Below are 144,179 nucleotides of genomic sequence, written 5' to 3'. Positions count from 1 at the left end.
TCAAAAGTAAATACCAGGAGTTTCATTCTCTTTATGTTCATTTTCAGAAATCTAGTGGAGATGCTGACAGCACAGTGCATGCATGAATCTGCAGTCCAGGTCAAGGGCATGATGGTGATGTTTATAGAACTTACTTAATACCATGCAGTGAATGTGATCACCAAGAAAGTGAGTGTAAGTGGAGAAAAGAAGACCAAGAACTCAAGCCTGCAGCCTTCCAACATTTCAAGCTCAGAACCATGAAACTGAATCAGGAAACATAACTGAAAAACAAGAAATGATGAAGTCAAGAAATGATGATGTCCTGGGTGCCAAGAAAAGAGTATCATTCCAGGAGAGAGCAGTCATGCAGGTTAAAGGTACTGAATAAACAAACAAAAGCGGGGACGCTGAGAACTGACGAGCACATCACAAAGTGGGGTTCATCAGTGACTTCCTTCCCAAGGGGAATCTAGGTGGAATGGTGGGAAGAATGCCTAGCCTGCAAGGTTCCAAATAAGCCAGGAAGGGCAGAGTCATTAGGATTATATGATATAGAGAACACAAAACTTTTTACTGCAGAGAACAGACAACAGACTTTTAGAGCAAGTCTATCTAGAGGTTTTTGTGGTTTTTATTTTTAAGACAATAAATAATAGTTTACAGGCTTCCAAAAGAAATGGGAAAAAAATGATACAGCAAAGAAGAAACTTTATGGAAGCAATATTGTCAGATAAGAGAGGTGGAAATCTATTTCAGAAGAGGAGGAATTCTTTAGTATTCGTTAGCAATAGAAGAGATGGAAAATATACAGATAATATCCTAGTAGCTGGGTTTATATGATGGTATGAGATTCTGGATACTTCAGTTTGGTATGTTTATTTTATTCTATTTTTTTCTATTTTATATTTCTGAAATAGGAAGCTAGGCATTCACTTAGAGTGGGAAACAAAGTTGATCGATATTTAGATAGTGAGAAAAAGTTATGAAGTGATTGTAGAGGAGAGGGATATTGAATGTGTTCAGAGAGGTACACCTGTGGCTGATGGCCATGGATTCGCGGTGGCCTCTCAACACAGATGCATGTTTTTTCTCCAGCCATTTTCTCATGCACAGGTGCAGATGTGAAGAGAGGACACAGCAGAATTAACAAGAATGTTTTTTACAAAGCAAGTGTGTTGAAACCAAAGAGTGACAAGAGAGCTGGGGACCCATTCAGGGGAGGGGTTCCCAGGCTTTGGTGTAGAATTTCAGCAGGGCAGGGAGGGACAGAAGAACATGAGTAGGAAGGGAGGAAGATCACAGAAGTGTACAATACAGAGAGTGGGGTTCCCAGGAGACTGAGGGTTGCTGTTGCACGGGGATGTTAGAGGAGAATGAGATAAGAAGGACACACCTATCAAAGAACAGGATGACAACACAAGATTGTGGACAGGCTGCGAGTTATTAATAAGGACGAAGTCTGTGATAATGAATTCAGAGGTGAATGGTTAGAGAAGACTTAGGATTGAGATCTTTGAGAAGTGAAGCTTTTAATACTCACAAACCAAGACATTGCTAAGAAGTGTGTGTGTGTGTGTGTGTGTGTGTGTGTGTGCATACCTATCACTCTTCAATGATGATTGAACAGGCAGCAACATGGTTGAATATGACAATTATAATGTTGATTAAAAGAAAAATCAAGATGTGACGGGGGTATGCAGTACAAAAAAAAAAAAAAAAAAAAAAGGCAGAAGTAAGGAAGGCTTTGATTGATAGGAGAAGAAAGGTGAAGCCCAGGAGCTATGATCCCAAGGTAATGAGGGGTACCTGTAACCAGGAAGGAGGCTCAGGACGGGGCCCTGGTACACAAGAGTTGGCTTTGCAGCTATTACAATGTACAAGTTGTGCACATTTCCATGTGCATTATATTTCACAAGCAAAAAGTTGTAGCTAGAATACAAGCTCATCTAATATGTGAGACAGGGCTTCACACTCATTCAACACCTGATTGATTTAATTAAAGAGAAATTGATAATGATGAGTGGTTCAGTGCAGAGGCAAAGCAGATAGTGAAATAAAAACTGCAATTTCAGAATCCTAGATTTGAAGGGGAACTTTATACTTCCTAGAGAGATTCAATTCTCTCTGCCTAATTATGAATCCCCGTTACAATATCTTCTTCCGGAAATCACACAACATAGATGGGAAAGTGGCAAACTAATTTGGTAAGTCAAGCTTCATGTAGGAACAGAGCTAATATTTAGAGGATATTCTTTCTTATGTTTTATTAATTACTTTAATTTTCACACTAATATGAATTCTTGCTATGATACAGAAAAAATGAACTCTTAAGTAAATAATGAAATGAAATTTTACTTAGACAATTATTTATTCTCCTGCTTCAAACTTTGACAAGAAGTCAAGTTAAAAGTATGGAGTGTTGCATTGCAAAACACTGAAATCAGATGGTGAATTTCTATTTTGAGACAAATTAAATTGATATAATGGTCTAAAACAATGCAATGGATTGAAGTTTATGTCCACCACAAATTTGTAGTTTTCAACCCTGATTGGAGGTGATCAGAGCATGAGGTGTGATCCTGAGTACGATTGGTGTCCTCACAGGAAGAGAAAGGAAAGCTATGACCTTCATGTGAGCACAGCAAGAAAGTGGTCATCAGCAAACTAGAAGGAGAGCCCTCACCTTGGACTTGGAATCAAAGCCTTCAAGAACTGTAAGGAATAGATGTTTGCTATTTAAGTCCTCCAGTTGATCTGCAGGAGACCAAGACTCACCAAGTGGCACAATGTTCAAAGTATACACAGCTGATAGCAAGGTTGGAGTCCACTCTGACTATGCAGAATGAATCTGAAATTGCATCATCCCCAATTAATTACCACTATAATTTTGAACCCAATTTTTTGAAGGCTTTAGTTGGAAAACGGTCATTCCCCAGCCCTGTCAGCTGCGGAATTGCTCCTGCTGACTCGTTTTCCACATTTGCAACATCAAATAGAGGTGCGATTTCAACTGGCACATTGATTGATGTTGGGAGCCTTTTGGTACACAGCTGAATATAATTCAGGAAGAAGATTTTTAGAGGCACTCTGTTCTAGAAGGCATTCAGTCCTAAGCTTTTGTTATTTGAACAATTATGAAAAGTACTTTACTGAAAATGACCCAAAGCAATAACTCATAATTTATTTCACAAACTCTAAACAATAAAGTAATTCTTAAAGCAAATATATATTGAGGATTGATTGTGAGGATTTAAAATTTTTCTTTTTATTCTACCATTGTCTTCTTTATACTTTTAATAAATGATACTTTTTTTATTCTTACTTTGTATTCCTTGAGACTAATTTATATCATGGATAGTATAGGTAATTTTGTTATTTTTCCTTAATGAGAAAATTTGATGCATAGCAGTTGGTATATTTTAAATTCACTCTCCTAAAATGTGAAAAAATGTATCAAGTAAGATTTTTTTTAAAGACTCATACCTTAATAATTGAAACTCAGCACATTGTGAAAGGTTAGTTAATTTTCTGCTGTGAATTCCAATGCACTAAATATTTCTGAGAGATTACATTATAATTAAACCAAATATTAATTTTCAACTTTTTGTTATAATTTTAATTTAAATATATTATGTAACCTTTGTAAGGGAGCAAGTTAAAATGATCTAACTGAAGGAATAAACCACATGGACTATTTCTTAATATTTGGATTATTTTAATTTACTTTCCTTCTCAACTATGTAAAAGCTCTTTAAATTGCATTTATGTACAATTAGCAGCTTTCATACACATTATTTAGGGTTTTCATTTAGCAATGATAAATACATATTCCTACTTCTAGTGTAAGACCGTTGCATCTAAAGCACATAGAAGATCTAACCCAGAGGTTACACACGCACTAGACAGTCTATATTCAGATACTAACGAGGAGTCAGAATGCCTTGCCTTATCCCGTAACACTTTAGACCCGTGGAAACCTGGAGGCTCACAGGCTTACTCATGGTCACATCACAGATGCAAGAAATGACCAACTGGACACTCTCAAAATAACCAAGGGAGAATCTATCTTGATAATATCTTGAGACTGACACTAAACACAGATGCTTCCATACTTTCAAATATTCAAAAAATAGATATACTCCAATGAGAAAATTTTTCTTAAAACTTACATAGGATGTAGACTTTGCTTTTAATAAAAAATAAAGGAAATCTTACATCAAAAAAAATGGTAAAATGACCTATGCCTACCTTCAAACTTCTACCAAGAATAGACTGCCTTTCAAATTAATTGAAAGATTCAATTTATATAGACTTTATTTATGATGGTCATTTGTAATGATTTTATTTTTCATAGAATCAGTTCTTGCCAATCTATCATGTGTAGGTATAGCATTAGTCTCCAGAATGCAGATCATCAAAACTCAGTCCCTCCCTTCAAGAAAATTTCAGGATGGCAAAGAAATCTTGTTGTTGTTTTGAGACAGTAAACCATAACCTGAGTGCTTTATTAGTTCTATAAACATTTTATTTAGAGTTGACTATTGAGTGTATCTAGTTTATGTACGTGCACATAAGGCTAACATTTATGCAATTCCCCGGAGGTCCATCAAACCTCCCTGCCATTTCAGTGACCTTTGACAGGGCTGTTTTGAAAGACTGATTTCTGTGTCTACCAGTTGTTAAACATTTTAATAGAATCCCAGCACATGTGTGTATACGCACCTGCAAAAATGTGAATTGTTTTCTGGATTGTGTTTGAAATAAAGTATTTTGTTTGCATCAATAAATACAACAATTTGGTATAAAAAGAGAACATTTTTACTCTTGATTTTTAATGCATTGTGTAAAATGATTTAAAATTGGTGCATCTCATTCCATGGTTCTTTGGAAGCAAAATGTCATAAGAAGGAAGAAAAAATGGAATGAGGAAGACATATAGCATATTTTACATCTTTTAATCTACCCTCACATTGTGTTTTTTGTTTTCTTTCCTTTCTTTTTTGTTCTGTTCTATTACCTGGTTCAGATAGAATGTAAAACTACCTGAGGACCTCTATATTAAAGAAATTCTCTAAACTCATTGGTACAATGAGTTTGTACACGCACAAAAGAATGAGTAAGCCAGAGGCACAAAGAGCAAGACACAGATACATACTCAGTGATCTCGGATTTCAAGAACTGTTTCTCTTTTGAAACCCTATTGTTTCATGTTTTAATTTCAGGTAGAAAAAAATCCATTCTTTCCTGCATGTATTGGTTTCCTAAGTCCGCCATAATGAAGGACCATAAATGGGTGTGTTAGAATAGTAGAAATGTAACCTCTCTCAGTTTAAAGTCCACAAGTCTGAAATCACAGTGTCAACAGGGTAAACTCCTACTTGTGGACTCCAAGAGAGAATCTGTTCTACTTGGCTTCCAGATTTTGGTGATTCCTCAGCAATGCTTGGCCTTTCATGACTTGTACATGGATTACTCCAACTTCTGAGGCTGTCTTTATATGAACTTCCTCTCTGTACTCTTGTGTCTCTTTTGCTTTTACAAGGGATATCAGTCGCACTGAACTAGAGACCCATTCTACTCCAGAACGACCTCATCTTAACTTAGGAATAACTGCAATGACACATTTCCAAATAAAGTCATATTTCCAGATACTGGGGGTTAGGAAGTCAACATATATGGTGGGGGGAGGCATAATTCAACTAATTACATCACTACAATGCCACCACATCACACATCATTTTAAAATGTGTGTTATTGGAGGCAAGTATCCATTGAAACTCAAATAATCTAATCAAGACCAATACCTAGCTGGCCAAGCAGACACAATCAGCATCACCCCTGATCAGCTGTGAAGTTGGGTGTCACAAATGTTCTATAGGATTACCCCCACCAAAACATAAGCTATGTGGAATGATTTTCACCCATTCAAAAACAAAGCCATACTTCATGGACAAACCAAAGTCACCTTGTTTTGTTTTCACTATGTTTCCACTTCAGAATTTATAAGATTAATTCTTTGTTTGAGTACAGCTGATAAGAACATGATAAATAGCCTGAAGTACTTCAATAACCTGGCATAATCCTCATGTTACGCACAAGGAATTATGAATGAATCATTTTGCAATACCACTTAACATGTGAAAACAATGATATTGAAGAATCAATTTCTCTTTGTTCAAGGAGGAGGTAGTAAAGCTGGGTGCACTATTCGTCAGGTAAATTAATCGTTGAGCTCATTCAGAATCCAGCTGTGGAGCAGCTTGGAAACCCTTTGTTAAAGGTAGATATTAAATGTCAGAGGAAAATTGTTTTAGTTAGCCAATTGTTCATCATATGTATCTCCAGGGAAAGTAGTCTTTTTTTTTTTTTTCTTTTTCTTTTTTCTTCCTATTGGGCTCTATGTTTTCTTGTCAAAATTTACTGAGGTAATCATCCAAAAAATTTTGAAAGGAAACTCATGTACTAGAATTAATGTTAATACTTTTGTCTAGTAATTTCCTTTCCAGAAAAAAAAAATGATCATCTAGGAAATTAATATCTCTGAAGACAAGAATGGCTAGTGGTACTTCCAAAAGTTAACTATATCATTTTGCTAGTATTTCAGCTTCCATTACTGATGTCCTCCTCTTTTCTTTATAGCCTCAGATCAAATTGCTTAGACAAAAAAAAAAAAAAAAAAAATTGCACTAGTCTTGAGTATCTTCATGCCCTACAGATTGAATGTTCAGGCTAGACTAGAGATTGCTGGCCTTGGGTCAGGTGACTCCTCAGTGCCAAACCATCTTGTTACATATAAATATGAGCCACAGCAGAACTATGGAGGCACTTTGATGAGCACATTTAGGGAAGGAAGAGTCAGACTTCTTGTTGCTTCTTCAATACCTAAGTGTCTGGGGTAGAATATGGATTCTTGCTTACTGCATTCATGCCAAGAGAACATGCTAAGTGTTCTAGAATTGTTACATGTTACCATTCATGGATGTCAGTGAGGGCGAGAGGCCTATTCAAGGAAGGACTTCGATTTCCCATGTACCTGTTGTAGATGGACACAATACCTTCATTTTATTTATTTATATTTATGAGGTGCTGAGGATTAAACCTAGTGCCTCACACATGCTTGGCAAGTTTTCTACCACTGAGCTACAACCCCAACCTTCCCATGTACATGTGAAAAACCCCTTAATGGAATCCTCCTAGCATGCCCTTTTCTTTTGAACTATAATAAGAAAGAACTTTTTTTTATTCCTCAATAAATTTAGGAGGAAGAGTAGAATAATAAAAATGTATTTGTATACACAAAAAGGCAATAAATACACTGTATTATTAGATACACAAGTAGTCTAATTATAACAGCAGAGCACTACACTATAATTGGAGAAAAAAGTCACACAGAGCTGGAGAGCTATATAAGGAGATGCTAGTACATGCAGGGAAATGAGTGATCATTTTTGTCTTCTTTGTCATGGTTGAATCAAGGAGAATGAAGTCATGCCTCTCAGATTCTCTCCTGTCAGAGGAGACATAAGCTCAGTGGTGTATTGAAATCAGGTTTGAAGGAAAGGGAGGGAGAGGCATCCTGGGCCTGGAGGGTACAAAGTGAAGGGCACCTGCTGGGAAACAGTGACTCAGACTCCCTGGGGAGCTAGTCAAGTGAAGAGTGAGTGAGAACCAGGGAGAGTCCTTTCCTGGAGGGAGGGATTAAGAAACAAAACAACACTGCAAAGAACTCCAGAGATTACACAGGGGCCACTCCTCTGGGTCCTGAGCAATTCTAATGATGAATGAAACCTATTGCTCTGAGACCCAAACTCCCTGAAATCTAAGGGGAAAAAAGCAGGCTTGCTTCCCAGGTGGTCTGAAATAATCCTGCAGGACCCAAAGGCAAGGATCCTGGCCCCACAGGTGCTCCCAAGCTGATGGAGAGGGGGGACAAAGGGAAACTTTTATTAGGTGTCCTAGGTTCCTTTTCCTTTCTCTTTTTCTGTTCTTAGCATGGCAACCACCTTTTACCACAGGCGAGCTCTCCTCCTGATACTTTCTAAGTGGCCAGCATCTAGGAAGAGTCTGTCTGAAGGTGCAACTAAGCACTGTATTCTACATTCATGATGAAAGAACTCAAGTCCCGTGGTGGCATAAATAAAAGCATAGGATTGTCTGATTTTGAAAGTTCTGACCCAGTCAATTTTAAACAAGATTTTTAGCTTGCAAGTTAAAAGTGTAAGGAATCCAGCCTCCCCACCACCTGTCAATCTGCGCTCCGCCTGCCTCTCATGTTATAGGAATTTCCGGCCTCCCCATCACCTGTCAGTCTGCGTTCTTCCCACCTCTTAGATTACAGGAATTTCAGGCTTATGCTGCCGTAATTTTCCTACCTCCCACGTTAAGTTCTAACATGTCATTGGTCCATCAGTCAGTCTGTAAGAATTCTCCTGCGCGATTGGTTCCTCCCTGCCTACTGAAATTCCAATATCTGAGAGAAACCATGCGCCATGTTCTCTCTTTTTTTTCTTTCTTTTTCTCCTGGAGCAGACGTAAATCGTCCGCATAAAATAAAGTTCCTTGTGTGAGACCTTGTGTCTGCTGAGCATTTTTCTGGGAGCTATCCACGTGCCACAACTGCCCCAACAAAAAGGGCATGCAAAGTGGTTAAAGGTGTCATTTAGAGATTACTAAAGTGGTTGAAAAATTACCTAAAAATAACTGAAGGAAGAGATTCCTACCTGTGAAAGTATGAGACCAGAATATGTGAGATCAAATATGTACAATCACTGAGTTAAAAGACAATTGATTAGAAGCACATGCTGGAAAATTGCCTGCCCTCCTTGTATTTGCCTCAGATCAGGGCACATATACAGAGACAGAGGTATGGCGGCTCTGTCCCCTTCTACTATGGTCAGCAAAGAATAATCCCTAAAGATGACCTTGGACCATGAGCTTGGACGTGGTGCCCAAAGCATCTACACTCACACGGCATTGATCTGCCTCCCTAAGGGGCTTCTAGAGATTCAGTCCTTCTCCCTGTCTTGTCACTTTTCTAAAAATTTGCCATTCTTTCTTGAAGATACTGTATAGGTTGGATTCAAAGCCAACTCTTTGAGAACTCATTCTTTGGTGTCGCCTCTGTATGTGTGAGAGATACATGTGAACAAACTTTGACTCATTTTTCTTACTGATCTGTCTTTTGTTCCAGGGGTAATTCTCAACTAAGTACTTATGAGGCTTATTCTTCCCTTACGTGGAGAACATTAGAAATTAAAACTACAGTTGTATTTTCAATTTGATTCCAAGGATTTGGCAGCTGAAAGGGGAGGGGGTGCACACTAAAGTAGGAGTTTGGGGGAGAGAAAGAGTTTATTCTATTATGTATTTTCTAACAAGATAAAGGACCATAATTATTTTCAGAGACTTGTTTTATCCTGGACTTAAACCTAAAGAGATTGTTACATGGACTCTAGAAAATTATCACAGTGCTATAATGGTTAAAGGTGGTAGAGATGGAGTAGATTGGGCCTAAGTTCTGCTCAACGACTCTCTCTCTATAGAACACATTATATATATATATATATACCCTTAATACCAAAAAAGGCCACATAATTAACGTATGACATTAACATCTCAAAGCCCTTCTTTCTTTGTAGTCATAAATACAGCGCCTATGCAACAATAATGTTTATTAATAGGTAACACTTGAATAGTTAGCTGACCATGTATAGTGGAACCTTGGTAACAAGTTCATGTAAGAAAAAGACTGAAGTCTTGTGACAAAATTATTAAAGACCTTAAATAACCTCATTTTTTTTTATCTTATTAATGGCGAGATAATTGTTTGACACTCAGCTGCTCACATCAAAGAAATAGGAATTGTTTGGATGTTTTCTAAGAAGTTGACACATACTACCAAGGAGGCTTGCAAGAAAAAAAAAAAACAAAGAAAATAGAATGTCAGTACTAAAGGCTGACAATTTTGCGTTTTGCAATGAGCAAAATCTTGACTAGAAAGAGAAGATTAGAACAGGAAGCATTATCTAGATTTTCAGGAAATTTATGTTTATTTTGAGCCTGTACTTTGAGAAGCCAAACATATTTTGCTACCCATGGGGACATTTCTGCATACTGATTCAATATACCCAAGACTTAAGAAATGTTTAGACCCCTGAGAATACACTAGTACTTTGTGTGAATGCACATTTAGAAACACAACTTTATAGAGACACTTGCTAGTTTTTATAATTCAGTTTGGTGATGAATGCTGCTTTCTTGTGGACAGCCTTATACTGGTTAATGTACTATTTTGGTCAACATCACTTTCCCTACTGTGCAATACAAGGAACCCTAGAATTCCCTAATAATGTTGCAATTGAGCTAAACTCTGACAGTGGCCCAATGCTTAATGGCTGATCGGCTGAAAGAAGCAAGAATGTCCATGCTGGGGTGTGTTGGTTATGGGTCACTACTAGATTACAGTAATTGCAAACACTTATTCCCTTGGTGCAACAGGGTCACAGGGAGAGCTCTTGAAACTATTTATGTTACTGTAGGAATTCTCCATTCTGAACATTTCCAAGATTTATATAAATGGTCATTAGGAAAAATTGACTTCATGGGAGAAAAGTACATTCTGTACTTAGAAGTGTTTTTGCATGGTCTCCAAGAGGATTTGGGGGAATGGAGAATGAGTTCAGGGAGAGTCTCACTCTTTGAAAAATCTCAATACATAAGGCTTCCATTAAATACGTAAAAACAAAAGTCTGAATTGTGATTTATATTTCAGAGTTGTACACATCCATACACTGCACTGAGACTTCTATTCCCCAAATATTGAAGGACCGCATATTGAGGAACACACACATTTCACAGTAAAATTCTTGCCTAATCTGGAATTTTAACAAAAGGATTCTTTCTACCCACATTCCTTTTCATGATGACTTTATAGTTTTCTTTTGTTTCTGTTTATATTCTTCCAGGAAGTTTTAATAATATTTAAATAGAAATAGACTAAAAATCCATTCTGTAGTCTAAAGCCCATATTAAAGCATAAAGTTAATGTACTTATGAGTTCAGTTCAATTAAATTAATAGTCTCATACAGTTGACCAATGAAATTCTATTTTCTGTTCACACTTCTTAGAAGTACCTCAGTGGACATGTCCTTAACAGCATGTAGATTTTCATTGAAAATTTGAGTAATATTTTTTTTAAGTTTTTAGTAATTAAACCCCCTTAGATAGCACTTTACAGAAGTCTTGTTCTTTATACTGAATTCTAAATCTAACTTAAATTATTTGGTGTATGCATGAGTTTTAATGAGTTTAATAATGTTAAAATACTACTTAATAATTACTTGCTTCCCTAGAAACTAATAAGAAAGCAGATTGTAGATTTGCAGTAAAAAAACTAAAGGCTTTAAGTAGAATTGTTGGTGCTCTGACTCCCCAGTTGTCTTCATGAAACTCTGCACTCAGTGTGTACTGACGAATGTCTACCACCCCGCTCACCTTCCTGGCCCTAAAATTCAACCTCATCCCTTAGGACTGGATGCCTTCTTCTTTAGTCACCGAACCCCTTAAGAAATGTTATTTCCAGGTGCCATGGATGGTTGTGTCAACTCTTTACATTGTGCAGGTCTAGAGTAGGGAAAGGCCAGGCAGAGAGTGCCCAGGGTAAAGAGGAACTGGGCAAGGAGGGACCAGACATGAATTTCAAATGTACAAGGAGTAGGATTTTCAAAAAGGCAACTCCAGGTGCTTGCTATGCTGTGTCCAGGGCCTCTAGGAGCTCATGGCCAGAAAGGCCCACGCTTTGGGGTTCAAGGCGCTATAATTGCCACCTCTGCCAGGGTCTTCTTCTTCTTCCTCCTTCTCCTCCTTGTTCACGTCCTTGTTGTCATCCTCCTCCTCCTCCTCTGTCTCCTCTACCACTTCTTCCTCCTTTTTCTTTTAGGAGTGCTGGACATTGAACCCAGGGCATCCTGCATGCTCAGCAAGCACCTGTAGTTGCCTTTTTGAAAATCCTACTCCTTGTACATTTGAAATTCACGAGGTTATTTAAGGTCTTTAATAATTTTGTCACAAGACTTCAGTCTTTTTCTTACATAAACTTGTTACCAAGGTTCCACTATACATGGTCAGCTTACTATTCAAATGTCTCCAAATTTAAATATATATTAATGTAAACCTTCTCTACTATATTTTCACCACTAATTTATTGTGAGACCTTTACTTTGAATACCTATTAATAAACATTATTGTTGCATAGGTGCTGTATTTGTGACTACAAAGAAAGAAGGGCTTTGAGATGTTAATGTCATACGTTAATTATGTGGCCTTTTTTGGTAATTAGGAAATCTGGTCCCTCCTTGTCCAGTTCCTCTTTGCTCCGGGCACTCTCTCCCTGGCTTTTCCCTGCTCTGGACCTGCACAATGTAAAGAGTTAACACAACCATCCATGGCACCTGGAAATAACATTTCTTAAGGTGTTGCGGTGACTTAAGGAAGAAGACATCCAGTCCTAAGGGATGAGGTTGAATTTTAGGGCCAGGAGGGCGAGTGGGTTGGTAGACTTTTGGTCAGTACACACTGAGTGCAGAGTTTCATGAAGACATCTGGGAAGTCAGAGCACCCAGCCAGGCCAAAGTCAGACAGCTGGAATTCCAGAACAAGGGGACAGAGCATCGTCTTCAGGAAAAGGCAGGGATACTCATGCTTTTAAATAAGGGAATAACAGTAAAAAATTCACATCTTACAAAGAACACATTTCTTGCTGAAATAATCCATCTAACAGGGCAGTACAACCAAAGAGGGTAAAATGTTTGATCAGGGAGAACCAACCTGAAGCTGTTGGAGAAATCCAGGAAATCTATGATGAGAAACTTAACTACAGCAGCAGCAAGGAAGCACCTTAAAAGGGTAGAGAAAATTGTGATCTGATTTGAGAGAAATGTTGATATTAAATATGGGAAGGAAGGGTTGAGGGTAACCAGATATGGGGAGTCTGGGTGTCCTTCCTGAGGGAGGGAGACCAGGTCTGAGCATGGTGATAAAGTGGACTGTGCCCAGGAGGGTAGTCTCTGGTGTATATCCACTGACATGCCAGGTATATGTGGACACCCCACAGAGTCAAGGACATGAGCTGACGGAATCAGAAGACAGTCAGGGTAGACCCTAAGATAAAATGACAGGGAGAAGCACCAACTTCAAAGGAGAGAGAGAGGGGGGAGAAAAACGTGAGCGAAAGGAGAAAGTCTCGGAGGGGAAGTCCAAAGTGGAGCCAAAAGCAACAGCTAATCAGGCCGAGAAGCATTCCCTCCACTGCATGTTCCCTGGGTATTTCAGGTATGAGAGCCACCAAGAGGATCCAGGCTGATGCTGACCCCAGGAACCCACAGCAAAATGTGAAAGACTAGAGGCCAGCAGAATATAATGTCCCAGATGGGCCACTTTGACATAAGGATTATTTTGGACTAAAGAAAATTGGGAAGAAACAGATACAAGAAAAGATCTCTGCCCTCCTCATTTGGCTTGGGCAAGGCATATATTTGTGAAGGTTTCCTCTGCCTTTCTCTACCAGGAAGAACAGAAGTTGATCACCTGAGATAACTCTGAACCCTCAGTACTGTGGACAAGAGGAATCTATGGAACACAGCTTACTATCACACTTGTGTACCATCAGCACTTCCAGAACTTGCATACCATAGACACTCCAAGTTCCTTTCCTTTATCTTGTCACTTCACTAAAACTTTGTTGTTCTTTCGCTAAGATGCCATCTAAGTGCAAGCTCTAACCACAACCACCCCCTCTTGGCGTTATCATTTCTGAATTCTGTGTATATGAACAATGTGTGTGTTAACAAACTTCTGTTTGTTTTTCTCTTGTTAATATATTTTCAGTGTAATTTGCAGGACCCCAGCTGGAGAAGATAGGAGACTAGAATGAGAATGTTTTCTTCCTCCTCTATAATATCCACAGGTGTGAGCTCGTGGGGTGAAAGTCACAGCAGAGCAGAGTGCAGGGTCTCTGGTCAGCTGGATGGAGCAGTGGGATGATGGACAGGAGGCAGCTGCTCAGAGAATCCTTCTGGATCCTGAAGGATGCTAGTATTGGATGAGTTAATGAAATATTGGTGAGGAGAGGAAGTGTCTAGTCAGAAATAGCATGTGCAATATTACCATTACTGTTGTTTTTGAAATGTTTGCTGAATTGTCTCATTAAAAGTCATGGTTTTCAAGTAGGAAAACAGAATCAGAATCCACAATACAAGTTTCAATGGGTCAAACCATAAAATGTGTTATTGTTCTAATTTATACTACTGTTGCTTAATATTTTGCATGTCACTGTTGTAATCAAAAGAGGAAAATTATCAGCAGCACACTTACAAGAACTTCCAAGCAGCATTTATTGGAGGAAATTCATGGAGTTGGGTATGGCTATACTTAAGGGGCACATGTAAGGCAAAAGCTTCCAGGTTTGGAGTACTGGGGACTCCAGTGGAATGATGAGTAAGAACCAGCTTCTCCCCTGAAATTCTCACAAACTGCTATCCCAGCACTGGTCCATGTGGAACCACGGTTTCCTCCCCTGAATCTCAGTGTGCATCAGTTGGGGGACCCTGGTCCCTTGTCTGAGATGACCAGGGTCCAGGGTCCAAGACTTGAAATTTCAGCAGCATGAGTAGTAGATCAGTGGCTTCCAGTGGCACCCATTATTTCAGAACTCTGTGAAGATAGATTGATCACCTAAACCACCAGGTATAAGAGATTTCCAGGACACCCTTCAAGAGACCAATCTAATCATTTCAGGGTGGCACCTCACTCCCTCAAGCCTTTGATTTCTCTTTAATGCTCATTCCAAATCAACAAAGTAGAATTGACTTTCCTTTCAATTTTGTAAGTGATAATGTTGAAGAATAAAAATATTGAAAGGGGTCCTGGAGGTCCCAGCACTAGTTACAGTGGAACCAGCGTCCAAGGCAGAATCACTTAGCACCACTACCTAGAAATCTAGGTGGGAGCAGAATCATGAAGGACACGGAGTTTCATCCTGAAAGTGAAGGAGAGCCACCAATGGTTTTAAGTCATGGAAGATCTGCTTTGGGTTTTAGGACTATCACTCTGGTTGGAGTCTGGAGGAAACTTGGGGAGACGAGTTACTTGGTTATTGGAGTAATCTAGGGAAAAGGTTGAAGCAGATGAGAGGAATTGGTGAGGGTGAACCTTTGTGGACAGAAAAATAAGTATAGAGCCAGGAAATCCAGGATCTCAGAGCATCCAGCAAGTCAAAGAAGAGTACTTGGCTGTAAATGTGTAGACTTGGTATGTAAAAGAATCACTTATAAAAACACTCCAGCATCACAGTAACTATGATTGATTGCTAATCACCAACCCCAAATCCTGTCCTTTATTTGCATTTTAAGCCTTCCTGCCTGCAACCCTCATTTCCTCACTGCGCCTAATAATGCTCCTGCCATTGAGAACTACTTAGAGGAAATGCTTTTACAAGTCCAAGCTCCTCATTAGTGTTTAAACACCATGGACATTTATGGCTTTGACCATTCTTTGGTCATGAACATTATCACATTACATTGAAATGCTTTATAGCCTTGGTACAAAGACACTACAGACTGAAAATCCAAATTACAATTATTGTCATTATTGTTATTATTAAAGTATTTGCAGAATTGTATCATTAAGAGACAATTTATAAGAAGTTTACTGTCTTGCATTTCTCTTTGCTGGTCTTTTCACTTCTTTTGATTTTTTCTTATAATCTTTTATAAGATTGTTCTCCTTAATGAAAAAATAACCTATTAAAAGCATACTTATAGAATTGAAAGACATTTTTTTTTCAGCAATCTCATTTTAACAAGCTTATTTCTTATAACAATTGAACAAGAACACGTAGCTGATTTTATATCTGTCTACCTAACCATCTAAATCACACGTGGGATTACGGAGGGTGAAGACTCCCACACCTGCCATCTACAAGCTGGAGACCCTCTGAGTCTAAACTCCTGTAAATCAGGAGAATTGATGGTGCACCATCCAGTTCACACCAATGTCAGCACTGCCACTGGGCAGAGGAGGTCTGCCCTCCTCTGGTTTGTTCCATTCAGGTTGTCCCTGGATTGTGTGACACCCACCTGCAACAAGGTAGGCTGAGCATATTGATTCAAATGCTGATCTCATCTGGAAACATCCTCACAGAACCACCCAGAATAAAATGTTTACCCAAATATCAGCACCCCAAGATGTGTTAAGTCAACACATAAAATTAACCTTCGAAACTTTGTAGAAAGATTATCCAGGCAGCCAAACACAAGTATGTAACACTGTTAAGTGAATTCTTTTCTCCATCATTAATTTACCAGAAAGCATGCTTTTCTCATTAGAAATGATTATTTTTTAATATGAATATCCTATGAAAAGGAAACATGTCTTTACTAGTAAACCTTCTGGAAGAAACTTATTGCCGGTTTCATAGCACCCCAGACTACTGTTAAATACCCAAACATTCGGGTTTTTTTTTTTAGTTAACAAAACACATTTTCAATAAGCGCCAAATGAAAGACAAAACTGATAAAATGACATTTCATGCCTGTAATTTTCCATAATAATTATCACATATAATTTCTTCTACTTCTCAAGTTGAAGTTTAATAGATATTAATATAGATAACAAGAATGGAAGTCATTTTTAATAGCAATCATGCATGATGAACATGTTACTTTACTGAGTAATTAAGTGTTAACATTTGATGAAATAGTTTTGGCATATATAAATATATTTATGTATAAATCAAAGCAAGAGAATAATGATAGATATTTCTGATCTGGTGTGACTGAAAAATCTAGATTAAAAATTAATAGCCTTTCTATTTTAAAATAACACAAATTTTTCTGTCATCTTTTTTCAAAAAAATTTGCCAATAAAGACTTTTTTTCCTCTAGCATTTCCAATTTTATTCATCTTACTAATTAGCTTTAGTCATTCAAGTGACTGTGCTATTCCCATAGTTACTCATTCATAAAACTACCCTTTGTAAATGCCAATAAACATTTCTACTTTCCCATCAGAATATTTCCTAAAATAGATCTCACATCTTACAAGGACAGAAAGCCACAAGCATATATAGGTTGAAATAATTCCATTGTGTCCCAGGGACATTTCCATTTACATTATTGGATACATGGATCCAGCCAGTGAATAAGTGAGAGAAGAACACAAGCTCTTTTGCTGAATCACACAGATACATTTTCTTTCAAAATATCTCAAGACAAAGTATTCTGCAAACAAAAGCAAAAGGATATATAATGATCCAACATCCTGCTCATTTTTGCTAGGTTACAATATATATAAAATAATTCAAAAAATTATTCTGTGGAAAAAAAAAAAACAAGAAAATAGAATGTGCTGATTATTCATCTGAGATCAAATGATAAGCAGTTGGAGAGAGTTTTAGTGCTAAAATACATCAGTCAAGAACCATATAAAACACAGAATAATTTAAGAGAGTTGTTATGAAGGACATTAAATTTCCAAGGTTTGTCCCCTGCGACCAGAGAAAGTTAGGACAAATGGCAAGTGATATCATTTTATTTCCTGGTTACTGCCAATTGAAACCCTGGTGGGTGAGGATGTGGTCACAGGAACATGCACTCTGGGCTGGTGACACTAAATTCCTTGCAGAGTGATTTGGCTGTATCCAATAAAATTGAAGCAGACATACAGTTTTAACAAGTAATCTTCGTAGGTATTTAAGCAAAGCCTTGAGCTTAAATTAAAAAAAAAAAAAAAAAAAAAAAAGAAAGAGTAAATGAAATGTTAAAAGAGAAAAGAAAAAAGAAACATTCTTGAAAAAAGGCTTAGAAGAAATAAAAAAAAAAACCTCTAATACCTCTAAAATATGATAAAATGTTGCCTTCTCAAAATAAGAAGCAAATACAAGAAAAGATAAAAGGCACAATCAGATAGCAAGCAAAGAACTTTTTGATGTAAAATACAAGAGCGGAACTTTTTTTTGGATTATAGAACCTTGAAGGGTTAGACAATGCCCAGGAAGAAATTGCCCACAATCCAGAAAGCAGAACAAAGGACATGGGGGTTTAAACCAAGGGAGAGAGGGATGGGGTTTGGGGAAGGAGGGAGGCAGCATCTGGAGGGTGATGGAGAGAAGCCCCTGGCTGGCTGCCTCCTCCCAGGTGTGGGTCTCCATCCCACCACGGATTACAGGGCAGAGGGTGCAGGAGGTCTCCCGTCTGCACCACTCGGATGGCCCTCCTATTGTCGAGCTCTCTACTTCTCTTTAGGAGCATTTAATTCTTCCCTAAATACTACACAGTAAATAGCACCAGGTCATCGAATACAGTGATTTTTAAAGACCTTAATGGAGTGTAAAGATTGAAAAGATAACCTTGGAATGGTGACTTTGGCGATCTCATGCATAAAACTGTCAACTGTCTCCTTGCTTTTCAAGGATTTAATTGGCAGCTGCGGCCACAAACCAAGCCGCTACTCCAGGGCGCTGCTTGAGCTGCAGGCGGACCCTGCTCCTCCCTTTGTTTTCTTCCAGGACCCAGGCTGGAGGAACCACCGCTCTCCCGCGGGCGTGGGGCTCCTGTGGATGGTGGCAGATCAGTCCCAGTTTGCATGTGCCAGCTTTGTAAACTGTAGGAATCACTGCCCGCAAACCAGAGAGTCCCAAGCACAGGCTCTAAAGATGTCTGTCTGTGCAAAAAGACCTTCTACTCCAATCTCTAATGGGAACCCCTTTAAATAAGCGAAATAGAAGAACAGAAGAACTACCATAGTCGTGCAACAAAACGCTAGAAAGCTGTTAAATTGTTTGCTCTTGCAATAGAAAAGATTCCCTAAAATTTTGTGCTTTACTGAAGGAATGGGATATACAGTGTGGTACACTGAAATGTAAAAAAAAAAAAAAAAAAAAAAAAAAAAAAAAGGCAAAATAACTCCCAGGAAATTTATGAGTAGGTATCTATAAAGGCAGCATCAAATATGAATGGGGCAACTGAGAATAAATTCAGGGTATTGCTTATTTCTAAGGGAGAAGTAAAATGTATTTCAGGGCTCTACACAGTATTTTCTTTTAAAAGCCTGAAATATATGTGTCAACATGTGGAGATTTGAGAAGGCTAGCAGTTTGTTACACTGTTTCCCATACCTTTTTAATTTTTCACAATAAATGCTGAAAATTCCAACATCATGTAAACTGTAAAATGACCACGTTCCTGGTACCATCGGTGTGCTTCCCAAGGTGGGTATCCTCAGACTGTCGGAGGTAGGGCTAATTGCCTTCTTCTTCTCTTGGCAGAAAACATTTTTTTAATCGAATGGGAAATCTGACTTCAGCAAAATTGGACAGTAAAATATGATTCCTCCTCAAAACTCACTATGTCATCTTGTAGCACAGTGGCAAGCCATGACTCCTGCACATTCATACACATTCTTGCTGACTTCCCAGGCAGAACTGCTTGCCCGCTCCCCATCATCGGCCTTTGTAACTCCCATGCTTCCCTGGGCATCCTCAAGGCTCAGGAAGACGTAGATACACACCCAGTAGCCTGGCTCACACCACAGCTCCAGGCTCACTCCCTGTGCAGCTACGTTCTCTTACTGTGACAGTCATTGGCAGTGTGCACACAGGTCCTTGCTGACCAATGGCCCTAGATCCAAACTAGGTCTAAACTCCAGGAATTCAGCAAACACACAACAAAGTGTGCTCAGGCGAAATAAAAAACATCATTCACTCTCTTTTTTCTACCCATTTCTTAAGTATTTCTAACAGTTTTTTTTAAAATTACTGAAATAGGGAAAGATTAAGTACTTTTACCAAAGCTAGGGTGGCCTACTTTAAAATTTCTCCAAACCTCAGGAAAAGAAATACAGAGTATTCACTTGATTCACTTGTGTGGAATAATTTCAGATCCATCACTGATTAATTTGTGTGTGTATATGTGTGTGTACATATGTATATGTATATATATGTACATATATGTGTGTATGTGTGTATGTATGTGTATGTGTGTGTGTGTATGTGTGTGTATATATATATATATATATATATATATATATATACACACACACAATCTCATTGCAAAGAAAACTGTATACTACATACTCACTTAAACCAGGCATCATTAGCAACTGTGGTTATAAACTTAAATCTGGGTTTGTGGTTTGGAGATTTTGTTGACTGAAAGTGAACTATTAAGTAAGCAGATGTCTCAAAAGAATTTGTAGGTGTTTATCTTGACCATCAATATCACATCATTTCTGGCTTGCTGTGTTTGGCAATCAGAGGAAAGTTTCTGCCTCAGGTAGACACAAGGTGAAGACTATGTGAAGTTTGTTCCCTCCCTCCCTCCCTCCTTCCATCCCTCCTTCCCTCCCTTTCTTTCTTCCTGAGGATTGAGCTCAGGGCCTCATTCTTGCTAGGCACACTACCACTGAGCACTACCCGCCCCCACCAAGTGTATGGTATTTCTGATGTAGTGAAATCTGAGATTTGATGATACCACTCTAAATCTTGGGCCATCTTTGATCTGATCTTTGACTGAATTACTTTCTTGTCTTTTTATCCTTGGGAGCAAGCTTAATGCTAAAGACTTATGATCCTTACAACATTTGTGTGTAAGATTTTCATGCTATAAAATGATATGGGTTATTTTAAAGCAAAGGCATATAAAATAATTTATCCTTCATAAAATTTTCTGTATCCATTTGTTCAAGCATAAATTAGAATCTTATTCAAGTGTGGAAGTGGGATTTTTCTACACTGCTGTGCCATGGAAGAAGTGTTCATTACGCGTTTCCTGAATGTCCTTCGAATCCATCTCCTCAAGCCGTGAACTGCATCTGCTGCAGAAGTCCCCCCCAGCTCCTCACCTCACTTCTCCAAGTGGACTGTTATTCCTGAATCACTCTGTTTTTCCTCTTGCCTTTCTGGTTTATAGTCTTTTTCAATGCCCATGGCCTTGGCAAGGCTTGTGACAAAGGTAGGTAGGAAGAAATAAATGATGCTGAGACCTCTGGTGGGGATCAGGTAGAGTAGCAGACTCTGTCAGGTCAACTTCCCAGGTTCCATTGTGATGGACAGTATCTCATTGTCACATTGAGAACTCGATTTGCCATCCTAGCCTGAGTGCTGGGGATGCTCTTTACCAGTTTCCGTCTCAGCCTGGACTTGGATACATGGGACAATCTGCCTGTCTTAACTGGGTTTCCCTACCTTTGGAATTGTTCTGAAATTCCTCATGCAATAAGTAATCTTAGATCCTCCCACAGCATGAAAACTAGAATCTACATCTTTAAGCTTCCTTTAAGTTTCTTTAAGTCTTGCACATACAGTTTGATCATTTCAATAAAGTGGGATAGAATATTTCTGTCTTTTCTAATAAAGGCTTTTCCATAGGAAACCCTATTGGGACTTTTGATCCTGAGTGTTTAGCCTTCCATGTATTTTCTCAACATTTCACTTTATCATTTTGTTTCAGTTAGATTTTTCTTTTCTTTTCGAGTAAGATATTTAACCATTTAAAATCCAAGCTGGTTGATATGACAACTTTCTCCACAAATGAAATTTTACTGGAACATTTGCATTTATTTTCTTTATAGGTAACACCACCTATAATCCATTTTGTCAATACTAAGACTTTTTTTAACCCTTATACCATTTTGACAATACTAAAACTCTTTTTAACCCTTACACATTCCAGGAAGATCTGGGAAGATCTTACTCTCCCATACTTATCTTTCTCAAACTCCTCTTCATTGCAGGAGCACAGGGAACAGGACACAAATCATCATCCCCAGAACTGCCGTCATAAACAGTGTGTAAAAGGAGACACTCAGCACATATGGAGACCTGGAAGGGAAGCAGGCCAAGTGCTCCGATTCATGCACAGCTCTTGCATTTTGCTTATAGAGGACTTCCTGTTCTTTAAGATCATTAACCCTCATATGCTTCATGGAGAGATTTGCTGAGAGGGAGCCACACGTCACAGGGGCTAAGTCAAGAACAGCTCTGCTTTTTTTTTTTTCCCCTGAGGCTTGGGATTGAGTGGTTTCAGAGGTCTCTATAAAGCGCACACACACATCTCAGCAAAGAGCCCTGCCTGTGGGAAACACCTGGAAGCTTCTCCCAGGTCCTCTGCCCCCTGCCCCACCCAGGACACAGGAAAAGATGCAGCAGAAGTACCAGGCTTCACAGTCTGCCCCAGAGACATGACAGCATATCCTAGGAAGAAGAAAAGGTGTTCATTTTAATGCAGTGCCCATAGTTCAACTAAATAGACGACAGAACCCGCTAATCAGAAAAAGACAAAAAAGCAAAGCTCCCTTTGTTTAAAACTGGGCAACAATTCCAGAAACTAATCAGTAAGCTCTGTCTACTCAAGACACAAATTTGTCATCAACCTCATCGTCGTCTTCAGCACACAATTAGTCGGTGGCCACATCTGCAGGATGCTGCGCCAAACTCTCTAGAAAGGGAGTTACTCTGTTCCTGCAGGACGTGGGCTTTGAATACAGATGCACAGACGACGTTTGGGTTGCACAATACGGGTGCACATACACGCAAACGCACGCACGCCTTCTGGACTCACACTCACCAAATGCATACTCACACACACACACACACACACACATGCAGACATAAACATATTTGTACAGGCACACACAGGTGCACACAGTGCTGTAGTTCAGATCCAGAATGGCCCTCCAAGGGTCATATGTGTTCAAGGCTTGGTCTCCAACTTAATGTCCTCATGCTCTAGAGGTCCCTAGAAGAAAGTCTTCCAGTTACCAGGGCATGCCTTTCAAGGCGATTATGGAACCGGAGTCTCTTCCTCTTTCTCTCTTTTGAGTCCTTGCTATGAGATGAGTGTCCTGCCCTGTGTGCTCCCTACCATGATGGTCTGCCTCCTCACAGACCCAAAGGTAATGGGGCCAGTCGAACGTGCAAACGACCTTTAAAACTGTGAGCTGAAATAAAACTTTTTGTCTTTATAAATTGATTATTAAGGAACTTTTATAGTAATGGAAAGATAACTAACATGTAAGCTAATTGTTACACATATAATTTGAAACTAACCGAGTACCCTCAGTCCTACCGCATATGTAAGTCCTACTGCATTTGTTGCATGCCCCAATAATGTGTATCCTTTATAAATTAAGGTTTCCAGTGTGAAAGGCAGAGAATGCAGATGCAAACATCCTGTTTTCCCTCATAGAGGAGCAAATCTTACATAAGATCTTTCTATTATGTGATTTATGCTGGTTGAATGTAAATAATTTCTCTCTGATGTGTCTGTTGAGGACAAATTTTCCTCTATTTCTATATTAGGTTTTGTTAAGCGGGATCATGCATAATGTCTATTTTACTGTTAATCTCTAGAATGCAACATTCTGATGTTCCTCCAGATGAATCTAAAACTTGCTGATAAACTCATAAAATCTATTGTTAGGTTTCCTCTACTAGGGGAATTTGTGGGAAACCTGAGTCTTACAGTTCCACCACAAAAGCATTCAACAATACACATAGATGTATACCCTTTTATTCTGTCAAGTGCTAAGAGAAAATACTTGGGTGGTTTAATTAAGATTTGAGTAATGCCCCTGGAGTAAACAGAATCTTAGAGTTTCTTCTCTTTTGACCTCTGCTGCAGCCTCAGGACATTTGCATCTACTATTGTCTTTGTCTGAAACACAGTTCTGAAAGGTACTTGTAGGGATTGCTCCTTCATTAGACCTAAACCTCTGCCACAAAAACATATTGTTTCCACTGCCACAGCCTCCCTATGACAGGCTTGGTCACCCCAACATGTCTTCTACCTCACGGACATTTAGGAAATCTGTTTCCCTCAGCCAAGTTAACTATAGACTAAATGGAAGCAAGAAGACATGTCTGCCTTGATCACTTCTTTATCCCCAACACCCAGACTTGTGTCTAGTTCATAGAAAGTACTTAACAAATGTTCATTGAGTTCACGAATCATGGAGATCACTGCTTCTCCAACAAACGAGATCTAAAAAATGGAATGTGACTTCCATTCTTCCACATATTCTATCACAAATCTTTGCCAAACAGTGAGAAGTCATGAGGAATTTGCTCCATTCCCTTTTTCTCCCTGAGAAATTTAGGCAGCAGACATTCTGGTGCCTAACCACCAGGAGAAATACCCTCCTCATAGATCCCTCCCCCTGCAAGCATCTGAGTGCTTCCAGTCTATGTGAAGTTGCCTGTGCTTCCTCCACCTCCACCTGGGAAGGATAAATCTTGTCTTTGAGTTGGAACAGAACCACCTGCTTAATAATGCATGATCCTTTCATAATGGCTATCTCTGAGCACCATGAAAAGGCTTTCAGGCCTGACTTACATCTGGCCAGTGGACACTACATCTGGCACATTCTTCCCTTATGAATCTGTGCTGCTGCTGCCCAGCACCAAGCCAGGAGCCGGGGCAGCAGAGACAGGTTGAGAAGCTGGGAGTCAGCGAAGCAATGACCTCTCCCGTCAGTGGAGACAGACACAGGCGGGGAAGGCACGTGCTCTTCCTCACATCAGATTCATTCTCATTTATCCTGCAGTGGAGCCTGCCAGGGGGTGGGACACTGGAGGCATGGAGGCCATGCAGCAGGGGGGCCAGGTAAAACATGGGGGAGGAAACCCTTATTCGGTTAAGACAGCAAAGTTTTAAATGGTAATAAGTGTCATAAAATAATACAGCAAGGCACTGTAAAACACGAAGCTCAGGCTGGAGGCTCAGTCCCCTCCTAAGGAAATCATCCCCTGATTCTCTGGGGTTCCCTGGGCTTGGGAGACAAAGGCCAAGCTCCTGAACAGGCCATCTTTGTAGTGAGGAGGAAAGAGGAGGCCCTTTTCTTACCTCAGATTCCCAGAGCTGCACTCTGAGAAGAGGATTCATGTGCAAATTATTTATTAAAGAATTGTTTCCAGGAGAGGCCAATCTGCCTGTGGGGAAAGGAACAGAGCTGGCGAAGGCGCTGTGCAAGGCGAGGATTCAGGAGAGTCCCAGGATAGCTTATTTTCTAGGGTAGTCTGGATGTGGCCTGGCCCCATAGTTTGTTTCATGAAGGGAAAGAAATTGAACTTTCAAACATCTGCCTGGCACGCGGGGGTTGCTCTCCACCTCAGGGGTTTCTGGCTGCAGACTGGAGCCAAGGACAGTATCCTGAGCCAGGCTGTACCTCTGGCCAGCAGAAGCAAATCCCCCATCTGCTGGTCAGGGCTGCAGAGCCTGTCAAGAGATCAGAGATGGTCTGGACAAAGCACTGGCAGTGGTGGAAAGAGTGGCCAGCAGAGACAGCGAGAGGTCCCCCAGGCAGAAGAAAGGAGAGGTGCGCATGCCCCAAGGCGGCGGCAAGCTGGTGTCCTTCAGGGTTGGGGCTTAGTTGGATGGAGGTCATGCCACAGGAGCTGCAGAGCAGTCATGGCTGGGAGTTTAGATTTGGGTCTGCTGTGGTTCAGGTATAGGTGGCGTCCCTGTTGTCAGCATTGGTTCCGTGGGTGGCACCCCTGGGAGGTGCTATGTTAGATACGTCAAACTTTCTGTAAATTGGTGACTTTGGGTACTTAAAGTGATGTGAGACTGACTGAAACAGGTTCTGAGAATGACATTGGACATTTGGAGGGCTCGAATTTTTAAGTCATCTTATCTACTAAGGGGAAAATGGCTTTCAACATTGGAAATACCATACACAGCATACATTCACCGAGTAGAGTATGAAATATTTCAAACCTTTCATGCATTCTGGATTTAAAGAAAATCAAGACTTGGAATTATATGACAATTGAGGTACTTTTTATTATGTATTTTAAAGCCAGCTCTGCACTACCTTGTTTCCTTAAAGATTACACTAAGGGGTTGATTTTCTTAAAGTATTGTAGTAAAAGTATCGAAGTATAAAGCTTCTATCTATCTGTCTATCTATCAGTCTATACAAGTTAACTCCCACAAATATACAGGTTATCTTATTCTGATAATTACTTTTGGAATCCTACCTTATACCAAACTAGATTTATATGTCAAATTACAGGAGATGAATAGGACAACCTTTTTCTCTTGAATGCTAAACATCTTAGACATTCTGTGTCGAAAAATACATGAATGACCTTTTATGAATGTTTTGATTTAATATCTCCTGCAATACAAATGTCCAAGGGATTACATAATCTGAATCTTGGACCTCAAATGACATATTTTCTAAAAATTTGTAGAAAAGATCTCACTAAAGCTCTTTAAAAGATTAGGCTAAATTGCATTATTAAAGTGGGCCAAATTCCATTAGAGCTTAATATGTGGAAATAATTATGTAATTATGTACTATCTGTGTTCCCAAAAAATAAATGTGTGTTTGCAATATTTTTTTCATGGAAGTGTGGATACTCTTGGCTTAACGGCTGCTCTTTCTTGTCTGCCACATACCAGATCATTTTGACATAAAACTCTGTCTTTCCAGATCTGCTGCTACCATTATTTGAGAAAGGTCAGAAGGCGTTTCCATGACAATTACTCTACAATGGCCATCTGTGAAAGACTGGAAGTCACTACTGCTTTGTGACATATCTCCATTAAAAATAATATGTCGCATCAAATATGTAGAGCAAAATAATATTTAATTGATTTAACTAGTACCAACTTACTTACAAACATTATTTTAAAAATGACTGAAACTAAAACTTTCTCATGCTATTTGTCTTTCTCAACAGGTTTTATAATTAATATTCAGTTTCTCTATTTAAAACACATTTATGTATTTTAAAGCCAGCTCTGCACTACCTTGTTTCCTTAAAGATTACACTAAGGGGTGGATTTTCTTAAAGTATTGTAGTAAAAACACATCACTTCCTCTCTCACAATTTTCAATAGGTTAATCAGAACTATATGTTAACATACTTATGTCTTTCACTCTAGCAAAAATAAAGATACTAAAGACAAAAAGAAAATAATACTAGTGGTTGTTTTAAAAGCAACAGTCCTTTATTTCCTCTTGTGCATGTAAAGCTGTATCTTGATTTTGTTGATGTCAACCTTGTTCTGAACTTGAATCATTCCTGTTGTATATGAAAATAAAATACATGCAAATAAAAATTTAAATATCACTGAAACGGCTCTCTTCACTTAGACGCTGCTAGATTGTTCTTTCTCCATATAAACAAAACTAGACATGGGGATCACAGACCAAAAATGAAGATGTAGGTAGCTCAGTCCTACATTCCCCTTATAGCAACCATTCCAATCCTTTTCACTAATTTTACCAGTAAGTTTTAAAAAAAAAAAATCTTTTTAAGGATACAGTGATTTAAAATTTCTATTTTTATTTCCTTAATTACCTTTTTTCTTAGATTTTACATGTTAAAAATCTAGATTTGTCAAAAAATCTTTAACTGAATCTTTTCAGAAAGCATACTTGTTACTGAAAAATTAATCAGCAAAAATCAGTGAGCTAATTTTAATGATGATTACTATTTTAATGGGGGAATATTTTTAGCCCTATCTGGAATGCAAAAATGCTTTCTGACTTGGTGCGATTCAAAGTGAGTACAAACTGCGTTATGCCATATCCAACAAGCACGGCACATTATCTTAATTCAAATTAGAAAGATATTTATGGAATAGACTAAACGCTGCTGCAGTACAGGTAATGAATAAATGATACAGGAGGCCAAATTCTGGTAAGTGGGTAATGAGACTGTCCCTGCAGTGGCTGCAGCCAGTCACTGTCCTGCTGAGAACTGCAATGATTTTGCTCTAGCCCATTTTTCTTATTTTATGAAGAAAAAAATATATCTGTCAATTTAGGTTAGGGCTGTAAACTACTGTATTATACCTGGTGGGGTATGTTTATGACTCTCGTTAATCAAAGACGAGCGCCGTCCGTCCACTATTTAGTCAGAGCAGAGAATGGAATTTTCCATAGAACACCACGTTATGAATTGCTATGACTCATAATATGTTCCCATAAATAAGCCCTCTATGAAAAGTGTATTGTAATAGTCTCTGTGTGGAATATCCTTCCCAATAGTTTTTGACCTCGGTATCTGTTCTCTGAACTACATTTTCTGTCGTTTGTTTTCAGAGTTGAAGCATTAGATGAAACCATCATATTTATTGCTGCACATTTGTCCACTGTCGGGAAAATATATTGCGAGACAGCATCCCGCCATGACGGTGAGGGGCACAGAGAACTCAGGAATGGAGTGTCAAGGTCTACTCAGAGTTTTGACTAAACAGGCAACGTGTAGCTCACTTGTTTCTGGAGCGCCCTTGTAAGTAAAATTATTTGCACTGAAGTATTTTCAAAGGAAATTACCACTTTTGGGAGTAACCTCATGGAATTGGAGAATAATAATGGCAATAATAATATTAATGATGATGATGATAATAATAATAATAAAATCAACAGCAATCACATAGCTGTGCTTTCTCTGCACCCAGATACCTGAGAGCAGTGACAGGTCCTTCTCTCCTTGGCAACGACTGGAGATCAAGGATGATGACTCTGACATGGAGGACATCTCTGTCCTATTTCTCCCCACAACTCTGTGGAGAAGTTAACATTTAGCGATTTTGACTTCAGTGGGCCACTGGCCTGAAACTGAAATATTTCATCTTGGCGACTAGCATCCATCCCACAGCAAAGAGATGTATCCCTTATGGGCCAAAGTGCCATCTGCCCAGAGATGGACCCGGAAAAGGTCTCTGTGGATCCCAGCCTTCCCTTCTGTGGCCAAATCGGGATGGAATTAAATTGGAAATAATGATTGTCCTTTCTCGGACAGACATTTTTGTTAGCCGTGTCTCCTCCTGAAAACATTTCTTTAACCTTTTATAGTATATGAAATAGCCACCTTATTAGATAAAGGCTCGATTCCATTTTCAGACTATGATTTTAAGTCTTTCAAAACATCTCACTGTTTGCAGAAAATCTCTGTCACTGCTTTGAAGGGCTTCTTTTGCACGTGCCATGAGCATCGCTGCTGTACTTACTGGATGTCATATACTACACAGGAGAGTACTCAAATCTACCTGCCTGGACCTACCTTCCCTCGCCTGAGAGATAAAAATCACTTTTATACACAATAAAAGGGAGATTTTATTTTTCCTAAACACATATCTACTAGGAAGCGGTAATATATATCAGGATGAGACTTTGGTTTGAAATAAGGGGGTAGATTTCAGTCCTAATGGAAATAGACAAAGGTATAAAGATATTTTCTTCCCTTCTCACCTCCTGTATAAAGACATATTGCTTTTCCAGCACAACAGGAAGAAATTAATATAAGATAAAGAGAGGTTCTAAGACAATACTTACTGAGCTCTCATGTATTTGGTCTTTTCTTTGGGCACAGGTGTGCTGATCATAAATGCTTATATATAATTTAAAAAATCTTAGCTTAGAAAAGTCTACTGCTAAAAGTACAGATAGCCAGCCCCTCATCAGCCACCCTACAGTCTGACAACAATCGGAATTTGCTACATTTAATACCCGTTGTTCCATTTTCTTGTTCTCTCTTGAGATTTTCACTTGAGGAGTTCATAGTTTGTCCAAGTCCACCTGTGACTCTAAAGATCATCACCAAAGGTCATTTGCTGTGGTTCTGTCTGAAACTGGTCATGAAATCAGCTCATCAGAGTGGAGCCTGTCACCATCCCAGCTCCACAGCCAATCGACCCAGCAGGATCCAACCCAGACCTCCCCATTATGAAGACTCCTAGTCCTTTTCTTTTTTTGTTCTGTTTTTTTTTTTTTTTTTCTTTTTTTTTGAGCCCCCTGTATTCCCTCGTCTCTTCACCTGTGTCAATTTCATGCTCCTACATCTCCTTCCATCTTTACAGTTCATTGGTGAACTCCCATCTTCTGCTCACTTCCCCCAGAAGCCAGCCTTGAGACAGGATTTGGGTACAAGGATCTGGGAAAGAAAATCTTCCAGGAGAAACCCAGGGAAGAGGGAGTGAGGAGCTTGCCCTTCACCCAGCCTGGGAGACCTGGACTTTGTTCCTTCAGGAGACAGGTGGGGGGTTTTGTGCTCTGTACCTAGTGAGTCCTGGGAAGAGCAAGGTGGAGGAGAATGTGGCCTTCCAGGCTTTTCTAGAGTTTTCTTAGCCACAGAACGCAGAGAGGTGAGAAATGTGCAAATTGTTGGCAGAAAAGACTGAACAGGATGGGTGGGGCACACAGGGAGCTGCCTCTCTGCAGTTACAGTTCTTAGAGCAATGAATTCATTCACTTTCTGCTCCTTCGTTATTTAAGTACAGGCTGTCATGATGCTGTATTCCCCACTGTGTAGCAAGGGTGTGATAGACTTTTCTGGAGTCCCTCTTATTCATCGAATGTTGTCCATCCGTGGTACTTGAGTTTACAGCACTCGTCAGATGAAGATTTTCCTCCAGGAAAGTGAATTGAAACAACAAGTAAAAATGAGGGAAGAAGACATTCCCAGGTACATTAGTCCAGCCTTCATCTCATGGTAGACCAATGGTGTAAATTAAAGATTAGGTTGTGTCTTGTCTTTATACAAAAAGCAAAAAAGATAAACAAAAAAAAAAAAGAAAGAAAAAAAGGAAAGAAAAGAAAAAAGGAAATGGTCAGAAATAACAAGTCATGGGTTTTGTAACTGGGCACTCAGGATAACCTCAAGAACTCTTAATTAGGGGGGACAAGAAAATGCATAAGAACTTAACATGCATTGAGACTACTCTTCTAGGTGTGTCAGCGTGTAGAAGACCTTGCTCTGCTGGCACAACTGTTGTTGTGGTTGAATTATGCCCTTTATGTGGAGCAAATTGCAGCCTAAGTGAAAGTACTTTTCTGAAGTCATATAACCTGCAAAGAGCAAAGCTGAATTTCAAATTTGAGGTTTTTCTCCTTCTAAAAAGTAAGCATGACTTTCTAATTCATGCTATTTACATCATAAATAGCAAAGACAAGAGGAACACAGAAAAATTTAGTGAGACAAAAATATTACTTGGAACCAAGTCTTTGAAAATCTGTTGCTAAATTAAATTTGCTAAAAACTTAACCAGAGACCTAGGATCATTCTTATATCTGTCAAATATTTAAGTCACGTCAGAATACATTTGAGCTACGTGGATTTACTATAAAATATTGCAAACATCGTATTATAACTACACAGTTATAAGTTGTGTACACTTTAATTCAGGAATTTATACATTTATTTAACAAAGAATTATTAAGCATCAATGATGTTTACTGGCAACTGGGGACAGAAAGATGATTAAGCAGAATCTCTACCATAAAAAGAGCTTCTTATGTAGTGATTGGAGTCAAATGAGTTCAATAAAATGCTCTAGGACTAGACAGAAGATGCATTTGTGCCACGGACCATAAACAATAGTGGCCAGTTCCACATGGAACCCAGGAAAGGCTGCAAAAAAAAAGGCCTATGTTTAATCAAAGTATTTAAAATTAACAGATACATAGTAGCCCTAGAGATAAAAAGTGGGTGTCTAGGGGTCGGGGACAGAGGTAAATCAACCAGATCCAAGCACCTGAATCAGCGTGGTTTGAATCTAAACATAACTGGAAACTCATGTGCCCTAGGATAATTGTGATGCTCAGTCACAAAAATAACAGGTCAATTAAATATATAATTTAAACGATTTAACTGTTCGTCAAACATTTGAGAAAATGTAAAATGTTAAGGAGATCTATTTCCTTTTTTGTGGTGTTTATTAAACATTTTCTTGATGCAAAAGTGCCAACAGAAAAGGGAAAATAATCTGGGAACATCTTGATGAATTGTCACAGAGGGAACACTCTTGCCTAGCTATCACCAGGTCAATGGGAGGGCTAGAGTAGCACCTGCAGAATCCTCTCCCCAACCCTGGAGGCTAGGACTTGTGTCACTGCACGGCTGGATCATCCTCCCCACACTGTGGCTACCTCAGCTCTACTCTGCAGCCTTTATCACCCTCTCTTGATGCACTTCTGATTACTTAGAAGAGCCTGGGTCTCTGTTTTCTTTAGTTTATGCACTTAAAATGCTCCGTATTCACTGAAGTAGAGACTGAAAGCTATTCAAACGAAATTCAGGGCTGGCCTCCCTTTTCAGGTCACAAAGACTCAATAAATCTCCCTGCCTTCACCTGTAAGGTGGAGATGGTCATGTGACCGAGTTCCTACTATGGTAATATGAGCTCATGTGATATGTGTCACTTGACCACAGCTTTACAGAATTGGGCTTTGGACCAAGTTTACTGAATTGAGGTTGTCTGTTAATGCTTCTTAATCAATGTCACCAAGAATAGGTAGATGACAGGCAGAGCCATAAGGAACAAAAAGGCATCCCTTCCCCCATAGGGAAGGAAACTCCCTGAAAACCAGGATGCCAACTCAAACCTTTCCAATGAGGATGAAACTTTCCTGTATTAAGTGATTGTAATGATGATGTTTATTTGTTACAGCAGCTAGCATTCATCACATACTAGCCAGCAGTTGGATTAACAAGTAGGAAGTGTTCATCCTGTCAGATAGGAAATGCCTTACTCTGAGGAATCTTAATTTGCTTGCATCACTGAAATATAGACTACTGCAGGGTGAGAAGATTAAGGATCCGGTCTCTGTGACATAGAAGACATTAAGTTACTTATAGAAACCTCATATGCCTTCTTTGTCATTGTAAAGTCTTTAACTTATTTTGGGGGCAAGTATGACAATTAATGCTTATGTAGGAAAAAAAAAAACATGATAATATTTTTGTTTCCAAGAGAAAACCATACATGCAACCTAGACTAAAAGATGGAAGGAATGAAACTGACCTCAAGTCTCTTATAAATTCAGGTCAAGTGTAGTGTTAGTGGGAGCTAAACCAAACAGCAGAAGAGGGGGAAAGGATGTGGGTGAGTGGGTAAGAGAGAAATTGTGGCAATAGAATTAACAAGATCTGTTGCAATTGCAAAGAAAATGGAAGGCAAGCCTATGGAGACAGCAAAAAGCCACCCCATTAGTGGAAGATATTAATAGGTGAGAATGGACAGGGAGGGGGAAGTGTTTGGGGCTCGAGGCACCTTCCCTCCAGTTTCTGTAAATCTAAAGCTAATCTAATAAATAAAAAAAGAAAATAAAGCTTGCATGTTATCAATAGCATATAAACTCAAGTTGTGGTCATAAATTTATAGCCTCACTTATGTTTTTATTTATAGAGACCTACTTTTGATTTTGTGCTCATCGGTTGCTGTAGGAGAGATGGGATGGGGTGAGGGATGTGTGATGTAACTTAGTGGTGTCATCCCTTATAATACCTTAACACACTATCGCTGTTTTTAAGCCCTACAAGTTGAGTCAAAAAACAAACAAACCGAAAAACCTCACTACAAGTTGAGTTTTTTAAATGTTCTTTTTTTACAGTTCTGAGACAAAGGAAAAGAAAATCTGAATGACTTCACCATGATCTCCTTCCAAGTGTGAGGAGAAGCTGGCAGTGAAATAATTCTTGGGTTCCAGAACATTTCTTGCACTGGGTTGGGGTGAGGCCTGGGGCCAAGCAGAACTCAGTGATTAGAATTTATGCATGTCCCACTCAACTGCAAGACACCAGGAAGACCAGCCAAGGGGAGACACAGTCAGGAGACCTATAAAGACAAAGGCCTGATGTTTTCCTTCTCTGGGGGGGATTTACGTCGGCAGTAACACCTCCCAACCATACCACTGGAGTGAGCCACTCCAGACCACAGCCTGGATCCAATTTCAGACAAATATTTCCCCTCTGTAATCGCTACTGCTGACCCTGGCGCTGGGGAGATGGAAAACAGAAACATGAATGGCGGCCAAAAAGACACACATGGAGGAGCGGCTCTCCTTGGTATTTTATTCCCCAAACACGTGTGACTCTCAACTGTTCACAGGTGGGTGAGGTACCTTGGGCAACAGCAAACCCAAGAAGTGACATTAATGGCTCAGAGAGGACCCACCCTTTCTCTGAACTGGGATCACATGTTTCTTTCCTTAGGTGGGATGTCGCTCACGTTGGGGAAGTTCTTTACCTCAGGAAACTGGCCCCAAACCAAACAGAAAGCAGGTTATCAAAAGATTCTTCTTGGTAAAGGTTCAGAAAACTTGGCATATAGAACAGGGTTCCTCAGCCTCCATCTTGTTGGTTACTTTGGGCCCAACAGTTCTTTGACCGGGGGCTGTGCCGTGCATTGTAGAATACTTACCATTCCTAGAGCCCTTTATCCACCAGGCACCAGGAACATTCCCTGTGTTGGGACAAACAAATATATCTGCAGGTTTTGCCATATATGCCCTAGTGAGGATTGAGGGGGACACAAAAGCGACCTTCTGTTGATAATAGTTTCTATAGGAGATATTCTTAATGATATGGAGATTTACTTTGTAACCGGACATTTCCTACTTCCTTTTTCATTTTTTAATTAGCTGCTGCCATGCAGAGACCAAAGACATAAACAATTGGATTCTTAATTCTGTGATTTCTCCCTCCATTTGCAACGTAAATGAGGGCTGACGTTCATCCATTCAGCACAGAGCTGTTGAAGCTGTGTTTTACCACGTGTTTTCCCTGAAGGAGCCTCCCATGTTCCTAAATCCAACCCCTGGGGGGCTTGTGCTAACATAAGCTCCACCGATGTGAGGAAAATTGCAGCAGAATAGTTCAAATAAAAAGGCCAAACTGCATGATTCATATTGGAAGAGAATTTCAAAAAGTGAGCCCTATTTTATAAATTCACATTTTTATTTTTATCCAGGACTCTGATGGTTCCACTAGAGATAAATGATTCTTTCTCGGAGGGAAATAAGAAGCAGTTTAATCTTGGCCTTCTATTGCTTGAAACTATTCCACCTCTGTGAACTCGTTTCATATTTTAAGCTACTAAGAAAGGACTAAAGAATTTAACAAATTCCCATGTGACCACGTATCACTGATAGAAGAACTTGTAATTTAAAAAATTTTCCCCTTTCTGAACAGACATCCAGTATCATCTACCATAAGATATATTTCAGTGTTGTTCTGTCTCAGTGTTGTCCAAAAATATTCATATTTAAGTATTAGTTTTTCTAAAACACTTTTGTTGAGAACAGTTTTTTTTCTCGATATTATGCTAAGTACCAGGAATAGTTCTTTCAACATGAGGGATGCTGGAGTCCAGGTAAGGCTGACAGTGTTGTGGAAGGTAGTTGCAGTTAAGTGGTGACAGACATGTCACAGTGCAAGGATCAGCATGGAAAACACAGGTACTTCCATGAGAAGGGAAGGTGTCTGGGCTTGGAGCAGACAATCCTCCTTGGGGAAGCAGCATCCAAGCCAATGCACAAGGAGATACAGCAAGATAAAGCTGGGGAAGAGTGTCCTAAGCAGAGGCATGCGACTTTCTGTAGAGGTGTCATTGTGAAGCTTAGCTATTCTATGCGTTCACATATAATGCCAGCTTGGATTCTGGGTTGAAGACCCCAGGAGATTAGCCTCCCTAGAAAAGACACAGAAGGTGGAGATGCTTCAAGCCAGCATAACAATAAGATCCCTGTGTCTTCTGACTCAGGAGCTGCACAGAAGAAGAGAGACTGTGACCTTTGTGCACCATTCTGGGGAGTGTAAAATGGAGCAGCCACTGGAAAACAGACATTTTCTCAAAATGTAAAAAATAGAACCAATGAAAGATGAAGCAATGCCTCTTCTGAGAACATAACCTGAAAATTTGATAGAAGAAAATGAAGGAGTTGTGTCCTCTCCCATGTTTATAACAGCATCATTTACAGTGACTAAAAGGTAGAAGCTGACTCAGGTACCTGTTTGTTCATTCAACATAGATGGCAACTCCTGTTATTTCTTTTTTGTTTGCTTTATTTTGTTTTTGGTAATAACTATCCCAATGAGTGCGAGACTGCATCTCAATGAAGTTTAGAATGGAATAGGGGAGTCAGGTAACAATTTTCATTTTAGAAAAATCTTCAGACTGCAACCTGGAGAAGTTCTTAAAGAACTATGAAAATGGACACAAAGACAATAGATAATAGCTGTCTCAAGGCAAGAGAAAATGACAGGCTGGGCCAGGGTTTGGTAGTGGAGATTAAAATGACCCAAGGTAAACATCATGAGGAGATTTTGAGTGTGCAGTGGGATATGGGTTTTGCCATCCGAGAGGAACTATAGGAACTATTTTGATCCATTAGAGAGAACTAATGTTCTGCTGACAATGCAAATGGTGTGAGTGAACAGGAGGAGGACCTAGGATGAGAAGGGAGAAGACCTGGATTCCATGACTCCAATATGGAATCCATCAATGTTGCAAGGTAAGGCTGAAAAGGAGGTTAAGAAGTCTAGATCAATGATGTCAAAAGAAAACTGGACCAAGTGATCCACTGCAACCAAGGAAAGCCAAGACCTCACAAAGTGAGGACTAATCTAGAGTAATAAATGCCCTTGAGTGGTCAAATGTGATGCATAAAAATAGTCATAGGCTTTGTGATCAGGGGTGTCATTGGTACCCATAGACCAGGATATATCATTTCAGTTAAGTGGGAGGAAATCAGGATAAAGTGACTTAAGAGATGAGAAGATGGTAAGAAAATGGAAACAAAATATAGAGCCTATGTTTTTGAGAAACTTGCTTGGGACAGGGGAAAGATGAGTCAGTAAGTCTGGAGGGGATTTGTTTATCTGTGTTTTTTTCAAATTGCATAATAGAGGTGTATTTTGAAAATACAAACAAGTATGTTTTCCTGTCTAAGAAGGTAAGATGTGAGGGAAGATCTGGATAGAAAAATAGAAGAACTGGAGAGTGAGTCATTTTGGACAAAGAGATACAAACAGAAGGAGGCAATATTGAGATGCAGATTTTCTAACCCTCTTTCAGAAGAGACAGTGTTTTGAGGGGAAGGAGTAAAGGAAACAGACTTTCACCTGGCTGTCACTTTACACCAAGAAGATCACAGGATGCCTGCTCACCCTCTTCCAGTGCTGATGTTACAACGGAGTACCTGCAGAGCTTGTGAGGTGGGGAGACCCAGTCTTTCCTGAGACATTCTTGACTCTTCTGCAATATGACAGCAGTGTGGCTCTTGCCCAGAGAGTGAGAGAGAGCTGAAGAGCAAGCAAAGGAGCTGACCGCTAGTAGGTGTTTTGCAAAATGACTGAAATTCACAAGGAGAGCAGCAAGGCTGAGGACTGATCTAGATTCCAGGGAGTACATGCTGACCATGAGGGCCAAGATATGACTAAGAGAGTCCAGGGAGACCGTCAAGTCATGAGAATAGACCAACTTCTCCAGCGTCAGAACCAGAATCCAATGTGACTAGGGCATCCTACAAGAAAGACAATAATCATTCGCATGAATACCCAAGGCAAGAGAGCTATGACCACTGTTCAAGTCTCACTTCCTCCTCACCCAAGATCCCACAAAAAAGAGGAGCGATTTGCTTGGTGAATAAAACCATGTGAAAATTTAAAGAAACTTTAAAATTTATCATCAGTCTCAACTTTCCAGATTAGGTCTTGGGGGGGAGTTGGGATCCATTTTAAATTAATAAATTTTAAATTAATAAGTTGGTTTGTGATTTTTGCATTTCTGAATGTGATATGCTTCACTTTTGTCCCCTAGTACAATGGGTCAGACAAGCACTTTTAATTAGTGAGGATGACCCGAGTAAAGGGAAACTGATGAACATCAGGAGAAAGATGCCAACTACGGGAAAGTGTCAATGTCCCGTTCCAGACCCTCCTCCCCCTAAGGGTCTTCTAAACAACCTGAGACTTTCTGACTGGGATCTGTTTTCATCTCAGCTTCAGTGCTGTTAAAGTACTCCTGGCATGATCTGCTCCTGCAGAAGATATTCTGCTTTCTGTCTCCATGGCTTAGAAAGTTTCTGTCAAGTAAATGTTGGCAACATCCCACTGCAAGAGTCACATCTTCTTAGAAGCAGATTTTCAACCACCCTCCTTCATCAAAATGCTGGCAGTGGGCAGCGATCCTAATTCCACCATGTTTACTTGTGAATCATGAGTAAGCAACTCTGCCCTCTTACCCCACCTATGCTGCTGATCTATGACATTGTACAGGTCATAATCTTTTGGGTGTTCAGTCTCCAAGACCAGCACGAGATCAAACCCAGAGAATTCCAAGCTATTTTTCCTCAGCTTCTCCCTATACTAGATTTCTTTTTGTTCTGTGCCCTCGGGAAGAAGCCCTTACTCCTTCATCTTCAAATCCCATCATTTCTGTGCTCTGCCAACCACAGGCCGGTAAAGAACTACACCTGTGTGATTCTTCCCATCCTGATGTGTGCCTCATCACAGTGAACACCCCTGAAATCAGAACAGGAGTGGACGAAGGTACTCAAGCTTTGCATGTGACTATACGCTCTTGTTCATTATAGTCAGTGGAGACATTGACACAGCAAGCCCATCACCCATGCATGCCACATGTATGTTCTTTTAGGAACACTACCCTGTTGACAATGATGATGATGTGATAAAAACATATTCTGAAAATTCCTTGCACTGGGTACGGTGCATTCCTATGATCCCAGTGGTCAGGAGACTGAGGGAGGAAGATTGTGAGTTCAAAGTCAGCCTCGGCAACTTAGCCATGTCCTAAGCAACTTAGTGAGACCCTGCCTCTAAATAAAATATAAAAGGGGTTGGGGATGTGACTCAGTGGTTAAGTGCCTCTGGATTAAGTACCCAGTACCAAAACAACAACAACAACAAAGAAAAATGGAAAAAGAAACACGAAAATCCCTCATGGAAAAGAAACTGAAGTTTAATAACCGTGTAATGTTTTCAAATAATACCTCTAGATGACTTAAAAATATCCTTTAAGTAGTACTGCTGAAGCAATTAGAACACCTTAGGAGAAAATCCTCAGAAATTCAATCAACATCCTATATCGCTAGATCCTAAAAATAAATATGGAGAAAAACAAGAATCCACTTTGCATTGCAGTCAGGAAATGTGAAATGCACAGAAGGGACCAAAGTTGCAAAGGAAAATTGATAGCATGGGGAGTTCACATTGTAGTTCTTTAAGTTCTCATCTGAGACGAATTATACTTTCCAGAATTCTCTTTCCTATGTTTCTGGTGATGTTGGGCCACAAGTGATTTCAAGCAGGGAAACAAACAGCATCCATTTAAAAAAATACATCTCACATATGTTGTCAGACCCTGATGCTATTGATGTTGAGGCAGCAACTCTGTCAGTTTCTTTGGTTTTTGGACCAGATGCTGCAGAGCACCCTCATAAGCAAGGACCAGAGTGACGATATCTGAAGTGGGCTGAGCCTGTCTTTAAGAACCTCAGCTCATGCTTTGATTCTAGTTTGCCCTTGTTCTCCTCTACTCAGTACTCATTTTATTTACCAACTGCCTGTTCTGTGATGAACAGCATCAGACATAAAAGCCACAGGTTTGTAGAGATGGCTCAGTCAGCAACTATAACTGCTTAAGATCAAATGCCCAAACACCTGTTCATAGAGTTGTTGTGTTTCTCTGATTCAATCTGACTAACAGAATTACATACTGAGAGGGCCCATTCTAGACCAACAGAATCACTTAATTCTGAACTGCTTGAATTATTTCTGGGTTTTCTGGATTATTTTCCTGATCCAATTAAATTTAAAAACTAACAATGTTGTTCCCAGTGGTAAAAGGACTAGTAGTCCCCAGCATGTAGCGATAAAACCATTGCTCAAATTAAACTCAGTTAACTACTGGGGAGGCTGAGGGCAGGAGGATCACTTGAGCCAGAAGTTCAAAGCCAGAAGGGAAACATACCAAGACCCCATCTCAAAAACAAAAAACAAAAAACAAAAAAAAAAACAAAGAAACAAATTTATCACATTTAGATACTTGTTCCTCATACTTATTAGAGTTCTGGGTGGCTAACATATTTATTGATTTGACCATTTTAATGAAAGAAGTGTAATGGGTTTGTTTGCTTAATTCTAACTGTACTGGAAAACTTGGGAATGAAAATAATGAGCTCAGAGTTTAGATTCTTAGATCAAGGTCTATATAAAAAGCCTAAGCTAGACACAGTGACATACACCTTTCATCCCAGTTACTTAGGAGGCTCAGGCAAGAGGATGTAAATTCAAGGCCAGCCTCAGCAATTTAGTGAGACCCTACCTCAAAATAAAAAAAATAAATAAATAAATAAATAAATAGAAAGAGCTAGGGATGAACTACATCCCTAGTAGTTCAATGGTAAAACACACCTGGGTTCAATTACCAGCACTATCAAGGAAGGAAGGAAGGAAGGAAGGCAGAAAGAAAGGCAGGCAGGCAGGACTAAAATCTTATATGTTGGCACTGAAAGAAATTCTATCTCCTAGAGCTAGAGTATCAAGATTTCTGAAACAATTGATACCCATATTTGTTTGGGATGGTAATATTATAGTTGACATTGAAACCTACAACTTAATAAGATATCTTTCATTAAAATTAGGACATTTACTGGGAAGGAGTGGAATCTGGAAAGAATGGGATCCTGACATGGGGGATGAAGAGAGATGGGCCAATTCTGATGAATTTTAGGAACCAGAGTCCTTAAAGCTGACAACCTCTTCAGCTACTTTGCCAGTAGAAGTGGCCATCATTCCTGCCCAGGGAGGTTGGTCTCCCTTCCTACTGTGAACCAGATGGGATGGTACTTGCTGACAAGCCCTGTTAATAGCTGCTAAAGTCTACTCCCATTATTCTCCTTCCATCCAGACCTATAATTAGACTCAAGTCCCAAACTTGTGATGGAGAGGAGTACACACCCAAAGAGTTTTGCAAGATTTGTCAAGTAACATTGACAAAAGTTGGAGGGCTGGGGGGATGAGAATGGCAATATATCTCAAGGGCAAGGGATTAAGATTGAAAGAAAAGAAAGTTGGATCATGCTCAATGTGTGGAGTGGAGTTCACTGATTCACTGTTTTAGCTTGAGGGCTAGGAATGGCTCTAACATTTGTTTGGTTGGTTGCCTGAGTCATGGACCCAGAATGAAGTTGAATCATCAGCACATTCTTGGTACATAGAGAAAGGCTCTCACGAGCTTAGGGAGGTTGATAGGTAAGGGTGGATTGGATGCAGCAGAACAGTTCACCCACCTGGACATGTCCTTCACCTGAGCCTTGGGCTTCACTTCCAGCTTTGTACTTTGTTATGATCCACTAAATTACTAACCAGTCTGAGAGTCCATCATGAGCTAAGCGTGGTCTTACCACCAAGACATACTGTTTAGTTTTCTGATCACTGTCTTATGACAATTAGGAAGACGAACAGGAGTGACCGCATTCCTAATTTTCTGAGTTGAGAAAGGTGAAGTTCATTTGATTATGTATTTTTTGAATGGATGAAATTATCAATTATGTCTATATAACTATCCCTTTAGATAGTTGAACAATTAAAATAATAATAGATCAACAGTAAATTATTTAGTGATAAGCAATGCATTTAACAGTGTCTAAAGGTGAATGTTAAGCAAAAACAGCTCAAGTTACAAACTTGAAATATAAACTTATGAAGGATGTGTCTGGTATAAAAATCCATCAAAGTAGAGTATACAGGGTAAGTGAGATGTGTGGGAAATGACTTCTACTGAAGGACAGAGTTTTTTTTTTTTTTTTTTTTTTTTTTTTTGAGAAAAGATAGTTCAATTTCCTCTCTTCAAGCTGTCTTTTTTAAACAACACAACATAGCACACTTTCTGACACAGCTCCACATGACTCAGAGGCCCTTCTCAGAAGAAGACCAGACCACATTCACGGGGACTGAATCACCTCTAACCTCCGGACTTGGTGAGGATTACTAATCAGGACATGTTTTCATTCCTAAGATAGTATGGGAAAGTTCTGATCTGGACAGTTAACCTAACATTCAGTCCATTATTCCACTGTTCCCCCTGTAAATGAGTTTGTGTTTCTTTTCTCATTGCCTTACCCAGGATGAAAGATGGCCCATGTAAAATTACATGTCTTCCAGAGTAAATAAAAGCTTCCTATTTCTAGAAAATAAACAACAGTTCCTGAAATGCTTTTTTAAAAAAGGAAGAGCAAAGTCACTCATAATATTATGTAAGTTTCGCTCACATTAGGGATTACAGCTCTGAGGAATAGGATATCCTGTAAGTTAATTAGGCCAGGAAAACATTTCCTCTTCCAAGACAAGGCAAAACGTTTTGGTAAAAGTCAAACAAAATTCAGCATTTCTCTTCTGGTTAAAAATTGAGAAATGAAAGTATATACTGCAAGCACTTATACTGATCTCTACTGCTCTGCACATCATGAGATTGCGATACTTAAGTTTTCATGATCTTGTATGAAACTTTAAAAACATCTGTTCTTTAAAAATAACTCTGAAGTAGTAGGAGGACAATAAAACATGAGCTCACAGGATCGAACTGTTTCTTTTTCTGCTCTACAGTAGCTGACCATTTATTTACTTGAAAACTACGGAGGGACGATGTTTATCGCAAATGTGAACAAGACAGGCTTGTGCATACGGACTTCTCTTTTAGGTCTTGAGAACTTTTTAAGTGTGATCGCTGTGAATAACAGCAAATATGGACCTGTCATGATTGTCCTGAACTCCAAAGGACAGGTTTCTATAACTCACCAAGTGTTTCCTTAGTGACAGGGACCAGATGAGAAGGAATTGGGATCACTTCTTGTGAGTGTTGTTTTTCCCTCAATTGTGCGCTGAGCAACATACCAATTTTTAAGAAAAGACCTCAGTGAGAGCCACATCTCCCCCTTGGAATGTGGCTAATCAGCCCAAGAACAGCCATCATGTTGGTGGCTGTGTTGATGTTCTGTCTCTGCCTCCTTTGTCTTCAGTCCCAACCACACTAAAAATCAGCAAGGCTTTTAATCTATAATCTCTAACCCCCTGGCAAACACAGATGTATTAAATCATAGAGTAGGGGAAAACAATTCTTGCTTGCAATAGTGTTCTTCTGGGTGTGTCCATGTGTAAGCCCAGAAGGATACAACCTGGGAGGAAGTGACCAAATGTTTTGTTCATATTCCTGTTGACAAGGCGAATGCTGCAGGTGTAACCCTGAAATCGTCACTGCAGTGACCTTCAGTGGACAAAGAAAATGGTGCATATTATTGTATGCATCTTTGCCTCAGCTCCTCTGAAAGTCTCTATTTGGGGGGCAGTTTCAATACTTCCTTTCACTCAGATTTTTAAAATAATCCATCATGGCAAAAATTAATAGTAATAATAATAATAATAGCAATTTTATTCAGTATTCATTCCATTTTAATGCCAGTTAAATTTATAGCTTTGCAATGAATTACCCTTTAGGGTTAAGTTGAAATATATATATTTTTTTTCAGTTTAGGCAAAAGACACCGTCTGCAGTATCCTTGAAGAGCTAATTTCCCCAACTTTCCAGTCTCACTTTGTGGTGTTTTTTGAAAGGGGGGTACAATATCTGACCATCCTGGAGAATTGATTTCCTTTCTCTTCTCATCCAGCAGTTCCCCCCAAACTCCTGCTGCCTCTAATTTATGCAAGTAATCAGTGGGCACTGTAGCTCTTTTTCCCAGGATGCAAATTTTTTTTTTCACAATTTTAACTTAGAGGGGAAAAAAAGTGAACAAAACCCAAAAATAGCTCAATCCCAAGCATGGCAAATATGTAAATAAATAAATAAATAAATGAATGCACAAAGGCCCCCTGTGGTTGTTCAGCTGAGATGTTAGAGAACAGCCTTGAATAGCAAATGTCTGGCTGTTGACCTGGGGAGTCAGGAGAGACGGGAATAAACCCGTGGGGCCACATCTGGGAGGGCCAGTGTGTGAATGGAGCTTAGCTGGCCTCCCACACAACAGGAATTCCACCAAAAGTATGCGCTCTGTATGGGAGGACGGAAAAAAAATGTGTTTAGAATATCGCTAAGGAAACCCAGATACATTATCTCAGCCAGAAGACAGCAGAGTTAGTGACAGTCTCCAAATGACTAACACAGAGAACACGCTGTAATGAGGGTGTTGAAGCAGGAAAATCGAAACACCCAAGTTGGTGGTTGGAGGGGTGGGTGGGTTGGAAATATTTAGTAAAAAGAGCAAGGTTCCTTCCTTTACATACCACCAGGAAAGATTTCCACTGTTTTGCTTTTCTCGTGTCCGTGGGGTTTCACAGGCAAAGAAGGATCAAAATAAAACGCTTGAGTCTTTCGACTTCAAGTTTCTGACTGTCAAAAATTTATCTTACAAATATCAAGGTGGTTGTTCCTGCTTTGACACTGGGTTAGCAGTTTGTTTCTGCATCGAGTACACAATTTTAAGAGTTATGGTTTGACCCCAGAAACATGTTTGACCTTAGAATTTTTAGAGTATGTTTGGCTGTCCAAACTTCTACTCCAAGAAGACATATGATGTGTGTGTGTGTGTGTGTGCGCGCGCATGCATGCACATGCAGAACCTTGAATTTTATTCAGCATTAGTTCCATTTTAATGCCAGTTATATTTTTAGCTTTGCAATGAATTACCCTTTAAAGATAAGTTGAAATATATTTATTTTTGTTAGGTTTAGGCAAAAGACACCTTCTGCAGTGTCCTTGAAGAGCTCTCCACCACTATAAAGCAGTAACGGGGAAGTCCTGACTGAAGCCTAATGCCTCTTCACTCTTCCTCATCACAGCTTCCCTCTGGATGAGGCTGACCTCTGTCCATGCATGTTCCTTTGTTCCTCCCTCATGGCTCCTGTGTGCTGACTCTGCTGATGCTCTTTCTTGGTCATTCATGTTAAACATTCAGACTTTTAAAATGGCAAGATACTAATCATTTTCCAAATGTCCATACTGAAGAGCCTATCATTTGCTTTCTAATCTAGTGGCAATATGGTTTGAAAGTTGAAGCAAGGGTTCCCACTGTTAAAGAAGGATTTTACCCGTGGTGAATGAGGAGTATGTTAGAAGTTGTGGTGAATTGGTCTCTTGTCTCATGAAGCAACAATAAAAGTCAGGGGGCTTTTCACATACACATGTACGGATCTTTGTAAATTTCACTCATTTATTGGATTGGTTTCTTTTTGCTTTTTTGTCTGACTCTTTGTAAGAGATGTGTTCTAGGAAAGCAATATAAAACTCCTGAGACTCAAAAATAAGTATGGAACAAAAAGCTCTAAACCTTCAACAGTAGAAATATTTGACTGTTTGTACTAAGACACCTGGAAGTGAGTTTAAATGATGGGATGCATTAGCTATGGATTGGATGCAAAAGAAACCCGTGTCCAAAAGTTTGTAAACATATATATCAATTAATTCAAACCATTTGATATGAAGGCTAAAGAAAAAAAATAGTAACTTTAGAAAAATGAACATTGAAGATAATAATAATTACACAGTGTAATTTTCCAAGTTGTAAGTTCCTACTAAAAAAAAGTGAAATTCACAAAAAAAGAAAAAAGAAAACCCTTTTAAGTCTTAACCAAAGAAATTAGATTCATTAACTCATTCATTTTAAAACCATTTATTAACTATCTACATTGTAACTTCTGCTATACTAATTGACAGAAAAACACAAATTCACATTGTTTAGTGAAAGTAACTGAAATAGATAATTTTGACACTTTGACTAAAGATCGAAATCCAAGCCAGTTAGAAGACAAATTCCAGAAAATATAAAAACATGACCAATTTTGTTTTTAGTCATAATCCATGTTGAAATATAAAGATAATAGCTACAAAATCTGAAGAAAGATTCTTATTGTATATTACTAGATAAATAAGAAGTCTGATTTGATCTGGAGAAAATCTGAATAGTATAATCACTTGTTAACTGGCCTTTGGATATTCAATAATTATTGTTTGAATACATTTGAAATTAGTTTCAAACACACTTCAATTTAAACATGAGGTAAATTTGATCACTTTATTACCAGTAACTATTTTATAAGATTGCATGATTAAGATAAATTATCTATTTGTACTAAATCATTTGATGTAGTAAATCATAACTTGTGTATTTCTATCATCCTGCAAAATTAATTTTATATTCTTATAGCATTTGTACCATAACACTAAAAATTGCCACTGATTAAAACCATACTTTCTATGAAAATAAAAGGTATGGATTCTTAACGACCCAAACAAAATTGTTATAATATAAGCTCCCATTGGTTTTTAGTCATAAATTGATTCTACTATTCTACTTAATACAAAATGAGCCTTCAAGATAAATTAATATTTCAGACAACTCTGAGAATTAAGTAGGTTTTATTTGCACAACCCTCCTATCTTCCACCTTTATTTTGGAGACTTTAAGTCTATTTAATTTTATATCTGGGATATGGTAATTTTTTTGATTGGTATATATTCTAATTATAAGGTGAAAAGAATGATCATTAACATAATTTGCAAGTTAATTTTACATTTATGACATTAAACTGTATGAACGACTTTAACCAATACAAAAATGTGCATCGGAATTTACATTAGCAATAAGGATGTTTTTCTATTTACTTGCAGAGCTGTGAGTTTCTACTCTGAGGATTCATTTTTCTAGTCAGCTTGTGTGAGGATAAAAAGAAAATGCATACATGCTTTTTTATAGAAGGACAAGAACATAGAGTACTTTGGGGGAGGAAGCTTGAGAATGATGAAAACTTGAGATGTATTTTATATATTGGAAGAACATAAAATTGGGGGAGGGGCAGGGAACTAAGGGGAGGTAAGGGGAGTGCAGAAAGTATTAAAGTATGTTAATGCATTGTGACTATGTCACAATGACCAGTTATTCTGGGTAATTAATATGCACCAATTAAAATGTCTTGTTTGGGCATATTGCCATTTTAAAAATGTTATCCTTTCTACACTCCATTTGTAAGCTCATTCAGTTTTCCAACTGAACTTGAAAATAAATAAAGTGAAATTAATTTTTGAAGAATGGATAAAATGCAGATTCAACTCATGCTTTTCTACATCAAACCCTGTGATACCTTCTTTACTATAAAATAATTTTGAAAACAGCTTGAGGTCTGGGATTATAGCTCAGTCATAGAGTGCTTGCCTAGCATGTATGAGGCACTGAGTTCCATCCTCAGCACTCCACATAAAAATAAATAAATAAAGGTATCGTGTCCATCTACAATTAAAAATTCAAAAAAGAACAACAACTTGATACTATTTCCACCTTAAGAAACACATTGGAAAATATGTGTAACCTTAATTCTCATTTAATATGCATTACATTTGGACTTCCAATTGAAAAACTAGGCAACACCTCCAAGAATTATATCAAATTGATTCTGCAGCCATGATGGTGCAGGCAATGGGCAGACAGGGCACACAGGTGGAAGGGGGCTGACAGTAACCTTATCATCAAATTAGCCTTCCAGCTGCCAATAACTCTTCTCCACTGTCTTCTTCAGGGTGGGTAGTTAGGAAAAGCCAAGCAGCATGATCAGAATGCCTATGCAGTTGTTTGCCTCACTTCATTTCTGGACAAATCTCTAAGACTCACTGGAGTATATATTTTTCATTTGAATGATGGTATTAATAGAAAATAAAGCATACCTCATATAAAGAGATGCATGGATGTAAGATTAATAATTAAATCATGTATAGAATATGTTTACCTCTACTGAGTAGCAAGATGGTTAAGTCAGCAGAAATGAAACCAAAATATAAAATTGCTCCCAGCCCCAGGTTTGGAACTCTGATCCATCTCCATCAAATTACCCCACCCTCACCCCAAATATCTCAGTCAGCTATGACACTATATTCAGTATGTTCATTGACAGAATGGGTCTGAGGTGGCCCGGTCCAAGCCCTGAACACTCATCACCCCTCCTATGGCCAGGGTGCAGCACACATTTGGTATGTGACCATTCACAGGAGGATTGTGCTGCTTTGAGAGATGAGGAAGACCAGAGTCAGAATCACACAGACTGTGCAGGGCTGTTTCAGAGTTTCACAGGTTAATTGTGTTCAAATGACATTCAGGAAGGGAAAGGGACTCTAAATTCTGAGAATGTGATAATAACTCTAGTGCATGCTCAGAATGGACCCTGAGTATGGATTGTATCTCAGGTTTGTAAATTCAGCCCCATGACTGATAAGGGGCATATGTTCACCCCACTATAGCACATGAATTATGGCTTATATGCTTGGTGTCCCCCAAAAGACAATTGTGAGGAAATGCAGGAAGGCTTAGAGGTGAAATGATTGGGTTTTAGGAGATTAAACCTAATCAGTGCAGTAATCTCCTGATTGGAATTAACTTGGTGATAACTGTAGGTAGGTAGGGTGTGGCTGGAGGAGGTGGGTCCTTGGGGGCTTGCTAAGCAGAGTTCTTTTCCTGCTTCCTGGTGTGAAGTCTTGAGCCTCTTTCCTCCACCACAGTCTTCTACCATGATGCTCTGCCTCACCTTGGAACCCTGAGGAATGGAGCTAGCTATCTATGGACTGAGACTTCTGAAACTGTGAACCTCAAATACATTTTTCCTACTCTTATAGTTCTGGTCAGGAGTTTTTGTAGCAGCAACAACAAAGCTGACTAAAGTACTGAGCAAGACTCTGATCTGCATCACTATCATCAACCTTGTCAACAGACAGTGCTAAGCAGGAACGGCCTCCCTTATGTATATCAAAGTGAGGTTTACATACCACATAAAACCAGGAGTACTTCTCTGTGCTCTGGTAAGGAAGGGGTGCCAATGAGTCTACAAGCAGCAAAAGCAATCCCAAAAGTTAAAAGAAAAAAACACTGAGTGATATGTTCCTAAATTTTTAACATTGTTACAACCCATTTTATAAAAATAACCATCTTTCAATCTCCAATTCCAAACAATAACTCTGTATTCTCCAGACAATGTCAGAATAAGTTCCAGATGGAAAACAGTATTTCTGTCACTGAAGAGTCACTATAGTTGTAAATTTTGTCTCAGTTTTTTTATAGTTCAGAAAATGGGGGGCTTACTTGCACTTGCTCAACATTATAGCTCCCTAGATTAAATATTGGTTAAAATTGATAGTACATTTATTTCACTATTGGTTGCCTTGACTGCTTTTGCCTTGAATAGCGTATGACTTTTACACTCAATGTTAAAAACAAAAAGCCTATAAACACCCACACACATAGCATTAATGCAAACATAAACTGCCCACCACCCAAAAACCATGCCTTTCCTGCAAACGATAATTGCATCCATCTATCTGATTTATATTCTCCCAACTAATTTACATTCAGATACATGTGCATGCATTTATATTTATGTGTTACAAACATGGGATAATAACACAAAAAAACTGAAATCTCTTTCTTGTTCTCTTCATAATATAAGCCTAGCAATGCTGATGCAATATAGAGAGAGCCAATCCAAATTTCAGTGGCTATATACTATTCCCGTGTTCAGCTGTAATTCAATTTATTCGATTAATTACCTATAGTTGAATTTTAGATGGTACATTATAAATATTAAATTAAAGCTTCAAAAGATGCTGATACCTATTTATGTTTTATGGATCCGAGGTCACCAAGCAAATCTATACTTTTTGCTAAGTTTTTATGTTTGTGTTTCTCCATCAGTTCAAATTTGCACATACTTTTATCTTGCAATGTATTTGAAATTGAGATGCCTCTTATAATTTATAGCAACTGGTGAATTGTGCTCTCTCACATTAAACCATCAGTAAACAGCCTGATTTGCCAACACCAGGCCTCCTAGAAAGACATAATATACATATGCTTACAGAAGACTAAGGTTCTGGGCCTTGTTTTACCTTGATGGTCTTTGGCGATCTGTCAACTTCCTAGGGGACTAGATATATACAAGCCTATTTTACAATAAAGAATATTAATTTCCTTGGCAGTAAGCTATGATATAGATGGAAGAAAATAAGGAAAATTTATAGGCTATAAAACTAAAGATAATCCAGAGGCAATAGTGGGTAAATTGGAATTGCATTCTGCTTTTTAGTGGAAAAAGTAACTAATTTCCATGTTGTTTTGCTTGTTTTGTTGTTTTCAATGGATTTAGCACAATTCTCTCATAGGCAGTTTCTCCCCTGCAAACCATTGTTGACCTATTTCTTCTTGGAGTTTTGGGGGTTTGATTGGCATCTTAAGGCAAACACAATTGTTCAAGCGAATATTGAGTTTGTGAGGTGCTCTGAGATAATATTTATGAAACTGCAGGGCCGGGTCCAAATGGTACATCAAGACCAAGGTGGTATGTTATGGAACTAACTACTTTTAAAATTAAAAAAGATACAGTAACAAATAGTTTGCATTTGCAAAGAGTAACATTGAATCTTAATTGCTGAAATTACATTCAGCTACCTTCCTTGAGAGGTACTCCAGCACAGTATTAAAAGATGTGGTATTTTTGGGGGGTGTGGGTACCGGGGATTGAACTCAGGGGTACTTGGACACTGAGTCACATTCCCAGCCCTATTTTTTTATTTTTCTAGAGACAGGGTCTCACTGAGTTGTTTAGGGCCTGCCTCCCTAAGTTGCTGAGGCTGGCTTTGAACCGGTGATCCTCCAGCATCAGTGTCCCCAGCCTTTGAGATGAAGGATTCTTTTTAAGGAGGGTCATATGCAAAAATCTCTCTAGACTATTGCCTTCTGCTGATCAGACTCACATTTCAGTTCTGGCTTTTCCTCAGCTGTCTTGCTGCCACTGGTCTATGCTGAGCAAGGTGATGGGGGCTGGTCTCCCTCTCTCCCTTTCTGTGGGCTGGAATGATTCTGGGTTCAGGGTGACATAAGAAGGATGGCCTGTGTATCTCTTGTGAGTGCCTCCTTTTCCTATGTCTTTCAAAATAGTCCTTTTGCTCCCTTTTCAGAGTAAGTTGAGCGAAAATTGGAGTATTCCAAAATGGCTGGTAATAAAAAGAAAATCTTTTCTCCACACCTCTAAATCCCTTTCCTCCCATTTCCACCGCACTTACCACAGAGGGACTTACACCTTCGTGGATAAGACTCCTGGCAGACTAGTGAGATGAGGTGGGGGGTCTGAAAAATGCAAAAATCAGAAAATATCACTTTCTATTACATGGGACCTAGGGTTTGTGACTTTTGGATTTATCTGCACCTCTGCTGGAATTCATGAAAATCAAGCATAAGAGCAACAGACTATTAAATGAATCAGGGGTCAAATATGTGAAGACAGGAAGGAGCAGATTAAAAAAAGAGATGTGTTCTAAGGGCACAGCTTCCTTTCTGGCTTATTTTGAACGTGACTGCTATCTGTGCTGATGTCGACTTTCATTCTGTCTGATGCAAAGCGTCCTCAATTTCGGGATAACAAAGTGACATTGAGAGAAGATTTGTTGAGATTTCCTAAACTCACACTACAAAAAAAAATTTGTACTGAACACTTAATTTAGACACACTTTCTTATAACTGGCATGATTTTGTTGATGTATGACAAACATCCAACATCCACTGTCTCTTTCTTCTAAAAAAATGAGACAAACACAGGTGTGGTTAGGTAAAATGTCTTTACTTTCATTCAGCCTCGTTCTTGGAATAATGTGTTTCTATGCCATTTAAGGATAGAAATTTCCAGTCTAAAAAAGCACGTTTACATGGGACATTCTGGCATTAACTTCATAGTATCATGTTTTATTTGCAATGGTTTAAAATTTGGACTCACACAAAACATGCCCGTCTCCTCAGCCTGATCTACTTCAGTTAATTCAGCTTAGGAACATAAGATGCCTCTTCTCCTTCAATGAGCTTCTGAGGCATTATATTTATGCTATTTTCCTCAGACATTTTTATCTGGTCATTCCTTTCTATGTAGATAATATATTGACATAGATAGAAATCAAACAATAAAAGTTCATGACTTTTGCGTAACGTGAATGAGAATGAATTCAGGTAAGTTCAGTTCAGCCTTTGCAGTGAAGGATTGCATACAAATCCTGCAGTTCAAGACTTTTGGAAAATTTTTGAAGACAAACCTCAGAAGGCCTGTACACACTATAATTGACTCTTTTGATACTTCTAGAAAATTAGATAACTGATAATTTTTTGTTGTATAAAAGGTATACCTTAAAACATTCTGATGAAAATTTGCAAATAGAGAAAAATTTTCTTTATGGGTTTACCCTCTATCTAATCTTTTTTAACAAACATTTTCAGTTGTAGATGAACACAATACCTTTATTTATTTATGTAGTGCTGAGGATCATGCATGCGAAGCAAACACTCTGCCACTGAGTCACAACCCCAGCCCCACCTTCTATCATCTTTAATGTGATTCTTGAAATTCGGTGCATCCCAGGAGGGTGTATCAGTCTATCTGAAATTTTGACCAATTTTTAGCACATAGAAAGAAGCTGGGGCATGTTGGCATATGCAGAGCAGGGGATTACAACATGGAAACTGGAGAAGGAGACAGAAGTAGTCACCCAAGTGTCTTCCAGTTTAGTTGGAAGAAGGTGCAGAAACATGTCAAACTTTGAGGGAGAAATCAAACTTAAAATTCTACCCCTAATGAAAATACCATTCAAGTGTGAGAAGAAAATCTGAAAACATTTTCAGAAATGCAAGGGTCAGAAAATGGAGCTCTTACATTCTGCCTTTGTGAGAGTCATTAAGAAATAAATAACTAATGGAACCAAGAATGAATGATATTTTGATTTAATTAACATTAAAACCAACAAGGCTGTGCATTGAGAAGACCCCAGGTTGCTGCAGATCAAGTTGCCAAGGGACAGAGAGGAAGAGCTTGTAGAAGGAAACAGATTCTCTACAGCAAAGAGTATAACTAAGAAACTAGATCTCATGATCATGATGACAAAACGGACATCCACCTTGTCTGTATATGTTTCATTCATTTTTTAGTTGCATTACCTTTGGAATGGTTAGTTTTTAGTAACTTGGGATTCATCTTCTCTATGGCCCAATTCTATTTTTTTTTTTTTAATTTTAGAGACCATGAAATGTTCACGAGCACATAACTGATGGCCATTGTTTTAATGTTTAGAAAATATGATAAAGAATAGAAGAAAATTTTAATTGTAGACAAATGCAAATGCTAAAACATATTAAAGAGGAGGCATTTACATGGCAGACAGAAGTGAGAGTGGGCAGTGGGTGGGAGAGAAGTGGCGGGAGGGATGGGGCCATGATTAGCTCCTACCTATGGGAACCAAGATACACTAGCTCCACTCATGAGTTGGGGATGGGTGTCAGAGTGCATCAGTTCATAAGGCAACCCTAACCAGCTGGTTTGGAGATTCCTCTCAGAAAACTTGGATTGGAACCACCATTTGACCCAGCAATCCCACTCCTTGGTTTATACCCAAAGGACTTAAAATTAGCTTACTACAGTGATGTAGTCACATCAATGTTTATAGCAGCTCAGCTCACAATAGCTTAACTAGGAGAAGGAGGATGAACCAACCTTCAATGGATGAGTGGATAAAGAAAATGTGATATATACACACAATGAAATATTACTTAGCCTTAAAGAAGAATGAAATTATGGCATTTGCCAGTAAATGGATGGAACTGGAGACTATCTGACTAAGTGAATTAAACCAGTCCCAAAGGCCATTCACATATCTCTGATATGTGGATGCTAATTTACAATAAGTGGGGGGGGGGCACTAGGGAAGGATAGAGTTACTTTGTATTAGGTAGAAGGGAGTGAAGGGAGGGGAGATATGTAGGAGTAGGAAGAAGAGTAGAATGAATCTGATATGATTACCTTATGTACATATATGACTATATAACTGGTGTGATTCTACATTATGTACCACCAGAAAAATAAGAAATTATACTCAACTTATGTATGATGTGTCAAAGTGCATTCTACTGTCATGTTAAACTAATTAGAAGAAATTAAAAAGAGAAAACAGGGCTGGCAGGAATCTGAAATCAGGACAAGGCGAGGGGAGCAGAGGAGTATAGTTTAGGTCTGTTCCTTATGCATGGAGAGGAGGCAATATTTACTGTTTGAAGTTAATAAACAGGAAAAAAATGATGTCAAGATACTGATATTTCAACATACACTTCTTAAAAAATCAAAGGTGCATTTAAAGGCCCACGTGGGAGAGGTTCTGGTTTTTATTGGCCAGATAAACAGGCCAGTCTTCTACCTTTTGAGCAAACACCTGAGGTGATGCCAAGGCAGGGGACATGATTTTCAAATAGCTTTCAAGAGAGACATCCTTCCAATGACTTGAAGAAGCTCCTAAAAGAAGTCCTTTTACTGTACTGTCTCAAAGAAAACTCGAATGTTCTAGCACTAAGTGTAATAATAGACAGCCCTCAGGTAAATTTCCTGAAAGATTATTTTCTTTTCATTTACGTCTCTGTAGATTTTCATTCAGAGGCATATAATTCCGAAGGGTAATCATCATTTTTAGATTCTGAATCTTCCCCATTTCCATTCTCTAGAGAGTGCACTTACGTGCAATTTCATGCGAAAGCTTATTTTAATATCATCACATTTCGAATGGTTTCTTTGTTCTAAAGTTCAAAAATTACTTTGGAGTCCTCGTGTAATTCTCCTTTGAGGACCACTAGGCATGGCAGGCATGCCCTTTCTTGAGTTCCTGTCCAGTTGTGCTTCAGGGCACCCACACCCACCTTTTCCCGCTTGTCTGTGACCACCTCTGCCCTGCGCCCTTCACCATCTTTGCCATCCACTCTTTATTGTCACCAGCTAAATTTTATCCTCACGCACATCTTCAATATAATCCACTAATAACTTCATCATGGGATCTCCAGCCCATAGCTGAGCTCTGCGTTCATGTCTCCTACCTTGATCATCTTCACTTGATATCTCAAGGGCTTTTGGAATGCAGTTTATACAAAATCACATGCATCCTCTCTTCCACAGAGACATCCTGAACTGCAGTCCCTACAAGGTACACGTTCCATCCTGTTGCCCAAATCACAGAAGCTGGAGTCCTTATTAATATTACCCTTATTTTTCTTCACTGGTCACCTGATACTTGCTGCGCATCCCTCAGACCTTGTCACTTCTCTTGGTCATTCTCCCCAGGCACAGTCCAAGCTACCAGATGGCTCACTGGACCACGGCAATCACCCATGAGTGGTCTCTGCACATCTAAACTGAGTAACCTCTCAGTCTGTTTCTCATTAGTGTTTTTAAAGTAAATGTTTCAAAACCCAGTTCTGGGCAATTTCTTCCACTCTGCTTTTCTTCACTACTTTCCAGGATGCGCTTCATTAAAGACCACAGCCGTAACTAGTGCCTCTCAGTCACATGATCTGGCTTTGGTGGTGTCTCTGGGATTATATCCTTCCATTTCCTCCTGCATCCTCTGCATTGCAGTCGCCTCAAGCATGATGTGCTTTGTCCCATCTCATGACTTCTGTGTGGGAAAAGCTCAGGTTGGTCTCACTTCATTTCATTCTTTCATTCTCTTTCCCTCATTCTGCAGATCTTAATTCAAATGTCACATATTCAAGAAAGCAGAGTGGTGTGTGTCCCTATCACCACATCTAGTCATTTTTCTTTATTTCAATAATCAGATTTCCAATTATATATGAATTTGGTTGGTTGTTTTAGATCAATCCTCTCTTAAATGCATGGTAACATTTACTTCACTAAAATTTTACCTCCCTGAGAGTAGGGCTAATATAATTTATTCATCATTAGATACCTGGCAAAGAGCACAGCAAATTGTAACATATGATCATATATTAATTTGACAAGTGCATTTTACAAATTCTATCATCAGCACTTAATATCCAGTGTTATCCTTATGTTAGAGATGAACAAACTAAGTCTTGGCAGTATTTAGTAGTTGGCCAGATTCATTGATATATGTTTATTGTTTGGCAACAAAGAGCTTTCAAAGTAGCCCATTTTATCTCTGATTGTTCAATATTTTTACTTTATATTATGCCAGAAGATGTTTGCCTTTCTTTAAAGGTAAAGACCATGGACTGACATTAATCACAAGGTGTACTTGATGGCAGGTTCAAAGTTATCTTCTCTATCTTCGGTGTCCCCATTCTTTACAGCCATCTTGTATGGAATGTTCTGAGTCACCGCTCAACCTTGCTACTGGGCACTGTGAATTCCAGAGGAAAGTAGAAATGGGAAAAACACACCATTTCCTAGTCCAATGGCCAGAGCTTTTCTTTGATACCTCTAAGCTTTAATGCCTTCCATTTGATAAGCATGACCTACCACATAGACCAGAGGTGGGAACCACATGCATTGACAGACACAATATTCCTGGCACTTAGGAAATATTTAGCATATTCCCTCCCTTGGCGTGACCTGTGCGCTGCCATCACCACTTGAGAAGTTTACCACAGGAAACAGCGAGTCTGTATTTATGTATCAAGCATTAATACTAAGAAATATCATAATGAGAAAAATAAAAGAACTATATAAATATTAATATCAAAAAATCCCAGCAATGCACTAATTGCAACTTTTAGCATTTCCTCATTGAGAGTTACTTTTTAAAAAAGTTTAAAATAAACAAATATAAGCTACCCCAAAATACTAAAATTAGTTAAACATTGGTCTTTTGTACATTTAAAAATAGTTGTTTCTGAGTAAGGATCCCTCAGGTTTTCTTCAGTGGACAGACCAAAATTTTTTTTTAAATTAGTATATGAAATACTTCCTTAAAATATTGTACCTAAAATTAGTTTTTTCTCTTTAAATAGTATTACAATATTTTCTCTCAATTCTATTTTCAATGTTGAGCAATTGTCTTATGTATAACAAAAAAAAAAGAAAAGTGAAAGTACATTTAAATTTAACATGGCTTAATATCATGCTTATATTGTGTGCTAAGAATGTATGAGAGTACATGAAAATTCACTATCATTTTAAATCCAATATCATTTTCTAGAGAGTATATACCTAACTTCAGTGAGCTTGAATCATTGTTCATGATTTCACATCCAAACGTGGATTCCATTTTTGGGTTAAATGTTTTGAAGTCTCTATTGTGCAATTATGTGTGTTTTCTGGTTTTGAGGCTCTAATGACTCTCTTTCTTTCTTTCTTGCACATGTGCACACACACACACACACACATATGCTGTTTTAGATGGTTCTGGACTGTCATCTCAGAATTTAATATTTAAGCACTCACCAACATGCATCATGACTCTGAAGGCCGTTCATTGCAGAACATGCAGATTCACTGAGAATCGGGTTTTCCATGACGTTTTAGGAAAGTCCTTCGCAGAAATTGTTCTGTGCCTGTTTCATCATCCTTTAGAACTAGTTAAGTGTTGAGAATCCATCTCTCTGGTACTGTCATCTATCCACATTGGTATTGATACTTTTTTAATGCTCACTGACACAATACAATTCTCCACACCCTACCAAGAACTTATTTTATCTGTATGGGCTTTGGTAATCCCTGTCACTTTTCTTTCCCTCAAGAAGGCAGTCATTTACACTTGTTATTTTTGTATGGGCTTTTGGAAAGTGAGTGTCTACAGAAATAAAGGCAGAAGGTTTAAGAGTTGTCTTTGAAAGCACATGCTTGACTTGAAGATGGACAGGATTTCTAATTTACTAGCAATGCTGCCATACTGCATAAGTCTCCCTGGGTTGATCCGAAGCCTTGGATCTATTGTTAGCTTCTAGCCCGATGACTCCAAATGAAGGGTTAAATGCGTTCTGTTTATCATTATTATTATTCAGAGTGTTTTTATGCCTGATTAGCGATGGTGCCTGGTAGTATTTTGACGTGACATGCTGTCAGGAAAGGGAAAAACAGATGCTCCGGAGCTGTGTTACAGGTTCGCTGAGGCAATTTGGAAGAATAAGGACTGTCAAAAGCAATCAAACCAACACCTAGGTCTCTATTAACTGGGTGTGAAGACGTTTTGGCAGATTGGAAGTGGAAAGTTCTAGTGACACTGCTCTCGCAGGTGACAATAGTGAGAATTCAGCTGTCATAAATACTAACTGTCCCAGTCATAAAGTGGGTTAGAACTGTTTACTCAATTAGAAAGATTCCAAGATTCACATTCTAATGAGGTGGCATTGATTCAGGCAGAAATTGGAGCCCCCTCCGCTCGGCAACTCGTGAAGGAACTGCTCGGGAAGTCAGAGGAAACAGAAGACTGAAGAGACTCTTCCAAAGTATGATTAACTTTTAACATCACTGTATATAAAGCTTTTCCGTAAAACACTTTTTTTTTCCCTCTTCATTTCTCTGGCGGAACATTCCCACATGATAAGATGTGACGATTATGGGACCACAGTTGGAGCACAGCTCTCTTGGACTGATGTAAAACCATCCCCAAGGTTAAGAGGGTGGCAGGCTGCAAAACAACCCAGCATTTAAGAACAAACAGTACCAGGCCACGGGTTGTAACCTCGTCAGATGCACTCAAATGCTAGGAATGTGGCGACAATGATGTCCATTTGTTTGAATCAAGAGAAAAGAATTTATTGAGCTCTCTGAAAGAGATGCTGCCCTGCTTGTATCCTAACCTTTGCTCCCAACTCCTCTAATTCACTGGGCAGCCTGAGCTGGGAGCGCGTCATGTGCCCATGAGTTTATGGCTACAGACAACTGAGTTTCCAACATGATATTAAACTTATACGGCTGTTTTTGTCCAACAGGGAACAATAATACCATCATTTTGAAGAGCATTATACCTTAAAACAATCTTTAAAACATTCCTTCAAGAAATAAAATTATATTTCATACTTGCTAATGCAATTCCAGCACCTAATTTGTGTCCTCATAAATATAAGCTGTGCTGTGCCCAGGGTTGTCTATTTGCAATAATTCACGTGCTATTTATGTTTTATAGTAGATATGGCTCTTTGTGTAAAATTTAAATGCTTTATTTTTAGCTAAGAGACATAAAACCTTTTATTGATATTTACCTCTACCCCTCCTTCAAAAATATATCCTTTTCTACTGCTGCTCTGTTTCACATAGGAGTGAACGATTTTGTCAGCCATAGGAAACTGGAAAATCGATTGATAAAGTACTTGAAAAGGGCAAGCAGTCCCAGGTCCTGTTATTTGTTTGCATCCATTTAATGGATGGACTCTTGCTTGAGGCAGAGAAGCACACCCTGGTGCCCCCTTCACTTTAGGAAGAGGAGCACCGCTACTATCTGGTGCTCTTGGCAAAGTTGCACTTGTCTTGGACAATTGAGTTTGGGGCGTCCAGAATCTGGTGCCCAGGCCTTCAGGATTCTTCAAGTCCATTTATCTTCTCACCTGGATACAGCATTCTCAGTCTCTTTTGCCAGACCTGGAGACCCCTTCTCCTGCTGGACAGAGCCCCTGAGGTCCAGCATGTCCAGCATCTGCAGGTGTGACTCTCCTGCCCCTTCCAAGTATAATGCCAATCCCATCCAAGGGACAGGCAGATGCCTCCCTTCCTTAGGGAAGCCAGTCTAAGTCTGCCCATGTAAAAGTCAAACAATTGCTAATATCGGACTGGATATTTTTGTTAGCTTTGAGTGTATCTTTTTAAAAAGGAAAAGAGAAGATGGGATGGAGAAGGAAACTAATATCCACCACACACTCTGTCAGGGAATGCTAAAAGTTCCTGTTACATATTTTATGCATATAAGCAATAAGAGAAAAGGCAAACTCAAATTGTTTTTCCCTTCTATTCAGGTTACATGTGCATCTCTTTTTATAATAAAAATCTTGCTTTCAGAAGCACAGTGTTTTAATAAAACAGCATTTAGACCTACATTCCAATGTTTTCCCCTTTTTATTTCTTTTGGTAACATTTTTTAAAAAATGCTAATGGCTTCTAGTTTCCTGAACTTCAAGTTATTTTTCATCTGTTTCTCCTAACAATTTGAATAAAGTTGAAGGAGCGGACTATTTAAAACAAACTCTTTCTGTTCACTGAAATATATATTTTTTTAGTAAAAATGATGCTATCTTTACCAAAATTTTGTTTTATTTTGAATACACAAAGCATTCAGTGAAACTCTTCTTTAAATGTCTTTTACAAACTCTTTGATCATGATTATTAAAGGATTGCAGCTATTGTATACTTTCAGCAATTTGTAATGTGGGTATGGCACAAACTCTATAGGTTGACCTTAGTCTTGGGAAACAGACAGAATAATTGAATTGTAGGAACAAAGAATAGAAGCTTTCTTGTTAAAAAGAAAAAAAAAATACAGGAGAAATTGTGACGCACAGTCTCGTTCTTAATGAATCAACACGTTCCCATCTGAAAGCCAAACTCATCCCATTAGGGGATCTTCTGCAGTCACAGTCCTTGCTAGGAGGGAAGCAGAGTTTACACAGCAGACATGTGATTAAAAGCAAGACTCGTCTGTATGGGAGAGATTTTTAATTCAAAAGAATGACAAAAAATTATTCATTTGGAAATATTGCCAGGCATAGTGGCACATACCGGTAACCCCAGAAACCAGGGAGGCTGAAGCAGAAGGATCACAGATTCGAGGCCAGTCTCAGGAACTTAGTGAGGCCCTAAGCAGCTTAGTGAGGTCTTGTTTCAAAATAAAACATAAAAAGAACTGGGGATATAGTTCGGTGATAAAGTAGCCTGGGTTCAATCCCCACTACAAACAAAAACAAAAACACAAGAAGGACAGTCAGTCAAGCTGGATGCAGTGGGACCTACTTATAATCCCAGTGACTCAGGAGGCTGAGGCAGGAGGATGGCAAGCTCAAAGCTAGCCTCAGCAATTTAGTGAGACCCTAAGCAACTCAGGGGGACCCTGTCTCTAATAAAATACGAAAAGGGGCTAGAGACGTGGCTCAGTGGCTAAGTGCCAAGTGCCCCTGGTTTCAATTTTTAGTATCAAAAAAAAAAAAAAAAAAAAGAAACACAAAAAGATAAGCATTCAGTGCCCTTGTATAACTGGAGAACATCATCATGAGTCAAAGGGAAGCTTCTCGGGTAATGTAATAGGGGCAGTTTCTCAAATGCAACACGACAGCAGCTAATTGTGTAATTAGTCTCTGTTCGTTATACATCTGTGATATAATCAGATTTAGGGATTATATGAAACTATGGAAGGGCAGGTTTTCTCACATCAAATTGATGAGAAAAATTATTGCTTTAAGAGACCTTAGGACATATTAATAAATGGGTACAGTCTGTAAAGAATATTAACAAAACCTGTGTACCCTAGATTCTAAATCTCCAATGTGCTTTAGATTACTCATGCCTCCAGGACACAGAAACAGAAACTACTGGATTGTAGCCTGGCCAGGCCAGATTTGTAGCTACAAGACTTAAAAATACAAGGCAATATGAAAGGCAGTGCTTAATTAAATGTGTCTTCAGATAAGTCCCCATTTAGGTTCATTTTAATTGTGTCCATGTAATGTCTGTGCATCTTAAAACATGTCTCAGTGGGGTTGACTTAATCTCAAACTAAGGAAATTCTGATAAGCCTGCTGATATTGCATCATGGGAACAAACACATCTAGTAATTGCTGAATAACTTATTAGACTTGTTTTTTGCCAGAAGAGTGAACTTCCATGGATAACATATAATTTAGGTTAGAAACTAGTTTTCTGGGGCACTTTGTTGATCCTTAAAATAGCAAACATGGTAACCACACTGTTAAGGTTTAGATGTGAAATGTCCCCGAAAAACTCATGTGTGAGACCATGCAAGAAAGTTTATAGCTAAACCGACGGAGTTATGAGAGTCTTAACTTAATCAGACATAGATCCACTTGAAAGGATTCAGTGGGTGGTATCTGTAGGCTGGTAGGATGTGACTGGAGGACTTGGGTCACTGGGGACCTGATTTGGGGTTTATATTTTGTCCCTGGAGGGCGGAGCTGTCTCTCTGCTTCCAGTTGCCAGGAGCTGAGCTGCTTTCCTCTTCCACAGCCTTTTACCATGATGTTCTGCCTCATCTGGGGCCCACAGCAATGGAGCTGGCCAACCATGGACTCGGAGACCTCTAAAACCACGAGTGCAAAATAAACGTTTCTAAGAAACGTTTTCTCTCTAAAATTATTCTCCTCCGGTCTTTTTGATCACAGCTGTGAAAAAGCTGACTAAAACACATGTGTAAAGCAAATACTACTTGCCAGTCCTGCCCACAGCCTGATAGTTACGATTAGTCTTCACAGAATGATGATACTAACACCCATGCTGGTCACACCCTAGCATCAAGTCACAGATGTAGCCAATACTTCTTGACTCACAGGTTTGAACACAGGGAGGTTTGAATTCCGTTTATGAGTGAAACTGCACTGGCCACTTCAGCCTCCCACCAATTTCTAAGAAAACCAGTTCCACTGACCCAGTGAGCAACTGGAGGAACCCAAAGTGAACTGAAAAACTTAAGCAAATCGTCTGTGAGTGTGAATTTATTTTAAATATTTTCGCGTGACATTTTCCTTGGAGCTACTGAGAAATACATCTACATTCACATGTATGAACTAGATTCTTGAGGATCCTGCTGTTTTTCTCTACTTCCTTTACCTGAGGGAAATGTTAGGGAGAAGTGTGAATGGCAAACAGGTAGGGGGAGAAAGTTGACAGCTGTTTAGGGAGATTTTAAGAAGTTTTTCTGGTCCCTGTGAATCCTTTCTCACTTTGGAAGGCAAGCTGATTTGCCTTTCATGCATGTTCTGGTTTGGGTATTAGAACAGGTGTTTTCAATGACCCCCAGATGGTGTTTCATAAATGTGGCCTTTGAGGAAGAGAGTCTGCAACTCTGCTCTTCTCTCTTAGGAGAAAGCCTTGAATTTCCCTGGGGGATGATTGGTTGTGCCCAGGATGTGTCCTGGAGGAGGGTTCATGAGGATGCATCCAGGCTGCAAACCTGGCTGTTAACCTCTGACTTGCAAAGTATTCTTGGAAGCTCATGAAATCCAGTTCGAAGACACCACTACAAGTTCAAAATTTCTCTCATTTAAATTTTCTTTAGGGTACAAAAAAAAAAGAATACCAGCCAGGCCCCATGAATTCATTAATTCATTCACTTTAATTTACAGTATTTGATAAAAGCTCTCATATTTTTTTTGAAAATGTGAAACAGATTTGAGGCAGTCCCATATAACTACAATTTATTAAGTGGCCAGGGTTCTCAGTATCCCATTCCTGTGGTAAATAGTAATTCATATGACATTATTGCTTGGGATGAAAAGATAGGATGCCTTTTTTGCATCTGCTTTTTAAGCAACTAAACTTGATTCTTCCAACTTTTAATCCATGTTTAAGCATAACAATAAAAAAAATTGTCACAAGTTTAAGTACACACTGACCAATATTATTAAATGCGTTAGCATAAAATAGTGTTTATAAGGTAGCATTTGGAGTGTTACCAGTTACTTAGAATTAATCGATTTTGTTTTGTTTCCTTAGGAGTCCAGTTGTGCTTTATCTGATCAATCTAATAATAATTAATAAACAAATTTTAATTAAATTGTAATATTTATAATTTATTGATTATAAATTATTTATTTATTATTTATTTATTTTTTGCAGTGCTGGGGATCACACCTAGTCTCATGTGTGCCTGGTGAGCACTGTACCACTGAGATATACCTCCAGCAATTCTACCTATGTTGTTAATTAAGAATGTAATAAACCAGGCATGGTGGCGCACACCTATAATGCCAATCACTCGGGAGGCTGAGGATGGTGAGTTCAAAGCCAACCTTGGCAAAAGTGATGCTGTAAGCAACTCAGTGAGACCCTGTTTCTAAATACAAAAAAGGACTGGGGATGTGGCTCAGTATTTGAGTGCTCCTGAATTCAATCCCTGGTATTTTAAGGGAAAAAAATGCTCAGCTTGGGACCCCCAGCGATTCTAGCCACAGCTGTGCACTCCCGCTGAACTGCCACCCACTCGCTCGTCTCAGTTGCGGCTCGCCAATAGCTCCCAGAAAAATGCACCAGGGACACAGGCCTCATGCAAGAGACTTTATTATGCGGACGACTAACACAGCCGCTCCAGGGTGAAAAGAAAGGAAAAAAGGGAAGATGGCGTGTGGGCTTCTCCCAGATATTGGAATCTCCCTGGCTGGAGGAACCAGCAGCTGAGGAGAATACTTGCAAGCTGACTGATGAACCAATAGCCAGCTAGCATGTTAGGAGGTAACGTGGGAAGCAGGAAAATGGCGGCAGTGTAAGCCGGAAATTCCTGTAACGTAAGAGGCGGGCAGAGCGCAGATTGACAGGTGGTTGGGAGGCGGGGTATTGGCTTTATATTACAGGTATAACCCCCAAAATAAGAATATAATAATATATTAGCAAAAAACTGAAATAATTAAGATAATTTAAAGTCACTACATTTTATTATTAGAGAACTACTATTTTTCTCCAGGAAATATTGAGTACGGAGGGGAAGAACTGATAAAGAACCTGAACACAGTGAGAAAGAGTTGGATGATGTTTGAAAAGAGCAAGAGGAAAGAATTACTTCATGCTTCAAAAATAATTTAACTAGAAAAGAATGTCTTGCACTAATTAGAATTAAACTAGTTAGAATCTTATTTCTTTGGCTCGTTAACTATTTAAGATTCTATCTATCGTGTTATTTTGAGCTCCTTACTCAAATTTAACTCTACCCACATCCATCCCATATTGCTTCCTCACTTTAAATATTTTCTTTAGAGACCAGCTGAATAAGTCTGGAATATCATGGAGGTTCCCTCAGCCAAGAGTAAGGGCAGGAGAGTAAATTAGCTAGATAGGCTATGACAATTAAAACAAATGAAATTGAATTATTTAGATTTTGGTTTCTTCTGTTATGTTTTTTAAGTACTTCAACTACTGATATCACTGTTCTTTCCTTAATGAAGTCGACTGCCTAGTTTTCTCAATATTCTTGGTAACTGATTTTGACTCTTCTTAATGCCGCCCTGTGTTATTACACAGGAAGTCTCTATACTTCAGTCGTAAAGGAATTTCTGAGTAGGACAGTAAGAAACTCACTTATCTAATCAGATTTCTTAGCTCAGGAAGTTGATTACCCAGAACCACTGCCCACTGTCTTTTGCAACCAAAGATGTATATGTGCATTTATTTGTATATTTGACTCCTGTCTATTTTTCTTCTTACCCTATAAAACCCATGAGAGCAGGGAATTTGCTGCCCTATTCACTTACATATCCTGAGTGTAGAACAATGTCTGGCACAGAATAGATTCTCAATAAATATTTATGAACTGAATCATTGAATGGAAGTAAATTTGGGTGGAGGAAGGCAAGAACACAGAGAGAAATGGATGGATGGATGGATGGATGGGTGGATGGATGGATGAATGGATAGATGGATGGATACATAGATGTATAATGGATAAGGGACATGGAAAATCAATAAGGATAATGGATAATGGGTAGATAAATGGGAGGGTAAACAATGAATGGGTGAGTGGGTGATTGGGTGGATAGGAGAGTAGATGCTTGGGACATCCAATAATACTCTCTCTGGACCTCGGTTTGATAGATTCAATAAGTTGTCTTTGCAGACTCTATTTTGAAGAAAGATCCACTTAGTAGGAGAAAAAATAGAAGTAAATCTTCTAAAACTGAATTCTGTTTAATCTAGGAAGAATGATATATCTGTATATTGATCCTAAAGTGATCTTAAATGATCTAAAGTATTTCAATGAAACATTTCATATTAATTTTTGATATAATAAAAAGAAATTGTAATCTATATAACAACACTGATAGACTTTTGAACTAAAGTTGCCCAAGGTGATTGCCATTATCTCTTCCGATCATCTAAAATTAATATTCAGGCTACCACCCTATCATGCAGGTCTCAAGGCTGTACTTGTAAAACCTTAATGATTTTACTTTCCACATGTCTTCCTGGAAGTCATTCCAACTTGGTACAGCTCTTCGTAATGCTGACTTGAAAATCACTGTCTAATCAAGTTAGTGCTTGCCTCGACTTGGTAACATAATTACAAATGCTCTTACAGATGCCTTTGGACAACTGTATTCTAAAAATAACTATGTCCAGAGCCACTGCAAAATAGATTGACTTTTGCCTTTGGATTGTGATTAAGATGTATTTAGTTACAGGAATTGATGATGTTTCTCTAGAATAAACTATTGCACATTGGGAAAAAATAAGAGAAAAAGTGAAAAAGAAAATAAATGAAAAAGCAAGTTTTGAGATGACACAAAGTGCATCTACATACTTTGTGAAAATCTTAGCTGCTTCATGATTATCTGAAAATCGTGCATTAAAATCCTGTATAATAATTGTCTTTTAATCTATTTGTCACTATGATTCTTTAAATTTTTGCTTGATATGTATAATTATATGGATACAATTTCATGAGTTTGATACCTACCTGTTGAATGAGACCTTTTATCAATGAGAAAATAATTTTTTAACATTTTTTAACCACAACATATACTCTTGTTGATATAATGTCTTCTTTAATTGATATTTTCCCAATATATATTTTTAGTTTCAAATTTCTGTGTCAGAAGATTTTAAACATTGTTACTAAAATGGTATATAAATTTTATTAGAGTTCTTGAGACAGAGATAGTTAGTTTTATTATAGGCAGTTGGATCATGATATTATGGAGGCTGGTGGTGAGTCTTGTATGTAGGGTGGACTAGAAAACCCTTCAAGAGAAAGCATTCCAGTTCAAAGGGGAACTCTGTCCTATCTGGGAATGGTTGTTCTTTTTGCTCTATCCAAGTCCTCAACTAATTGAATGAGGCTCACCAACTTCTAAGAAGGCAATCTGCTGTACTCAACTGGTTAAAATTTTAATCTCGTCCAAAAAATTCTCTCACAGATAATGTTTCCCTTTGATTATGTCCCTTTGACAGGGTCTAGAGTTCATCTCAAAAATAGTTTATAATATTTATTATTATCCAAATATTTTCATTGAAACATAAATGAAACACTGAGTTCTTTTCTGTTATTTAAATGGCCTGTATACGATGTAAACACCATACCCATAAACCATGGATGGTTGCCACATTTATGGAAGTGTTGATAGATTTTTTTTTTATTATTTGTTTTAAATTTTGAGGTGGGCTGACTCCATAATTTAGTTTTTATTTATAAACATATACTGGATTTTGAGCAGAATTAAGAAATCTAATGTATTTTAAGTTTCTTCTGACTCATTTTCTGGTAAAGTCTAACAGATGAGGTTCAGGTGTCAGTCAAAACCATATGTGGATGTGTGTCAGATGATCATGCATTTAAAAATACAGGACATAATTGGTAAATTAATTATTTTATCCATCAGGAATCTGATCACTAGTCTTAGACATTGAAACAAATAACCAGGAATTATAACTTTACACTCTATTAAAAATATGAGAAAAGTCTGTGGAGTTAAAACCAGCCTCAACTCAACCCACTTATTTTCTTTATGCTGTGGCTCTGTTGTTATTTGTCTTTCCATCAACTCTTCAGGGCCAAGTAGAGACCTTGATTCTCTGAAGTTTCTCTTTTAATTTTATGACATGTGCCAAATATCATACATGTCTCTCAGACATGCTTGAGCTTTGTATATAGAAAATCTCCACCATTTCTATAATGATACTTCCAGTTGCTAAAAACTCATCTTAGAGATTGGGACTCTCTAATCACACAAAGCACTCAGTCATGACAGCACCTTTCTGTTCTGCAGTTTGGTGAACCATGTACTTGCCTTAGTTCTGTTCTCTGTAGGCTAGCAAATTATTAAGGAGTTAGTAAAAGTTTTGGCCATCATAGTAAATCTTAAATACAGACATATGCTTAACAGAAAGCAGACCATCAGTTAGTATGTCATGGTTTTTGCTCAGGCATTAGTTCTCTGAAAAATAATTATCGAGCACCAACTACATAACAGACACTATTCTGGACACTGAGAATAGATGAGTCAATACATTATACAAGCTTCTTGCTCTTCTGAAATATTAGATTATTTTTAGCATCAAGTCTACTATAATTCTATATCTTGGGCATGGAGCTACCATCTTGGTGTTTTTATAAGTGCCTTCTTTTTCCCAAAAAGTAATATAACTATTAGAAGAAAGTGGGTCAGAATAAAGTGAATATTTTTAACTCATTTCAAGCACAGATTAAGTGTGTTTTCTTCAAGTGCATATTAGATCAATTGATATCTGATCCATAAATGAATGCATAAAATGTTCTCAATACTTTCTGGAATCTGAATAAAAACAAAGACATAGCTGCATAAAAAAGGCAGACAGTCTCAATATTTTAGAATAAATGAATAATATCTGCTTGACAAAGGCTCATTTGTAAAAATAGAACAAACATTATTTTCTAGGAGAAGGAAAACCTTTGTAAGGATTGTTGATAAAATTTCATTCCTTTTGAGTTTTCCAACCTTGCCCTACCCTTTTGAAGTACATTTTAAACTTACAATTGAATTTCAATTTTACAGATAAGTAATACTTTGCAAATATATTTGCTTCAATGAGCTTATATTTGCTAACTAAGAAAAAAAAGCCTGTTTTGAACTAGCTTTTTTTAAAACTTCCTTTTAATTTGGATTTCCCATAGAATATTCTTCATGGGGGAAGCCATGGATCCAACTCATGGATCACCAGAGTTTAAATGAGTTTCTTCATTAATTATGATAGATTTATGTTTATCCTTCTTCCTCATCTATTTCTAAAATGATGGGGTCTGACAAAAGGAGTGTGTGATGAAGAAGTAGCATTGATTGTCAGCCCAGAATACTACCAAATACCATGTTAGACCTTCATTAAAAGTTTTTAATCTTATTAATCGGTCCAGAGTTGTTTTACTGATGTGTTTAGAAAATAACTACAATTTTCAGATGGAGAAACAGTGTTTGAAACCAAATATGTCTGGATACTTTCATGGACAGGGAGCAGAGATGAAGCATAGTTATTAATACAATGCATACACAGTACCTGTGTCTCTGTATCTGTGTGTGTGTGTGGGTAGCTGGGGATAGGACCCAGGGCCTCGTGCATGCTAGCCAGGTGTGTTACCACTGAGTGACTTCCTAGGACTATACAGTGCATTTACTGATCAGGCTTAAATGTGCCTGTTTTCTACAGCCCAGAACTATGCAGTCCTTTTAGCTTTAGCTTTATAACTTCCTCACTTGGAAATAATACACGCGCTTTTTGCTTCAGTTTGCTTTTGAGTAAGATTTTTAGACTTGACCATCAACCCACACCTGAGTTTTAACACATTTTAGTATCAGTTTGATATCTCTGTAAGAATGTCCCACTTTCACTTCCTATACCTTCAAACCCTGCAAAGCATTTTCTCAATCAAGCCAGAGACCCTTTCTAGTGCCAAATTTTATTTCAGTAGCTTTCAAAGAAGTTTTCTTCCTTCCCTCTTTACTCCTTCACTCCTTCCTTCCTTTCTTCCTTCCTCCCTCCATTCCTTCCCTCCTTTCTTTCTCTGTTTACTTTCTATATTTGTTAGGAGTATTCAGAGAAATAGAAGTGATATAATAAACATAGAGGAAGAGATTTAATATGAGCAGTTGGAGGTCGAGGAGTTTTGTGATCTCTCATCTGCCATTTGCAAACTGGAGGTCCACTAAAGCCAGTGGTATAATTCCAGTCCAAGTGCAGGATAAGACTGGTGTAGACACTGCTTGCCAACATTCAGGAATGTAGTCTTCTACTGAGTCTTTCACTTAAATGCTAACCTCATCCCAGAACACCCTTACAGAGATACCTAGAAGTAATATTTTCCTGAGTAATCCATGGTTCCCAGAATTTGACATAGAGAATGAGCCATCAGTGGGCTGTGCCTAATCCTATATCATTTTAGCTCAACCAATTGTTTTGTGTTGTCTTTTGCAATGGCTAGAATGCGTACTCCTTAATGTCAGAGACTTATTTCTCTTTTTGTTTTCAAGACCAAACATAGTGCAAGATACACAATGGTCACTCAATAATTGTTTCTTTAACTTATGACCAGGTAAAGGAAAAAATAAGCAAAATATTCAGTCAACTTTGTTAGCCCTTCCATTTATTGTATATGTTATACACACATCTATACATATATAATTTTTTTTTTTTTGCTTTATTTTTTGCTGTTCTTTGCCCATACTGTTCTAAAACAACTCCTCTTTGGATGATTAGAAATCACATAATTTTATGTCTTTGCTTTGCCAAAATCAACACTTTGCATTCCCTTCTGGAATTTCCTATCTATATTTTATTACCAATGGTGCCAACTTGTGTCTAGAGACCTCACAGCAATAGAAGATCTAGAGCTGTTTGCTTTATTAAAATGTATGTTTGTAAATGGGCAATCTATTACCCTTATACTCACCAGTAACTTGCTTCTGTTGAGGCATTTAACAGGGAGGAGAGGAGGAAGAGCGAAAGCAGCTTCTGTCAGGAAGGAAGGACCTTTTCACTTTTAATTTCTTCCTGGAAAGCTCACAGCTTATCTCAGCTCCTCCTTTCTTTAGGAATCCTAGAAAACTGCCTTTCTGAAGGAGAGACAGGGATAGAGTTCAATTTTAATCCTTACAGCAAGCAAGTATGTGAGTTTATTATTTTCATTGTATTTACAAAAACGAAACAAAACAAAATAAAACAAAACAAAACCCAAAAAACTATATCAGGAGAATTGCCTTAGAATGCAGGTATATACAGTTCCAAAAGACCTCTCTCTATAAACCATAAATTGAAAACACATTAAAGATAATCATACATAATAATTGAGGCATACTTAGCACTTAGGTGGATTAATTTACCTTTAAAGATCTTTACAAATATTAACTAATTTATTCCTAAACTATTGGTCCTGTGATCAAACATCAATCAACTGCACTGTGTTTCAGGGCAGAGAGGATCAATATAAGAACAAATACTCCCATAGAGAGAGAAAGGGAGGGGAAATAGGGTTTTGGAGAACAATTTAAAACAGAAACTTGTAATAAAGGTAGATTTGAAGGCTTAAAGATATTAACTAATGGGTGTGGTTCCTTTGTGGTTCACAAGATTAAAATAAACAAAGTTGGTTTCTTGGTATCTGATAAAATTCAGTTTTAGTCTCTGTACAAAATGCAAAGCTCATTTCAATAGTAACCAAATAGATGATGCCCTTCAGCTTGAAGTTGTACCTTGCATGGAAGAACAATTATTGCTTTGACTCCTCATTGCCAAAGAGCAGATGAGGTCTCTCATTTAAAAGCCTCAGTTTGCCCTACAAATCACGGTAAGAACTACCTTGAGACCAACAGCTCAGTTTGTGGATCCTGGCAGCCCAGAATGTACAGGTGCAGGATTTTTGCTCAGTGAAATGGATTTTATAGGGATAAAAGAGAAAAACGAGACCAGTCAAAGACCAAGTCTCTCTTCGTCCTGTTTCATCTTATCCCTGGTGCTGATGGCTTTTCAGGGACTCTCAGGTATCTTGGGGCCTTTTTGCTAAAGAGCACCCATCAGAAGAAAACTCAGGTCCCCTCTGCAGGCAAGATATATCAAGCACATGTAAATTCTTACATCCTCCCAAGATAGTGAGGACCTGATATTTACCCTGGATTCTAGGACGGAGTTCCAAGCATAGCCAGCACCAGCCTCTGTTAGTCTGTCCATGTGAATCCTAGCATCAGGCTCCCAGATGGCTGCCTTGAATTCACAGATGCAGACAGGGTGAAGCCAGAGAGAGGATGCAGCTCAAGGCCTCAAGCGCACAAACATCAGGCAAATCAGATTCTTAAAAACCAGAGGTTAACAAGGAAGCAATCATTTCTCTCTTGACCCAGAGGACAATGCAAATACATCACTTAGTAGCAGAGCTCCTATCAATCACAATCACATAGATTCTCAGGTCAAGGTTTAGAAAATAATGACATAAGGAAACCAGTAATGATGTAGCACAATTGAAAGGGACCCATCTCTGCAGACCAAGGTGTGTTAGAGTCAATGAGATGGCTTTGACCTACAAAAAGATACTATCTTAGAGAAAGTCACACTGGCAACTTCTAAGAGACATTTTTAATTGCCTATAAAATGAACCCAAGTATTGTACATGAAAACCATTTATGATGATAATGTGGTATTGTGTACCAAGAAAAAATTACAGTAGCCTGAGTATCAGAAAGAAACACACGCAAGTAAGCCTGGATAATCTCTTGAAGACATTGTTCAAAAAATGTTTGAGTAAAAAAAGATTAATCATAAATTTACTGTCAGTTCGCCACAGAATATTGGCAAATTGCCTGTCCTTATGAAAGTCTTAACAAATCAAACAGAACCACCTCTGCTGAATTCAGTCATTCCCACATTCACAAGAGAAGGGGAAAAGTCTAGGAAATTGTGATTCTTAATGCAACTTCTATTTTGAAGTTTGGAGAAGTCAGGCATTGCATTTTAAAAATATTTTAATATCATTCATGTTTGGAAGAAAATTATTTCGTTTGTAGAAAATATATTACTCCATAATTAAGAATGGAAATATGCCTTGTGCCTATTTGGTTCTTTTTTTTTCCTATGTATTTATTTACTTATTTTTTACTTATTTATTTTATTTTATTATTTATTTATTTTTTTTGCAGTGCTGGGGATTGAACCCAAGGCTTTGTGCTTGCAAGGGAAGAACTCTACCGACTGAGCTATCTCCCCAGCTCTTATTTACTTTTTTTTTGGTCAAAATACAAAGCCATAGAAAGATTCACTTAGGGCGAAAAGACATATGGGATTTTTATTTTATTTTTATTTTTTGGCAAGTATTGACCCTCTTATGGATGTGAAACAAGTCAAAATGTATATTTAAAGATCAGGAGATCAGGCAAAACAGTTAATGAAGGGCAACACTGTCTCTTCCTTTTATCTGTCCTTTTTCCCCTTTCTCTGTCAGTCCATCATCCATCAGCCAGAAAAAAAGTATTTGGAGTGACCTTAACCTATGCCAGCCACTGGGCAGCACACAGCCGTGCAGGGCAGAGGTCCTGCCTCTTGTGTGCCCCAGTTAGACTGAGGAGGGAGAAGTGGCAAAAGCTGCCTCAAATCCCTGGTGCAGAGTGGATTGGTTTCACAGGGTTTCCATGACACTTTCTCCTGGAATAGCTCTTCTGTATTGTGTTCTTGGCCATCAAGATGCGGGTTCTTGACTCTGTCTAGGGTTAAGCCAGCTCACCCATGTATTTGCATACCTAAAGTGGGATTCATTAAAGAATGTATGTTAATGAATATCATTAGCACTCAATTTTACATTCTAATTGATGCTATTCAGGGGCCTCCCAGTCAGCAGAGGACACAGACAGACACTGTTTATATCTTATTTGAGAGCAAAGAACATTAGATTATTAAAATCCAACCATCCTTTCTGTTACTTTAGGGGGCAATATTAGAATAACCATGTTTAACAAAATCATTACTTGAGGATGTGAAATTAGATCTATTTTGTATCTGGAGTAATATTCAATATTTTAGTATTTTTATTATTAAATACACTTTTATGATAATGCCTTAAAATATACTTGTTCACATGTATATGAAGTTCCCATTTCGATGAGTCACTGCAATTAGATCACTAATTGGGATAAGATGGTTGCTCATTGGAAAGAGATTGTATATTAGAATGCATCAATTTCCCCTTATGTGCTTGCAAGAAGTATATGATCAACTTTGCTCTCTGAGCTCTACTCTGTATGAGCAATGAAGACATTCATGAATATGGTGAATTCTATTGAGTAATTCAATTGCGCATAATCAGATAAGAAATGATTAAGAAGAAAGGCAGGGAAAATAGGGAAATGACCAGGGCAAATATGTGATGTTGATGCATGGGGTGGGCAGGATAAAAGCCAAAATGGAAATGAACTAAGGGATGCTGGAAGGTTAGGCTATCATTTTAGTTCAGGATCACTTCCATGAGACCTGTTCATAGATTGTCAAAGCACTGGGTCAAACTCAGAAAACTAGACTCACAGCCCAAACCAAAATAGCAGATATGCATGAGTCTCCCATGTAGGTGTCTGCCTCTTGATTTGAGAATTACAAATGAGTGAAACAGTTCACACAAGAGAAAGATTTTATGTCCCCTTGTAGCTCACGAGGAATTTGTACCCTGTGCAGCATATACTCACACTCAGATCTGAAGTCAGATGCTTTCTTTCATGCACAGAGGTCTGACTTCCTCTTAGGCTGAGCTCTGGGACTGTCTTGCATCCCTCAAAACAACTCTTATCATTTGACCCTGGCATCTAATAGAGACTGAGTGGATAGCTCTTAAGCAAGGTGTAAAACTAGACTCTTTCTTTTCAGGAAGAATAGAAATTTATGCAAGCATTAGGTTTTCCTAGTTTATTTACAAAAAAAAAAAAAAAAAAAAAAAAAGCTTGCTTCCTCCACAAAACTTCATGTCAATTCCAAAGAGTAGTTCAGAATAAGATGCCATTCAAATATGCTAATAAGTATGGAAAGCTTAAAAAGAGGGAAAAATGGAAATCATGCCCAAGATTTGCAGCTTCAACTTCTTTAACCTGTGGACCAACTGTGAATACTGTATGATATTTAGAACAATATTTTAAAAAACAAAAAATAACTTAGAAAGGATTAGCATATTTTTTGTTCTTCTTTGGAACTACAGATAGGGCAGGAGAATTTTGCTGAGTGTTACTAACATAAATTGTTAAACACAGGAAAAAGCTTTTCATGCACTGACTTTAAAAATAAATCTCTAGGTTTTGTATTGTTTTATTTCTTTTTTTGTGATTACCTTAAGATGGCATAGATGAATTAATAAAACATTCTGTAAATTTGTTTATCTGGTAATTATGTCTGAGTCCCAGCCCTAGAATATGAGATTGGCCTTCAGCCTTGTGTTTTAAGACATTGTAGAAAGGAACAAATAGAGAAGGAAGGGAGGGAGAAAGGAAGTCATAAAATTAATACTTAGACAATGTTCAATTATGTAAGAAAGCCCATGTCCTACACAAACCCAGAATAAAATCCTATACTTAATGATTTTAAAGGAGTTACTATAGAGTATGTAAAGAAAATTTAAAATCTATTAAATGAGACCAATGTTTCATTAAACTCTAAAAGTCTTCAAATAGTCTCAACTTATTTTCTCTAACTTTGATCTCAAAAGGTTAGAAATTTACCCAGAATAAACCTCCCCTCTCTTTGCCCATTCCCTATCATTGTAATGGCAGCACAGTGAGGAGTCAGAAGACAGTAGGATCTAGTGTATGCTTTCTGCCCTCTTACAAGGACTGACACTAAGACATCGCCACTGAATTATCTGTGTGAGCCTGAGTAAGCTGCATTACCTCTCTGCGCCTCGGTTTCAAAGTCTGCAAACTGGGAGCGATCTTAGAACCTACTTCATAATGTTTGTTTGGGGTTGAATTGTCCTGCAAACATTCATATGTTGGATTCCTCAGAATGAGCTAAACTGAGATCACTTGAGTGGGTCCTAATCCAACTTGATTGGCTAACAGACATAGAGAGAGGGAATTTGGGTACATGCGGAGAAGACATCATGTGAAAATGAAGACTGAGTTCTCCGTGATGCTTTGACAAGTCAGGGAACACCAGGATGGCGGGAAGGCCACCAGAAGCAGGGGTGAGGTCTAGAGAGTCTTCCTGAAAGCCTTAGAAGGAGTCAAGCTGCTGACCTCTTGATCCTGGACTTCCAGCCTCCAGAATTGTGACATGATCAGTTTCTGCTGTCTGTTGTACAGTTTATGGTATTTTGTTACAGCAGTCCCAGCAAACTAATACAAGGTGATTGTGGGATTTATGCCCTGATAAATATAAAAACAAAACAAAACAAAAACCTTAGAGTCATGCTAGGTTAGTACTATGCCTTGGATTATTTTAATTTTTAATGATGCACATTCAGTGTCTATTCCCTCCCAATAATGTACTTACCTGAGGCTAAGTGACTTTTTGGTACCTGTTTATCAATGTGTTTGAGTGCTGGTTTGACATAACTGACCGGGGGACTAAGGGGAGGAAGTTACAGAGTTGTCTGGGGAGTGATGGTCCTAGTTGGCCTGGATCCCACTTTTCTGAGCATCCCTGATCCTGAGGCTTTTCCCAACCATGTGGTACGCAGGAAGGCACCACGCAGACCCTTCTCTGACACACAAATGTGAATGTTTGCACACAATGAGTATGCACACTACTGTATACAAAGCTGGACTGATGTATGCTCTCCCTTGGTGAGGAAATAATATCAAATGGGGTAGAAAAAAAAAAAAAAAAACATACAACAGAAAATTCTCTGCCCTCATTACACAAGGGCCATGAAATTCTAGGGTTAAAGTAGATAATATGGCCCAGTGATTTTTTAACATCAACTACATAGCTTGAATATGGAAGCTCATTTCTAAACTTACCCAAGAACAGAGAGTGCTTTAGAAAGACTATTCAGTTCACTGAGTCCCAGGGGCCCATCACCCCCCCGCTTAGTCATTGAATATTCTATGGCTTCCTGTCTCCATTAACAGTACAGAGCTATCATTAATGGGTGCAGGCCATTATCTCTGAGCTACTTCCTGCTACTCCACTGTATATCTCTGACATGCCAAACACTTGTCTCCAAGTCCTCGGCCTTATTGTTTTGTCTTTGGGATTTTCTTTCCTCACTTCTCCTGTGTTTCAACATGCAGATGAGCTAACTCTGCCCCACACAGCTGACACATGGCAAATGTCTTCCTTATGAGTGAGCAGAAGCTAAGTGTCAGCTAGAGCAAAGGGGAATTCTGCCCAGCAAGGAATTCCCTTCTCCCTCCTACCCACAAACAAATGTGAGAATGACCTTTGTAAAAAAGGGTTGGGACAGAACGCTATTCTTCCTGCATGGTCTTTTACAGAGCTTGGGCAAAGTGTTTAATTACCCTGACTCTACAATCCCTTATTTAAAGTTTCCTCTAGTAGCTTTCTTTTAAAACATTCTTCTTTAGATAAAATGCAGTATGATCATTTCTCAGGTGGTTTAGTTTAGATATTCTAATAATCTGATGCCTTCCACAACATTTCAACTCAACAAAGGACAGCATGTTGGACTGTTTACATGTGTTACTTGAAATATGAAGTTATTGTGATGAATCTCTATTGGAAGGCTGATACATTTGTATGTCTTAAAGAGGAAGCCTCCATGTACATTTTCTATTATTGATATCAATATTAAATAAGTGGTATAGATAGATGTAGATATGTATCTATGTGTCTATACTATATCTATGTGTTTTTTTAATACTTTCAGGACACTATAAATAGTGTCTAATGGATGCAAAAATTTGTCTTTTTTATTTTAAACACAGGAGGACATTTCAATGACAACCAAATGAAATTCGGGTCCCTTAGATCAAGGTGAGTTCTCAGTTGCTCAAATGTTCCTCAGGTCAATCATGTTTTGGGTTCTCATGGTATGCCACATTTTATGAACATATAGAGGAAATAAAGTGACCTTGCCTTTCTAGAGTTTGGAAAATGTAGAAAAGATAGCACCAAATAATAATGATTCAATAAATATTTATCAAATGATTTTAAAACACGGGCCACTGGAGATTTTTCAGGTTATTCATATATAATGTATAAAGAAATTTATATGATAAGAGTAGGTACTCTAAGAAACACATGTGTGCAGATTGGTCAATAACTTCATGAATTTGACCTAAGATGTAGTTTAATTAATAGTATATTCTATTCATACTTGGTCTCCTAGAGAAATAAAATTTAGTCTGTAGACTTAAGTGAATATTTCATATGTAATAACAGAAATACTTGCAAAATATTAAAGAAACAGAAAAAGAAATAATTTTTCTTTCAGTTAAAGTGACAGACTTTTCAGATGACCTGGCTTTTCAGTTCAACCTTAAAGAATAGATAGTAAGATGGAAAGTTCAGGAACTCAGTAGAAGGGTGTTCTTTTTTCTTTCTTTCTTTCATTTGTTCTTTATAGATATACATGACAGTAGAGTGCATTTTGGCATATTATACATTCATGAAGTATGATTTATTCTAATTAGGATTCCACTCTTGTGGTTGTACGTGATGTGGCGTTTCACTGGTCGTGTATTCATATGTGAACATAGGAAAGTGACGTCCAATCCATTCTCCACTCTTTGCTATTCCAATCCGCCTCCTTTCCCTTCCTTCCCCTTTGTCTGATCCAATGAACTTCTACTCTCTGCCTGCCCCTACCCTTATTGTGTGTTACCATTTAAATACCAGGAAGAATATTCAGCCTTTGATTCTTGGGAATGGCTTATTTCACTTAGTATGATAGTCTTTAGTTGCATCCATCCATTTACTGGCAAATACCATAATTTCATTTTTCTTTATAGTTGAGTAATATGCCATTGTTATATAGACCACATTTTCTTTATCTGTTCATCTGTTAAAGGGCACTTAAGTTGGTTCCATACCTTAACTATTGTGAATTGGGCTGCTATAAACATTGATGTGGCCTCATCAGTGTAGTGTATGCTGATTTTTAAGTTCTTGGGTTAAAAAATCAAGGAGTAGGATTGCTGGGTCAAATGGTGGCTCCATTCCAAGTTTTCTGGGGAATCTCCACACTGCTTTCCAGGGTGACTGCACCAATTTGCAACCAGCAATATGAGTGTACCTTTTTCCCCACATCCTCGCCAACATTTATTGTTAATTTTATTCTCAATAGTTGCCATTCTGACTAGAGTGAGATGAAATTTCAGTGTAGTTTTAATTTGTGTTTCTCTAATTTGCTGGAGTTGTTCGACATTTTTTCATATATTTGTTGAATGATCATATTTCTTCTGTGAAGTGTCTGTTCAGTTCCTTAGCCTATTTATTGATTGGGTTATTTGTGTTCCTGGTGTTTTTTGAGTTCTTTATTATATTCTGAAGATTAATGTTCTAGGTGAGGTGCAAGTAGCAAAGATTTTCCTCTCATTTTGTATGCTCTCTCTTCACATTCTTGATTATTTCCTTTACGGTAAAGAAGTTTTTTTAGTTTGATATCATCCCATTTATTGATTTGTGATTTTAATTCTTGTGCTTTATGAGTCTTATTGAAGAAATCAGTTCCTGAGCCTACATGACAGAGCACTGGGCTTACTTTTCCTTCCAGTAGGTGCAGGGTCTGGTCTAATGCCTAGGTCTCTGATCCATTATGAGTGGAGTTTTGCACAGGGTGAGAGATAGGGACTTAATTTCATTTTGCTGCATATGAATTTCCAGTTTAGAAGGGTGTTCTTGAAAAGGAAGAATGGTGTTCAGACCTACACGGAAATGTAGGTATACATGACATACTGAAGGAAAGGCGAGGGTTGTCACGTAGCTGGTTATAGTACAGGTGAGCTTCAAACCTTTTCCTACCTCTGGCAGGTGAATGCACTTTTATGCTCTATTTATTTGTTACTTGATGAAGGGGGTCTAGCACACATGAAGGCTACTGGTGCTGGCTATGTTGATGATCTGTTCAGTGGCATTCCCTAAGTATTTGGGTGGCACTACTCTGTACTGGGCCCTGTGGATACAGAGATGAACCAGACATTACACCTGCCCTTCAGCCAGGGGTACCTAATGACATTTGGGGAGGAAGAGAATATGGTTTTCCTGATGTATACAGACTTTATTCTAAGAATGTGAAAAAGAAGGAAAGGTATAACCTTTGTTGATATCTATCCTTTCTTTTCCCAGTGAACTATTAAAACAAAGTTAAATTGAAACCACAGTGTCTTGGACATAAGGAAAAAAAAAATATTTTTTAACATCTAAATCCAATGCTAGACTTCTCTGGCTTGGGGCCCATTTCAGTGTTTAAAAGGCAATGATAACCCTCTAGGGTAGCATCCTTCTGGCTTCCCACAGAGAGCTCAGGCATGGTCAAGGTCACTCAGCCTTCATGGGGCCTGAGCTCTTAAATTTGCATCCCCAGAAAGTAAAAAAAAAAAAAAAAAATCTGTCGAAGTTTACAGCTGCTTCCTGTGCAGATACTCAGCATCTAATGTGTGCAAAAATTGGCAAAGGCCTTGAGAAAAGTACTGGAGCAAAAGCATGGTCTTCCAAAACTGTAACAATCTTAGCTGGTCCAAATCCCGGTTTTATTTTTGTTTGTTTGCATGTTTTCTCCCAAGTGCTCTGAGATGTCCAGAATCTCTGCTTTTGAGTTCCTGCTTTGTGTTACTCAAGTTCTTAGGCTGTAGTTCTGAGCCACTTACTCAGCCAATCCCTTCAGGGAAACAGAGTGTATAGAATGAGAAGCTTATCTCCCTAAAACAGCCTCCTCCCTCTCTCTCTTTCATCCTACTTTCTATCCTCTCTTTCTGGGGTCTTGGTCTCTCAAGTCCCGACTGCTTTGGAAGTTTCCAGTGCCTTCAAGTGGATTATTGATGGATGATTGATTCATTTATTTTGAGATTCTCCCAGCTTTTCATTGAGATTATTGATCTTGCTACTCTACGGTATTATAACATGGTGGTCTTCATTCCATACAATTTAGCAGAACAAAAGAAAACTGCCTGCTGAGGCCGAAAGGTAGAAAACACAGCACACGCACCCTGACTTATCCCTTCCCTGAAGTCCTCGGGGTGTTTGTAGACAGAGGGTGAACAAAAGATTTCTATAAGTTCATGATTCCTGAAAGCCTCTCAAAATTTGTGTAATATTTTAAGAACACAGTTCACCAAAGAACATGTGGCTATGTTGGAATATTAAGCCATAACTGATATGAAAGGGATAGTTAAAAACCTTGCTCAACATTGGTAATTTCTGAGTCAGTTCAGCGTTTTTGTGTATTTGAATTTTCTAAGACAGACAGCCTTATTCCATGCAGGTGCGTTAAGGCCCGGGCATTGCAGGTAACCGACAGTATGATCCTGACGTTATGTCTTTTTAGCTCAAACTATGGCTAGACACGTAAATTCATTACTAAATTAAGTGTCATGGCATTTTAAAAAGTTGAATTAAGCTGGGAACTTAGATTGCCCCCCTTTGAGCTACAAGATGCCAAGTGAAAGTGGATTGGAACCTGATCCATGTGTAGTGTTCTTGGACTTGGTTTGTCTGGTGCAGCGTGGCATGGTGACAGAAAGTCAGGTGAATGGAGGACAGAAGAGTGAGCGCATCTGTCTGCCAAAAACCCATGAGGCTCGCGCTATGTTCTGCATTGCCGTTCTACTGCCTTTGACTTCATATGCGACGCCCTGTGTCCACATCAGTATCCCGTTAGTGGGCTGCTGTGCCATCAGAGGTCACAGCTGAAAGGCCGTTCTCTTTCACTGTCAGGCAGTACCCAATCTCTTTCTCTCCCTGTAGAGCTTATAAGATGCCCTAGTCATCCTTTTGTGGCAGGACAGGCATTATTAAACACATTACTGCTTTTTATGTATTGAAGACAATGTCGCTGCTACTTGTAAATTGCACCTGTGCACTGAGGAATGATCTACAGTCTTGGAGGGGGAGAGGAAGGTGTGCTTACTCGTCCCCTCTGCTGTGGGAAAGCCTGCAGCAGCTGGGTTCAGTGGAGGCAGAGAAACACACCTACCTCCCGGTGCGTGCAGGCAGGAGCTTTCTGAAGTTTTCCCAGTGTGCACATTCATGCCTGGGATTTATTTAAGAAGTCATAGAATTAGTTTTAACTTATTAATTATATGGCCTATGCACTTCTTTTTTTTACCTACCTGTGATGTGCTTCATGATATTTTAAATTCAGAGTTTTCTAAAGAGAGCTGGGACAGATGATCATGCTGAATCATTTAGTATTCTGTAGCCAGGCCCTGTGGTATAATAGTGTACGCTAATAGTACCTTGGTTTAATAATAGATGAACTTTGTTAATCTAATCCTGGGTAATTCAGGAAACAGCATCTCCCTCTTAATGCTTTTTTTTTTCTGGATAATGATGGAGATTTAGATTGATAAAATTGCTTCCATGGAAGATGAAATGCTCCTGATAGCTGCTCTCAATCAATGAAAGGGTGGCAGGAGCATGTGACAGTCCTCCTGGCAAAGGAAGCAGGCAAGGCACTGCTCAGGGTAAGGGCTGTGCTCCCTTGGGGCTTTGCACCTGGGAACCCAGGGTGACCTTCAGGAATGGAGGGGTTGGCGTGCAGGGACAAGGGCAGAGATGTGGGGCTTTTCCTGGTGCATTCAGCCAGCCAATTGATAGGTATCTACTGACTGCATATCATATGCTGTGTACTTCCCTAGGCAGTGAGGATAAGCCTCAATTAAGCACCTAGAAATCCATGCCATCTGAGAGTTCTTATTTTGATAGGTAAAGTCAGAAAATATATAAACGACTACATGAATAGTATGTGGGATGGGAAGGAAGTGTGATAGGGGGAAGGAAAGAGGATAGAGGTGTTGCTGGGCAAAATGACCCACTTTACCTAGGGAAGACAAGGCAGGAGGCTCCATGAAGGAAATAATATTTGAGCCAAACAAAGTGAATCCAAAAGGTAAACATTTCAGACAAACAGAAGAGGAAGTATGGAGGGCTGGGGCAGGGAGGACACCGGTGGAGAAGCAGCCAGTACACAAACTGGGATGTGGAAGCCCTGGACATTAGGGGCAGAGAAACGATCCCATCTGAGTATAATGCAGCCATGGCTCCTCCGGACAGCAGTTAGGAGGATTCTGCAACCACCATGGCCAGAAACAACGGTGCTGGGACCAGAGTAGTCATGGTAGAGATGCTCAGAAGTAGTCAGATGGTGGATATATTTTGAAGATGATGCAGACAGAATTTGCCTATGAATTATATGTGGAGAAAGGGAGAGAGAGAGAGAGAGAAAGAGAGAGAGAGAGAGAGAGAGAGAGAGAGAGAGAGAGAGAGAGAGAGAAAGAGAGAGAGAGAAAGAGAGAAAGAGAGAGAGAGAGAGAGAGAGAGAGAGATAGAGAGAGAGAGAGGAGAGAGAGAGAGAGGGAAACAGAAGTAAAAAATGGTTCTAAGGATGCTCTCTGAGCAACAGAAGGGTCCAACTGCGGATAACTGGTGAAGACCAGGTTGGGGAGGAGGTGGAGAGTAATGGGGACTGAGACACCCACCTGGAGTTCAATTCTCCCAGGGATGTTCACTATAGCAGAGTTGCTGCCAAAGATCACAAAAAGTTTCCTCTTCATTCATTGATAGGTAAGGCAATATCAAGAACTTAGCTGCCGAGCTGTGGAAGCCAAGTCTTGCCTTGCAGGGGGGCTGGGGGAAAGGGCTCCACCCTGACTGCTTTGGAGCACAGCTGATGCAGAACTGTGCCCTGTGCCCAGAACTGTCCCTGGGCGTTGTTAGGAGCCAGAGGCACTGTGATCTGAAACACTGCAGGGAAGGGCGGAGAGGTGGGAAGTCGTGTTACATAAGGTTTACTCTAAAAAGGTCTTGATGACCTGAGGACACAGCTCTTTCCCCACTACTTGGGACGACGTGCTGCCTTTGGAAGAGACTTGTGGAAGCTAGCTGCTTGTCCCAAATCTGTTTTCCCTCTCCTAAAAGACAGGTTCAGTGAGCAAAATTCTTTTCGTGAGTTTGAAAGGATTTTCCATTGAGGGACATTTCTTCTGATCATGAAAATTCTTTTGAGAAGAGTAACTCATCAACCATTTCTCAACTAGTCGTTCAGTTGGAATTGATGTACAAGATATGTGTGAAGTCTCTTTAGAATTGGAAAAAGGTTTTGGACCTGCTTGGGGCAGGACTATCAGGAACAGAGAAAAATGGGTGGCTGATGGACCCAGCAATAAGGACCCACAGACGTGATCAAAAAACTTTATCTTGGCATCACTCCTTGTTCCCACTGGGAGGTGGGAAAAGGGCCTTGCTCTGTCCAGCCCTGCCTTGTTTACCTGTCTCCAAAAATTGACCCAAAGAAAAAATCCTAAAAATTGAATTTGTTCTCTCTTAGATTTTAAATTATACCGAGAGGAATAAAATTACCTTATAATGCAGAGATTTGGAAGGAGAGATGCTCAGAAAGTCAAAGAAAAATGTTAGCCCCTCCACATCTGCAGCTGTGCCTACAGGACTTCAACACTTAAAGCAAAATATTTCTGTTCGGAACACCGAGCTCTCTCTATCTGTGTTCCCTAATATGCCCCTGGCTACCTATTAACATCTGGGGCCAATTAAAGTTGTTGATTTTATTCTATAATTCTCATGCAAAATGTAGTTTCTGATTATCTTGGAGTTCACCTCTCCAGTTCCTCTCCACGATTTCTTGATTTTCACTGGAACTCCTTCCAGTAATTTTATTTTTCTTTAAATAGATCACAGTAGAATTTTACATCCTATTTCATCCCAATTTTTTACCGAGCTTTGAGTTTGATTTTCACCCGACAGCTACTGTAACCTAGTAAATGATAGTATTAACCACTTCCAGTAGTAAGTCTACCAGTTGCCCTAACATAGAGGTCTCCATTGTACCTGCACCTTCTGTCCAATGGACGGGAATGATGGTATCTTTCTCGGAGCATCAATAGTAGTCACCAGATGATTTTGTTAGCAGATAAGGACTTAGAACAGTAAGGTTCATTTCTTTTACTAGAAGCTCAAGAGAGGTGAAAAATTGACTGATGGAAATTTGACTGAGTTTATATGTCTGTGGCTGACTTTCTATCCTAGGGTGGGACTGAGAGTATTGAATTGAAAAATCCCTACTTCACAATTAACTGACTGTGTGACCCGAAGGAATTCAAGCAGCCTCTCTGAATTTCAGTTTCCTTATCTAAAAAGTGTAGTTTTGGAGAAAAGTCAGTAGTTGTCATTTGAATTTGTTCTGTAGACACTTTTCTTACAAACTCTGTGTGGATGCCATTCTGTCATTCTGTAAGGCAGAGTTTAAAAGCCATAGGACTGGGTGGTTTCTGAGATCTATCCTTTCTACCCATTTCCAGAATCCTACGGCTCCTTTAGCATTTCCCAACAGTAAACGGCTCAGTGCCTGCCATAGCCCTTACAGCTACAGAACGATCTCCTCAAAATTGCTGAGGGACCATGAGTACATTGTGTTACATTTTGAAGCCTCCATTTTCTCATCTGTAAATGGGAACATTGCAGAGTAGCTGGGAAATTCAATGAAGTCTAGGGTGGAAAACATTCAGTGCATGTTCTGGGGGGAACCACAACAAGCAGAGAACTCACTGAGATTTCCAACCTGGTTTACCAAGGGACATTATATCACATACAAAATTCTTTTAGGCAAGTCCCTTTAGTCACCAATAGGTTTAAACATGATGAAGTTTCTTCTCCTTAGGATTTTCCATGTTTCACTATCATTCTGCAACAAATGTATAAAAAGGTACTATTTTTAAATGTAATGAATTTGAAAATTTCTTACTTGGAAAGTTTTCTACTACAAGTAAAAGGATTAAAGCAAAGAGAGGGAAAAAAAAAAAAAAAAAGGTGAGCCCCCAGCAGCGTATATTATAAATGCTTTCTAGAAATACTTCTTTAAGAAGGCAGAGAGTTTTAAGCTAAGGTCAGAATCTACATCTGCAGCATCCATGAAGCTGCTCCTTGCAGGAGAAGAGAGGGTTGAATTATGTCCAAATCAAGGATTGAAATTCCAGGGAAAGTAGAAGAGAGATTAGAAAAGGTGCAAGAAAACAGCAGAAAGAGCTCGCGAAAGGTTATAGCTTTTAAATTGAGAAGACTTTTGGTCAGATGATAGCCCCAAGAGCTGGAGGTTTTAATTCAGGCATGAAGAGGGGAGGAGGTGGCAGGAAGCACAAGGGAAAAGCAGGTCAGTGCCCGGGAGCAGAGCCCTTGGGGAGTTATTCAAGTCTAGCTAAGGAGAAGGGATAGAAATCAGAAATTCAATTACTCAAGTATAAAGAACAGTAAAATTATGGCATTTGCAGGCAAATGGATGAAACTGGAGAATATCATGCTAAGTGAGATAAGCCAATCTCAAAAAACCAAAGGACGAATGATCTCCCTGATAAGTGGATGATGACACATAATGGAGGGTGGGAGGGGGGCAAGAATGGAGGAAGGAGGGACTGTATAGAGGGAAAAGGGGTGGGAGGGGTGGGGGGGGAGGAAAAAATAACAGAATGAATCAAACACCATTGCCCTATGTAAATGTATGATTACACAAATGGTATGCCTCTACTCCATGTACAAACAGAAACAACATACATCCCATTTGTTTACAATAAAAATAAATTTTTAAAAAAATCAGAAATTCAAGGGTCATCAGGAGAGTCCTGGATGGTGAGCCCTTGGGCCAGCAGCATTATCAAGGATGTGGGTTCTGGGTACCTTACCTCCTCTTATCTCAGAAGGACAGCTCAGGATCACACAGACTTGTGTTTTGGGGATCCTCTGAAACTGCCACTGAGTAGGACCAAGACACTCCTTGATCAAACTTTATTGGGCTCCCCTGAGCTCTCTTCTTTTTCTTTGCAGGGGCCATACTGGGGATTGAACTTGGGGGCACTCAACCACTGAGCCACATCCCCAGCCCTGTTTTGTATTTTATTTAAAGACAGGATCTCACTGAGTTGATTAGCACCTCGCTTTTGTTGAGGTCGATTTTGAACTCATGATCCTCCTGCCTCAGCCTCCAGAGTCACTGGGATTACAGGCATGCACCTCACCGCTCTCTTCTTGATGAGAACTTGACCTTGGTCCTGTTCTTGCTGGCCTGCAGAGCTCAGTTGCAGAAAGAATCTTGCTAAGTTAGTTTAGCAAAAATTCCCTTCCCCCCTTGCCATCTGATCCTGGTAAATATGTTGTCAAATTCCCATCTCCCCACCCTTGACACCTGTTTGTCTTGTCCTGCCTTCTGTATCTTCTATTGTTTTTGTTGCTGGTGGTTTATTTGCATTTGTTATAACAGAACCAATTCTAGGCTTCAGGATTAGACTATGAAAGCTATTCCACAGACTTGATCCAGATCCTTCATCAGAAACCATGAGCTCATCTGACTTTAGTTACATTGTGCAAACATCTGTTGCTCTTCAAGATATTGTTACATCAAATCTTGACCAAAAAGCAAACAAATAAAATAAAAATAAATGTGACTTTGGGGAGTGCTTTTAAGATGTTCATCTTACCTAGTGTGACATTTATCATTTAATCATTCTCCTGCCAACTCAAGGAAAATCTATCTCATACTATTTAAAAGAGTCTAACAAGCCACAGTTTATACAACATATCCAGATTTTATTCCATTATATCACCACATAATCTGTTTAGATTAATGATATTGCTTCCTAAGCTTTCCAACTATCAGCTCACTCTTTCCAGGAACAGTTAAACTGCCTTGAAAATTCTACGTCTACATCCCTGGATGGCGCCTCCTGTTCCCCAAACAGGCTAAACCTCCCTGATCATCTGCTTTCATCTCCCAGTGCTTGGGAACCTTAATAATTAATGGCATCTGGAAACTTCCCCATGTCCTATAAGCTTTCGACTCAGGGGTAAATGACTAATCATATCCTCCAAGAGGCCCTTCAGGAAACTCTAGCCAGTTAGTCCAACAGAGACATTTCTGTCAAAAGACCGGTCATGTGTGGAACAACACGTGACTTCTGGGTAAGATGGCTCTGGACCTTGGGAAACCCAGATCTCAAAGAAATGGGGAAAGAACCCATTTTCCATCTTCCATGTGAGTAGAGCCAATACCACCAAATGAAAACCAATCAAACAAAACCCCCAAAGACCAGCTTTACAGATATAAGCTGTAAGCATATTCCAAGTTGAATTAAATCCATCAGAGAGAACACAAGTGAGAAGGTTTGGATCTCTTTGGCCTTGCCATCATGGAGGCAATGGTGAGGAAGGGAAAGCAAGGTATACTCAGTTGGTAGAGTGCTTACCTCATGTGCACAAGGCCTTGGGTTCAATCCCCAGCACCACAAAAAAAAAAAAAAAAAAAAGAGTTCTTCTGGGTTAATACCAGTTAAACCAAGATGGAAGATCACACTTACATGGAAAAAGCCAGGTAACCCATCTGTTTGGTAGCTTTGGCTTGGGTATTACATTGATTTCCTTTCATTTTTAAAACAAGGAACTGGGATCAAACCATCTTCACAGTCTCCTTCAGCTCAAGGGTTACATGATTATCTGAGCTATGATCACAATTTTGACCATGTTTGCCAAAATGTACAGGAATCACTATTCCCAAGAGATAGTAAAACCATTTGAAAAACAGAATTTCATGGTCAAATAACTTAGAGACACAAGCAGCACTGTTTTTTAACCCTTTAAAGGAATCAGGGTGGAATTAGCATGGAAGGAACTCTGAAAAAATGTTGCTATAAAAAATGACTTACTAATTAGAGCAAATAAAAAATTTTAAAAAATAAAATGGGGGATAACAATAAAAGAAAATGACTTAACTTGTTTTATCCAGCAATCCTAAGCAGTTAGTAATAGAATATTTAAGATAGTCTATTGAACACCAGGATCCAACTCTTACTCTATTTCATAATATGAAGCAAGTGATTTAGACATGAAAGTGGAGAGGTCCTCCCTACATGCATTTGATGAGTCACTGTGTTTCCTCCCTTGATCTTGGTAGTCTAGTTATGGCTGATACACCACGTTAGGCCTCAGTGGTCCGTGTTGGGGGATATATTCTTTTGGAGCAGACTTGTAGCCCGTGGCATTGTCCGTGGTTGCTGATGAAGAGATGTCATCGTGGTTACGATTATTCACTGCTTCAGGTTCAGTATTCTCTCTCTGAACTCTCTGGAGCTTAGCCAGCATTTGATGACAGAGTTGCTACCCTTCTGCACTTTTTCCATTGTTTTTTAATACACGTTATGTGTTTGGCTGTTCAGATAGTTTACAAGTGTTATTCATGACACACTTGCTTTTCCTGCAATGTTTGCTTGTGGATCGCCCTAATGAATGTGATATCGGCCCCCGAGTAAGTTGATATGATCCATTTGAGTACAGGATCCAAAGACTATAGTTCAGAAAACACACATGTAACTCTTTTGGAGTCACCCAAGGACTGTGGCATGATATTCTCATGAGTAATGCCTTAAAGGGACATAGACAGAGTCCTCTGTATCTTTCCTGCAATTGGTAAGAAGGATGAGACAATAGATCTAAATTGAAGTGAATTAACCACTGTTCCAGAGAGAATTCCAGAGTCCCTGTCACCTCCCCTTTATACTTTTTGGGGCAGGAAGGATACTGGGGATTTAACTCAGTGGCTCTCTATAAGTGAGCTGCATCCCTAACCTTTTTTTTTTTTTTTAAATTTTGATACAGGGTCTTGCTAGGTTGCTAAGGCTGTTCTCCAACTTGCGATCCTCCTGACTCAACCTCCAGAGTTGATGGAATAACAGGTGTGTGCCACTGCACCTGGCCACCCTCACTGCTCTTAAGGTAGTTTCTGCTTTATGATGGGGAATCCATAAAACAATACATCAACATCATATTTTATTATTTGTTGATTGTCTAAATTATGTTTTAAAATAAAAACGTATACAGATTTCTATGTAGCTTTCTCTGGAAGACATGTAAAGCACAGTTGAAGACATATAATGTCCTCTCATTTTTTTCATTTTGGATTAAGCCTCAAATAATTTATTTTATTTTTTTCCCAATTGCAGAATACCTTTGAACACAGGTGTGCATGTGTGTGCAGGACTTTGAAATTTGGAGTGTTTGCTTTATTCTAACATGTGGAACAGACATGAGAGGATAGCAATATATAACACATGATAATAGTATATAAGCCTACCTATGATATCTCTGTCTAATCATCGATATCCAGCCACCCATCCAACTCCATCTATTCTTATTCCACCTCTGTCTCTGTCTTCTTTCTGTATGTCTGTCTGTCTTTGCAAATGGAAGGTGTGGCACGTGGAAGCTGGTCGCAATGCTCAGCTGTGACCTTGTCTGCATGGGTCGTGGGAGCAGCAACACAGATCTGTAAACCCTCCCTTCAGCAGTGCTGTCGGCTATGAAATGTGAGGATGCGGACTGAAGAAAACTGAATATTTTCTCCCACAAATTACTTTTCGCCTTCCTGTCTGTCCGTCACTGATGCTATAGTTCATGAGGAAAACGGAAAGAAAAGTTAAAAAGAGGAAAGGGAAGTTTAAGGAGTATGGAATTGAAGTACTGATAAGGATGAAGTGGCCCAAAGACGGGGACAAGGGCCTGAGAACGGGGACGGCATCTACCGGGTAAAGCAGTCGGGCCACTTTTCCTCTCGCTCGCCGATGTGATCACATTTCACTACGCCTTTGTGATATTGATGTATGACCAAAACTTCAGGTTGTGTTTTGCTGCTTCTTTTGCCACAAGGACAAGACCAGTGCACGTGAGATGCGTCTGATGAGACGCCCTTGTCCTGGGCAGTGGCTGTCAGAAAGCCACACGTCCCTTCACGTGCCTTCCCAGGGGTGGGACCCTGGGGCCACTGCCGCGCACAGGGTTGGCTCGCTGCACCTGGGAAGACAATCCAGAGATTTCACGTCCTTGAAATTCGACATTATATTTTTCCACCTGATTTGGATTTCCAAGTTTCTTGAGCACAGTCATTAAGTAGAATCTTAGGGAAAAAAAAAAAAAGAAGTTTAAAAGACCAGAGAACCTTTGCCATTTTCAAATGTTAAGTCAGGTACCATTTTGTTTTATCTGTGATTATTTTGGAGTTTGAGGATGATATATGATGGATGAATAATAACTACAAAGAAATAGTCATATGGCCAGGTACGATTAATTTTTCCACTCAGTCATGTATGTGTCTAAAGAAATATTGGGCTCATAATTTATTTCAATTTTATTTCAATAGTAAAAGTGATTCTACATAGTAAATATTACACCGTTTAGTTTATAGTGTCAGATATTACATATATTTTTATTTTAATTAATTTATATTTTAAAATAATATATAATTATTAGACATTAAAATAGAAATCACAAGTAATATTAATAGATATATTATGTGTAATAATATAAATATCAATTCCATGTTTTATTTATTATACATTATTTATACCACTGACATTTCATTGTATTCATTTGTAAATCAACTATTATGTTTCATAAAGAATTCACCATAAAAATATATGCATCATGGAAGGATTTAATTTTTTTCTGGGTAGTGATATTTGGGCAATAGAAAAGCAGGCTAGGGGGGAGATAGTACTGAGGAAGTACACGGAATACATCCTACAACATCACAGACATACATTAGAAGACCAAAATTTGACTCAAAATTTCTAATAAAAGCCAGTAAGAAACATGATTAAATGACTGAGAGAGATTCCATAAGGGAAAAGAAAATTACTCACTTAGGAGAGACACAGCTATTTCCAGCTCATTGGAACATTCTCCCTGTGGGTTTTCCTACAGAGGATAGTGTGAGCATAGTAAACGCCATTCAGAGCCCTATTGTCCCCCAGGCCCCAGCAGTGATTTCCACAGTGCCTCTCAAGGCAAGATAATGGCATGGTGCCAAAGTACAAATTTACAGGAAAAGTGCTTTGGTAGGGTCGGGTTGGGAGAGGCGCCAAGTTGCTGGCAGGTTGAGCGGTGCTGTCCAGCCACGCAGCTGTCTTCCAGCTGAACATACCACAGCCTAGACTGCAGAGGGGAAGCCATGTTCCTCAGGCGATTTTCCACACATTTCATTCAATGAATCTTTCTTGTAATGAACCTTTTAATAAATAATGAGCATGAGTTAGTTATAAGATAGGCTCCCTGAAAATGTCCAGAAAACAACTATTTTATGCTCCTGGCTTATAATGTAGAAGTTATGTGCTTTAACAAAATTGTTATGGTTTGGATGTGAGGTGTCCCCCAAAAGCTCACAGGTGAGACAGTGCAGGAAAGTTCAGAGGAGAAATGACTAGGTTGTGAGCGTCTTAACCCAATCAATGAATTAATCCCTGATGGGATGAATTGAAGTGGTAGTGTGTGGCTGGAGGAGGTGGGAATTGGGGCGTGGCTTTCGGGAGATATATATATTTGTATCTGGAGAGCGGATTCTCTTCCTGCTTCCTGATGATGCCAGCTGCTTCCTTCTTTCTTGCTCTTCCACCATGATGTTCAGCCTCACCTTGAGCCCTGAGGAAAGGGGCCGGCCTTCTATGGACTAAGACCTCTGAAATCCTGAACCCTCAAATAAAATATGCCTCCTCCACAGTTGTGCTGGTCAGATCATTTAGTCCTAGCAGCAAAATAGCTGACTGACACAAAGACTTACAATCTCCTAGGAAAGCTGAGGAACCTGGCAAGAATATAGAGCCATGTACATAGCAGGATGCCTGTTTTACGTGAAGGGGATAAAAGGAAGCAGAAGCTGAATTCTCCTGTAGCAGGAACTTTTGTAGCTGGGATCTAGAATGTGCCCCAAAGGCTTATGTGGTAAAGGCAAGGTCCCCAGCTGATGGCGCTGTTGGGAGGTGGTGGAAACTAGGAGAGGGGTTCTACTTGCAGAAAGCAGGTCCCTGGGAGTGTCCTGAAAGGTATGTCTTGTCTTTGGCCCCTCTTCTCTCTCTGTCTCTCTGTCTCTCTCCTTCCTGACTGCTGTGAAGTGATTAATAACTACTCTGCCATGTGTTTTCTGCTCTGGGGCCAAGCTACATGGGCTAAAATCTCTGAAATTATGAACCAAAGTAAACCTTACTTTCATTAAGTTGTTTTTCTCCAGAATTTTGTCAAAAGCGACAGAAAGCTGAGTAATACAGAACTCCCCTTGCTTACTGATGAATGGACCTGTAAAGATGCAAAGTTCTATTCCAGAGTCGAGCAGAGCAGCAGTGGATTTTAAGTGAGCTTGACAGAGAATTATCCTCACTACTATAAAACACCCAGACAGCAACAGTAGAGATCACAGGAATGTACCATCAACATTTACTCTGAAGAGCTCTTACTTTCCAGGATCAGATGGTTGCAGAATACATGCCAGAAAGTTCTTACAAATTTGAAACACTATACCATTAAAAACTCCTTTCCCCCCACCCCAGTAACCATCATTCCACTCTTTTTAAAATTTGACTACTTCATATAAGTGTATTTGTACTTTATTTATCTGTGCTTGATTTATTTCATTTAACATAATGTCCGGAAGGGTCATTCATATTGTAGCATGTGACAGAATTTTCTTCCCTTTTTAAGGCCAAATAATATTCCACCATATGTCTGTATCACTTTCTATTTATCTTTTTTTTTTAACTTTTATCAAAGTTTTATTTCATCTAAATTGGTTCCACGATCTAGCTACTGTGAATTGAGCTGCTATAGACTTTGATGTGACCTCGTTACTGTAGTATACTAATTTTAAGTCCTTTGGGTATAAACCAAGGAGTGGGATAACTGGGTCAAAAGGTGGACCCATTCCAAGTTTTCTGAGGAATCGCCACACTGCTTTCCAGAGTGGCTGCACCAATTTGCAACCCCACCAGCTATGTAAAAATGTGCCTTTTTCCCCACATTCATGCCAACACCTATTATTATTTGTGTTCTCGATAATAGCCATTGTAATTGGAGTAAGATTAAATCTTAGAGTTGTTTTAATTTGCATTTATCTAATTACTAGAGATGTTGAACACTTTTTCATATATTTATTAATCATCTGTATGTCTTCTTCTGTAAAGTGTATGTCCAGTTCCTTGGCCCATTTATTGATTGGGTTCTTTGTATTTTTGATGTAAAGTTTTCTAACTTCTTTAAAAATTTGGAGATAAGTGCTCTATCTGAAATGCAGGTGGAAAAGATTTTCTGCCACTCTGTTGGCTCTCTTTTCACATTATTGATTGTATCCTTTGCTGAGAAAAAGCTTTTTAGTTTGAGTCCATCCCATTTATTTATTCTTGTTTTGATTTTTTGTGTTTGGGAGTCTCATTAAGAAAGTCTGATCCTAAGCCAACATGATGAAGAATCAGGCCTACTTTGTCTTCTAGTTGGTACAGGGTCTCTGATTTAATTCCTAAGTCCTTGATTCATTTTGAGTTGAGATGAATGGATACCCATTGGAATATTATTCAGCCATAAAGAAGAATAATATTATGGCATTTGCAATAAATGGATTGAATTGGAAAATATCATGCTAAGTGAAATAAGCCATTCCAAAAAACCAAAGGCCAAATGTTTTCTCTGATAAGTGGATGATGCTATACAATGGGGGTGAGGCAGTGGGGAGTGAGAGAAGTATGGAGGAACTTTAGATTATGTAGAGGGAAATGAGAGGGAGGGGGTATGAAAAATTGTGGAATAAGACAGACATCATGACCCTATGTACATGTATGATTACACGAATGGTATGAATCTACATCGTGCACAACCATGGAAACAAAAATCATGTACCCCATTTGTGCACAATGAACCAAAATGCAGTCCATAAAAAATTAAAAAATAAATGAATAATTAAAAAAAAAGTTTTATTTCTCTGTTTATCCATTCACATAATGATGGACATCTGAGTGATCTCCTGTTTTTGGAAAATGCAAAACAAAACCAAAAACAAACTTCTAAGAACTCTTATGGCCAAGTGTTTGTATAGACATTTGCTCCCTTTCTTGTGAGAAGTACCTAGAAGTTCACTGCCTGCATCATATGGTTACTGTATATTTGACTTTTTTAAAATTTTGATTCATTGTACACAAACAGGGTACAACTATCGTTTCTCTGTACACCAAGTAGAGTCACGCCATTTTCATAATCATACATGTACACAGGGTAACGATAGTTGTCTCATTCTATTATCTTTCCTTCCCCCTGCCCCCTCCCCACCCCTCATTTCCACTTGCATGCACATTCATATTGGGAAAGGTTAAGTAAAGGAAAGGAAGACCAATTTCCTAGATCTAACACTATGAAAACCATTATCAGATGTGTGAATGACCATCTCTTGATCTTCAATCTCTGACTGTTATGCTGTTGTACAATAGTGGGTCCCTCAAGAATAGTGGGTCCTTCAGCATTTGCTGAAGATCTCAGTAAGTAACTCAATCTATAATGGACTCATGTGCCTGTCAGAATCCCTAGAAATATGGTCTGGGTGAGTACCTTTCCATATCAACACTTTCCTCATCAAATTCTCCTAAATTTTGTTCTTTCATAGTATCAAATTATGTTTAGGTCCAGAACTCAACAAGTGCTTTGTGAACCCATGAGGTCACACAAGCGATTCCCTCTTCCTGGAATACACTTCCTGATATATCCACCACTCAAGCATCTAATGGTGTTCAGACACCTCATTTTGTGGAAATATTCTTGTCATCCTCTCTCAACTCTCTGAAGAGGTATTAATTCTGTTTTCTAAGCAAAAAATAAAAATAAATTAAGGCTTCCTTAATATCCTAAGAATTGAATTAATAGATTTCTAGCAGCAGGAAGGGCACCTGTTCAGAATGAGGAACTCTCGGGTTATAATTATGCCAGACTATATTGATTCAGTTGTAATCACATCTAAATCAAATCATATTTCTCAATGCAATACCAGACCAACCTTGAGTTAAGACCAATACCCCTCACATTATATCAAGGTCTTAAGTTTCCAATGGATAAGTGTGAGCCCTTTAAAGATGAAGAACAATGCAATTCTAGGGAAAAAGTCTTATTCCTTGTTTTGGTTATCTGCTATATTTCTTTGTGCCATGATTTTTTTTTTTTTTGCCTCGTCAGGAAGCCTCGTAATATTCAACAATTTATAGTATAATTCAGTCTCTTCATGTTCCAATTGTGTTCATGCTGAAGGCTCATTTCCTTGAGTGTCCTCCAGCTGGAATTCAGAATTTTAAATGAAAGTTTTTCAAGGAAACTGAAGAAAGAAGAAATAAGTCAATTTAATTTTTTTTTTATTGAAGGAAGACTGCTTGGCAGATTAATGAAATACAGTAACATGGATATTAGTTGTTAATAATGGCATGGCACTTAGTCTATTGCATGCCATCTATCACCCACTGGGTTTGATTGATGGGACACACAGTGCCTAATGTGATGTGTATCGAACGTTTGCCTTTAGGATTAAAACGCTGACACCTTGTGAATGAGGAGTACTTTTGTATTTCAACAAGCCTGTTTCTACCATGATTCATAAATCACAGGTTAAGAGTAACAGGTAAAGCCTCACTTTCATAAGCATGGAGTCAAAGCTGTGGACCACTCTGTATTAAAGATTCTATCACATTTACCACCTCCACAGAGCCTCTCAGACAAGCACATCCTGTGCTTTTATTTAAACCAATAATTATTTGAGCCCAAATATACCTGTGGTAAACAAATATCTTGAAAACGTGCCTGCGAGCATCCTGAGAGTAGAAATGATTTCCCCAGTGATAACGGAAATGACTGTAAACTGACTTTAGTGTGTTTTGAGGAAAGTAGAGGTCTGGGGAAATGTATCACGATTAGCATGCACTTAGCTCAACAAAAAGATAATAGGCTGTAAATATAAAATAGGTCCTGTTAGGCGTAAATAAATTCTGGGCTGACAGGTCTATTACAGCAATGTAGCTCGACAAACAAACCTAACATAGACTATGGAAGAGGAGGGGATTCCTCCAGAAGCACATGGCTATACTTTTTCTTTCTTTCCTTTTTGTTTAATTCAGCTAAATCTTTTCAAATGACTGGAAGAGGACAGTCTTCCTTTTCTGCTTTGTCTGGACTGGAGTGAGAAAAATTGGGGAAAGTGTAATTGTGGACATGGTTAAAATTAGAAAACAGGCAGTCAGGTTCTAGATGTGCAGGCAATCATAAACACCATAAAATGTCAAAGTGTAAGTGAAATTGAAACTAAGTCTTTCGCACTTTCTCCCTCTACTTTACAGCTGAAGAAATGACAAGCAGGGACCATCAAGTTGCCCATTTAGTGTCACAAAGCTAGCAGTCACCCACAGTGGAATGATGACCTTCCTGGTGGCCTGCATAGTGCTATTCACGTGGTGGGAAGGACCCATCTACAGATATTAATAAATGTGGAAACAGGAAAACTGAAGAAGCCAAACAATAGCTATTTACCAAATAGCTTTTACAAGCAGGGAATTTAATAATGAGTTCAAAGGAAAAGTCAGTAATTGTGACTAATATGTCATTATGCACAGCTGCTTTGACAAATTTCCAGAGGGGGAAACTTTTCAGGAAATCACCATCTGGCTTTGTTTTGTGCTCATTTACTCTGCCCACGTTGATGGAATTTGTTCTTTGTGCAGCACGGGGGATGTTAAGGAGATGATGCTGAGAAGTCTCTGCCTTTGGGAAGCATGATGCTGCTTCCAGACTGGTGTAAGGTCCAGACACGCCTCAGAGACTCCATAAGACAACCCTCCTCGCATAAGGCAGCTTAAAATGCATCCACAGACAATATTAGCTTTTCAATTTTTTTGGCTACTATTAACTCATTCAATTAACAATGGACTGTTATTTCTAGGAAAGCCAAGGAGTGCATTTGCCTCTAACTCAATTATTATGCTGCTCTGATTGGACACTGTGATGTGAAGGTTCAGTGAAGTACCTGCACCATCAGCAGCTTCTAAAGTGACTCAGGATGACATCAGACAAATCCAACTGGACCTTTACACTCTAGTTTAGCACAGGTGCTTAGATCTTTCTGGGCCTCCCCGTTTGTGTGTATGCAGCTCTGGTCACAGCCCTGTTCCAGCAATGCTCCTGCAAAGATAAGAACGTTCCTCAGAATTTGTTTTAAGTTGTCATAAAAATGCCCTTTGGGGACAGTTTTCCTACTAACTACTCCAGGGTCCTCCTCTTTGGATCTTTACCTCCAGTCCAGAACACAGTGTCGCTATCCATCTGGTGGAGTTGCCAAGAATCACCTGCCATATTGCTTCCATTCATTCAGCAAGGACCACAAGATAAGCAGCAGAGCACACTGCTTATTTGGTTGCTGGTTCCTCCATGTCAGCAGGGTCAGCTCTTCTGGGCAGATGGAGCCTGTGGTCAGCTGGCTAGTGAGGCTAGAGGGAAGCATGGACCCAGAGTTAATCCAATATGTTTCCTAAATGTGTTATACTTCAGCAGTAAGATACTAACATATGGATTAACATTAGTAAGGGTGATTAAGTTAGATGACTGTCACAATAGAATTTAAAACACAGCCCTTTGGGAATGGGGCACAGATGGACTTGGTAAATGAGGATCAGGCCTGAGACTCTGAGTCATGGGATCCCTGTGGAAGTCTAGGGTGCTGGGTGTCACAGCGCTGGACCTATAAATGATGAGGAAGTGATAGTCGCCTTGCTGAAACCGTCGTTTTTGGAATCCTCGATATTCCCGTTCCCAGACTCTCTCATCCCTTTTATCCAATGTCATTCATATGTGCTGGGAATTCAGTAACTCTACTTCTTATGCAAGGATGCCTTCAGGTCTTCTCGAAAGAAGTGTCATCAAGTAAATCCCAAATAATAAGGGAAAAACCAAATACAAAAAAATACCAGAAAATGCCAGTCAGTGAAGAGGATAAGATCATTTCCTAAGGCCCAGAGGTGGGAGCGAACTTGATATACTAAGGAAAAATGAAGAAGTGGAAAATTGGCAAATAAGAGCATATGAGCAGATAAGGTCAGAGAGAGAATGTGAGCCAGGTCCCAGGTGGTAGTGCAGGTCATAGAAAGGGGTTTGGATTGTTTTTTCTTTCTCAGTGGATATAAAGTCATGATAGAAGCCACTCCATTTATTGATTCTTGCTTTTATTTCTTGTGCTTTGGGAGTCTTTTTAAGGAAGTCTGGTCCTATGCCAACATGATAAAGATTTGGACCTACTTTTTCTTCTATTTGGTACAGTGTCTCTGGTCTAATTCCTAGGTCCTTGATCCATTTTGAGTTGAGTTTTGTGCAGAGTGAGAGATAGAGATTTAATTTCATTTTACTGCATGTGGATTTCCAGTTTTCCCAGCACCATTTTTGTTGAACAGGCTATCTTTTCTCCATTATATGTTTTTGACTCCTTTGTCTAGTATGAGGTAACTGTACTTATGTGGATTTATCTCTGTGTCCTCTATTCTGTACCATTGGTCTGTCTATTTTGGTGCCAATGCTATGCCTTTTTGTTACTATTGCTCTGTAATATAGTTTAAGGTATGGTATTGTCAATACCTCCTGCTTCACTTTTCCTGCTCAGGATTTCTTTGGCTATTGGAGGTCTCTTATCCTTCTAGATGAAGTTCATGATTGCTTTATCTATTTCTATGAGGAATGTCCTTGGGATTTTAATTGGGATTGCATTGAATCTGTATAGTACCTTTGGTAGTATGGCCATTTTGACAATATTAATTCTGCCTATCCAAGAACATGGGATCTTCCATCTTCAGACAGAGCTCTAATCTCCAAAATTTATAAAGAACTTGAAAAACTTTACAGAAAAAATACAAAGAACGCAATCAATAAATGGGCCAAGGAACTGGACACTTTACGGAAGAAGATACACAGGTGATCAACAAATATATGAAAAAGTGTTCAAAAGTGTTCTCTAGTAATTAGAGATGCAATTAAAAGAACTCTAAGATTTTATCTTACTCCAATTAGAATGGTTATTATCAAGAACACAAACAATAATAGATGTTGGTGTGGATGTGGTGACAAAGGAACCCTTTTACATTGCTGTTGGAGTTGTAAATTGGTGCAGCCACTCTGAAAAGCAGTGTGGAAATTCCTCAGAAAACATGGAATGGACCCATCTTTTGACATAGTTATCCCACTCCTCAGTTTATACCGAAAGGATTTAAAATTAGCATACTACAGTGACACAACCACATCAATGTTTATAACTGCTCAATTCACAATCACTAGATTGTGGAACCAACCTAGATGCCCTTCAACAAATGAATGGATAAGGAAACTGTGGTATATATACAAAATGGAATATTATTCAGTCATAAAGAAGAATAATATCATGGCATTTGCAGATAAATGGATGGATTTGGAGAATATCATGCTAAGTGACATAAGCCAATACCAAAAAGCCAAAGGCCGACTGTTTTCCCTGACAAGTGGATAATGGGGCATGGGGGGGAAGATTGAGAGAAGAATGGAAGAAAGTTTAAATTATGTAGAGGAAAATGAGAGGGCGGAGGAGGCAGGGGTATGAAAGATGGTGAAATGAGACAGACATCATGATCCTATATACATGTATGATTACATGAATGATATGAATCTACACTGTGCACAAGCATAGAAATGAGAAGTTGTAACCTGTTTGTGTAAAATGACTCAAAATGCAACCTGTAAAAATAAAAATTATAAAGTTATGACATAACTTAAATCAGAATAGAATAATTGGATTCATGTTCTAATAGAAACATCTGGCTACTGAATGGAGAATGTGACCAGAGGGGAGTAAGGAGGTGAAAATAGAGGAGGTTGCCAGGATCCTGATTGGCAGGAGGTGGAAAACGGTGATAAACAGGAGTGGATGGTCACCATGAGGCAACAAGATCTGCTGGCATGCAAGATGACGATGTGGGGCAGGGCACAGGGGAGAGGTGGAGCAGAACCAAGTTATACACTCAAGAGCTTTCTACAGCCCTGAAAGCCACGAAACAATCGAGGCAGTTTGCAGAAAGGAGTAATCATGCTTGCTTGAAAAATGCTGATTTACTGCAATGAACTGATACTATAGGGAGTAATTTAAGCGTAACAGGAATTCTCAAATTTCATGTCTGCTATGGATAATATTTGTCCATGGAAAACACCAGGTGAATGCTGAAAGCCACACCCAGAAAGCCGGGCCATGCAGAACACATGGAGGGGTCCTCACGTGTGACTCCACGGCACCCCTCAGCCACAGCTCACACTCTGGTGGTAGAACGTTCCGCCGTCATCACCACTTCACACACTCGTGAGCTTCAGCTCTCAGGATCCCACTTCCACAAGTCGATGGTCAGTCTTTTCTACAAGAACACACCAGATTTCCAGCAGGAATTATGAATTCACAATCAGTTAACCTGTGCAAAATTGAGTCAGGGTCTTTATTAACTCTCTGGCTTTTGGTCTTCTGTCACTGAATGGCCCAACCCAGGTTTCCCCATGAGCCATGTGGTTTTGACTGCCTGACCATACACGGAGCCATGATTTCCAGGAGCGTGTTGCTTCATAACAGACCTGTGTGTCTGGGGTTCAAGTGTAAAGGCTGAGCTGGAGATGGGAATATGGGGCGTGTAGACATAGGTGTCCTGGAACTCGATCCATGTGGCATGACTCCTTCTGTAGGGTGGTCATTTCCAATGTGCCAGCTTCCTCATTTGGGAGCATCTTGGGGACCTGGTGGTCATCTTTGTCTTGACATCTAGCACACTATCTGGCTTTTCAGAGCTGCTTGGTGACTTTTTTCTTAGTTGTTCCCAGAACAAACTATCCCATTCTTCAAAAGCTTTACCATGATGCACACAATGGTGTTTGTTGCAAGTTTGACTCCCAACTGAATTTTATGCATGTATTAAGCTTCTTTTACTCTTAAAATATATACAAACACAGCTTTCCTGTCTCTCTCTCTCTCTCTATTTTTTTTCTATTTTGGGAACTCTGTTAGTGCCTAATCTGTGAAGCGCCTCAGATTCTGTCCTCACTCCTTCATCTGGTAGGTGTGTCCTGCCCTGTGTTCCTCTCAGGTAGGAGGATGCCTACGTCTGACACATTACCCAGGGCAGGCACTCCTGGACACACAGGAAACTGGAGGAAGGAGAGGGTGGGAGAGGTGTGTGAAGAGAGACATTTCTTATGATACTTACAGATTTCTCTCTATCTCCCTATAAATACAACCCATGGTTCCGTGCATGTTTTCTTTGTGCCCTCAAAAAATATACTACTCTCTCTGAATCATGCAATTGACTAATGCTGGTAAATGAATGCTAGAGGTTTCTGCCTCATAATCTAATTCTTAAGATTGCTCAGCATTGCTAGCTCAGTACCCTTAATAGACCTGGCCCAGTGAGCATTTTATAGCTAGCTGTGCAGTAGACACACTTGTGCCCAAATCCTTAGCAAACAGGGCAGCTGGCTGCCTTCCTGCTTTGGTACGTAAATTTCAGTGCATGTAAATAATCACACTCCCATCCATTCACTGGAGGAAGGTTATTGTATTTCACATGCTGTTAAAAACCCAAAGTGTCAAAGTCATGCTTTATAGCATCACCCCAGACAAATATGTCATTGTCAGAAGTCTTACTCCAATAAAACCTCTTTATGGGTGATAGATTTTTATTTGCGAGTTTATGACAAATATCTGAAACATCAGGTATTCATGTTGTAATCACCTTTTATGAGCTGTGGTTTTCTCCCATGCTTACAAGGAGCATGCACACCTATGCTTAGGATTTAGATACACCAAGGCTTGGATAATCATTCCCCCACTAGCCTTGGGCATGTTGTGCAATTTCTCTGCATTGCATCTTTATAAAACCGACCTTGCATGACTGATGGTAATTAATTGGGCATTAATGCTAATGTCCTTTAAAGATTTGAGAGAGCTCCGTGTGGCCATCATTTCAGCAGTTTTATGAGTTTAGGTCTTTTTTATTGGTTTTCACTGATTGCTTTTTTATATTAATAGGTTAAAATTAACCCCTCAATGAGCATGTTTCTATAGCACTTTCCAATTTAGAAGAGCAACTTTTCTGTTTGGCAAAGACAATTGACACGAAGATATGCCAGCATTTGCATCAGTGGGATTTGCTGCACTTCTTTGTCCTCTACTGTTACAGGGTGAGAAATCTGCCACGCACAGACGGGTTTGAGCTACGTTCTTTTGATTTTTTTTTTTTTCTAAGAAACACCGAATCACTGACAGAATCCTGTAACTACCATCATTTACTTCAACACAATCTGGGTTGTGAAGGACAGGTCCACTTCCATAGGGATAACTGAACAGCCTGCTGCTAAATGATGGTTCGGTGTCTGAGGAAGGAGAGCTCTGTGGTTGTGGACCATCTTTCTATACTGGGATGAGGTCCAGTGTCAGAAGCAAAGAGTTGAGGGACTCATGGCTCTTCCCTTACCTTCCCTCTGGGAGTGCCTGTCAGTCGACAGCTCATCACGGTTGTGAATACCACTGAGTGTCTAAAAAGATACATGACAACATGTTTTCCCAGTACCCTGAGCATTGCAATGAACCAGGCTTGCTGGCAAGGTACAGAAGTTTCTAGAAAGTATCAACATGGAAATTAGTTTTACCCAAACACTTGCTCTATCAAGTACATTTTGTGAATTGTTTCTTTACCTGTATCCTCATCAGTTGAATAAAGAAAATGCTATCTGTTCTGACTTTGAAACAAAAATGGAATGCCCTTTTATTTCAAACTATATACTAGTAAGTAGACACAGAAAATAAAATTTCCCTCTCTCTTTCCTCTCTCCTACCTTCCCTTTTTGTGTGTGTGTGTGTGATTTTGGAGATTGAACTTGAACCCAATGCCTCAAGCATTCTTGGCAAATACTCTGCCACTGAATTATATTGCCAGTTGCTAAGGGAGGAGGAAGAGGAAAGGGGAAGTCCTAGGGGCTGAGCAAACTATTTTACATGCATTTATGAATATGTCAAAATGAACCCCTCGATTATGCAAAACTATAATGCACTAATAAAAAACATTTTAAAATCTTGAAGCTTCTAATATGATAAGGAGTATTTTTGTCCCCACCTTGGGGTGCTGGGGATTCGAACCCCAGTCATTCCTCATGGGAGTCAAGCGCCCTAGGAGATGGGCTATCTCATCAGCCCTGATAAGGAGTATTTAAAACACATATAAATTGCATGATGGTGAAGTGACAAATCAAATTTAGCTGTGACTCATAGTACAGTGTCTTGGGAAGTACATGTTTTGCTTCAATACAGTGGCTTCTTCACTCAGTGCTTTTACTCCTTCTCCTATCAAGCATTCTGATTTCAGTCTAGAAAAAGTGTGTGTCTACCTAGTTGATGGCATGCACCATTTTGAACCAAACATTTTTGAATTTGGTATTTAAGGTATATTTTAAATAGTCCAGATATGACCAGCAAGAGAAGTCATGAAGGCAAATAACTTTTCAATATTTCACACACGTTCAAAAGTAGACCTCATTTGGATGAACCCATTCCAACAAATGGATTTTCAATGTTTAATCTGGAAACTGCAGTCATTGTAAAACCTGTCAACATTGCTGAAACTAAAAGTGCTACATAGTCAGACACAAGATAATAAAGGTATCTAGTGATGAGCTTGGGATAGGTATATAGTGCCTACAAGAAATGAAAATTAAAGTCAGCTATTTCATTTCCATAACATTTTGTCCATGTATTAGGAATTCAAAACATTTTTTTAAAGAACTAAAACACTTTCATTAGATTTTATCGCTGTGTTTTGTCATTCTGGCATTATTGCCATCAAGTTATATTATCACTTTTTAAAGTAAAGTTTGTATTTAGATTTTGCTAAGTGAACTAAACACATTGATACTATTATCCAATTAATTTCTAAAGAATTTTGTTTTTGCTTTCAATGTATAAAACAAAAAGATTTAAACGATGTTCACCGTTTACTAGGAAGTTCTACAAAATCTTTTAGAAAATGAAAATCGGTACATGATTCATCAGCGGGCAGCAATATGTTTACTAACCAGTCAGGTATCCAAACAGAATGAAGGGCTAATTGTGCAGTCCAGACCCTGTAAACTAGAATAGAATTGAATGAAATTTAAACAGTGATGAATTAAAGATAAAACAAAGTAGAGGAAGTCTGATCGTAACTGGCTGGCCCTGTTAGGGTGCAAGCCTGTGGCTGGGGCTTAAGGCCTTGCCTGAAGGCTGAGCAGCGAAGTGTCCTAACTCCCCCGACTCTGTTCTCTGCACCACATTCCGTCAGGGTGCCTCACACAGGACTGCAATGGTAAAATCCAGACTATCAAACGTGCTGTTCCAAGTACAGCTTCAACTAGGTATCTTGACGCTGGACGCATAAAAGATTCTTTTTGCCCAAGCTGAGTGGCCAAAGAAAAGAGAATTCAAAAGGAAGACAGGAATCGTATTGGAGAGAATCAAAGACAACACGCTTCACCTCAGTGCCCCACGTCCAGGTTCAGAGTGTTTCAGCATCGGCAGGGCTTTGGATCCAAGTCTGGGAAACTTATTCCGTGGACCCTAACTCCTGATCCTTCCTTCCGGGTCCTGGGGCCCTGTTCTTGAGCTTTGTACCTCCCAGTGTGTCCCATCAGCATTTCCCAGGAGCATGTGAGAAATGCCACAGCTCAGGCCCAACTCCAGATCCAGTTGTTAGAAGGTGCATTTTAACAAAAGCCTGAGAGTAACTGACTTGGACTTGCACATTCAAGCCTGGTTTAGAACACCTGGACCCTTTCCTCCCAAAATGTATCATCAAAGTCTTGGGAGTAATGCCTGTCTGTGTCACTGGTGCATGGGCAGTGAATTGTTGTTACCAGACGCTGTGGTGTACACACGGATTGAGTGTGTCCCCCAACAGTTCCTATGTTGAAGGTTCCCCAGGGCCATGGTGTTGGGAGAAGGTGTGGAAGCTTAAGAGATAATGCCTAGTGAGAGGCCCTTATGTCATTAGGACTACACCCTCAGAAGCAAATACTGCTGCCTTGGAATAAGTTCTATTTGACAGGAAATTATAAAAGGCTGAGCCTGACCTGAGCCTCTCTCTGACTTCCTGTTTCAAGACGGACTCGGCCCTTCCACATGTGCTCTGCCCTCAGCCAAGGGGCCCACAGGAGATTGCACCGTGATTGGACCTTCAGCATTCTAAATGTGTGCTCAATCACCCTCTTCTACATAAATATTCTGCCTCAGGAATTTTATAGTTATATTAAGACACTGATACACCTCACTTCCCTCTAGAGAGAAAGCTCAACGAAGGATGGAACCTGAATCTATTTATGTGTTCTTTATCCCAGTTCTTGCCCGGGTACTCAATGACCATATTCTTGAATGAATGAGAAATGAATGAATGAGAAAGATTGGGAGAAGATTTCTGTCCTCTCTTTCGGGAGCTGTGTAACCCAGATGGGGTTATCAGGGCAGCGCAGGCAACAGAGGAAAGGAGCCAAAGCGAAATCCATCAGATGTGAACAGAAAACGACAGGACTTGGCTGTGGAACAGTGGGAGGCCCGGGAAATGCCCAGGAGTTTGAAGGTCCAATGCCAGAAGCTCTTTAGGTAGCTTCCTATTGCCTAAAAGTTAAAACGTCACTTCTTAGCTTTGTGTAAAAGCTTCCCTCTGGAGTGCAGACCCAGCCACTCGCTCCCTCAGTGCACGGGCCAACCCACCAGATATTTCAGATGCGTGGACTCTGCTGCCTTTGTGCAAATGGGTCCTGAGTCTCTGGCCTCTGTTCCTCCACATGGTGCTTTCCTCCTTTCAGCTAAGCCTCCTTGCTACACACAGCTGCCCAATCCCACCCCTCCTGCCAGACACTTTTCATCTTCCTCTACCCAAAGACTCCTTCCCAAGGTATCAAGATGGAATAAAAGCTTTCCCCACCCCTTACTTTTTTCCAAAATCACTTTGCTTCATGAAGAGTACACCTGACTTAACAATTATTGGGACCTAACGATGACCTTCTAGAAAAGTTGGAGTCAACTTTACAACTTCCCAGTACTTAATGACAGTGTCTTGTTGGTACTTTTTCATTAAAATAATTTCCAAATTAGATTCAGTAGATTGGCTTCATGGAGCAGCCTTGGCATAGACAGTGTTATGCTGAAAATTGAGACCCCAGCAACCAGAGAAATATTCACACCATACGTATGAAGAAAAACATTATGCCAGCAAGACATATAAAGACTTTAAAGATCACTGCTATATATATGGACTTGAAGATATAATCAAAACTCCAATATAAATATACTCTGTACTGACCTCCTTTCTATCTTCCTGTCCCCCAATCCCTCCTCAATTTGGGTTTTCTTTTCTTTTCATTGTACCCAAATATCATGTGGGAGGGATATTTTTAAGTAATACAATCCAACAATCCAAATTGATAGATCTTTCCTCTTCCTGCTTGAAAAATTCAGAGGCTCTTTATGTTTGATGTCTTGCAAAATCTTAGAATTAGAAGCAGAGTCTATTTGATCAAGTAATTTAGAATGATGTTTTGGATACAATATATATACAAAATCCAAGATAACCAACCATGAAGGATGCCATCAGTTAGCAGAAAGCATTGTGCCCATATGGTGTATTAATGAATGCACAATTTCAGAGACATCAGACAAAGAAAGGCAAAAATACTGATTGGAAGAACACGTTCTAGAATCTTAGAATGAATGAAAAAGAAAACTTTCTGGGTTGTCCCTGACTCCAAACAACAATTTCAATTCTTAGGTAACTAAATTCTCATGAAACTGAAATAATTTAGAAAGTGAGGAATATTATTGATCCAACATTATCCTTCTTCTCTTTTACATTTTGGAGGCACTAGACATAACAAAATAAAGTATAATCTTGTCTTTAAACTTGAATTTAAAATGGTTTTCCTTTAACAAATTCACATGTGGTTGGTGATATTTCTACTGTTCTAAATAGCTAGTAGTTGAAGATCCGGCAGCCCACCAGCCCCCCTTTGCTTTGCTTCTGAAACCCAGGAGAATGTCTCACAGACAATTTCATTTTCATCTTTTATTTGGTTTTTCATTCACCATCATAGTGGCTCTCGAGGGCAGGGCCAGATCACATCTGCTAATGGGTGTTTGGTTAAATGGAATCATAATCTTCCAAAAGGCAAATGCTGAAAACATGCCTTTGTAACCAGACCTTTTCATTTCCTCCTAAGTAGCAGAGTGCCGTTTTCATCTCGGGTCCCAAGCTGTGTCTTTAAAACCAAAAGTTGCATATGGCACTGGAGGGCCAGGGAGTGAGTGTGTGGCGGAGACCAGAGCAGCATGTGGCCACCACAGAAAGATCTTCAAAGTTTATTTTTGCAGCTTTCTAGAGTGAGAAATGCTATGGTGTCACTATGAGAGAGGAAATTCTATTCTCTCCATTAAAATAATAATAAAAAAATCTAAAAGAAATAAAGTGCAAGGTCTATTTTAAATGGAAAAATAGATGGGCAGGTCAGCTTTGGGGTACATTGGAACTGGAAATGATCACTAGGGAGAAAATGTGTAAAGAGATCTGTCATAAACAAATGTCCTTTTGTTTGGTGAGTTATTCAGATACTGGGAGCTAAAGCAGTTGCAGTTTCAGGTTCTTTTTTTTTTTTTTTTTTTTTTTTTTGTGCCTTTGCTCAAAATCCTATTACAAATGAAAAGAAATTCAATCCTGTTTTTCTCAAGAATCATAGATTCTATCAATTTAGTCTTAAAACCACACTTTCTGCCAGGATGTCCCCTTGTTGGAACAAAATTGTAAATATTTGCGCATATTTTAGACCAATTAGGCAGGAACAGAGAAGAAAGAGAACCTGCTAAGCAGAGAGATTTGATGCTGGAATTATGAGTGTTGCCCAGAAGTCTTGGAATGAGGAATAAATAACTATTAAGAAAAATAAATATGCCTTAGTGGGACTTACTCTGTGTGGTTTTTGGCTTTACCAAAATTTTAGTCTCTTTATAAGTGGTATAAACATGATATAACTTTTTGCCAGAGAATGTAGTCCAAATGCAATAACACCCACCTCTTCTTTGTAAGACTGGAGCCAAATACCTTACCTCATTTTTTTTTTTTTTCAAGAGATCAGTCTGAATACCATCTGTTGACTGAAGGTTAAAACATGAGATGGGAGGTTCTAACTTGCTCCTGCAATAGTTTCACTGAAAAACATAGGAAAAGGCCTACATCTCGATATTATTAAGAGAATCACTCTGTATATCCAAAGAAACTGTTGCTGAGATTTAGTTTGGAAGAAGAACATGGGTGTTTGCAAAGAGATTCAATGTTGTGATCCCAGAGGCAAAGTATCACCATGGAAAGAATCTGAAATTTAGAGTTAGAGACCACTTGCTTTGTTTCAGTGTCACCTGCACAGGAGAAATCAACGCTGCCCACACTGTGAACTGTCCACTGAGCATCACTGCTATTGAATGACTGTGCCTTTTTATCCATGAAGTGGAGAATAACTATTGTTTAGAGGTCTATTTTTTAAACAAAAAATAAAATTTAAAAAATTAAAAAAAAAAAAAAAATTCTGGGCTGAGAAATGGCAGTGGATAACTTTGCCCAGTCAATCAATATTTTCTGGACTGCATATAGTACAAACTCAGATAATATGTCAGCACAATGGTTTTATTTGCAAAGCTCCAAGTTCCAAATCCAGGTTCAGTTCTGTGATCACAGTTAATATTGTCACAAGCTTTCAGTGGAATTTGATTTAGAGGGTCTTACAGTATAATCGTGAGTTTACAGCCACTATGTAGTTCCCTGACTGTGTGATTTGAGCAGGAATCTGCTGTGATTATGTGGAATGGCAGGAGAAGTCCTCTTAGAAGCAGCCTCTAGTTAACTTGGCCAGGGGAGGATTTTTCTATTTACACATTTATGAATACAGAGATGACACATTGAGATTCATTTATTTAATAAATAACAACTAATATAATAAGAGATGGCAAGCAAATGTATTAATTACTTGAAAAATAAAATTATTTATGCATAAAAATGAAGGCTATCATAAAAATTTCAAAACTCTACATTGGTCTCTTTTAAATAAATTACCTATAGAAAAATATTTGAATTATTGAAATGTTATTGAGAGGAAATAGGGACAGAGTTTTGAATTTTAATGGTTAGCTACAAACTCAAAATCAAAATACAAATAGACTTGAATTATAAAACATTTGGCAAGTGGAATTACTATAGAAATGTCCATTATGATTCCCCAATATTTTCATTAACCAATGACATCCTGAAGATTTTTGAGTCGATAAAATTTTCTATGTCCAACTTAAGAAATTATTCACATGTCTAGAAGATAACTTTTAAAGTGTCAAATTCAGAATAAGAGTTAAGAGAAAATATAGAAGCAAATGAATTTCATTTGGTGGCATTAGTTAAAATTAATTTTGTTATTTAATCAGAAAAAATATCTTAGAGTTATGAACTTCTTTGCTTGGATTGGATTCTGGAATAGCACTGGAATGGCCTTCTAGGCACTCCCAGGACCTAAAGTTGTTTTCAGAATAACAGGCAAGGGAGGGAAGCCGAGCAGGAACCCCATCTGCTTCTAATTTGGCCTTCCCAATAACCTTTTGCGCATCAGTTCCAAAAGAAAAAAGCCACATCAGGGGAGCAAATGGAAAGACAATCCAACAGTGAAGTCTCTTTTCTTTCAAAAACGCTGCTTTCTCATCGTTATTGGGGATCCAGGTGCCAGGTACCTGCCTAATGGGGTGATTTGGGGAGGGAGATTTTGAAATTGAACATTCCTGGGATCTGAGAAATGTATCATTCCTAAAATCTTACCAAAAGTTGACCTAGCCTGGGATAAAAGACCTTTTCATAAGGCATTACCTCTTGAGGTTTTGTCTCGTTTTTGGTTGGTTTTGTACCATGAGGTGATTTGATCTACCAATCGCCCATTTTTGAGAAGCACCCCTTGGATGTTTCATTGATTCCTCTGCCTCTGCATGCCCGTGGCTCTCTATTCCAGGCCTGAGTGCTAACAGTCTGCTTTTTTCGCTCAGGCTCTGAGCTATCCTTATGCCAGAGAGATTCCCAAATTTTGCTGTGTAGTGGAGGAATGGAAGTGGAAACAAGATATAAAATATAACAGAAAATTAAGGTTTCCTCTGTTTCCAAGTCTTTGCTCTTGAGAATTTGGTTGCATGCAGTACTTCATAGTAAACAGAATGAAGAAAAAGGTGAACAATGGTAATTTTTCTTTTTTCTTTCTTTTTTTAGTACCTGGAATTGAACCCAGGGGCACTTTACCACTAAGCCACATACCCAGACTTTTTAAATTTTTTTTTTTTTTTGCATTTTGAGACAGGGTCTCACTAAACTGTTTAGGGCCTCACTGAGTTGCTGAAGTTGGCTTTGAACTTGGGATCCTCCTGCCAAGTCACTGGGATTACAGATATGCACCACCAGGCCTGATCACTTATAATTTTTTTGAACCTAACCTAATACTTAAGTTTATTATATAAATTACAAGTGATTTCAAAATATCTGTGCATTTTCATGGAGGTTCCTAACATAACATTACTGCTTCTGTCTAGGTCATCCCTCCTTTCAATAACCCACCCCTCTATTCATAATATAGATTCTTATACATAGAGTTTCTAGTGAACTCTAATTGATTTCTGTAGAAGCAGAATCCAAGAGTCAAGATTTTAGTAAGCAAGCAAGAAAGAATAAGAATATTTAAACAAAATCTACTCAATTTCTTAAGATTTTAGTATCTAAATGGAAAATGTAAAAGGATTTGAGTGGTTTAAGGGACCTCGGATTCTTCACTGGATTGAAGAGTCAATTGCTACTTATAATTGAAAAATAAATATTTAGATTATCTCCTTGAAGACCGTAAGTTCATATGGATAAGCCAAGTCAACCATGAATAAAATTGCCTTCCAGAGACCTCAGGTCCACTTGGTATAATTTCACACACAGTGTTTAACACAGAACATTATTGAATAAAATCCCAACTGCCTCTGTGCAGGTCACAGTATCCAGAATATAACTACGTCCCCTAAGATCCTGACATAGCAGGGGCAAGAGTAAAGCCAATGTACCCATGCTGGCATTTTGTGTTTTACCTAATTTAAAATAATATCCCACCATGTTTGTGATTGTAAAAATAATATATTTATTGAAAAAAATTGGGGAAAAAAAGAATATAGCATAAAACTGAAAATAGGTCAACATATTTTGTTACCATGAGATAACTATTGTTAATATGTGGAAATAAAACTTACACTTTATAGCTATTTAAAATACATATAGATATGTGCATAAATTTTTTTAAGAAAATTCTATCACAATTTGTCTTTCTATTTTAATTTATTTTTTTGCGGTGCTGGGGATTGAACCCAGGGCCTTGTGCTTGCAAGGCAAGCACTCTACCCACTGAGCTATATCCCCAGCCCCTCTACTTTATTTTTAATTGAGTATATCATCAATTTTCCATGTTATTTTCTTTGAAAATTGTCAAGTTTATATACTACTATTTATTATTGCATTCTAAATTCCTTAACAATTATGCATTTTAGAATAAAAGAACTACTTTAAAGTAGTTCTTTTTTTTCCAGTATAAATTATACTACAATGAATATCCTTTTAGATACATTGATAAATATAGGGAAAGGTATAGGTATATCTGTGGTAAAATCCCAAAAAGGAAGTCAGTAGAAATAAGGAGAAAAAAATCTAGTGAGTTTAAAATAATTTGTATTATGTATACCAATCCGGTGCAAGCATGCTTATAAATGATGGATAAGGTATGAAAAATAGCTGAACACTAGTGGAGAATAAGAAACAAAGGGAAGAAATAATCCATGGCCTGATTTTGCACTGTCCCTGGTCTTGAGTTGTTCAGTCCCCTTCATTGCCCATCTGGGCAGGGTTGACACAGTATGAAATGCTGGTGACGGCGTTTCAGAAATGAACCCTCAGATGAACTACAAGATGAGCTAGGTACGCATTCTCCATACCATGATTTTCTTATTCCTTTTCACTTGATGCATCAAATCAGTGCCACTTCTGAATTTATAAAATATGATTTAAAGACATTACCAATCCATTGAAAATAGTACAAAAACCTGCCAACGTTTCCAACCTTCATTTCTGTTGTCAAACAACAGGGTCAACTTCTGTCGTCTTGGTTTTACTTTGTTTAAAATTAAATTCATGTTTTGTTCTTTCTTCTAAATTATTTTAAAATTTTCAGGAAGCAATCTTGACACTGAGTCAAGATTGGTCCCTTTTCCATTTCACTTTTGCAATGTAGAACAACTATGTGCATTTAACATACAGCATGAATAAACACTAGTTTTACTTTCCATATAACACAAAATTAGTTTTATAACATAAGCAATGCCATTTCAAATAGTGTTTTTAGCCCATGAATCTTAAAACTGGCAATTCATTTTAAAGATTTCTGGCACTTATTTTATATGTGTAAGAGACTTCTGAATATCATATTCTTTCTTTACCTCCTAAACTGAAATAACACAGAACACTGTTTTCAAAACAAATTATGCACTTGTGTCAGTAAAGTTGTGTTGTTAATCTCCTAAGAAATTTAATTGTAATTATTTAGAATCATTAAATAATTGTTACTTAAACATGTCTTAAAAGTGTAAGAAAAATTATGCTTTGAAAATGGCAGTGCAAAGCGATTTTTGTTTATTTGTGTGCATGCAAAAAGTTACATATTTAAAAGCAATTCGTCAACCCCAGTGACTTTTTTGGAAAGTGCTTTTACTATTGAATAAGAAAAGTTCTCTATGTCAGTAATAAATGGCAGTCCACGGAATTTTGGCAGATGTTTTAGCTGTCCACATGAAATGGATGAATACTTTCCCACTTATATTAGCTCATGTTATACTATGTTACTGAAGAGAACGAGAATAGAATTCCTCTTGTGGTCTTGTCATGTATAAAATATTCTATCTATTCTATAACATTAAACGGATGAATGAGATCAGACAGTATTAAAAAAGAGTGGCCTCAGAGATGTGTCTTCAAAGGAAAATGGACTGGTCACTGTGATACTTTCTTAAAAAAATTCCCCTTATTCCAACCCAGCTGGGTTTTGCTTCTCAAGACAGCTGTTTTCACTGTAGTCCAGGTTTCAAATGTCAAAGTGGAGAATAATTTGCCATAGCTCTGGGGCAGTTCTCCTTTACATCCCAACACCCCTCAAAATACAGAAACAAGCGTGACCATACTGTTAGTATGTATAAATAGATTTTTTTAAAAAAGGAATTAATTGTGCTTGGCTAGCAACACTGACATGTGATTGATACTAATGACTGGGTACCAGGCTTGCTCTCTTTCTAATATGCATCATCTCTTTCCTTAGAGGAACCCAGTATGCCTGCCCTGCTCAGCCCAGACACTAAGGTGGATTGATTTTACCTATGACTCTAGAAAGGTGATGTCCCACCACAGGTTCAACTGATTCCAGGGATGCTCAAGGATGCACACACAGACAGATGCACACATACATGCATAGATGCATACAGTACACACATATACAAATATACACACCCAACCACACAGGTGTACCTGCATACAACACACGAGGATACACATACGCATGCGCACACACCTCCGTGTGGTGTCTGAATGCACCTTTGGCAGATCATTTCCTGGTAGTTCCTTCTGGACCATTAAGGATACAGTTCTTTTTTCTGTTTTTCCCACCCACTTTGACTTCTTCATAGAAACCTTGTTTAACAGAAAATTCATGCCTTTAAAATTTCTTTTGTTTGTTTTTAACGTTTCTGTTCCCCATTCACTTTAATCTGGTAGTTCTTTAGAAACAAAGGAGTTAAGTATATTACAGTTTTCCCATTTCCAGTTTCTGGGGATCTTTGATCTGTGCACTAAACAATGAGCAAAGTCAGGAAGGTCCTCTCTCCCTCTGAGAATAAGAATTCTGTGGCCCACCCAGTATTTGTGTGGTCTTGCCGCTTTCAGAAGCAGTGAAGAGGAGGATTAAAAAACAAGAAAATGTCCGTGATGCCACCGTACCACAACTGCTCCTCACTGTGGGGTCATAGCCCCCCAACTGACTGCATATTGGTTTAATTTTCTCCTGGCTTTGAAATGTCTGCTTCTGAATCCCGGGAATAACAACAAGCACTTTGGATTCTGAGATCCAGCAGCACCTACTGCCCTCAAACCTGCCTGTACGTTACCTTGTTCCACCTTTATGTATCTCCCTCACTCCATCCTGCCAATCAGGTCTGAGTGGACACTTATTTGTGGCACCCAAGTCACATTTACATCAACAGGGGAAGGTGAGCTGGTGCCTGCAGAGGCTGTGGGACTCAGTCCCCTCCGGGTCTGGCTTCTTCTCTCCTCTGCCATTCCCTCCAGGGTGGCACGTTCCAACTGAAGCCCACACTGAGGTTGGTGGAAGAGTCACAGTTCTCCCCTTCAACTCGCCCTTGGCTTCGAGACGGCTCGGGCAGTGGATCTCCCACTTGACAGTGTATTACACCCCCTCAATCCAAGGTCACACCCGGCAGGAGAACAGGATGAGTGGACTGTGTCTCATCTTCTGCACTGACTCCTGTGCAGCAGCTCTGCAGTCGGATGGACCTGGTTCACAATTCTTGCTCTGCAGCTTCTGAATAAGAGGTGATCTTGTCATGGCCTTGTCATTCTCTTAAGAATGGTTCTTCTTCCTGGAACCCAGGCAGAGAACCATCCATTATAAATGAAATGAGCTTTAAAAATCCAAAATGAGATAAAATACAAAGTGTAAGAAACCCAAAAGTAGGAAGGATAGATGAAAAAATATAGTTATAAAAAAGAATATGGTGGCATATGCCTGTAATCCCAGCAGCCGGGAGGCTGAGGCTGGCTGTTCAAAGCCAGCCTCGGCTACTTAGTGAGGACCTAAGCAACTTAGTGAGAGACTCTGTCTCTAAATAAAAGTTTTAAAACAGGACTGGTGATGTGGCTCAGTGGCTAAGCAACCCTGGGTACAATCCTAGTAACTTCCCCCCCCAAACTAATTTAATTTAATCTCAGTATGGCCATAAATGAGAGCGGCATAGACCTATAAGAATATTTGAAAGTTTGAAGTGGAAGATACTTGAGGCCTGTTTTTAAAGTTAAGTAAATAAAACAAAAAAGGAAGCTTTGTTTTTGTTTTCCCTAAGTTTGTGGTAAAATCAATCTGGGCAAAGCATAAAGTTCACATGGGACAGACATGAAACAAATGTGAGTCTTTTCTTTTTATTTTTAAAATTCTGAACCAAAGACAATAATCTCCTCCCACCGTGGGAGAGGTAAGTGGTAAAGTGAACCTGTCACAGCCAAGGTACTCATTGTTATGTGTAAACAAGTACAGGGTCCTAACGAAAGACAATCTGTGCCACACTAAGATCCTCCACATGCAGCTCAAAGCCACCAAGGACTCCATTCTCATAAGTGGAATAAGGGTCACTCATGGGCTGCTTTTCTGCTTTTCAAGGAAAAATCATGATGTCGATCCCAGACAAATTCGACAGCAGTTTAAAGGACATATAAAACAGTTGATTGGAGTTTGAAAAAAGAAATAGCAGTTTTTGCTAAAAATGCATGCCAAGCTATCATTCTTTTCAAATAGTAATCCAGATACACAAGAGCAATCTCACAAGCATATTGTCACTTGGTAGCTAGTCCCCTCCATCTGCAGAGGCTGTTGGAGAGGGGAGGAAGAACTTCTCTTACCATGACACAGATCTCCACAGTTTGAGGCTGACTCCTATCAGGAATGTTGCCTGGTGACAAGGGGCTACAGTTTGAGGTAGGGACAGGATGGCAGAAGGGTCTGAGATAGTGGTGAGCTGATGAGCACAGTAGCACTGTCTCTTAAGGAAAGTGTTTTAAAGAGGAGAACGTGGCTGTGCTTAAGGAAGCTGGTGAAGGGAGAGTATCATTGGACGTGACAATAGGAATATGACTGACAAATCACATGAGTCCTTCCAGGAGGGTCTAGCAGCGAGGTTCTGTCCCACACGGGACAGCCATTAAAAGAGGGTTCCAGGTAATGGTGGCAGAAGAGACATAAACTTCTACTTTTTCTCCCCTATACACAAAAATAAACAATTCTAAATGGATTTTCTTAAATACAGAGACCTATAATTAAAGGGATAATGTGAAAAGCAGAAACATTGACCCACTTTTAAAATCTGCAGAGCAAATGTATGAGGGTAATTACTAACCCAGGAAAACAGAATCTACGCCTAGCTGTGGGAAAAGTTCTTTAGCTAATTATTTTTGTAATTAAGATCAGAAAACAGCGAACCAACAGACATCTAAGAAAAGCTCTAATAATGTAAATAGATGAGACCCCAACAGAAACAAAAATATAAACAACCTCCACCAAAAAAGGAAACCTACTTGAAAGAAACAGACTATGCAGGGAGAAGAAAATTCCCAAATATAAACAAACAGAAACAAATTATTGATATCCTCAGAGACTAAATAAAATGCTTGCATCTGCAGAGCAAAGATATGTGATATATATGAACATATGAAAAATTCAGAGACCAAAGAGAAATACTTACAGATTAAGAGCAGGAAATAAACAATTAAGAGAATGTTTGGAAGTTATATTGGGAAAATCTACCAAAAAGAACAGCTTAACAGAGGAAAGGGACAAGAGGAGGAAAAAAAGATGAGACAACTTTTAAAATGTTGAAGATGGATCCTAGAATGTCCAATAAGAAAATCAAAGAATAAAAGAGAAAATGCTGGTTAAGAAAATATCAAAGGGGCTGGGGAGGTAGCTCAGTTGGTAGAGTGCTCACCTTGCAAGCACAAAGGCCCTGGGTTCAATCCCAAGCACTGCAAAAAAAAAAAAAAAAAAAAAAAAGAAAATATCAAAGGAATCCTTCAGTAATGTTTCTTGGAGCTAGAAAAAAATAAATAAATAAGAGCCCAATGAGAGTCCACAACAAGAGATGAAAATGAACCCACACCAAAGAATTCTGGAGTGACATCCCAGCACACTGTACCCAAAGGAAGTTGGGCTTTGAGTTCATGATCAGCCTCGGGCTCCCTAGCCAACTCCAGAGAGCAAAAAGTGAATGAGATACAGGAGATCAAAGGTCAGTATGGTTTGGGGCTGCTTAATAGCAACACTATAAGGTAGAAAATAAACAGAAACTCCTTCATAATCCTAAAATGGCAACAATTTCTAGAATAGATCCTATGCTCAAGTATTAATTGTGAAGGCTAAAATGTCTTAAGAACCTTATTTTCCAGATATTTGTCTTTAGATAGTGCTTTGAGGATCTACTCTATGCACAAGAAGGGTCAACTAAGAAAGGAGCAGCTACAGAAATGAGAAAGTATAGAAATGAGAAAATTTGGCCAAAAAAGAAAAGGACTCAATGGTGTGATGCTGGAGGGGCAGACTGGGGTGGCCTCTCCCAAGTATGGAGGTGATGAATGGCTGGGTTAGAGGATTCACCAGGTCCAGGAGACACTTGGTTCCTGATGTATCTACCTGAATACACTGAGGGGTGAGGTAGATCCTTGGTGAAGGGCTTTGTAATGAATTAGTAAGGAGAACACAGAAAATTATGCCAAACGAGGACTCCCCAGATCACACACTATCACTAACTAGGAGCGAAAAGTGAAAAGGAGTGAGAAAGTGGTGGGATGAGCAGACAAGTTTCTGAGAAGAGGAGCAGAGAAAAGGGACAGGTCAGGGGGGTGTTTGGGATTTGTGAGCTTTTTATTCTGTTCCTAAAACCTACTAAGATATGGTTTCTGTGTATGGGAAGAATTCATGAGTGGTTGAATGCTATAACCAGCATGGCTGTTAATTCAGAAATCAGTGAGGGGTGATGGGGGATGAAGAAAAGACAAACAGACACAAACAGAGAAAAAGCTGGGGCCAGGTGGGTAGTCAAACTCAGAGGGAGTCTGACTGATGCAGAGCTAGCTCAGCACATTTATTATATAGGTTTTGTCATCAAAAGTTTTTTGTGAGAAAGTTTCAGAAAAGCAAACACACTTGAAGTTCGAAGTGAAACTTGTGAGACCTCAAGGTGATCTTTTTATGCCAGGAATTCTCTACCCCTGGGAGTTGGTGCTTGAGCTCAAGGTTCTGACTGATACCATTCTTTATCTTTGCACATAGCCTCAGTGTCACCATAGCAACTGGGCCATCTCAACCTGCACTATTGCATAGGAAGTTCCCAGAGCAACACATCCCTGCGATGGTCAGAAGCTATGATTCAAATCACCACTCTCCACAGTTGGAATTGGCATTGGTGGAGCTATGAGACGCAGGAGCAGGGATAATCTGAGAGGGACAAGATCTGGTGAAAGAAGAGGGTGGGAATGTCATGAAGGAGGAGCTCTGCTTCTGTTAAATAACAGGAGAGCAGGTGAGAATTCATGGAGGTGCAAGTCTACGTAATGGTTTCCTGGAGAGCTGATGAAGATTAGTTTCTTTTTTTTTTTTTAATATCATCAAATGATGAGGCAATGCCGTTAGTTCTTTTCTTATGTCATATAATTTTCATAATAACCCAATTAATAAGAATGACACAATCCCTGTTTTGCAGAAGAGAATAAGAGCCTCACAGAAGTTATGTAACTTTCCTTGAGTACAAAACTATTAAAAGAAAGAGCAGGAAATGAAAACCAAGGCTAGTCTGATTCCTGGGCTGTTGATCTTGACTATTTTATCCTGATGGCTCTCCCGGAAACTCAGAGCTAACCCTGAGCAGCCCAGAGAAGAGCCCTTCTCCAATCAGGGAGAAGACACGTGCTCCTGCTAGTTGAATGCCACAAAGTGGGCAATCCATGCAGGACACATTGCATATGAGCAGTAGTTATCTTACTGTTCTCTCCACTTTCTGTAGAACAAGGAGGAAGGGAATCCAGGAGGGGTAGTTTAGCAGGGTGAGACCTCTCACCTAGGTCTAAGTGGTTGAAGTCCTTTGACAATCCTGTTTATTATCTGCACAATTCATCATGTCAGTGCCAGCGCCAACTCCATCCTGATCCTCTGGTCAAAATTTGGCAGCAGAACGTGATGAAGCCCAGAACAGGTATGTCACCACACTTGACATTCTGCAGAACATTTCCAGCATGGCAATTGCCTTACTGGAAATAATGGCACAGGTACTAAGATTTTTGACTGATTTTACTGATGAGATGTGTGGAAAAACAAATCACAAAGGATTCAACTTCTGAAAACAACTTTTGGAAGTTATAAAGCTGTTTCCTGGAAGAGCAGTGCAGGCTGGGAGTTTCTCGACCTTCTTCACTAGGAACTCAGAGCTGGCTTTCCACAGGATGGTGGTGGAAGAAGGGACTCTGAAGCTGGGTGAGTCTCAAGAAGCAGATGCCCACAGGAAGTCATTTTCAAATCTCTGATAATAAGAGCATTTTTCTAAAAATCAAGCATTGAGTTAAAGTGCAAAGTAGAAATGAGAAGTGCATTATTTCTTAATAATAATAATAATAATAATGAAGTTTAAAAAAAGTCATTTTCAATATTCTAGAAATTTATGAATGACTTCCTCCACAGATCAAGCTACATCCACGTAATCTATAGTTCCCTGTCTGGACAGAGCAGAAAGGGTTGACAGGACAGCTTCCACTCTCATTCTACTTTATATCAATTTCTCTGTCACCATCCTGGAGATGCAACCTACTTTTGCCACTAATTTCAATGGCTTTTGAAATTTAAGAAATGCGTTGCTTTAAAGTGTTCTGCAAATATCAACTATTTAATTTCTGTCTCACTCCATGTTGACACTGGTTGGATTTGCACTTTGACTTTGTAACTCATGCACTTAAGCCTGTGACTAGTTGGGTCAACATCACACCCTATCATTCTTCCAGTTTCAGTGGGGAAAAAAAAAAAGGTTTCATTGAACAGCTAAAGCCTTGACTTTAGTAACAAGTCCAGTCACTCCCCTTTGCAATTGTGCAAACCACACCCACTGACATGCTAAAAGCTGGTTCCCGGCAAGACCCACGCTGTCCCTTTTCCAGGACCTTTGACTTACCTGCCTCCATAAGCTGTTGGTCACTTGCCCAAGATCTTGCTTCACTGTAGGCAGATTCCTGCCATTTTTTTCTCAGCACACCCATAAAACCTGAAATTGCTCTGGCTCATAATCGAAAAGATATGCACCTTGCCCTCATTAAGGAGCAGAGGTGGTTTAGATCAAGCCTAGACGAGGGAAAATCAGACTCAGCATTGAAATAACTAATCCTTTGTGTATGCACAAATTTTGCTCCTACTACCTAAAGAAAACTTAAAACCTATTTTTGGGCTTGATTCTTCTAGTCTCTGCAGTGACTTGCCAAGCAGATCCACTCTCCCTGGTCCCCTACATCTCCCTCTAGTGGGACCCATGGAGACGCATTGCTGCAAACATCAAAGTGTTCTGCAACCAAAATTCCTTTTAAAGTTAACACCATTTTGAGAACCTGTCTACCCAGGAAAATATCTGAATAATGGCAAAAGTATCCAGAGGCCATATCGGACTCCATGTCTGAACCATGATATTCGGGTTCACACCTGCCTGTTCCCAAGGTACTATTGATCATTCTGCCTATGAATCACCTAATCATAGTAGTTTGTACAGATTGAATTTTTCTCAGCCACCTGGGTGTTGCCTGTGCTCCTTCACTTACTCACAATTCTGTGAGGTAGGTGCTTTCAATCTCTCTGTGCACAGTAAGGATCCCAAAGCTTAGATCATTAAAATAGACTCTCCTGGGTCAAAGAGTATGTTTGAAGCTTTGAACTGCCATCAGTCATGCATTTTGCAGGACAGTCCTCTTCTTCCTGTTGGGCTTGCTTTGGGCTAAAGCCTCAAGAAGGGAGCAAAGCAGAGATTTCCAACTGAGGAGCATTTACACAGAGATGCAGGGTTTAGGATGATATTCCACAAGTTCATTTTTTAATAAAACGTTTGCCCTATTTCAGTTGGCAGATAAACTGTGAGAGTCATGTTTATTTCTTGAGAGTTGGTTCTAGCCCACCTAATGATCCCCAAACCTTGCAGTTTTACAGGATGAAGGTTTATTTCTCACCTCGCCTGTACAACACAGGCCAGAAGAGGGTACCTATGTCCTGCCCTGTGAGGACCCAGTTTGCTGTAGGATCTCAAACCCTGTGGTTACAGAGTTCAGAGCAGAGAAGCCCCCAAACTACTGTGACCAATCAGGAGAAGAATCTGTGCAGTAAATCCACCCCTCCGATGCTCCTGGCTTCAGTCCACAAGTCACACATGCCATTAAAGGACTCAACACAAAGGCAAGAAATTGTCACAGGTCCTAAAGATAAGAGAACTGGAAAACAGGCAAGCACACAGATATTCCCCAGCCAGTGAATCAACATTTACTGGGTTGCTTTCTTTGGGACAGACATTCAATGATCTTTCAAATTCTAGTTCACTTATTTCTCATTTTACCTTCTGCAAAGTTTTGGAGACATCCTTAAAAACTTATGTGATGAAGATGAAATTCATTGCAGGCAACGAGAATGGAGAGAGGCACACAAAAGGCAAGGTCAACTGAATTAATTAAAAGTTTAAATTAGAGAACACTACGAGCCTTGAAAAGCAACACCAGCATGTTGCTACAGGCAGTAGCGAAGACCAAGGAAGGGTTAATAACGGCATCTATCAGTAGCATGTGAACAAGTTTTGCCAGGGCGGAGAGCAAACTCCAGGGCTGTGCCCCTCTTCTGCACCCCTCATTTGCATGCATGACTGATAGAGGGACAGCAAACCGCTGCAGACCACTTCCTAATTGCCATGGATCTAAGTCAGAAGAAAATCAATGATAAGGCTTTCCTGCACACAAGTATTTTGCCTTTACTTGTGTCCAATTCTGATCCCTCCTAAAAACTGTCATGAGAGTGTCATGACACACAGAGCTCGCTCATATTGCTTTACTATTTCACTCGTTAGGAGTCTCTAGTTGCAAGCAACAGAAACAGACTTTAGCCTAAGATAGGACTTTGTTATGAAAGCACAAGAATTCTTAGGGTGCCAGTGTGAATGCATATGAGCTCAAGAAGCCAGAACAAGGGGTCTGCTATCATGCATACCTTTCCATGCTGTGGCTTCTCTCTCATGTGCACACGCACTCTCTTACTCTCTCTGACACACACACACACACACACACACACACACACAGCCTTGCTTTCACCTCTCTCTCCTCTCTCTCCATTTGTCTATCTTTCGTTTATCTATCATTAATCTATTCCCACCCCATACACTCATGGATTGTCCTGTCTCTCTGCTCCATATAGCAGGATCTGGCTTCCTTGTCATTGCCAACGTGTTTGCCTGTTACCACTCTAACCCTTTAGTGAGACAGACTGGATTCTCGTGGTTTCAATTTGAAATTCCAAGAAATTCGCATGCGCTGCCTTGGCTTGGCTTGTGGGAGGTGTCTGTCCCTGATCTAATGAGTCATGGCCCAAGCGATGAGACTGCAGCTATGCAGATAAAAGTTAGGAGCTGGTCCCTCCAAGGAAGAAGGGGTCCTTCTCTGAGAAAGGGACTGAGTGGGGCCAGTGCTACAGAAAGGGGTTTATTATTGTTTCAAAGACCACAGATGTGCTGTAGGGAGCACAGTGGACAGCATGCTCAGGGCTGCCACACGGAAACAGAGTCTGAGCAAGCGGGCAACCTCGACAGGTTCATTCTGGTGTTCTCTGGATCTGTTTTGGGTCTCAAATGATGCAGCTCCAGAAGGCGGGAGGCAGAACCATCCATACAAGTCTGATGACTGACTTTTATTTTTCAAATTCAGTCATGATCCTGGGAAACAAGAAATGAACCCCTACTTTCCCAGGGAGCTCTAAATGCCTAGCTGTTTACACGGGCTTCCTCCCTTCTGGAATAATGAGGCTTCCCATCACCATCTATTAAAATTCCATTCTTCCTTCAAGGCCAAAGCGGGAGGTCTCACATACCTACTGAAACATAAACTTAGAAAATTTAATCAGCACAATGAAATTGAAACACTCAAAAACACTGCGCAATCAGACTCTACCTCTTTTCTATTTTAAGAAATAAAAATGGACTTTGAAATCTTAAAGTCATGATTCTAAATTATAACTTCCCATAATTGAAGTCATTAAGTTTAGGAGAGCCTATTAGCATATTCAGATGAGGGTCTCATCTGTAAATCATCAGAAGATCTCCTGCTCTCCTTCTGGGTGAAAATCCAGTGAAGCATCATTTGGGTAAATCACAGGCATTTTTCCTGGGTGGGCTGGGAGTTCCCGAGTGTTAGATCGCTTGCTTCCTGCCTGGCTTCTTCCCCTCCTTCCCTGTTTCCTCTTTTCTGTACTTCCATTTGTTAATTGTTGTTGTAAAGCTAACAATAGAGTCATTTAAGCTGCTCGGGCTTCCTTGAATTGCTTGGAGATGGCAGACTGGCTATTAGAGACAGTACAGCAACCACCATTTGGAGAACTGAGCAAGATCTGTGAACCTGAGAAGGAAAAGCAAACCAAGTCCTTTATTTTAAAAATGTAATTATGCAATTAACATGGGTAATCATAACTAATTTTTAATAGATGTCAGAAATGGATATTTCACCCAGAGCAATCCCTTCCTACAACTCCCCAAAAAACCTTTGCTGGCATCAGGAGCACACTCATTTTCTAGCTAGACCTCTGGTTTCCTTTCCTCTCGACTGTCCTTCTACTAGATTTTCAATTCTTCTGAGACAGAAACCCATGGAATGGGCGGCTGTCCCACCCTCAGATCTGAACTTGGGTGATGTCGTCCTTCTCCTGCCATCACGAATGCAGAAGTTCTCTTCATCCACCAACACTTTGCAGGAGATGACCTTGAAGCCTTTTGATTCTGATTCCTGGAAAACTCAGTAGTCATCATTGTCTGCTCCTTCTGCAAATGTGCTTTCATAAGCATCTTACTCCACATTGTGACCCAGCTTCACATGCTACCATCTCCCAGTAATTTGCGGTATGTTTCTCATCGCATAAACAGAAACACAGAGGAGGGTCAGGCTGCTCTCTGCTCTGTTGCAGATGCTTCACCCAGCCTCCTGGCTGATGTCTGACAGTGAGAACAGGCATTTATTTTTGTTCCTTCAAGGAACAACTGTTTTCACTACTAGCTCTGACCTTCCTCCTATTTGAAAATAGAATCTACATCATTTATTATGTATAACTTCAGCTTAGGTCCCTTACCTATCAAAACTTACCCTACCTTTTCTTGTTTTTAAGTAGCAAAATTTCTTTGGAACAATTAAAAACTTTAAAGCAGGAATAGCCTTCACACTGAATCTAAGGGCAGGTAGAAAACTGTATTTGCATCACAAGCTGTTGCAGCTCCACAGAGGGGGCACACAGCAAGCACTGCTACAATAGGTAGGTAAAGATTTTTACAGAGAATTCGCAGATGAAGTGATTTATAAAGTGTTGTGGAGCTTGTATTAGTGCATCGCCAGGGTCAAGACAAAGGAAACCAACTCAAGGAATATTTTTAGTGTATTTGCTGTTAATTGGGTTGTTCCTGGGTGGAGAGGAAGTAGAGCAGGATAAGAACTTGCAGGTAAGATTCTCTTGGTGGGGCTACTTGGGATCCTCCCAAGAATAATAATGGAAGAGAAACAAAGTAGCCTCCTGAGTGAACTGGGTTGATGGCTCTAGACTCTGAACCCCGGCTTCCTTTCAGCAGTGGTAAATGTTTTAAATACATCCTCTTACGCATGAGCTTTCCTTTCCCTCCCTCCCTCCCCCAGCTTTACGTATCTCTGACTGATGCAGATTGCAGAGTTCATAAAAATGCATCACAGACCTATTTAAACTATATGATTAACTGCTAATATATGGTATTAACTTGTAGAATTTTATGGAGATTAGTATGTATAATTACATTTGATGGTATGTGGTAATTACCTGTTTGTTTGCATTTTAAAGTATGATGACTTGAGAACATTCATCAATCCATATATGGCTTCAAGTCTGATATAAAATTGCAACTCATTTTAATTGTTTTTTTTTTTTTTTTTTAAGTAATCAAACTGACATCTCTCATAATGTAAAGCCTAAAGGGGACTGACTAATTTTATGGAGATGATGCTAATAATACAGTGATTGGAGTACTAAGTAATTGAAAAGAACTCTTTAGAAAATGGGATGTTCTGATCAATATTTTCCAAATGGGCTAATTAAGTGTGACTGTAATGTTGCTATATTGCCAATAAAACATACAAAAATTCAGCATGGATTCTGGCTTTTCAGAGGCCCAAAATATAGACACTTCAATGAAAAAGGTTTTGGAATTCAGGAGGGAAGTGCTTTTGCAGAGAACTTATTAATGACAGCAGAGAATATCCACTCGCTCAGCAGGAGAACCCTCACAACTTTCTTTACACCACCTACCCAGCTTTTTCTTTACTCCTCTGGCCTCTCAGATGCTGGTTTTACCTCTCCCCTGCAGAGTGACTGATTCAGTCATAGACACAGGATTCCTGATATCACCTGACCACAGCTCTATTTCCATTCTACTCATGGATTGTGTTTGTTGACCTTTCAATTGACCTTGGGCCTTCTTCCTTGTTCTTTGCTTTTGCTGCCTCTCTGGGTGACTCACCTCATGAAAAATCCTAAATGATAATGCACAGGCAATATACAACTTAACCTAGGGTTCAAGTTCCCTTCACTAAAGTATTGATTCATATTGACCATGTAAATTGGGTAAGATCAAATCCAGTAAGGAACTGTACACAGAATCCAACCTTCAGGATATCCCAGCATTTCAATGCCCTCATCACTGTTGATTCAAGCAAAGAGGAATCAGCAAAAATAAGCTCAGAAAACACCCATGAAGACGGAATCATGCTATGGTCCAGATCTCTGGAGGGAAGAGAGAGTTCCTACCATAAAACCGATCTACGAACCAGGTCAGGGGGAAAAAAAGGCCACTGAGCTACTGGAGCTGGCAAAGCAGAAATAATAGGAAAAGGTAGAAAAAGGCAAGCTAGAAAGAAGACATGGAGCACAGGATATAGACAGTGTGCAGAGGACGTCTCACTGGAAAGACATTGTTACTATACCTGCAACTAATTGCTTTTCTTCCATTTTGGTTACTTTATGTATATTTCGTAGTGGCTGAAGGAAAAGTTCTCTTACAGAACATGCTCGAGTCTTCTGTCAGGTTAGTATTATTTTGAAGTTGGACAATAAAACAATGACATCAGTGTGGACTTGTTTTTGAAAATTCACAGGTTAGGCTACAAATTAATTGCTTTCAGTTTGCACATACACTTTTGCTAAACTGAAGTAAAATATAATAGTATGAAGGTAACTCAGAAAGAAAAGTAATGTTCAATTTTCTCATTATGAACACACTTTTCCCTGCTACAAGTTTAAAATGCTAATAAAATTATTAAATCGAAGGCTAGCTTCAGCTGACTAACGGGCTTAATTAGGAAGGTGCATTGACTTTACGCATATAATGAAACTTCAAGTTGTGGGCTAATTTTCTAGTTAACCCTCCTGGGAGTTAAGAGACTTGATCTTTTCTAGTCATTGAATGAATTCATAAGCCAAGAACCTGGGTGGAAATTTCTGAAAAGGAGATATAAATCAAAGAAGAATGAGACATCCTCAGTTTGGAGCCCTTAAGAAAATACGTGATCTTGTCATGAAGTGAAATGTAAAAGAAGAGGGTAAGTCAAAGACAGGATCATTTAAAATTAGATATGTGTTCAGTCAACCAAGGTGGAGTGTACCAGTCACTTATTGAACCAATAGAATATAGGAAGCTGCAAAGAGTCTACACGCTAAACAGTTTATGATCTATGCCCTCAGACAGGTTGCAATCTAGTGAGAAAACTGGAGAAGTACTTTAATAACACTAGTCTGATATCATCAACTCCATCCATGCAAGTGGATGTCAGAGTGTGGATTCACTGAGTCTCAGTTTCCAGAGGAGGCTTTGTGGGATAATGAGGAGGGCTCCATCTAGCACTTGAGGAGACAATAAAATAAAGCACTCAAAGGTGGTAGAGAAGGGAGCAAGCTGCCAGACACACATTCATATTTGCTAAACTGAATGAAATCACAATGAGAAGGCCAAAGACGAAGAAAGCACCCTGGGAAGGATACCTAGAAAGCAAGGAACAGACAAAGGTGAAGTCAAGCAACTGCACATCACAGTTGGGGTAAAATGCTTTTAAGAATTCAACTTTGCAGCAGCTAGGTGCTAACTTGCCACTGAAACTCAGAGTTCAGATTAAAAAGCAAAGGTTTCTTTTACCTTTTTCATAGGTAAGTACACTATGTAAATAAAGACAGATTTGGTCCCTAACTCGACTTACTGTTCAACATAAATAGAAGTTGAAATGATACGTCTGAGACATGTCTTAAAATTCATAAATGGCAAGTTAGGAAGACACACCTGAAGTCAAACAGTGAGTATGAGCAAGATCTAAAATGGAGAAGCAGAGCATACCTGGGCACCACCCTGAGGCATGCCAACACTGTGGGCCTGAGGTCCAGCTTCACTGGATTAAGGAAAATGCCCATTTCCCCACCCCAAGAAGAACAGCCTGTTAAGACAATCTTGGTGCTAAAATTAGGACTCTCGGAATAAAGACGAACTGTGGATTTGGTTCCCCAAAGTCAAAGGAGTTTAATGGACCTTGGTTTTGAGCAGGAAAAGAAACACCAACTCTCCTGAGAACTTCAAACCCTAGAGTGTTCCACTTGAGGACCTGCAGACTGAGTGTGCTGCTTGGGAACTCCAGAAACACAAGGTTGGTCATTTGGTAGAAGCTGTGCTGGGTTGGGAGTAAATTTGGGCACTTGGCAGAAATGTCACTCCTCTGGGCATTGTGCCTACACATAAAGTTGCAAAGGTCTCTTATCATACAAGGAAGCAAGCTCTAGAAATACAAACAGGTGCAGGCAAGGAAAAAAAAAAAGAACCACAGAAACAACCAAGATTTTTTGGATATGCAAATAGATTCAGAATGAAAATAAGCATATTTACTATGTTTAATTAATGGAGACACATAAGGTCTTAAAAATAGTCAAGCAGGTTTTTTTTTAAAGCCTAATTTGAACTTCTAGATATAAACCAAAGCTAACGGAAATTAAAAATTCAATGAAGAGGTTTATGATCATATTCAAACTAAATTAAGATGAGACTAGTAAACTAGAAGATGGATTAGAAGAAATTACCCATGATACTATAAAATATAGAGAAACACAGTAGAACCTCATGTATCTTATAGTCAGGAAAGGATTGCTTTCAAAACGAAACAGTATCAAACAAAATCATTTGAAAAGGCAAATGTTAATCTATTTTATTACTCCAGGTGAAAAACACTGTGAAGAAATTTAGTGGGTACCAAGAAAATAATATATTTATATTGGCCTAAACCAATAAATAATAGTATAAAGAGTCTAATGTTTGAAAAGAATTTCTGTAAATGAACACCAAAGTCACAGCAACTTCCAACAGGAAGATTATAGCTAATCTTATAAATAAGTAAAGGAGTAAAAGGTATGAAGAAGTAGTTTATAGAAATAAGAACTAAAAGAAAAGGAAGAGATGTTCAAAGTTAGAGGGCTATGCTAATGAAGATAATATGATGTCACATTCTTCCTACAGATTGGCTAAACTTAAAAGACCTGAGCAATATCACTTGTCAGGGTTGTGGGGGAGGTACAAGTCCCATTCACTATTGATGGCATTATGAATGGGGTAGTTACACCAGAGAACCACCTGGCACTCTCAGGTTACACTAGATATGTGCAAACTGCCTAAGTTGATGCATTCCCCTCCTGGATATTCTGTAGAAGGACGGACCCAAGTCCATAAGGAAACATGTACATGGGTGCCATTTACAACATTATTTACATGTAAGGAGATGAGGCTGCCCACCCATTTCTAAGAGAGTAGGTAGGTAAGATATGGGGGAACACATGGATTATTCCAACCAGAACCAAAAGATCATCTGTACCCAGAACCACATAGACAAGTCTAAAAATGCAGTACTTAGTGAGGAAAAGTAGTAAGAAAGGAACAGAGGTATAATACAAAATGCCATTCACTTAAATTAAAAATGCATTTGCATAAAGTAAGGATACATAGTATGTGAAAGCAAATACTAGCAACATTGCATGCATTAACCACATTAGAATATTTTCTCATGAGTGGAGTAGAAGAAGGTAAAGAAAGGGCCAAAAAGGAAGTACAAAAAATGAAGGCATGAAGAACAGAGATAAAAGAAAGAAAAAAGGAAGAAAGAAAGATGCTACAAGGTATGTAGAGAGAAATTAATAACTGGGGCAAAGTAGTGAGCTGAGAAATAACTGCACATACATATATATACATATACATATGGAGAAGCGAGAAATACAAATAAGAAATTGCAATAGAGTTTGCTTTGTAGGTCAGTAAAGAAAGGATGGGGTTTTTAGCAACTGAAATTAGATTATTATATCAAACCCCTGAAGATACAAATATTAAAGATCATTTAAAAATTTTATAAAATAATATACAAATAGCTTTATAGGAAAGAATTTTTTAAATTGCACATAAAAATCATAAATCAGAAAGAGGATAAATTAGACTAATATCCAGTATGCTAAAATAATCTAGGTCACAATACATTTTAAAATGAGGTTGATTAATATGCCACAAAAACATTGCAAAGATAAGGACAAAGAAAGAGATGATTACTTCCATTAAATTCACAAAATATCATCTGTGTTACCATTGGAGTACCTACAAGTGAGCAAGAGAAATTCAAGTAATCCAGTAGAAAATTGGTCAAAAGCAATAAAGAGGAATTAAACAGAAGAGGAAATGTAAATAACCACATAATTTAGGAAAAAATTCTCACCTTTAGTAGTAACTGGAGAAAGGGAAATTAAAATAGAAATGAGATGCAATTTTTCATCCAATGTATTGATCAGCATAAAAATATCTGTATATATGTAGTACTGGTGAAGATATGTAGTAATTGAAACATTTTTCTAAAACTGGTGAGAATGTATAAATTTTCGAAAATCAATCCTATCTACAATGCTGAAATTTTCTGTGAACTAACAAGTTCATTTTTGTGAAATGAACACAGACATTTTCTTTGAACTAACAATTTCATTTCTGTGCATAAACCCCAGAAAAACTTCACCTCTTACCTCATTGGCACGGAAATATATGTTTATATATGTGCATATTCATAGCAACATTCATAATAACAATAGAGCTGGAAAGAACCCGCATGCCCATCACCAGAGATATCTTAGCACTATCTTTAATAGGGTCTTGGTCATCAGTGCAAACAAGTAAAGTGAAGAGACATACAGCAACATGGGAGAATCTCTCTAAGAATGGGGTAGTTACACCAAATAACCACCTGACACTCTCAGGTCACACTAACTATGTGCAAACTCTGCCAAAGTTGGTACAATCATCTCCTTCAAATTTCAAAATATGCAGAACTAAAAATATGTGCTCAAACTTGGAGAACAACAAGGGAATTGTAGATTTGCTTGCAGAATGACCACACTGAGGCAGGGCAGGTTAGAGGGGAGGTTTGCAGTTGTGCCAATAGTGATGCACGTGTGTGCGTGTGCATGCATGATGGAATGTTCTTAGAATGAAATACTTTGGTATTTTTTTGAACCACCATTATTTCTTCTCAACACTAGTATATCTTGGAAGTTACTCATTACATTAAAAAGCAACACTCTTTTCTAAAAGTTTTGTGTGCAAGAACATAGCCGGGGCAGGATGTTGTTCAAGAAGTAGCATGGGATCTGAAAATTAACCAGAGAAGGGTCACTCATGAAGATGGCATTTAAGTTTCCATTACACGAAACACCCAGAATAGATTAATCCACATAAGTAGAAAGCAGATTGGTAGTTACCTGGGGCTGACAAGACAGGGAAACAGGAAATGACATCTTATTTTATGAAAATGTTTTAGAAGTTGATAGAATGTGATGGTTTTATACATTGTAGATTCACTAAATTCATTCACTAGTATACTTTGAGGTGCTTAATTTTATGATATGTGAATCTCACCTCAACATTAAAACGAAGTTAAAATATATAGGCCAAGGTCTTAGTTCTATCTTGCTCACTTAAAAACTTAAATACTTCTCTCTGAATACTTTTTCTTGTTTACACAATAAGCATATAAATTTCCTCTGCAAGAATAGCATGGGATATGCACTGCCCCCTTATAAGGTAGAGGGTTACTAAATGGTGGGATTTAGTAACCCAAATAAATAGATAAATAAATAAACAAAAGTTGGAAAGACCAAGGATGTACGCAGAAAAAAAATCCAGGTGCGGGCACAAGGAGAAGAGAGCTATGTAAAAATCAAGGGAAGACTCAGGAGAAACCAAGTGTGCCCACACTTTGATCCTGGACTTGCAGCCTCCAGAATGGCAGAACATAAATATGCATTAGGTCCCCAGTCTATGGTACTTTTTATAACAGCCCCAGTGAACTGGTACAATGCCATCACTTGCATGGGAGGGTTGTTCAGCCCTTAACCTTTTTCTCATCATTGCTACATCATTCCCATGAGATTGGTGCCCTATTATAGCATCCCCAGGAGAGCCTGAGACCTCCCATGTTTGAGAGGAGTTGTGGGTCCACAATTTGATCCAGAGCCTTGGGTTCGAGTTAGTTCTGATTTCCATATGGAGAACCTTCTTTTAAATATTGTTCTACCCAGATAACTTGAAACCACTGTAGAGCCTGAGTATAATGTGGACTACTTATGGTGTACAAAATAAAAGCTGTTCTGTAGTGATTTGCTTCCATCTGCTGCAAGTGCCCCATGTATAGCAAGGTATCTGATAAGTTGAGTTAAACAGGACTGTGACGGACATTGTCATAGAGATGAGAATGTCTGTATTTTACCTTAATTGTCCTTATTCATTCATATTTCTACATGGATGCCTATTGCGAGTAAATTATTTTGCTTTAAAAATGCTTACATCAACAAGAAGAGGAATCACAATATTTTGTAGAAGGATGATATGCAAAATAAAATAAAGCAAACCATCAGAGCATCTGTCCCCTGTTCCTTATTTGGCACTTGGATGCTGAACTTTTAGTTTTCACTCTCCGTGGGCCTCGCTGGTGCCCCTTGTCATCTTCTGACCTGCTGTTAATAGTACAGCTTCTCATCTGCAGAACATGATCTTGTTCCTGGTAATGGTGAACTCACATAGGGTTTATCACCACAATTTCATTTCAGTCCTACCCACATCAAAGTATGCACATGGTCCATGGGAGGGCTTTCGTTGAGAGGAATCATTTCTCTACCTTTTATCATTCTGTCTCCTCATAAGCTCATGGTTTTCCCAGCAGATAATTTTAAATTGTATTACAGATTTTTTTCCATGGAATTTGTCCTCTGTCATATTTCATTAAAAGATGAATGCTCTTTTCCCCAGATAATAACCATATAATACACCCCTCTTTCTTACTCTTTCTTTTCCTAGCAGCATTGAGCCAGTACCCAAGAATCCCTAAAATTATCCCAGATTGGCTGTTCTCAGTTAATTCTTTCTGGTGGCTCTTGTCAGGAGGATAGAAACTAATTGCAAGCAAGTGAAGTCTGTGCTGACCAGTGTATTCATAAAATATGCTATTGCCATTAAATGATATTTTCAGACAATGAAAACATTTCAATAGCAGAGCTGAAACAAGCCTCATTAGAAAATAAAGGTTATTAGAATGTTCCTTTCACTACAGAGAAATTCTCCTGAATTGTCTCTTGTCTCACACACCACAGTGAGTGGGGTTAGGAGTGAGTTTCTCTCTTGCTAGGTGAGGCCAATACCCACCCCAGAGGTTTCCTACATAACGGGTATTTCTGAGAGGCATAAGACAGCAGCTGTACCTCCAGGACCAGAAGAAAGACATTTCTTCATGTTGAAAAGGAACAACAAGGAGCAGGACTAAGAGTGGACATTTTTAGGAAAGAAGTCGAGTTGTCAGGCAGCCAGAGAATTCCTCCCAGGTGGAAATGCACTGGCAGGTGCATCTCTAGCCATGCTACACGAGTCCACAACATGTCACTAACTGCACCAGGAAATGACAATGAGCTCCGCGTGAGCCCCACTTGCTCTTGACCCTAAGGGACTTTAAGTGCATCAGTGTTCTCTTAACTTACTTAGTTCATTGAATCCTGTCTCAGTAGTGTGGCAGCTATAATTCTCCATTTTAAAGTCAGCTCCCATCAGGAAGTATAAATGGAGATTTCTCTGTCTTTAGTCATATAACATGAAACCCTCACCTGCTGATTCAGGGACTAGTCAACATGAAATACCATAGATTTTTTTTTTCCAGATAAATTATTTCTTATTAAATCATGACTATTAAAATACTTATTTAATGCTGCTCAAATTTAATTATTCTAAAAGGACTATCTCAATACAGTGTTGTTCCTAAGTTTTGTTTAATCATATCTTAAAACTGGAAAGCCTGGGGTAAGGAGACATAGACAAAAGAAAGGTAAAGGAAAATAAAACGAGACAAAAGAGGGTACGAGGAAAAGTTCAAGTTTTCCTAGCTTGCTCCCTGTGAGGGGCCCCATCATCCAGTGATTCTCAGCTTATGAGCTGTTCGATAAAGACCTAAGGATGTTGTTTGAAATACTGAAATAACATATCCAAAGAATGATGCTTGAGAGTCTTGCTTTTCACTTTTTGGAACCCTGCTAAAGCTTAAAAAATAAAATAATCAGATCAACAAATTATGAGCATACCAGAACTACTATATGCAGCAATTGTATAGTAATGCTACTTCTGTCTAGAAATGGAAAAGTATGTCTCATTTATACAAGGAAATGATGCATTTGCAATCCTGAAATACGAAATATAAAACTTAAGAAAATGGAAACGTAGGCACTTAAATATGTTTAGTTTAAATATAAAGTTTAAATTAAAATAAAAGCTAACTTGAGAAAATCACATAGCATGCCGAAGTATTTTAATCTGACGATGACAATACTTTATCCTAAAATTAGTAGATTTATTGGTTTTTGCATTCATGTTTTCAACAATGAGCAAACATTTCATAGGAGAAAAAAAAGTCAAACTGATGAAAAAGAAACAATAAGGATTACAACTTCAAACAGACTGTTCCTGAGTCAGCTCTAACAGCACAATTAATCCTCTTGCTTGAAGTTTACAGATGACAGCTCAGGGCAACCAGAAGGGAAATCTCAGGGGCCATGGCTCATCTGGTACAAAAGGCATTTCCCTGTTGGGCTCTAGAGCTCAGAAACCAATGCACGAGCTGGGACCAAATCAACTAACTTTGTGTTCTCAGCATTTATAAAGAAAACTGGTTCTGATTAATTACCTAGCAGGAGCCCCACATGGCCCTCCAAATACTATTTCAGCAACTGGGAGTCCTGAGGGTTCTTCTCATCTCATGCACACTCTCTGCCTTAGGATCATATTGAAACATCTTAGAAAACAAGGGGATGCTCAGTCAAAGCATTTGTTGCATTCACAAAGTCATCAGGAATTGTCATTTGAGCTAGGGAGGCTGTTTTACTGCACGCAGGTAAATGGTTTGTATTGAATTATCTGTCCAGAAGAACATCTTAATGAAGTAAAGGATGAGAATACTAAATAGGATAGTGATTAAAGGTGGTTGCAAATTTGTTCAGAGAAGGAATTGAGTCTAGAATACATTTATTTTTTTTTTTGGTCTGATTAGTTTCAGCTAATAATATTTGTGGAATATGATTAAAATATAAAACCAATTTTTTTTACAGTACTGAGAATTAGCCTAACCTCAATATTTTAACATCTTAGAATTATGTAAAAAAGCGAAAAATCATTTCTATTGAGGACAACCGAGAGCAGTAGTCTTGAACAGCAACCATAATGCATTTGCTGGAGGCAGGGCAGACATGAAGGGGAGGATTCTGGTAAGATGGCTGCCTACACATCCCTCCAGCCTGAGAGAGAAATAGTAGTCATAAGACAGAACCTTTTTAGTTAAATGGAAACACCAATGATCATTTGAGTGACAAAGTCCCAAGTGTAGCTTGCATACACACACACACACACACACACACACACACACACACACACACAAATCTATAATTTTCCAACTTAAATATTTCACATATGAGCTTAAACAGAAGGTGGTTATCATTAAATACTAAATTAAAAACTTTGAAAACTAAGTCTAAGAAACACTTCAAAGTGCAGAGTAAAATCATAGAGTTGAAATTGTAGGACAAAAGATAAGAGACTAGGAAAGTAAGCCCAAGACATAAGTAAGAGGACAAAAGGATTTTAGAAGGAAAAGGAGAAATAAATGGACTTCTGAGACATTTCCCACATAACACTCAGGTAAAGAAACAACAGGTTTTGAAAAATAAAGAAGCAGGTGGAGAAATAAGATATTAAAACATCCTAAATCTACAGGTTGTTGAAATTCCTTTAGGAAATACTAGAATAACATCTCAAGAAAATATACAATAATGTTGAAGTAAAAGGTGTCATGGATAAGCAAGCTTTTGGAAATGACATCAACCTTATTCTCCAACTGAATGAATTCTTGAAAAAATATCCAAATCAAGTAGCAAATACATCTTAATAAAAATTTCAGGGAGGGCAAAAATTATTCTACAAACAAAAATGAAAACTAGAATGGCAACCTGGAAGTATCCTAACTTAAAATTAAAAGCACAAAACAATGAAGAAGATTCCATTGTTAAAATGTACCAAACTCTCTAAGCCTAATTATATAAAAACAGAATTAAAACAGTTAATATTATGAGTTCGGTGGGGTATTTTAATTTGCTGCTTTGAGAATTGAAACAATTTAAAAGACAAAAAAATGTATTCTATGACAATAAGTATTGATTAGAAGAATAAATAATTATCAATGGTAGTCATAGAATTTTATATTCCTTGAATAGGAAAGAATTATATCCATGTGTTCATGGAACTTTTATAAAAATCAATAATTTCTTGGCCAAAACAGATAAATAAATCTAGGTATCTCCTGTACAGCAGCATTAGAACTGTAGTTAATTTTGTGCACTGATGCTTTGCTAAAAGTAGATTTTAGCTATTCTTATCACATAGGTACACACAAAACAACTAGGCAAGTGAAAAATAGATTGATTTTCTTGACTGTAATAATCACTTCACTATAATCTCTATCAAAATACCATATTGTATAACTGAAGTAGGTACAATAACAAAGAATATCTAAATATAAATAATATAATTTTGACTAAAAATTTTATTAAGTTCATTCTGTTCATAAGAGCTAATGAAATTATAAATAATTATAAAAGGGCCCCAAAGCAGAGTTCCTTGAGAATTTAGAAGCATATTCCTGAATCAGTAACTCTAACAAAGAAGAGAAAATAGCAAGGAAACTGACAATTATGTAAAATGTCATAAAGAAGAATATTTTTCATAGCTAAAACTATTGAATAATGTGGAAGCAGATTCCAAAAAAGAAAAGGGAAAAGAGCATGAAATATCATCTTTATTTACAAAGAAAATGCAAGCATAAAGGGAGTTTTTGCTTTTTTTAAGAATATGGAATAATCCCAAAAAAGCAAATAGGGAAAGTAAATTGATAATAAAAATTAACAAGAATTGTAAAGTAGCAATTAAAAATTCAAAAGATGTCGTTTCAAATATTTTTTTCAAAGTTTGTTGTAAAACAAAAATTCTATAAAGCTTAACCATCTTAAATATTTTAAGGTGTGCAATTCAATGACACTAATTATATTCCTGTTGTTGTACAACCCTCACCAACATGAATTTCCATAATTCCATGTATCTTGTAAAATTAAAAACCTACATCCTGCTAAACAACTCCTCACTCCCCTCATCTGCAGACTTGAGCAAACCCATTCTACCTTCTATCTCTCTGATTTTGAAGGCCAGAAATACTTTATATAAGTGGAATCACACAGTCTTTTATGAGTGACTTGTTTCGTGTCGCATAGTGTTGATCCATGTTGTGGCATGTATCAGAATTCCCCTCTTCTTAAGTAATATTCTGTTCATTTTGTATGCTGTATTTTGCTTCTTCATTCATTGGTAAATGTAAATTTAGTTCGCTTCTGTTTTAGCTATTGTAAATAATGGTGCTATCAACATGGATGTACAAATATCTTTTGAAGACCTCGATTTATCTATTTTGGGCATATGCTGAAAAGTAAAATTGCTGGGTCATACGGAAGTTCTATTTTTAAAGTTTTGAGAAATCATCACACTGTTTACCATGGCAGCTACACCATTAGAGATCACCACCAACAGTGCACAAGTGTTCCAATTTGTCCACATCCTCATTTACACTTGTATTTTTTTATTTTTTTATAGTATACATTCTAATGAAAGTCAATTTTATTATAATAATGCCTCATGAGTTTATTCAAAGGAAAAAGAGAAGAGACAAAAATATAACAAATTAGGAGAGAGAAGATAGGAATAACCATGAATTTTGAAGTGGTTAAAACAGTCATAAAAATACATACAAAACTTTCTGACGAGACATTTGAAAGTTTAGAGGAAATGGATGATTTCCCAGCAAAATATGTATTGCCAAAATTCACCCAAGAAGAAAGGGAAACTTAAATACATCAGTTACCATAAGAGAGTTTAGAAAAAGACACTTAAAGATCTACCATTGAAAAAGGCACTGAGAACAGATGGATTCCCAGCTGAGATTTATGTAACATGGATTTTATGTAACCTTTAAGAAAGAGAGCTTTTCAAAGTTAAAATATTTCAGGCCTTAGAAAAAAGATAAAAGACCTTCCCAAATCATTTTACAAAGGTAATATAACTCTTTTTTAAAATATGATAAAGATAGAATGATAAAAGAAGATTGTAGAAAGATACAGTTTATGAATAAAGATGAAAAATAGAATATGAAAAATCATAACCACGTTTTGCTGTATTTACTTGATTTTTTTGTTTTTATTGGTCACTTAATATGTTGCATACACAGTTCTCAGTCAGAAATACAGAAATAGAGTAAAAACTAAAATAAAATAAGATGCTCTTCCACACCCTCATGGAGCTTTCTCTCTAGTATGAAGTAGAAAGTAACAAAAAGTAAATATTAATATATAGCTAATATGGCACATGGTAATAAGTGAAATGGAGAAAAAATAAACAGAACATAGAAAGTGGGATTTTTGGGGGTGCGGGCATTGGCCATTTTGAGTGATTCATTTATGTTTGTGGGAGAAGGCATCAATCAAGTGATTGGCACAGATTCAGAGGAGATGAGAGAATATCAATTACCTGGGGCAGGAGATTCATTGGGAGACCATTCCAGGAAGAGGGAGAAGTTGCTGCAAAATCCTAGAGTCACACAGAGGACAATGTACCTATCAAAACATAGAGCAAGAGAGAGTGGAAGAGATATAGTCAGAATGTAATAGGCCCAGATTATGTCGGGCACCTCAGGCAGTAATGTGTCTGTCTTTTAAGAACAGTCCTGGGGCTTTCGACCACAGTTGGTATCCTCCGACCTCCCTTTCAGCTGTTATCCCTCGGGGTACTGCATTGAGATTGAATAAATGGGGAACCTGTTTCAGGCTTTTGCAATACTCCAGGCAAGGGCTCATGGTGCTTTAGGTAAGAGTGGTAACAGTGAAAAGTGATGGAAAATGATGAAAATATGTTTGTAAAGATAGACCTGAATTGATATCTTGGTGGACTGAATTAGTGAAGTAATGAAAATAAAAGTGATCAGGAATACTGCCAGAACCATGACTCAAGAAGCATACTTAAAGGTATAATCATGAAGTGAGTCTTGAGAACCCAGGGATGCACAAGGACGGGTGTGGTTAAGGAGGGAGCACAAGCTTTTTTGAAGCTATTAAGTTTAGAATACCTATTAGACATCCAAATGGCATCACATAAAGGGTGGTTATGTGAGACTGGAGCTGGTATAAGTTCAGGCCTAGAAATAAAATTCTGAGAGCCCTAAGTGTATAGTCGCAACCTAAATCTGAAATTAAGCAAGGTTTCCAAATGAGTTTAAACAGAAAAGGAAGATGAAGAAGACATTCTAAGCTTAAAAGGTGTTTCCGTGGAGTGCTAGAGATGGAAAACTTAATCAGAGGGAACTCAATAGAGAATAAGAAGACCTGAAATGGAGAAAGCAAAGGCAGGAGATTCAGAGGAATTTTGCTTCAAGAAAGGAAGAAGATAGGACAAGAATGGGACAGAAAGGTAAGATAAAGTTTATTTTAGTAATTGGAGAAATAACAAGATTATATATTTATGGGAAGGATTAGTTAATTAGAAAAAAGAGGGGGACATTCCTTGAGTAATGTCCCTGAGTTGGTGAGAGAAAAGGGGATGTAATTTCCAAATTGGAAGGTGAGGTGGACTTTGCTAAAAGTGACAGGAATGGAGGTGGAGATGAGCATTAGTGGTCAGTGTGGAGGGGAGTCAGTGGACATCTGCAGGTGGCTTCTGCTTCCCAGGAGAAACAGGAAATGATGTCATCAACCAAGTAGGCGAGAGAGTGTGGGACATTTGCAGAAAGGACAGTGGGAGAGGGCGAGGACTATGGAAGGACATTATGTTTGGGTGGACAGCTTTCCTAGTTTAGTTAAGGCTTTCTTTTTCCTCCATCCATATTCAGCAGGAAGGGGTTGGGCATGGTGTAGACAGAAAGATTAATTATTTCTTGCTCAAATTAGTTCCATTATACAAACATAAAAAGAAAATCAATGCAATATGCTATTTTTAAAATGTGTGGTGAGATATTTGTTAGGCTTCCTTTTTCAAAAACTTTAAGTTGGGCTGGAGTTGTGGCTCAGTGGTAGAATATTTGCCTGGCATGTGTGGGACCCTGGGTTCAATACTCAGCACCACATATAAACAAATAAAACAAAAGATTCATTGGCAACTAAAAAAAAAAAAACTTTAAGTTAATAAAAAGAAGTAACTCTGAATGACTTTGGTGAAGTAAAGACTATATAAAACATGTAGAATTCTTCTATCTGGTAAAATGAAAACTCTATTTAAATTAAAATAAAAAAATAGATACATACTTCTGCTATTACCATTATAATTTAATATTGTCTTCAAGGATATAGTCATTTTAATTAGATACAGAATTTAACAAGTGAGGCAAAATTTGCAAAAGACAAATTGTCTCCTCATAACATAGTTTTATAACTAGAAAACAAAGTGCTCTAAGGTGGATAGATATAAGGCAAATGTATAATAATTGTTGATTTTTGTATGTTTAAAAGTGAGAACAGAGGAAAATCAGGAAAAATGCCATAATAGTGAGAAAAACAAGATATTTTATATATAAAATTCATGAGAGAGAAACAATATTAAGAGCAAAATAAAAGTTTCTTGAGGAATATAACATGATATATGGGCAAATGTAAAGACATAATATTCTGGAATGAGAAATCTTCGATATATAAAATGCTAAATTTTTGGAATTAGTACATTATGTTAATGTATTACAGCAAATTCAACTTGAATTATATAAGCATATAATTTATATGTACAAATAAATGTCAAAGAATAGCAAATAAAATTCTGAATATTAAGACTAAGAAAGGAGTGATTTGACTTACCAGATATCAGAAAAAAACTCTAACCCATCAAAATAAAATTGATGTAACATTAGCATAGAGATAGTAAATAGATGAATCAGAGGCTGATATATATTAAAATAGCATTTTCATTAAATGAAAAATAGACTCTAATGAATGGAACTGGAAAAATATAGCTACACATGTGGAAAAAATTACAGTTCAAACACTACATCATTTCCTATACAAATAAATCCCACTGAAATTAAAAAATAAAATGACATGATTTTGGAAGAAATACTCAATGAGGAAAGACAAATATAGGTGACCCTGAAAGTTCATCTCCCTACTTTTGGCAGTGGGTCAATGATCAGGCTTCAGATGACCTAAGTTAAAGCTCCCTGGCAGTTTCTGCAGTGGGAACTTGCTTCGCCCATTCAGAAAACAAATGCTGCACAGAAATTCACATACACTCAACCTAAGCACAGCATGACAGGATGCATCGGGTTGGGGTGGCAGACACTGCCATCCCCATCTATATTCACTTGTATGTGCTCTATCTATAGAGCTCTCTGTGTCTTTTTGTGTTTTGCACAATTTTTGATGACCACAAATATAATCTAAGAACTTAGAGAATTCCATTAAAAAGAGGGACAGAATCTCAGAATCAAAAAATGTCTGAGAAACAAATAGAAAATAAGTTATTTTGAAGGAAACTGTTAGTGTATAATTATACAAAGATCTGAAAAACATTACCTAAAGAGGAAAAACATCCAAAGTAAAGACAGTAAACAAGGTGAAGAGGCAAATCTCAGAAGTACAAAGGTAAATGACTAGCTAATGAAAGGCAATATGATCAAAGTTACAATGGAGATACACAGTTTATAGTAATGATGGCTTTCATTTTACTCTTACCAGATGAAAAGTAATTGTGACTGCTGATGAAGACACAGAAAGTGGATCCTCTCATACATTGACAATTGAAATGTAAATTGTAATCTTTTTTTTTAAATCAGTGCATGGTAAGATCATATTTATGTAAAATGGCATGCGTGAAGATCATTTAAAATAAAATGAAGGCTGTATAACTTGGTGAGTACTGAGGAGTTCAGGGAGCATGCTAAAACAGGATCCCAGGCATGGGGTAGAAAGGCCAGTCTGGATTCCACAGGACAGAGAACCTGGAACTGCTTCTATAAGATGGCCATGTCCAATTAGAACATATTTAGGAATTATCCAGAGCAGACAGGAAATGATGAACCTTTTCAAGTGAGAAGTTGTGGTGAAAATACCATTTTTTGTGAATGCTACTTCTTCCTAGAATATGGAAAAGTGTGGACAAAAAGGTGCTTCCACAAATGACAATGTGTAAGATCATAAATTTTTCTTGAACTCATGTGAGAACTGAGCTTTTAGAGCAACCAAGTAGTCTGAAATTTAAGGAAAGATGGACAATCCAAGGAAAGAGGGAAAGCATCCTGGCGGCTGAGCATGGGACAGAAAGGGGAAAGGAACAACATAAGCAACTAAGAAGACAGCTAAAATTCGTCACGTGTTAAATTCGGAATACGGACTGGCTTAGCGGAAGAGAACTCCACAGAGCCACAGGAAAGGGAGGTTTGGACACAGATGTATGTGTTTCTCCATGGCCCTGTACCTGAGAGGCCTGGTAGACAGAGGTGCTGGTGGAGAGTGGGAAAGATGGACATTCAGCCGAAAGCTGCTGGATGGGGGAGCAAGCTCTGTTGCTCCTCAGCTCCCTGAGGATGGGGAACATATTAAAAGAACTAGACATTGAACTCTGGGGGAGGGTCAGAAAATCATTCCAGGAGAAGATCATATACCACTCTATTAAGTTTTCTTACTAACATGGAAGGACATTTCCTCTGACATAAGGGTCGCCAAAGATGCTAGGCAGTGTTCAGGTGCCACAAGGAAGGTGGATTGAATACTGAGAAATTCCCCAGACTGAGGCTGCAGAACCATGGAGAGCTCCCTGCTCCGCTCTGCTCCCCTTCCAGACCTGCACACGCTGAGCACCAAGCTAGCAGTGGCCCACTGGAGGCCAGAGCCAGGAGAAGGGGCTCACCTGTGGCTGGGGTAAACAAGCATAGCCGGAAAAGAGCAGCAGGAACATGGAGAAAGCCACCTGTTGCCCTAGTCTCACGCTAAGCCCCATGTATTTCCAGAGGACACTGAAGCCAGCAGTAAACTCAAGGTAACCATAGCAACCACGTAACCCAAACACAACTCGACTCTGACTAGGTTGACTCAACTTCCCACACTGACAACCTAGCTAAGGAGGCAGGCCCAAGAAGGAAGCCAGGACAGGTGACCCCAATATACCCATCCTTGAGGTAACAGTTATTTTTAAGCAAAAGGCTATTTGGAAGCAGTAAGCGGAAGAAAATCTTTCCCTGCCCACTGCTTTTCTGTCTGAAGACAGGAGACCAACTCTCCTTTACTGGGGATCCCTCTGCATTAGCAGAGAGATGGCATCAGAAGATAAATGAAAAAACAAAAACATGAATCCATTAGTTTCTTCTCATATATTTCTCTTCTCACACTTCCTTGCTCTTCGAAGCCTAAAGTTGACTTCTTTTGTCCAGTCATTTCTCTAAAAATGTGTCTCTTCTTTTGGAAGGCACTGTGTCAGCCAGAGTTCAAAGTCACTGCTTTTAAGTTCTCACTTGTTGAGGGTTTTCCTGTCTGATATACATTGCATATGTAAATAAACTAGCTGTTGTTCTCTTGTTAATCTCACTCTCTATTTTTAAACAGGACTTTGTGCTTTTTGAAGCTTGAGGAGAAATTATATTTCTTCCCAATGCCAATGTCTAGGCACAAATCATATTGATTTGTCTTACTCTTCTACACACAGCTGACATTTAATTAAAAGCAATTTGCAAAAAACAAAATATTCTCAGGAAACAAAATGATCAGTAGAACTATGAAGATGGTCCAAATATTGTAACTGTGAGATAGAACTTTTTAAAAAAAGGCTAATATGTTAAACACTGCAGTGGAAAAGGTTAACAACATACATGAAAAGATGAGAAATTTCAGGAGAGAAATGGGAATTGTAAGAAAGAGCAAATAGAATGATCAACAGACATATAATTCTGTGGTGCCATAGATAAAGAATATATTTAACGGATTTATGAGTAGACTCAATACAACAAAAATCAATTGATGAACTTGAAGAAATAGTTCAATAGAAATTAATGATATTAAAACTCAGAAAGAATTAAGAGTGGGCTGGGACCATAGCTCAGTGGTAGAGCACTTACCTTCCCATGTAGGCAC

Source organism: Sciurus vulgaris (genome assembly GCF_902686455.1).
Source record: "Sciurus vulgaris genome assembly, chromosome: 12".
Taxonomy (NCBI): domain Eukaryota; kingdom Metazoa; phylum Chordata; class Mammalia; order Rodentia; family Sciuridae; genus Sciurus; species Sciurus vulgaris.
Note: the sequence above shows the minus strand (reverse complement) of the source record.